At 45.6% G+C, this 127492-nt stretch overlaps 1 protein-coding gene across 2 annotated transcripts; it reads right to left on the reverse strand.

Annotated features, from left to right (window-relative positions):
- Positions 1 to 21989: 21989 nt before the first annotated feature.
- MPC1 (mitochondrial pyruvate carrier 1) lies at positions 21990 to 106518 on the reverse strand. 2 transcript variants are annotated; one of them, XM_044287974.1, is made up of 5 exons: positions 106312 to 106454; positions 91967 to 91970; positions 56021 to 56117; positions 26254 to 26386; positions 21990 to 22393 (listed from the first exon to the last, which is right to left on the reverse strand). In XM_044287974.1, exons 1-5 carry the CDS (start codon positions 106380 to 106382, stop codon positions 22369 to 22371), a joined length of 330 nt encoding a protein of 109 aa, XP_044143909.1. In that variant the 5' UTR covers positions 106383 to 106454; the 3' UTR covers positions 21990 to 22368. The 2 variants fall into 2 exon arrangements, with proteins under 2 accessions (XP_044143909.1, XP_044143908.1); XM_044287973.1 differs by lacking the exon at positions 91967 to 91970 and having other exon boundaries at positions 106312 to 106518.
- Positions 106519 to 127492: the final 20974 nt, after the last annotated feature.

The following is a 127492-nucleotide window of genomic DNA, read 5'->3' on the forward strand; positions in this document are numbered from 1 at the left end:
CCTCAGTAGGAGAATCAAGCAGAAATATCCGTTCTTCTCCAAAAGCAAGTATTGATTCCGGTTCCAGATCACCAACAAAGAAGGGGATTCTAATCTCTAATATTTCTGATCAAGAAACCGGAGGGTTCATTCAGACTCATTATAAATCTATGGAAATTGAACAAATATTTAACTTACAAAAAGTTCAAGATGGAAACAATCAAGTCAACCATAAACCTCCTTCCTCAGCATTGCTATATGGTAACTATGGATTAACAAAATGCCTATTATCATGTGCCAATCCTCAGAAAACATCAGAAATACCCGAGAATTGCTGTTTACATAGGGACCCGCCTTTGTCATTTCCAATTCCAGGCCCTTCCCTTTGAACTATCCTCTGCTCCAAGAATCTTCTCAAAGGTAATATCCGAGGTGACAAGTTACCTCCATTTCTCATAATACCCTATTTAGACGACTTCCTATTAGCAGCCAAAACAGAAGACAAGCTGCTACTTCATCTAGCCCAAGTAAGGCTACTTTCACACTTGCGTTTGGAGCGGATCCGTCTGGTGTCTGCACAGACGGATCCGCTCCTATAATGCAAACGCTTAGATCCGTTCAGAACGGATACGTTTGCATTACCATGAACATTGTTCATGATAGTGCAAACGTATCCGTTTTGACTTTACATTGAAATTCAATGGGGGACGGATCCGTTTGAAAATTGAGCCATACTGTGTCAACTTCAAACGGATCCGTCCCCATTGACTTACATTGTAAGTCTGGACGGATCCGTTTGCCTCCGCACGGCCAGGCGGACACCCGAACGCTGCAAGCAGCGTTCAGATGTCCGCCTGCTGAGCAGAGCAGAGGACAAACGGTGCCAGACTGATGCATTCTGAGCGGATCCGTATCCACTCAGAATGCATTAGGGCTGGACGGATCCGTTCGGGGCCGCTTGTGAGAGCCTTCAAACGGAACTCACAAGCGGAGCCCCGAACGCAAGTGTGAAAGTAGCCTAAAGGAAGTCTTCCTTTCTTTAGGATGGATTATAAATCACAAAAAAAAAATCTGATTTCATCCCAAGTCAGCAAAAAATCTTCTTAGGAGTTCTCCTGGATTCATGCCTTCAGATATCGTTCCTCCCAGAAGAAAAGCTCCAATTTTGAAAGTTAAAAACGTCCACCATCAGAGACATCAGGACGGTTTTAGCTCACCCAACATCCTCTATACCCGCAGTTAGATGGAAGCAGAGCCATACAAGGGTTCTACAATCCTTTCTTCTAGAGTCCTGGGATGGTGCTCAAACCTCCTTATAAAGAAAGGTAGGCCTTCCTGTCAAGGGTATTACAATCCCTAGTTTGGTTGAAAATAAGAAAAATCTTGCAGACAGGAGTCTGCTGGCATCAGAAAAATCTGCTAGTAGTCATTAAAGATGCCAACAACAGAGGCAGGGGTGGTCATGCGGCATCTCATGGCCGGTTTCTTAAGCAGGCGGACAATAAAGGAAGGAGATTTGGCCTTGAGTCCCGACGTATTCAAACTGATCACAGCAAAATGGGGTATTCTAATCCTGGACTTATTTGCAGATTGGGGCAACAGGAAGGTACAGAGATTTTGTTCTCTGTCCCCACAGATTCAGCCAGAGATTCCAGATGCCCTATCTCGCCTATGGCCAAAGGGGCTGCTTTCATATTAATTATGAGAACCCTAATGAAAGTGGCAGAAGAACAGGCACAGGTAATTATGATCACTCCTTATTGGCCAAGAAGAGCATGGTTTTCGCTACTTCTCAATCTGTCAGGAGTGGAATACTGGACTCTCCCACCACTTCCAGATCTTTTATTTCAGGGTCTGATTTACCACTCCAGAGTCTCTGAACTCAAATTGACGGCTTGGAGATTGAACACCTAGCTTTAAAAGGAAAGGGCCTCTCGGATCCAGCAATTTCCACTATACTAAAAGGAAAGCCATGACATCAAAAATGTATCTTAAAACCTGGAAGGCCTTTCTTGCCTTTACGAAGAGCAAAGATCGTCAAAACTCCCTTCCAAATGTTCCCATTATTTTGGATTTCCTACACCTGGGGTTGAACAAGGGTCTCAAACTCTCTACCCTCAAAGATGCAAAATTGGCAGAACAACCTTTAGTCAAGCAATTTTTTAAAGGTGTGGTCAGAATCTCACCAACCGTACGCTCTACCATTCCTACATGGGACTTAAATTTAGTTCTTACAGTCTTAATGGAGTCGCCATTCGAACCCATTGCTAGTATCTCCATAAAGCTTTTATCACATAAAACCACCTTTCATCTAGCTATAACAACTGCTAGAAGGGTGAAGGAGATCCAGGCCTTCTCTTGTCGTGCACCGTATCTAAAAAAAAATGGATAATCGTATAATCCTAAAGCATTGCCCAGCGTTCCTTCCATAAGTAATTTTGAAAATTCTATTGTAATTTGGAAGTTGTTCTGCTGTCCTTCTGTGATTCTCCTACCACAGACCAATAGTGTCACGGATGGTGTTGCAGAAAACTATAAGACACAAATAAAGATCCGACTGACTTGATCCCAAACTAAGGAACATAAGGGTGAGCCCTATAAAAGCCCTAGAGCTCTCCCTGACTGCTCAGCCCATGCAAAGATCTTTATGATAGATAATCGCATGCCCTCGTACCTAGACTGTATGACACCTGAAAACCCTATAATAGTGAGGGGACACGACCACCGGTTCCCTACACTTAATACGGAGGGAGTCAGGGTCACCTAGGATCAAGCCAACAGGAAAACCCAAATAAAGGAACAGACTTATCTGAAGAGCCAGCAGTTGCAGCAAATAGCAGTGAGCACAAACCAGGAAGTTGTATAAACCGCAAAGTGATGCAGTATGGGAGGGGATATAAAGGGATGCAATCAGTGCAACTAGATGACAGCTGAGAGAGGGAAACGAGATGACAAAACAAAACCAAAACAAAAGAACCTCAAGCAAGAGGTACCGAGGAACGTCTGTCAGAGCTTCTCAGATCTCTGGCGGTGACAAATAGAGGAAGTTCCACAATCTGGATGTAGAACGTAGCCTACTATGTTATCTGGAAACAACAAAGGAGATTAGACAATCCAGTTCCAAGGTCTAATAAAGGTCTAGCAGCCAGGAAGTCTACGATGGCTCGGTAGATAAGAGACACTATCTCTCTATGTTATAGCAACAAGAATCTCGTCTCCCCAGCAGGACTCAAGGCCCACTCGACTCGGGCTATGTCAACCTCCTGGGCAGAAAACTCTGCTATATCTATTGAACAGATCTGCAAAGCGGCTGGCTGGGCTAATCCTATGACCTTTTTTTTAGCACTAAAGCTGTATGTGGCCCATATACAGGACTTGTCCTTTGGGCGTAGAATTCTTTCTACCATAGTCCCTCCCTGAAATATGGTTATTCTCTGTTAATCCTGTAATTGGATTTTCTATTAGCCTCCCCAATGGCACTAGGAATTTTTCACACACTTGTTTGTTTGTTTCTGGTAAAGTATAATTACCTTGGTGGATTGTATTATGTTGAATTAATAATAATTTTTCTTGCATCATTTTCCGTGTCCTTGGTTATTAACTGGCTTAGATAAGGAGTGGAGGCCTTTTTAATCTGGAGCTCCAGAGTAGTTTCCTGTCCAGGGGGCAGGGATACCCTCCTGTCAGTGCCGTTGGGGAGGCTAATGGAAAATCCAATTACCAGTAAGACTAATTTACCTTTTTAATCTATCATAAGAGGTATTTTCTTTTAATAGACCCTCAAACTGAACCAGCCATTTTTTCAAAGACCTAGCCACTGAGGCAGATGTAATATTGGGTTTAAACAGAGCAGCCACTGAGTCCGAAGATTTCTTCAAATAAGATTTTTTTTTATCCATTTGGTCTTAAAAGGAAACCTGTGACAATGCAAGTGCAATGTTATCTGTAGGCAGCATGTTATAGAGCAGGAGGAACTGAGCAGATTGATATATAGATTTATGGGGAAAGATGCAGCTTTGAAGGCCAGGAAAAGTCCTATCAGTGACTGACAGCTAGTTCTGTATGCATATTTATAGAGGGGATGCTATCAATCACTGATAGGACTGCCTACTTGACTTTAAAGCGCAGTATGAGCAGGAAGTTTAAATGGATACAAGTTTTACTGAATCTTTTCCCATAACACAATATATCAATCTGTTCAGCTCCTCCCTGCTCTACAATAGGCTCTCTGCAGCTCAGACTCCATGTTCAACGTGGTAAGTTCTCTTTAACCCCTTCAAGACCAAGCCACATTTTGCAAATCTGACATGTTTCACTTTATGTGGTAATAACTCTGGAACGCTTTTATTTATATAAGCAATTCTGAGACTGTTTTCTCGTGACATATTGTACTTCATGTTAGTGGTAAATTTGAGTCAATATGTTTCACCTTTATTTAATTTACAGAAAATATGGAAAAATTCATTATTTTTTTTTAGGATGTTAGAAGGTAACTTTCCAAAACCCACTTTTTAAGGACCAGTTTAGTTATAAAATCACTTTCTGGGGCTTTCATAATAGAAACCACTCATAAATAACCCAATTTTAGAAACTACACCCTTCAAGTTATTCAAAACTGATTTTACTAACTTTGTTAACACTTTAGGTGTTCCACAAGAATGAAAGGAAAATGGAGGTGATTTTCATTTTAAATCTATTTTTCCCTGCAACCCAGCAAGGTTTAACAGCCAAAGAAAACTCAATATTTATTACCCTTATTCTGCAGTTTACAGAAACCCCATAAGTGGTCATAAACTGCTGTATGGGTACACAGCAGGGTGCAGAAGGAAAGGAGCACCATATGGTTTTTGGAGGGCAGATTTCACTGGGATAATTTTTAGTTGCCATGTCACATTTCAAGACCCCCTTAATCACCCCATAGAGTAGAAACTCCCAAAAAGTGACCTCATTTTGTAAACTATGGGATGAGGTGACAGTTTTGTTGGTACAATTTTGGGGTACATATGATTTTTGATTGCTCGATATTATGCTTTTTGTGAGGCAAGGTAACCATATAATGGCTGTTGTGGCAGTTTTTATTTTTGTTTTTTACAGAGTTCGACTGACAGGATAGATTTTATAGAGCAGGTTGATATGGATGCGACAATACCAAAAATATGTGCATTTTTTTGTTTTTAAAACAAAAAATGTTTTTGTCAATTTTCTGAAAGCTACATTTCTTTTATTTTTCTGCCGATCATCTTGTGCAGGGGCTCTATTTTTGCAGGAAGAGCTGACATTTGTATTGGTACCATTTTTGGGTACGTATGATTTTTTGATCATTCAATATGACACTTGTTTGAGACAAGGTGATCAAAAAATGGCTATTTTGGCACATAATTTTTTTTTTTTTAACAGCGTTCAACTTAAGGGTTAGATCATGTGATATTTTTATAGAGCAGGTTTTTATCGATGCAGCGATACCCAATAGGTCAACTTTTTTAAATTTAATTCAGTTTTAAACTATAAAAGCATTTTTTAATAAATAAAAAATCTTGTTTTAATGTCTCTATTTTCTAAAAGCCATATTTGTTTTTATCGTTTGAGCTATTGCCCTATGTAGAGGCTCATTTTTTGCGGGAAGAAATTACGTTTTGATTGGTACTACATTGGGGTATATATGTGTTTTTGATCGCTTGGAATTACACTTTTTGTGATGCATGGTGACAAAAAGGGTCAATTACTCTTACTGGTAATAGCCTCCACAACGGCACTCACAGAAGGGTGTCCCTGCCCCCAGGACAGAGAACAACACAGGAGCACCTGATTTAAAAAGGCCTCCTCCCCTTACCTATTCAGTCAATAAGAGAAGACACGGAAGTGATGCAAGAACAAAAATTTTTATAAAATATCAAATTACATAATTTAATAAAAATGGAAAAGAAAAAAGGGAGGGAAAACCCAGTGACGTTGTAGAGGCTATTAGAAAAAACAATTACCGGTAAGAGTAATTAACCCTTTTCCCCGGCGCCTCCACAACGGCCCTTACAGGAGGATTAGCAGAGTAATCAGCACTAGGGAGGGACAACAGCAGAAATAATTCTCCAACCAAAAGACAAGTCCTGGTTCTTAAAAATATCTAGCTTGTAATGATTGAAAAAAGTCATAGGGCTTGCCCACGTGGCTGCTCTGCAGATTTGGTCTCGAGAAACTGAAGCCGGCTCTGCACAGGAGGATGATACAGCTCTAGTTGAGTGAGCTCTTATTCTGGCAGGGGGATGGAGATCCTTATGGACTTAGGCTAAGGAAATAACATCTCTGATCCAACTTGCTATGGATGATTTGCTGGACACCTTTCCCTTGTTAGGACCATTGTATTGGAGGAAGAGATGATCCGAATGTCTGAAACGATTTGTGGCATCCAGGTAGGATAACACACTTCTAACATCCAGGTAGTGGAATTTTGTATCTCATTCAGTAGTTGGAAATGGACAAAAGGAAGGCAATGATACTTCCTGTTCACAATGAAACCTAGAGACAACCTTGGGAAGGAAGGAAGGACAATGCCTGAGAATTATACGAATCATCCAGGAACGTAAGATATGGAGGCTTGCAAGAAAAAGCCTGGATTTCTCCAATCCTTCTGGTAGTTGTTATTGCTAGAAGAAAAACTGTAGTTGTAGGTGAGTAGTTTTAAAGGGATTGGATCCACTGGTTCAAATGGAGGTTCCATAAAGGCTGAGAGGACCAAGTTTAGGTCCCAGCGCGGAATGACGGGACGGATAGTAGGCAACCTTCTCATAGCCCCCTTTTAAAAAATATTTAATAAGAGGGGAGTCTGCCAGTTTTTTTTTTATCTAGGAAAGCACTTAAAGCTGATATCTGTGCTTTGAGTATAGCGGGCCTGAGACCTTTATCCAATCCGGCCTGCAAGAAACTAAGAGTCTGAGGGATATCTGGATAAAGGCTATTATTTGAGAAAGATAAAAAAAAAAAAGTGTTCCAGGTTCTTAAATAAATTCTGGATGTTATAGGCTTGTGACTAAACATTAATGTGGCAATGACATCATCCGACAACCCTTTCTTCTTGAAGCAAACTGAAGGGATGGAACGCATAAAGTAGAGTCCTCAGCCATGGTTGAGATAGAGCATCAATCCATAAAGGCTGGTCCTGATGGAAGAGGGAACAAAATCTCCTGGTCTGTCTGTTGTGCCTTGTGGCGAATAGATCTAGGTCTGGTATTTGCCATTTTTAGCAGATCAAAAGGAACATCTGAGGATTTAGGGACCATTCTCCTTCCTTCAGAGTTCTGCATCTGAGGAAATCAGCTATTGTATTGTTTTTTCCTTTGACATGGACCGCAGTTAAAGATATAAGATTTTTTTCTGCCCCCAAAAAAATGTTGCAAGACACCGATCCCAGAGAGTGGGTTCTTGTCCCTCCCTGTCTGTTCAGAATAGCAACAGCTGTGGTGTTTTGGAGATGAGTGAGTGTAAAGAGAAGTAATGACCTTGTAGATGGCAGTGAGCTCATTTAGCTTGGAAGAAGCCTGCAACATGTCTGTCACAAAAAGCAGCCAGCACTGTTACACGTGCTGCCCCTGCTATCACACGCCCCCTATCGCCCTGACCGCTCAATGCCTTCCAATACATTTCAGACCGCAGATCGTCTACTGTGGGGATGCGATCGGTGAACTGAAACCTCCGGAATTTGGGCAGCAGACAGGCTAGGAGGGAGCGTGCGAACTGCAGAAAACATACACTACGCAATATGTAGGTAGACTGCCACCATCCCTTGTAACAGGGCAAGGGAAACCCAGGTATGAGGCTGAAGAAAATGACTTTAACGTCATTTATTATGCATACAATACAAATGATTAACATATACAGAAATTATTAAAAATAATTATAGGGAAGGATTGTCCAGTGTAAAATAAAAAGGGAAAACAGATGAAAGGGAATGCTTAGTTTCTGAAGAAGAATGTCCTTTGGGGAAAGTCCAAGAAAGTCAGTTTGTTCCGGAATAAAAAGTCTGGTAAATATGTCTGCCAGCCCACCTTGGTCCTCATTGCTGGCTTCTTCAGATGATATTACACAAGGGAGGACTCCCATTAGATTTCACTCATGGCCTTATGAAGGGTCCAGCTGTTAGGGCGGTATCTCAGGCTCAGCCCCTGGGCTGGGTGCTGTTATTCGGAGGGAAGTTCAAGTCCCAAAAATATGACATTTTCATATCTCAGCACACGTCCGTCGCACACAACTAATAATGACAAATTTGCGACCCTCCGAAAATATCGATCTCATTGACACTATACATGAGAATTATATCATATTCGGTTACTGAGATGTTTAATAACCTGGATGTTGCTTATCCCAGCGGCATATGTTTTAAATCACAATATTCAGCGGATCCTGACCAACAATATGATATAATTTACATATCTATCCTACGTATGATATTCGTACAAAGGGGTAAAAATCATATGACCTATTCATTTTCCATTGGTGCGAGAAAGTCTGACTCAGGCTGGCTTGCAGGCCCTCTATCAGTCACAGACCAAATGTTCTTGTCAGGTGTTGGTTTGCACCTAGCTGTGAGATTTCTACAGCAAGGAAGTTCTTTGTGTAGGGTTAATTAAGGAGACTAGCTGTAATTACGTTAAGAGAACGTTGGCCTCCTAGGACAACAGCTTGTAATTACAGGAATTGAATTTATCTTTATTGCGTTATCTGCTGGGTATCAGGAATTGAATATGTAATTCCTGGATGTGACAATAAAAAAAATCGATTGCGTTTTATTTCTGGATATCTTGCGGTTTCTCGCAGTTCATCCGCGACAATGTCTACTCCCCACCTGCCCTCAACTATCTTACCCTCGGCATGACCCCCCATTTGTTCCATCCCAGGAGGATAAGAAGAAGGCCTGAAGGACTCTTGCATGACTATAAGCCAATCTGACCGATGGGATTGCAGCCGACAGAAGGCTTAAGACAGTCATGATATTCCTGATGGAGGCAGTCCTTTGGTTGCAGTAGCGAGTGACTTTTTGAAGTAGATTGTTTCTCTTCTTCATAGGTAAAAAGGACATTCGTAGATAAGAGTCTAAGAGTACTCCCAGGAAGATTTTTGGGGACAGGTCTGACTTCTTGAAATTTATGATCCACCCCAGGGTAGTAAAGCATTTCTGAACCAGAGAGAGGTGGGATCGCAGAATCTCTTCTGAGGGCGAAGCGATCAGGAAGTCGTCCAGATAAGGTACAATTAGAAACTCTTTCAGGTGTAAGTATTTTGTGATCTCTGACATTATCTTTGAAAATACCCTTGGGGTTGAGGAGAGCCCGAATGGAAGAGCTCTGAACTGAAAATGTCTCAGATGATCTTCTATTAAAACAGCGATCTTTAAATATTTTTGATGACCTGGACATATCGGAACATGATAGTAAGCATCCTGGAAATCCATTGTTACCATGTAGTTGATGGTTGATTTTATAGTCTCCATCTTGAACTTCTGGAAGACGATGAATTTGTTCAGGGATTTTAAATTGATTATTAAATGGAAAGATCAATTTGGCTTTCGCACCAGAAATATCAGAGAATAGAAACCTTTGCCGCATTGATCTTCTGGGACTGGAAGGAGAACTTTTTGTTTTCTATCAGGGAAGAGATTTCTGATTCTAAACATGACTGTCTCTTTTTGAGACAGTTTTTTGTTTATTACAAATCGATCTGAAGGAGGGGGATAAAAACTCCAGTTTTAGACCTTCTTTTAGGGTAGTGAATACACATGGGGAGGCTGCTATTTGTTACCAGGCCAAGGTGAAGTTTATTAACCTGCCTTCTACATGACTTCTGGTGTCATTTAGTGGGACAGGAGATCTCAGGATTAAATAAGAATCCTCTGCCCCTAGAAGGATGCCACTTCCTTGAGCCTTTTTTTTTTACTTTTGATCCAGCCTTGTCAGCAAAAAAAATTTACGCCTTTTTTTTTTTTTTTTTAACATAGGCAAGGAGGCTAAGATTTTTTTCCCTTGGGGTAACCGCAGCTAAGTGATCTTCTAATTGATTAAACCAGACAGATAGTGTTCTTACTGTACAGGTAGCGCAATACTAGGGCGCAGCATGGCCGTATTGGTCTCCCAGTCTTTTTTTTTTATAAACTCTCCTCAAACGGGAGAATTTTTTATTTTTTTTAGAAATGAGGGCAACTGGGGCATCAACTTTTGGCATCTTGTACCACAGATTAGACTCAATCTCTGCAAAAGGCTATTTTTTTTTACAGCCGTTCTCCTTTCAGGATCCCTCCATTCTTTGGATATCAGAGATTTAATGTTATTATGGATGGGGAAGACCCTCCTCCTTCTTTCTCCCAGACCCTGGAACATTTGGTCCTGAATGGAGTGGGCTTCCTTCACGTTTTCAATATCCATGGTGGCTCTAATAGTTTTTAGAAGACCGTATGTTTCTTCCAGGAGAAACAAAGGTCTACCCAAGCCGTTATCTGAGGAAGCAGAGTCCGGGTCAGACACTAGCTCCCCCTCGTCCAGATCAAATGCCACATCAAAAGTATGAGATCTTTGAGATGTGAATAGACATGGGGATTGTGGTGCAATTCTTAAGTCCACTACCACATTAACTTCCTCCTTAATCATAGCTCTCATATGGAATCAAGGAACTAAGGCAACTCCTCTGTAACCACTTTTTCTGTGCAGTTCTGACATAAGGCTTTTTAAGATTTAGAGGAAAAGGACTTCCTGCAGATGGAGCACTTTCTGCGACCTGAATCTTCACTAGCTGGTTTAGGTGCCATGTTCTCAGTGCCCTAAGATTTAAATAAAAAAACTACGATAGGGCCATGAATATTTAAAAAGGCCACCACATTCAACAGGGTGGAATTTCACTGCCACCAATTATACCCCAGGAGCTGTGCAGATTATAAGCACACTATAGGATAAAAGAAATAAGTCCGACACGGGAGGAGGCTTACTGAGCTGAGGGCAGAGGTTGCGGGATTGCCATGCTTTCTTGCGACATCAGTATCTACGGAGGCAAGCATGACTGCAGGCGGTGAGCGCACGCTAGTTTAACAGGCTTCATCGCATTTGAATGTCCCTGCATTCACGCTCTCATCACTCCCGGAAGCCACTGCATTATCACAAAATTCTCTCGCCCAAGGAGAATCTCGCCTAATGACGTCACGGGTCATGATCCCGTGCGATTTCCCCTTACCTGGGAATATCGCAAGCCCAGGGAGGCCTGCACACACAGGTAAGAGGCAGCGTGTCTCCAGGGTACCCGTTCCCTGCACCAGCCCTCTCACTCTTGTGGGGAAGAATTAAGGCTGGGCGAAATAATCGTTAATTTCTAACGATAATTTGTTTTCCCTTAGTCCTAACAGCAGCACAGATGGGGTTAACTGCCCCTGTGGACTGGTAGGACCGGCGGAAATTTTAATGAGCCCTTGAACCAATAAACGATCTTCAGCTCCCAGAAAGGGAGGAGATCACCCCCAGCCCACCGTGTTTTTAACAAGCATAATGTATTTAGGGTGGGATATTTGTGTGCTGCTGTTAGGACTAAGGGAAAACAAATTATCGTTAGAAATTAACGATTCCCTTATGTCCTACCAGCAGCACAGATGGGGAGATAGCAAGAAGAATCCCCTAGGGAGGGTCCTCATGCCTGGCAGAACTAAGAACTGTCTGCCCAAAGGCCGAAAACATCCTAGCATCTATCCCATAATGGGAGATGAAGGTTGACTCAGAACTCCAGGAAGCCGCCTTACAGATCAACTCTAAGGGGAGAAGTCTTCTCTCCGCAACAGAGGTGGAGACAGCCCTAGTAGAATGAGCTCTCACAAACTCCGGAGGATCTAGGGATTGGGAGACGAAGGCCTCCCTGATGGCTTCCTTAATCCAGCGACTAATGGTAGCTTTAGATGCTATATGGCCTTTAGACGGCAAACAGGATAAGGAGATTTTCATCTATCCTGAATTCTCTGGATCTATCCACATAGACCTGGAGGTACCTTGAAATATCCAGCAGGTCTCTTGCTGGAGTATCAGAGGAGGAGGCTGAAAACAAAACTGGTAAGGCGATTACCTGGTTGATATTTTGGAAGGTAGGCACCTTAGGCCTGAAGTAGGGTAAGAACTTCAGGAGTACTCTGTCCTGTAGGAAGATAATATAGGGGTGAATTGCAGAGAAAGCCTGCAATTCAGAAATCCTTTTGGCTGAAGCTACAGCCAGAAGAAAAACCATCTTTAAAGTCAGAAATCTGAATTCCACCTCCTCCAAAGGCTCGAAGGGGGGAGATGCTAGCCCCCTGAGCACTACTGAAAGATCCCAATGAGGAATGGGTTTCAGTATAGTAGGCTTTAGTCTTTCAGCTCCCTTCAGGAAGCGTTTAATGAGTGGGTCCCGACAATGCGGCCTGTTGAGACAGGCCGAGATGGCACAAATCTGTACCTTCAAGGTAGCTGGAGAAAGACCTTTATCTAACCCATCTTGAAGAAATTGTAATATCGCAGGAAGGGGCGGATCTGCAGACGCCACCTGTTTGGAATCACACCATTACATGAAGATTCTCATGATCCTGGAGTAGGCCTTCTTCGTAGACTCTGCCCGGGAATGCGACAAAGTTCTCAGGACCGACTCGGAAAGCCCTTCTATGTTGGGAAGGGACTGATCAACCTCCAGGCTGTCAGGTTGAACCTGTGCAGATCTGAGTGTCCCAAGACACCAGGGTCTGCTCCGGGGGGAGTCTCCAGTATTGTCCCCGACTCATCTGAATGAGCTGGGTAAACCAGGATCTCCTGGGCCAGAACGGTATGATGGCTATTACCGAGGCCTGATCCTGACGGATTTTCATCAATACCCTCAGTATCATGGAAAACGGAGGGAAGATGTAAGCCAGCCTGAACCTCCACGGTATCGACAGAGCATCTATCGCCAGGGGGTTGTGTTCCCTGTACAGGGAAGAGAACCTCAGCACCTTGGCGTTGAACCTGGTTGCCAGGAGATCTACCTCTGGCATACCCCATCTGTGAACTGCCTGCCTGAAGATCTCCGGATGCAGAGACCACTCCATGGTCGGTAATCCTCGACTTAAGCGGTCCGCTATCATATTGAGGGAGCCTCGAATATGAGTGGCAGATAGATGGGAAAGGTTCGTCTCTGCCCACCAAAGAATTACCCCGATCTCTGACAGAAGGGGCAATGATCTTGTGCCTCCCTGCTTGTTTATATAGAAAACCGCAGTCATATTTGTCTGACTGGACTTTTACTGCCTTGCCCCGAATCTGAGGGGCCAAGTGAAGGAGGGCTAGCCGGATAGCTCGCATCTCGCGAAGATTGGAAGAAAGATGCCGCTCCAGAGGAGACCAAGATCCCTGTACTGGGGATCCGTCCAGGTGAGCGCCCCAGCCTACAAGGGACGCGTCTGTAGTCAATATGACCCAAGCTGGTTGGGTCATAGACTTCCCTGCTGGCAGATGGAACCACCATCTGAGGGAATTCCGGGTTTGACCGGACAGGGAGCACAGGGAATCTAGCCCCGCAGGGCTGCCGTTCCATAAGTGTAAGACCTCCGACTGAAGAGGACGGAGGTGCCATAGTGCCCAAGGGACTGCGTCCGCAGCCGCTGGCATGACCCCCAGCATCTTAATGAGAGTCTGGATGGAGACTCGACGAGGGACATAAAGGACCCTTGCCAGGTCCTGAACCCACGCTCTCCTTTCTGGAGTCAACTGGAGGGACATCTCCACAGAATCGACCACGAATCCTAAATAATGGATTGAAGTCGATGGGCTCACATTCGACTTCTGCCAGTTGATAATCCAGCCCAAGTGGAGGAGAAAGCAGATTGCGATCTGAAGATGGTGGGTAAGGATCGGAACTGAAGAGGCTATGAAAAGCCAATCGTCCAGATAGGGAATAATAGTCAGTCCTTGAAGTCTCAAAGCTGCCACCACCGACACCACCACCTTGGTGAAGATAAGGGGGCGGAAGAGATTCCGAAGGGAAGCGCAGCGAACTGAAAGTGCCTGCGAACCTCTAAAATCTGGACCGCGATCCTGAGGAACTTCAGGGAAGTGGAATGGATCGGGATGTGAAGATACGCATCCTTGAGGTCCAGAGTAGCCATGACGTCCCCAGAGTTGAGGATATGGCTGACTGACCTTATGGTTTCCATGCAAAACCTGGTTTTCCTTCTAAATCGATTGAGGAATCTCAAGTCCATGATCATCCGGAGATCTCCCGTCTTCTTGGGAACCAGGAACACTGGAGAATAAATCCCTAGGCCACTCGCCCCTGCCGGCACCTCCTCCAGGGCTCCCTTGGAGATATAGTCCTGAATATAAGATTCTAGGATCCTTTGTTTGGCAGGCCCGAAGTTTCACGCGGTGATGAATCTCTCCGGGGGGAGATGAGATCTACCCGGTAACCGGCAGAAATTATATCCTGAACCCAGGGATCTGCAACTTGCTGGGCCCAAAAGTCTTTGAAGTGGGAGAGACGGCCCCCCACGGGAATTTGGGGGAGGGGTACGGGAAAATCTAGAGGAGATACTGCAGGGGCAGCAGGGCTTATCCAAGAGCCTCGGAGAGGCCCATAGTCAGGAGGGTTCTGCCTCCCTGGTGGGTTTGCGGGAGCGTCTCGAGACGGCCCCCCCAATCTCTGCACCTAGCCTGCTGCCCTGAACGGCCTCCGTCCTTTTTATCCTGCCTGGGGCGACCCCGAAAGGGCTGCTGGGGGAGACTCTTCCCTTTCTTGTCGGAGAGTCCCTCCATGATTCTGTCCAATTCGGACCCGAACAGCCTATCCGGCTCGAAGGGGAGCCCGCAAAGATTGAATTTGGACGCGTTGTCCGGGATCCATGGCTTCAGCCAAAGCGGTCTGCGGGCAGCTGAAACCAGAGCCATAGTCTTGGCGGCCAGCTTCAGCTGCATTTGGGTGGAATCGACCAAGAAATCCATAGCCAGATTGGCTGATTTAAAGGCTGCCAAGATGTCGTCTCTAGAAACGCTCTGGTTCACGTCCGTCTGGATCTGGTCGAGTTTGGAGTGTAAAAAGGAGGCTACTTCAGTGGCCACAATTGATGTTGATGCGGAGGCAGCAACCGCCGTGTAACCCCTTCTAAGGGTGCACTCTGCCCTCCGGTCTAGAGGGTCCTGCAGACTAGACCCATCGTCTGCAGGGACCAGAGTGCGCCTGGACAACTTGGCTATTGCCATGTCCACCTTGGGAACGGAACCCCACGATTCCACCAAGGGTTTAGCCATCGGATACATGAGCTTAAACTTCCTGGTAAGGACTGGGCCTTTCTCAGGCTTTCGCCACTCTGTACGCATCACAGAGAGGAAGAAGACCCCACCGAACAGGGAGTAGGTCTCTCAACCGGTGCAGCCACTTCCATGGGAGTCTGAGGGGATCCTGGTAGCCTCTCATTAAGCAGGCGCACTACTCCTTTAATGGAATCATCCACGTAGGTCTTTGTCCATTGAAACATCTCTTGCATCGTGGGTTCCGTGGATGACTGTGTGCGGCAACTCTCGCACCTTGAGTAAGGGCAGTTGTCATCCAGAGGTGTGTTACACTCGTAACAGGCCAAATGCTTCCTTTTGGCCGCAGACTTCCGCTGATCAGAATTCTTAGGGGAAGCCATAACTGTAAGAAAAAGAACAAACACCTACAAACACAAAGTGGAGGTGAAAACGATACCATATGGGCGCCCACCAGCACTGAAGAACAATAGAGCTGTGAAAAAACCCAAGCCAAGCGATATACTAGAATATATATCAAAGCACAGGGAACTCTGGAGCTAGCTTGTGAAAGCGGTGCAACCAGAGCACTGAATGACAGGCTCTGGGCGCTTAAAAAGAGGAAGCCCGCCCCCTGGGTGGGGCCTCACTCGAAACCAGCCCAGAGAAGTAATAGGGCCTATACCAGGCTCAAATTGACCCTATGTGTCTCCCCAGGCTATCCTGAACCTTCAGGATGTTTATGAGGAGAGCAAAAACGAGCGGTGATATTTATACTAAACCCCACCGCATCGGACGAAAAAAACGGAAGCGACGTAGCGCACCTAGTACGCGTCACTTCCGGAAGATGGTGGCGCCCATGGTGCCGCACGCCTGTCGGCAAGGAGAGGAGAAGACACCGAAAAGACGCCAAATCAAGCGGAAAAAGAGAGGGAGAACACCCCTCCCCCGACGGTAACCTGTATCCGCAATAACACCTAAAATAAAGGCAATAAAGGCAAATAAAAGGGCAATTTCCTAAAGATGGAAAAAAAGAGCCCCTTAAGCACTCTTCAGCTCCCAGAAGGGGAGCGATACGCCAGTCCACCTGTCCAAAGGACAGAAAAAAACACGGTGGGCTGGGGGGTGATCTCCTCCCTTTCTGGGAGCTGAAGATCGTTTATTGGTTCTTGGGCTCATTAAAAATTCCGCCGATCCTACCAGTCCACAGGGGCAGTTAACCCCATCTGTGCTGCTGGTAGGACGTAAGGGAACCATACATTCCTGGTACTACAGGAGAGGCTCCTATGCATCCCGAGGACAGGAAGCAACGACTGAATAGGTAAGGGGAGGAGGCCTTTTTAAATCATGTGCTCCTGAGTTGTTTCCTGTCCTGGGGCGGGGATACCCTCCTGCGAGTGCCGTTGTGGAGGCACCGAGGAAAATTTGCATTTTTGGTAAAGATTTTTTTTTTTTTATGGTGTTTATGGTGCTCAATTTTTTTCTCCATTTTCTGAAAGCCATTTTTTTTTTTTGGATCATTGTCTTAGGTAGGCTCTTATTTTTTGCAGGAAGAGATGACAGTTTGATTGGTACAATTTTAGGGTGTGTATGACTTGTAGATCGCTTGGACTTACACTTTTTGTGATGAAGTTGAGGGGATAGATCATGTTCTAGTTTTATAAAGCAGATGATTATGGATGCGGTGATACCTTATGTATCTTATGTCTTTGTTTCAGTTTTAAATATTAAAAGCATTTTTTGAAGAAAAAGAAACGTTTTAGTGTCTCCATTTTCTAAAAGCCATTAAATAGTATTTTTTGCCTTTTTTTTTTTTAACAGTGTTCCCCTGAGGTGGTAGCTGAGGCGATACCTAATATGTCTGTTTTCTATTTATGTATTTGAAGCACAATTTTATGGTGATGGGGCATTTATTTTTTACGAAAAAATGTTTTATTATAAAAAAAAACCCTTTTTTTTCACTTTTTTATATTGTCCCACTGTAGGACTTCACCTTTTCAGGGTTTGATCCCCATTTCAATTCGGTACAATAAATTATGTATTGTACTGAATTGAACTGTCAGCGTCTTACACAACAAGACGCTGACGCTAGAAGCTGCATTTCCTCGCGTACATGTACGTGAAAATGTGTGAAGGGGTTAAGGAACCCATATCCTCAAATGGTGAGGTATTCAGAGACACTAATGATTTTTTATTAGCCCTCAAGGAACTGCATTGGCAAGAGGGTTACCAATTGGTGTCCCTCGATGTGGAAAGCCTCTACACCCGCATCACACAGGACAGAAACCGTTTATTTCTTTCAGAAGGAGTCATACTGTCAAAGACAGACTTGTTAGGAGTAGGTTTCAGCCTGGCAAGAGTAAGAATTGGCTCAGAAGTAAGCTACCAAAAGGTAATTTTAGGTGTGGTAGTTGTTCACTATGCACCTATAATTCCCAAAAGAAGTGCATTGGATTTGCTGGGATTCAGCACAAAGTTAATACCTTCATCAACTGCCGGAGCACATTTGGTATATTTACTACTGTGCACCTGCGGGCGATTCTACATCAGGAAGACCATTAGGTGTCTCTTTGAACGAGTTAGGGAGCATTTCAACTCCATTAAGACAGGGAAGAGATGTCCAAGATTGATAGATCATGTGAGAGAGGCCCATGATTGTGATATTAATTGCATTTCCTTCTCCGGCCTAGAGATTACAGAGGGGTGGGTACAAGGAGGAGATAGACATCGCCTTCTCCCGCAGAGGGAAGCTAGGTGGGTTTTACGCACACAAGCCCTGGGGGAACTTGGATTAAATGATAGAAATTATCTCAGCCCCTTCCTCTAATAATAAACCTATTACCATGCGTATGTTTTGTGCACATTATAACCTGTTGTTGTTACTTGTATATTGTTTTTATATTCTGAGTCACCCTATATATAAAGACGCAGTCTAGTTTGTCAATTTCCATGACAACGGCCTGCACCAGTATTTAAAAGGAGAGATGCGCAAGCACACATTGACGCACAGCCTGAGGAAGCGCTTGTAGTGCGAAAACGGCCGCCGCTGTTCAATGTGTGCTATAGAATTGTCCGCCCCCCCTGCCTTATTTGAATTTGGAAATAGAGCTGCTGCTATTTTTTCACACGGGTGAGTGCCGCTGTCTATTTTCTCTCCTACACTGGTTCCATGTTTACGCCTTTAGACAACTTGGCTAGGGAAAGATCAGGTTTAGGGCACGACCCTAAAAGTTTCTCATCTTCATTCTCAAAGTGCAGTCTACACCTTATATGGGTATAAATAACATACTTATTAGGCATCTTCGATTCACGCTTAAATCATAGAATGGATGTTTTTATGCACTGGGAATAACATGGCTTTTCTGCACAGAATGACCCCACTTATACTTTCTAACTTTTAGACCTCAGATCAGAAGGCGAACTTCCCCCTTGAATCTGGCACCAAACAGCACATCACTACCTACATCTGCTGGAGACCTGCACTGGAAGTAGGCGCTCTCTCTAGACACCTCACTCAGGCCCCCTTGTGATGTTGCATGCTGGAGCCAAGAATATCTGAACAGCGGCTGCTGCACAGACCAGAGGAACTCCACCGCGTCCGGTCACCATGCAAAAACCCCACGCCACCCCTGATGCAAGAAAGGGTGGGTATAAGATGGAGGTAAGCAGTAAATATTGTGATAACCACCACATAGTAGGCTTTTTCTCCAGTGTTTCAGACAGACCTACTTTGCTCTATACAGGTAGAGATGGCCTTGCGGTTCACCAGGCAGTCGTTTGGCAGAACAGGCGAACATATGTTGATGACTGCCGGCACCATATTCTTTGCATTGTGCAGAACTTTGACCCATGACACATCCATAAGGGGGGACAGGACAGCCAATTGAGACGTTTCAGCACATGGACACAACCCCTACCCTATAAACAAACCTATGACCTGGCCTATTTATTGTATACCAGGTATCATGGATCAGTTTGAATAAATAAAAATACTTGAAGAGGTCATGCTGCCTTATGCTGAAGAGGAAATGCCCTTGAAATGGGTGTTCCAACAAGAAAACGACCCCAAACACACCAGTAAACGTGCAACATCTTGGTTCCAGATCAACAAAATTGACTATATGGAGTGGCCAGCCCAATCCCTGGATCTTAATCCAATAGAAAACTTGTGGGGTGACATCAAAAATGCAGTTTCTGAGGCAAAACCAAGAAATAGAGAAGAACTGTGGAATGTAGTCCAATCATCCTGGGCTGGAATACATGTTCACATGTGCCAGAAGTTGGCTGACTCAATGCAACACAGATGTACAGCTGTTCTTAGAAACAGTGGTTATACAACTAAATATTAGTTAAGTGATTCAAAGGAAAGCAAATTCTTCAAACATTTTTCTGTTAATAAAGTGAATGTTTGAGTTTGTAAAGAAGAATGCAAACACTGCTATTTTTTTTGACAGTCTAATATTCACTTTTCTTCAATTTCTTTTAGAGGAACAACACAAATTTGACATATTTCTTTTCATGTTTTGATTTGGAATAGAATGTGTAGTGTTCCCAATTCATTTGTGTGTATGGCAATAAAAGCTATTAGAAGGATTTTGAGCTGTATTCACTTTAAGCACACGGCTATTATTTTGAACACAATTGTAATTTATGTATAGTGCAGCATTTGTGCGCAGTTCTGCTGAGATACTGCAGCTATACAAAGGGACAAACGACATTGGAACAACTAATTGCAACCGGTGTGATATACCAGTTGCCCCCCCAAAAAAAACTGATTAAGGGGTTCTATATACCTGCTTCCACATATACTGCTCTTGTATAGTGACTTTGTCAGAGGGTCATTTTGAAAAAGACAGGCAGAGGAAGGAGGAGTCTATTCCGAAGGGGTGGTAGGGGTCGGGCAGGTGCACCAGGCCGGAGCCGAAGTGGGAGGTTGGAGAAGATGCATGTGATTACTTCGAAGGATGCACCAGTTAGTTGAGTGACTCACTCAGCATTCCACTTCTGCATCTGCACCCTCCTCACTCTCTGCGGTGTGCACCCCCAAAGACACCACCACAGCCCCTCCACTCAAGTCAGAGAAATTATTTTCCCATCAATTCCCAGACCTTAACGATGCTCAGCCATTCTCGGCATCGGATGAGGAGGTAGCAACGGCCGCCACCCAGCGGTCTGACGACAGTACCCAGATCAGCCCAAGGAGGGTGGTCCTTGCTGTTGCTGCCTACACAGAGATCTTTAATGTCAGTGGTGGTGAAGGTGACGATGATGATGTGTCAATGAACGTCACGTGGGTGCCCACAAGAGAGGAAGAGGAGTTCAGAGGGAGAGACGAAGCAGCAGATAGGGAGGAGAAGCAGGCAGAATTCTCAGTGCACAGGAGGAAAAAAGCAGACTGCATATGTATCTGGAGCGAGCCATCCACCATGTGCAGCAGGGGAGGGATCGTGACCAATAAGCACACTCGCCTAGCTCACAACAGTGTGGACTACCTCACATTTCTAAAAATGAATGAGGCATGGATCTCTGAGGAATTCAACACCTGTGATCGAATTTCAACCATTATCATTTGTTTAGTTTTTTTCAAGAGGGGGGGATTTCATTAGCCATGTTTTTAATCCAATTTTATATTTTTTTTGTTCTTTTAAACATATGTATTTGACATATTTGTACTCGCCTGCAGTAAAATTGATATCTAATAACAGTCCAATATACCTCCAGCCACATAATTAATTTTCTGTCCGGTGAATGCCTAATGTTTGGGGCCTGTACTATACTGGCCTGCAGTAAAATACCTAATACCTACAGCCACATAATCACTTGATCATTTATGTACGGTGGCATGCATAATTTTTGGGGTCTGTAATCTAACTGTCCAACAGTAAAATTGTTATACGGTGACCACCTAATGTACCTCCAGCCACATTATCAATTGTTCTTTTCTGTCCGGTGAATGCCAAATATTTAGGGCCTGTACTCCCGTGGCCTGAAATAAAAAATTTCTAGGCTCCAGCAGGGCACATTTCTGAGAATTTCCCTTTAAGAAGCATAAAAATTGCCACTGATTAAAATGCATATTTTTGTGGGGAATTTTTGCCATTGATCCCTTTCTGGTATGTCACTGTCCATGTTGTGGGATGATTTTTGCACTTCTTTAAGTATTTGGTGGCTGAACATATGACCTGAAGGTTTTTGAGGTTCGCCTGCCATTAAAGTGAATGGGGCCCGCTGTGAACTTGCGGTTCGCAAACTTGATTACATTCGCGAATTGTCCCGGCTGAAGTTCGTCCATCACTATATACAGGCTTAGCACACACAGCAAATGCTGCAGAACTGCTGCAACCTCTCCCTGTCGGGAAGGGACAGGAAGACACTGATGTGAGGATCCTATTTATCTGCTTCCTGTCCCTACCTGGAGGGAGGTGGGTCAATGTCATGTGTCGTCACAGAGGATGAAAGGGAAAATTACTATTTTTGACCTAGGGTGGCATCCTCTGGAGGTCATTCAGACACAAGTAGGTACCCTCCTGTTTTAAGTGCTTCAAAAATATTTTTGCATTCAGATTTAAAAATATATTTTTGCACACAGTGTACAAAAGTACACAGCATCTGTACATGCAGGTTAGCTGTGATTTGCCCGTTTCATCTTTAGTCTTGAAGAAGTTGCGACATCAATATCTATATATATTGTTACATTGTGAAAATGCAGAACAAAATGCCCTAACAGGAGGAGGAAATAGTAGCATAACAAAGTCACATTAAACTCATAGAAATATTTACCTTCATTTATTCATGTTCACTTAAAAATTCATAAGATATGAATACCCTGAATTATTCATAAAGGCTGCAACTTCATTAGTAAGATCATTTTATTTCTGTATATCAGTGAATTAAAACTCTGGCACCGATTTGTTCTCTCCCAACGTTAGCTCACTTGATTTTAGAGTTAACCTGAGAGAGAGCAGTATGTGGGACATGATAAATGACCAAACAGTAGTATAAATAAAACCCTTTATGTTAGAGATGTAGTGGTAGAGAAAGAGTACTGTATTAAGAACTAAATTGCACAGTGCAAATAAACTGTTGACAAGGTCCAAAAGTTGGGTTACAGGCAGGTATTCAAGGATGGTGACACTCTATTCATTTTTGTTTATTCACTTTCTTTCTTTGACATGCTAGAATAAAAGAACATAAAAGTACAAGTCAGTCTTCAAAATAAAAAGATTTTGGTTGCAAAATCATACGCATTTTCCTTACCAACCCGCGGTCACTTACATCTTAACTGTTCCCAGTCCCTTAGGACAAGGTCTACTTCCTGGTCCCTCACCATATAAAATAACTGCTCAGACAGTGACCGTCGGGGAAACGGAAGTGGCAGGGAATCGGTAAGATAAGCATGATTTATTTCTAGGGGTGCACCGAAATGAAAATTCTGGTCCGAAACCGAAACTTCAGGATACCCCTTGACCGAAACCGAAACTGCCTTTTTGCCCAAATACTTTTAAAAGACCCCCCACCCCATAACAGTGCCATCCACAGACCCCCCCACCTCATAATAGTGCCATCCACAGACCCCCCCACCTCATAACAGTGCCATCCACAGACCCCCCCCACCTCATAACAGTGCCATCCACAGACCCCCACCCACCCCATAACAGTGCCATCCACAGACCCCCACCCCATAACAGTGCCATCCACAGCCCCCATTGTACAATTAATAGAAAATAGCGGGGAGGGACTGGGAGGAGGAGCTGGGGGCCGGTGCGTTCACTGTGCTCCGGCCCCCAGCTCCAGTAGTTATAAAATGTTGTACAATTAATAAGCATTCTATTCATGAGGCCCCCTCTGCAGTATTACATTCAATACAGCCACATCATACTCACAGGGCTGTCATCTTAATGCTGGCCGGCCGGGCAGAGGAGCGGCAGCGTCACAACTGACGTCATGTGCCCGGCCTACTTTCTGAATGAAGGAGGCGGCGCAGGCATGTGACGTCAGTCGTGACGCTGCCGCTCGTCTGCCCGGCCGGCCAGCACAGCCCTGTGAGTAGGATGTGGCTGTATTGAATGTAATACTGCAGAGGGGGGCCAAATGAATAGAATGCTTATTAATTGTACAACATTTTATAACTACTGGAGCTGGGGGGCCGGAGCACAGTGAACGCACCGGCCCCCAGCTCCTCCTCCCAGTCCCTCCCCGCTATTTCCGGCCGATATGTAAAAATATCGGCAGAAACAGATTAGGTGCATTCTCGGCCGATATTTTCGGCCGCCGAAATTTCGGTGCACCCCTATTTATTTCATACAATTTTTTTACCTTTTTTTTTTTTTTTTTAAAACCATTTCAAATCAGCCAGACAACCCCTTTAACTTTACTTCATGTCTATTCTTGTCTGGCCTAAGAGCTGTAAATTCTTGTCTGGCCTAAGAGCTGTAAGTTTCAGTGGTTGTCCCCCTGTTCCTGCGCCATTGCCCCATTCCCACCAGACCATTAGTGGTTTGATCCCGTGATCACTACAGCCAATCACTCCAATGCCAGGGACTGTCAGCGGTGGTCATGACATGGGCCACTTCTGACCCGGCTGGGAATGGCGGGACTGTGGACAGGCTAAATTATTGGTACCCTTCCATTACAGATAGAAAAACCCACAATGGTCACTGAAATAACTTGACCCTGACAAAAGTAATAAACAATTTACTGAAAATGCTAATGAAAATAAGGCATTGCTTTTGAACTGTCGTTCAACAGAGTAATTTTAAAAAACTAATGAAATTGGCCTGAACAAAATGATGGTACCCCTAGAAAATAATTTGGCCATTCGGACATGTTAAACTAAGGTGTGTCCTGTAATTAGTCTCACAGGTGTCTTCAAACTTGCCTGCCTATTCAAGCCTCTTTCACACAAATTTTTATTTTTTTTACACATCAGTTCTGCGTGAAAAACGCAGCATGTTCTATATTCAGTGTTTTTCACGCAGCCCTGGCCCCAAGTGAATGGGGCTTCAGTGAAAAATGAATTGTAGTCACAAGCAAATGCAGTGCGTTTTTCACTGATGGCTGCTAAGAGATGTTGTTTGTAAACCTTCAGTTTTTTTTTCACACGCGTGAAAAACTCATCAAAATACATTGCACCCGCGTGGAAAAAACTGAATGCAATCGCAGACAAAACTCACTGAACTTGCTTTCAAAATGGCGCGAGTTTCACTGAACGCATCCGGAGCCAATCCGTCACGCTCGTGTGAAAGAAGCCTAAAGGGTGAAAAGTAGTCACTGTGCTGTTTGCCATTATGGTGGGTACCAAACTAAACATGGACCAAAGAGAGGAGGGAGAGAATTGCCTCAGAAAATTAGAAAGAAAATTATAGACAAACATGGAAAGGTAAAGGCTATAAGACAGTCTCCAAACAGCTTGATGTTCTTCTTACTACAGTAGCACATATTATTCTGAAGTTTAAGGTCTACAGGACTGTAGCCAACCTCGCTGGATGTGGCCGCAAGAGGAAAATTGATAACAAATGGAGGACACTGATGATACAAATGGTAACCAAAGTGCCCAGAACTACTTCCAAAGAGATTAGAGGTAACTCAAAGGTCAAGGTACATCAGTGTCGTCTGTCTTAGGGCTCTTGCACACAAATGTATTTTCTTTCAGTGTCCGTTCCGTTTGCATATGTCCGCATGGCCGTTCTGCAAAAAAGATAGAACATGTCCTATTCTTGTCTGCTTTGCAGACAAGGATATGCATTGTTACAATGTATCCGGAAAAAAAAACATCGGATGCAATACTAATGTCACACGGACGTCTTCTGTATTTTTTGCGGATCAGTGTTTTGCAGACCACAAAATAAATATGATCGTGTGCATGAGCCCTTAGCCAAAGTGGACCTAATGGAAGAGAACCGAGCAGGAATGCACTGTAGCAAATCAGAGAAAAACAACACGGGAATTTGCCAAAAAGCATATTGACAAGCTTCTGAGATAATGTTCTTTGGACAGATGAGACAAAACTTGAGTTCTTTGGCTAGTCACATCAGCTCTATGTTCACAGACTCAAAAATGAAGCAAAAAGAACATTGTACCTAATGTGAAACTTGAAGGAGGCTTGGTTATATTTTGGGGCTGCTTTTACTGCATCTGGCACAGGGTGTCTTGATTCTGTGCAGGGTACAATGAAATCTCAATACTATGAAAGCATTCTGGAGTGAAATGTGCTGCCCATTGTCAGAAAGCTTGTTCTCAGTCGCAGATCATGGATCCTCCAACAGGATAACGACCCAAAATACACAGCTCGAAACATCCAAAAACCTGCTGTTTTTTTCTTATTCCTTTGTCCGACTCACCAAGCCACAAATGCTCAGTTTCATCCTTCAACTGCCTCCTGATCTGTGATAGGGAGAGTGCCGAGGCAGCATGGAAACAACTCCTGACTGGTCAGGTTGATCTAAATCTAGCAGAGCAATGAATGGGAAGATCTCTGGATCCATGCGAGGTACAGGACTGGTTCTAGCTTTGTTAGAGATGTACTATATGATGTCAGATTTTTATTTTTCACATTAGTCATGAGATAACCCCTTTATGTTATAGGGGTTGTCTCATTTCAGCAATAGAAGGCACTTACTAATGTATTGTGATTCTCCATATTGCCTCCTTTTGCTGGCTGGATTTATTTTCCCATCACATTATACACTGCTCGTTTCCATGGTAACGATCACCCGGCAATCAGTTGTTATCTTTTATCACTTTTGTCAGTTTCAAGTTATTTCAGTTTTTCTTTCTTGAGCAGAAGGGTACCAACAATTTTGTCCACTTGTGTAATTTCATATTTTGTTATACTTGCATTATGTCAACCATTTGTTCACCTTTGAACACCGTTTTACAGTTATCTACATAATGTTTGGTCATTCTTGATTTATAACTTGGTTTATAACCTTAGTTGGTGAAATGCACTTAATGTTCTGTTGGTATTAAACACAATTGAAACTAAACAAACTACAGTGCTGTAATGCACAGCAAACAAATAACTTTTCTTACTTACTTGAAGTTGATTAGCCGACCTCCTTGAACAAGTTGTGCACATTCGTTGGTTAAATGACATGCAAACAATAACCAGTTTCTGGGTTGCACTTTGTAAGCAAACCTCATGAACAATAAAGAATAGCAAGTGAGGGCTAAAAAAGAATTAAAATATATAACAATTAGTAAGAATACTGGCACAAAAAAACAACACATTTTCTTACTGGAATATATCACTTAATTTCTGAACACTTAAATCCACAGATATAGACCTTCATGCAGTATGATTAAAGTACACAAATTAGTAGTAGTTGTACTGATTTACACCTACAACTTCTCTAAACTTAAAATATAACATTATAAAATGTATAATACATGTAAATATAAATATATCGCTTTTAGCAATACAATACGAGAGGTAAAACGACTCACTGGTTATCAAGAATAAGGGTTGCTGTCACAAGAGTGTATTAGATTGCCAGATTTTCTGGCAGATGATCACTATCAAGCGTTCCTATGAATACTCATTAGTGATCATCTGGCAGTCTAAGGCCGAGTTCACACGGGCGTAACGTTTCGGCTCAGGATGCGTCCCGGGTGCATTGCGGCAAACCCGCGCGATTAGGTACCTAATTGCAGTCAGTTTTGACTGCGATTGCGTTCCGTTGTTCAGTTTTTATCGCGTTGGTGCAATGCGTTTTGCACGCACGTGAAAAAACTGAATGTGGTACCCAGATCCAAACTTCTTCACTTAAGTTCAGGTTTAGGTTCGGTGTTGTGTAGATGTAATTATTTTCCCTTATAACCAAAATAATAGCATTCTTTAATACAGAATGCTTAGTACAAGGTCAATTGAGGGTTAAAAAAATAAAAAAATTAACTCACCTCCTCCAATTGATCGCGTAGCTGCCGGTCTCCTGTTCTTTCTTCAGGACCCATCAAAGGACCTGTGGTGACGTCAATGAGCTCATCACATGGTCCAATCACATGGTCCATCACCACGGTGATGGACCATGTGATTGGACTATGTGATGTGATGTCACAGGTCCTTTAGCCTGCAGCTCATGATTAAAGAAGTCAGAAGAGGAAACTACGCGATCAAGAGGAGGAGGCGAGTTTATTTATTTTTTATTTTTTAACCCTCAATTGACCTTCTACTAAGCATTCTGTATTAAAGAATGCTATTATTTTCCCTTATAACCATGTTCTAAGGGAAAATAATAAATACAGTGAATAGACTCAACTTAGCAACCATGCAACGCAGGCCCCATAGAAGTGAAAATTGCAAGCAAGTGCGGATTCGGTGTGCGATTTTCACTTCTATGGGGCCTACATCAGTTGTGCATTGCGTGAAAATTACCTCACGCATTGCACCCACGCGGAAATCTCGCCCGTGTGAACCCAGCCTAATACTGCCTCCAAATCAAAATGGTTCCGGTGGCAGATTGCTCTGTGTAATAGCGATCTGCCGCCAACACAGCGCTGCCCCATAGCGATCGCTCCTCCCCATGCCACGGAGGACACTGCTGCATGTAACAGCAGTGGTGTCCTTCACTAGCTATCTGACGATTGCAGACAATCATCTGCAGCATCTGGGTGTCTAATACAGCCTTTACCTTCTCTACATGAAAAATATCAAAGAATGTCACAAAGGTTTTTGTGACAGTAAAGGAGGAGAGCATATTTAAAAGAAGAAAAACTACCACAAGAGGACACAGTTTTAAATTAGAGGGGCAAAGGTTTAAAAGTAATATAAGGAAGTATTACTTTACTGAGAGAGTAGTGGATGCATGGAATAGCCTTCATGCAGAAGTGGTAGCTGCAAATACAGTGAAGGAGTTTAAGCATGCATGGGATAGGCATAAGGCTATCCTTCATATAAGATAGGGCCAGGGACTATTCATAGGATTCAGATATATTGGGCAGACCAGATGGGCCAAATGGTTCTTATCTGCCGACACATTCTATGTTTCTATGTTTTACTGTCCTCAAAGCAAGCAACTCTTAAGAGGTTTTCCGGGATTACCGGATGGATCATGAATATGAGAACGGTGGGGGTCCAACACTCCCACCAATCAGTTATTAGTAGCAGGCACAAACATAAACAGTGTATGGGGTGTTAACACCAAAGCTCTGCAAACAGTGTAGCCATTCCTGGGACTGCAGCTCATCTACCATACTCTCCGTAAAAATAGCTGCAGTACCATAGAACAGCCACTAGACCGTGCAACAGAGCTTTGGTGTTGTGGCTCCGTACAATGTTTACTTCTCGGACCTGAAGCTGCTGCTAACAGCTGGTTGGTGGGAGTGTGAGACCCCACCAATCTGATATTGATGATCTAGCCTATTTATAAGTCAATATGCAAGTTCTATATAACCTTTAAGTGCAACATACATCGTGGATAAAATGGTCCATCTGTAGAGAGCCGATTTTATCATCACCTCCATATTTATTTAGTTAAAGTGAACCTGCACAAAAGTGACAGTGATTATGTCTAGCATTACCTCTGTAGTTTTTCTACCTCCTATTTTAACCCCTTCTACCCCAGGCCAGTCTTCACCTTCTGGCCAAGGCCTATTTTTGCAAATCTGACATGTGTCACTATGTGGTAATAACTTTGGAACGCTTTTACTTATCTAACAGATTCTGAGACTGTTTTCTCGTGACATACTGTGCTTCATGTTAGCTGTAAATTTGGGTCAATATTTATTTCCTTTATTCATTTTAAAAAAAAAATCTACATTTACAGAAAATATGCAATTTTCTGATTTGAATTTCTCTACTTTTAAGACAGATAGTAATACCTCAAAATAGTTATCAATCAACATTCCCCATTGTTGGCATTAAAACAGCTTTGAATTTCAGATGCAATTTTTAGATTTCCCAGAACATTTCCACAACATATTTTTAAAAGGACCAATTCAGTTATAAAGTCACTTTTGGGGGTTTACATAATACAAAGTGCCAATAAATTACCCCATTTTAGAAACTACATCCCTCACGTTTTTCAAAAATGATCTTACAAACTTTGTTAACCCTTAAGGTGCTACACAAGAATTAAAGGAAAATATCAGAGAAATTTTAAATGTTTTAATTTTTTATGCTTTTCCATTTTAATCCTATTTTACCGTAACATAACACAGATTACCAATAGCATTGAGCGAACATGCTAGGCCGAACACCAGTTTGGCTTGAGCATCGCGATGCTCGGCACATTGCAGTGCTCGGCCGAATACCTTGTGTGTTCGAACGTGATGCTCCAGTCAGTGTATTTAAAAGGGAACCTGTCACCTGTACTATGCTACCCTCACTGAGCGTTTCTAAATGTTCATTGTGTTACTCTAAACATATAAATTACACTTTTAATTTCATTTGCAGACGAATTCAATAAGTATTATGCATTTTTGTACTTCCCGCCTTCCCTCATGCAAATTAACATGAGTCATATCTTGTGTGACCAGAGAAAAATCATATTTTCAAGCTCAGACTCATCTCAGGTTAATTTGCATATGTATCAAACACACACACAGAGCTATGGGGACTGGGTAATGCGGATGTGCTAGTGACATCTAGCAACCCATGTCCTCAGCTCTATACACAAAATCCCGGTGACAGGTTCCCTTTAAATCCAATTTAGCCTCTATTTCTGAAAAGTTTCTGCCGGGATTTGAACTGACAACTTTCTACATTAGAGGCCAGGACTTCAACCACTCCGCTATAAAGCTGAATGATAAACTGTCAGAAAAACCTCATAATAGTTTGTCATGTAGTAAGTATGGTTTTAGCCATAATATATTTACATATATTATATATTTAGAACATATAATATAATATATTATAATATATCTAAGGCTACTTTCACACTTGCGTTTTGGTTTTAGTTTGTGAGATCTGTTTCAGGGCTCTCACAAGTGGCCCAAAGTGTCAAATGGCATTGAGGGTGAGCAAATGGCACTGAGGAGGGGGGCTTCAAAATCAAGTGCATTTAAAGAATGTGTTTAATGTTTTTTTTTCTTTATAGCATCTACCAAAGCATAGAATAAATAATCTTTTGAAGATCTTTTGTATTAAAATGTAAGTTTTTAAAATAATTATATATTTCTGATATCTACGTGGACTTTTTAATATAGCGTGTTTATTTGTATTATGTCTCTACAGATGTCTGAAGCATCCGAAAGCACTCACAAAAAAAGCCACCAAGAAGGCGTTGTCGCATTCAGCAAGCGGTAAGTACAAGCGACAATATGATTTTCTAATACAATAAGATTCAGAACATTAATCTGTATGTCTCTTTGTTCTAGTTTTCATCATCCACAAGCTCAGCCCCAGCAGCACCATCCCCTGTTGCGGGGTTTTCACGGACATCCGCATCACCAAGGGGAGGTGGACGTAGCACTGACCAGGACTGGCAGGAAGTATGTATGTTTTAATATAATCTGTGTAAAAAAAATAATATATATTTTTTTAAATGTTTTTAGGAACCTTCAACTAGAGCTGCCAGGCAGGATCCACCAGAGCTTGTGGGAGACGCCATGGCGGTCGGGGATGTGTAAGTATTGAATATGTCGTTTTATTAAATTCCATATTTTTTTAAAAAAAATTTAGATTTAGTCTTCCTTTTTCTTCCAGGGTTTCAGAGTCTCCACCAGTGACGATATGGAGTTTGTTGTCCCTCACATAGACAACAAACTTCTTATTTAGCTTTTAGAGGCTCGTCCTGTGTTATGGTACCACACCGACCGCCTACATGTTGACCATCATTATACCAAGCGGCTCTGGAGGCAGATATGTGATTTTTTATTCACCGGCTGGGAGGATCTCAATGCGGCGGCTCAGAAAGATTGTGGTAAGTACCGCAATATGTATTTACACCTCATGTATAGCCTAACACCTTGATAATATTTTAACTTTTATTTTTTTTCCCAGTCAAAAAGGTTATGACTCTGTGGCGGTCGATCCGGGACCGCTTCAAGAGGGATTATAACAAGGAGGTTCAGGCCCCAAGTGGATCCTGAGCAACCTCAAAGTCACAATATACAGTTGCAAGAAAAAGTATGTGAACCCTTTGAAATGATATGGATTTCTGCACAAATTGGTCATAAAATGTGATCCAATCTTCATCTAAGTCACAACAATAGACAATCACAGTCTGCTTAAACTAATAACACACAAAGAATTAAATGTTACCATGTTTTTATTGAACACATTATGTAAACATTCACAATGCAGGTGGAAAAAGTATGTGAACCCTTGGATTTAATAACTGGTTGAACCTCCTTTGGCAGCAATAACTTCAACAAAACATTTCCTGTAGTTGCAGATCAGACATGGAAAATGGTCAGGGGTAATTATTGACCATTCCTCTTTACAATATTCTTGGGATGTCTGGTGTGAATCGCTTTCTTGAGGTCATGCCATAGCATCTCAATCGGGTTGAGGTCAGGACTCTGACGGGGCCACTCCAGAAGGCGTATTTTCTTTTGTTTAAGCCATTCTGTTGTTGATTTACTTCTATGCTTTGGGTCGTTGTCCTGTTGCGACACCCATCTTCTATTGAGTTTCAGCTGGTGGACAGATGGCCTCAATGATAGCAATCCGTCCAGGCCCTGACGCAGCAAATCAGCTCCAAACCATGATGTCCCCACCACCATACTTCACAGTTGGGGTGAGGTTTTGATGTTGGCGTGCTGTGCCTCTTTTTCTCCACACATAGTGTTGTGTGTTTCTTCCAAACAACTCAACTTTGGTTTCATCTGTCCACAGAATATTTTGCCAGTACTGTTGTGGAACATCCAGGTGCTCTTCTGCAAACTGTAAAGGTGCAGCAATGTTTTTTTTTGGAAAGCAGTGGCTTCCTCTGTGGTATCCTTACATGAAATCCATTATTGTTTAGTGTTTTATGTATCGTAGATTCGCTAACAGGAATGTTAGCATATGCAAGAGACTTTTGTAAGTCTTTAGCTGACACTTTAGGATTCTTCTTCACCTCATTGAGCAATCTGCGCTGTGCTCTTGCAGTCATCTTTACAGGATGGCCACTCCTAGGGAGAGTAGCAGCAGTGCTGAACTTTCTCCATATATAGACAATTTGTCTTACCGTGGACTGATGAACAGCAAGGCTTTTGGACATACTTTTATAATCCTTTCCAGCTTTATGCAAGTCAACAATTCTTAATCGTAGGTCTTCTGAGAGCTCTTTTGTGCGAGGCATGATTCACATTAGGCAATGCTTCTTGTGAAAAGCAAACCCAGAACTGGTGTGTTTTTTTTATAGCGCAGGGCAGTTGTAACCAACACCTCCAATCTCATTGATTGGACTCCAGTTGGCTGACACCTCACTCCAATTAGCTATTAGTGATGTCATTAGTCTAGGGGTTCACATACTTTTTCCACCTGCACTGTGAATGTTTACATGGTGTGTTCAATAAAAACATGGTAACATTTAATTCTTTGTGTGTTATTAGTTTAAGCAGACTGTGATTGTCTATTGTTGTGACTTAGATGAAGATCAGATCACATTTTATGACCAATTTTTGCAGAAATCCATATGATTCCAAAGGGTTCACATACTTTTTCTTGCAACTGTATGCATTCTGCTGCTTTGGGGTTCTTATGCAGGACGCTGGCTCTTAGAAGGTAATTTTTATTATTATTCTTAAACTATATATACACAATTATTTTGCTTTCATCTCCCTATGACAGCAAGGGGCTGCGTGAGACAGAGGAGCATTTTGCCCCTCTGCTTCATGCTGCCCCCTGCAGTAGCAGGGACAATTGTTCTCTATGACAGCAAGGGGCTACGTGAGAGAGAGGAGCGTTTAGCCCCTCTGTTTTGTGCAGCCCCCTACAAGAGGTAGGCATATCATAACCTGGACGCAATAATTCATGGCCTTTTATTTTCTTTTTCTCCACAGTAGTGCCAGCAGCAGTCGGGCGCCTGAACCAGCTCTTGAAGCGGAACCGGCCACCACCCACAACCCTCCTATCTCTCATGCACAGGTTCAGGACAATCCTGGTCCCGCTTTTCAACATACCCTCTCACATTGGAGACAAAATGTGAGGGATATGTTGAATAGCAGGAGATCCGGTCAGAGCCTTCGGGAGGATTATGGTAACCTTCTAGAGCATTGGAAACTATCTTAACATGGTTTTTCAGAAGAGATGAGGCGAGTGTTTGATGACTTGGCACGTCGCCTGGAGGGCCTGGAAAGGGAAATTATGCAGTTATGGAACAGAGCCGATGAAGGACCTGCACACAGCCAAAGAACTCGGAAGTTCAAGCTGCTATACTCTTCCCTGCACTGCGCAGGATCACGCAGAACAAGGGATGACAATAACACACTGCTAAGAGGAGGATTCTGCCAAACAGTGTTTTTGTTTATGGCTAGGTTTGACAAGCTATGGTAGGGCTACAGATGGCCCAATAATGTTGGTGATGCAACAGGACTCACTGATGGACGCACAGAGTCATGTTGCCTGACAATAAAAAAGTAGACAAAAAGGTGTTTAAAAAAAAAAAACTTTTGTAAAAAAAAAAAAAAATCAAATAAAAAATAAAAAACATTATCCAGGAAAATCACTCTGCCCGCTGAGGAACAAATAGGATTCCAAATTACAGTACCTGAGTGGAGGTATACACTTTTCAAAGTGGGTGGACACCTTGAGATATACATTTTCTTTAAAAACAGATCCACTAAACGGAGGCAAACGCAATGTACGGATTTGATTTACAGGCGGATCCGTTTGAACGGATCTGTTTTAAAGGTCCACGTTTGCATCCGTTCTGCAATTTTTGAGACGGATCCGTTTTAAACGGATCTGTGAAACGCGAGTGTGAAGGTAGCCTAAATATATTATGGCTAAAAACATCAGTACTAGTTTCCCACATATTATGCATTTAATATATATCAGAAGTATGATTTTATCAATTTTTTTTTGTAATTACACATTTATTTTGTGACATTTTTTACAATTACAAAAAAAAAATTTTTATATATAAATTTAATTTAGCCTCTATTTCTGAAATGTTTCTGACGGAATATGAACTCACAAGCTTCTTTATTAGAGCCAAGAACTTTAACCACTACACTATACAGCTACATGTTAACCTGCACTGAAATATGAAATGATACTTCTGCTGTATAGGAATACTTACTACATGACAAACTACTGAGATTTTTCTGACAGTTTATCATTCAGCTTTATAGCCGAGTGGTTAAAGTCCTTTCCTCTAACGTAGAAGCTTGTGAGTTCAAATCCTGGCAGAAACTTTTCAGAAATAGAGGCTAAATTAGATTTAAATACACTGGGTGTCCCCAAGCACTGACTCCATATATGGACATAGCTATATATGGAGTCAGAGCAGGGACTTCTAAGCCATGGACTCACACTGGGGGATTCCCTCACTGTACAGCGATCTTCAGCATAGACCTCAGTGGGATCCGGCACCCTTCCCTCTTCAGAGCAGGGGGTGCCTGGTTTAATGCTCAGTTTCCCCCATTGACTTCCATTATGCTCGGGTGCTTCTGTAGAGTACCCGAGCATCGCAAAGTGTTCTACTCGAGCACCAGAGCACTTTGGCTCGTGCTCGATCAACACTAGTTACCAAACAAAATTCAATACTTATTATGCAAATTCTGCAGTTTATATGTGCTTATATGGCTTGCTGTGCCCTATATGGGCGCACAGCAGGGCTCAAAAGGAAAGGAACTTTAGGCATCCGGAGGGCAGATTTTTTTTTGTTAAAAAATAATAAGACATTTTAGTGCCAAATTGTTCAGTTTCAGTAGTAAGGGGTAACTGGAGAAAATGCACCCCATAATTCGTTACCCATTTCCTCCTGATTACAGCAACACCCCATAATAAGCTCTGGCATACAGCAGGGCTCAAGAAGCAAACTGCAAAATATAGATTTTTCAGGCCAGAATTTGCATACATGGAGGTCCCCAGACAGTTGAAACCCCAAGAAGAGCCACCACTTTAGAAACTGCACCCTATACGAAAACAGGTGTCTCACAGAACTTAAAAACCCCTGTCAAAGAACATAGAAGACGACTGTGAAAATGAAAGATTATGCATTTAAAAAGAAAATATTACTTTAGGTGCAATTTTTTATTTTCACAAGAGGTAACAGGAGAAAATGCTCCCCACTATGTGTTACCCATTTTCTCCGGATTGTGGCAACACCACACATATGCTCCGATCCTGCTGTAAGGGCGCACAGCAGGGTTTAGGAGGCAAACTGAAAAATATAGATTTTGCAGACATGGGACCAGATTTATCATTAGCTCAGGTCAGAATAATGGAGGGAAAAAGTCCCCAAAAAATGCGCAAACGCTAAAACTGCACAAATTTGCGACGTTTTTCTGCTCTGCACTATGCTCGCCAGTTTTCTGAAAGTGGGCGTGTTTTCTTATGTAAATGAATCTCTAGACAGAGTTACGATTGGGACTATTTAAAAAGTCGCAAAAAATTTCACTCCAGTGAGGACAATGCTTATCTTATGAGACTTTTTAATAGAACATGCGACTTTTTCATAAAAACTTGCGACTTTCATAAAGATGTGCGACTTTTGTAAAGCTGCTTACTGACTAATAAACTGCTACCGTCAAACCACATTTATTACAGTCTTAAAGGGCCAATCATAAATCTGACTTTGCTAAAACTGACTTTAGCCATATGTGAAAGTGGATTGAGCTGTCAGAGTCATGATAAATCTGGCCCATGGATTTTAGGCGCCAAGTTGCATTTAAAAAAACTAAAAAATAAACTGAGATCCCCAGACAGTCAAGATTCCAAAGAAGTGACCCCATTTTGGAAATTGCACCCCTGTACGGACAAGAAGTGTGATTGACTTGGAGTTACATTGTGTTGTTTAAGTGTTCCCTTTATTGTTTTGAGCAGTGTGTGTAGGAAGGCACAAGGGTTCGTCATTGATAGAAGATACAGTCAGGTGCATAAATATTGGGACATGGACACAATGCAAACATTTTTGGCTCTATACACCAACACAATGGATTTGAAATAAAACAAACAAGATGCGCTTTAACTGCAGACTGTCAGCTTTAATTTGAGGGTATTTACATCCAAATAAGGTGAACGGTGTAGGAATTACAATTTGCATATGTGCCTCCCACTTGTTAAGGGACCAAAAGTAATGGGACAGAATAATCATAAATCAAACTTTCACTTTGTAATACTTGGTTGCAAAACGTTTGCAGTCAATTGCAGCCTGAAGTCTGGAACGTATAGACATCACCAGAGGCTGGGTTTCATCCCTGGTAATGCTCTGCCAGGCCTCTACTGCAACTGTCTTCAGTTCCTGCTTGTTCTTGGGGCATTTTCCCTTCAGTTTTGTCTTCAGCAAGTGAAATGCATGCTCAAATCGGAATCAGGTCGGGTGATAGACTTGGCCATTGCATAACATTCCACTTCTTTCCCTTAAAAAAACTTTTTGGTTGCTGTTGCAGTATGCTTTGGGTCATTGTCCATCTGCACTGTGAAGCGCAGTCCAACGAGTTCTGAAGCATTTGGCTGAATATGAGCAGATAATATTGCCCGAAACACTTCAGAATTCATCCTGCTTCTTTTGTCAGCAGTCACATCATCAATACAAGAGAACCAGTTCCATTGGCAGCCATACCTGCCCACGCCATGATACTACCACCACCATGCTTCACTGATGAGGTGGTATGCTTAGGATCATGAGCCGCTCCTTTCCTTCTCCATACTCTTCTCTTCCCATCACTCTGCTACAAGTTGATCTTGGTCTCATATGTCCATAGGATGTTGTTCCAGAACTGTGAAGGCTTTTTTTTTTTATGTTTGGCAAACTCTAATATGGCCTTCCTGTTTGAGACTCACCAATGGTTTACATCTTGTGGTGAACCCTCTGTATTCACTCTGGTGAATTCTTCTCTTGATTGTTGACTTTGACAGACATACACCTACCTCCTGGAGAGTGCTCTTGATCTGGCCAACTGTTGTGAAGGGTGTTTTCTTCACCAGGGAAAGAATTCTTCGGTCATCCACCGTGGTCTTCTGGGTCTTTTGGTGATGCTGGGCTCACCGATGCTTTCCTGGCCACGCCTAATGTTTTTGCTCTCTCTCTGATGGGTTTGTTTAGTTTTTTTAGCCTAATGATGGCTTGCTTCACTGATAGTGACAGCTCTTTGGATCTCATCTTGAGAGTTGACAGCAACAGATTCTAAATGCAAATGGCACACTTGAAATTAACTCTGGACCTTTTAATTTCAATAGTTTTTATTGAGGAATTTTTCAAGACATATGAGAAAAAAAACAGGATACATTATGGAGTATTACAATTGCGCGATGCAACAGTGCATTACGCCAAAGAATAAAGAAAGTACCATAACAATGATGCATATAAGTGTGCAAGCAACATATTAGCATTACATATACATTCAGCAAGCCTGCGAGATGGTACAGTTAAAGGTGTTAAGGATATCGCCACCTAGTCAGGTCAAGCCCTGAAGCCTATTGAGGCCAATGCATGTAACAAGGAGTGTGTGATTAAGTAATAGTAACTAAGGAGGTGAGCAGAGTGGGGAGTTTGTCCAAGCCCGCCATTGCAACTGGAGTTTGGTGAAACTACAGTTTCCCATTGATATAATTCTTTCATAAGCATACGTCGTGTTTATTGCAGAGATTAATTCACTCAGTCTTGGCACGTCTGGAGATTTCCAGTGCCTCAATTATATTAGTTTAGCTAAAACACAAATTATACAAAAAAAAAAGTGTTTTATATTAAGTCGGGACATTGTTAATGCCTATAAAAAGTAAAACTAGCTGAGGGGACCAGCTGATCTTATTATGAAATATTCGGCTCATCATGGCAGTGCAGGCAGACCAATAAGATCCAAGAGCCGGACATTGCCAAATGATGTGGAAAAGTGTTCCTTTACTACCACAGTCCATCCAGCAAAGATTAGAAACGCCGGGGTAAATAATTGCCAGTCTATCTGGCGTATAATACCAATGTAAAACTGTTTTAAGCGCTGATACAATGTGGGATGTGCATTTGAGATATTTGTGGATCGCCTTAAGGGCCCCAAGCCATTCTGTATCTGTAATGGGTATGTTTAAGGTTCTCTCCCATGTATGCATGGGATGGGAGCGTTTGTATTGGGTCGGGTGTATAGAGTTGTATAGTGGTTTTAGCCCTTTGGCATTGCTCAAAATATAAGGCTTTGCTAGCTTTTTCATTTTTAAACCTGACGGCTGCAAGTTCTGCATGGCGAATCTGGAGGTATTTGTAAAATTCAGTCGCCGGGAGGGCCAAGCGGTCCCTAATTGTTTGAAAATATTGTAACACCCCATCCTCAAATAAGCTTTCCACATTCTGACTCGTGTCTAGAGTCCAGATAGACTAATCCAAGTGTGGGAGTATAGTCTGAAGCATAGATAGGGGTATAGAGGAGAGAAAAGGAGGGCTATCGGAGTCAGCTACAGTGTGATAAAGAGACCAGGCCTTTACAGATGCTAGAATTGTCGGACTCAGGTGTTTGGGAGTGGGGAATTTCCAAAAGGGCAGATGTAACAGATCTGTCAGCAAAAAAGGGGCGGCCTGTGCTAATTCCAAATGAACCCAAGGTATTTTTGTATCAGATCTTGCCCATCCCTTAAGCATTGACACCAATGTTGCTACGTAATATAGTTTATGGTCTGGAACAGCAAGGCCCCCCCAAGCGACGCTCCCTCCTTATAACCTCCCTAGCAACTCTGGGGTGTTTCCCTTTCCAGATGTATTTTGAAAGTAGAGCTTGTGCCCGGATGAAAAAATACACCAACGATTATTATAATGGGAGGCGGGCGGGGGATCGCCTGCCGCACCGCCCGCCTCCCGCAACGCCCCGCTGCACCCTGCCACATAAATGAATTCAGGGGTGCAGGGAGGGTAAAAAAAATTGATTTTGGCAATTTTTAGGTATCGCAGGGATCAGAAACTACATAAAGCGCTGCAAACCGCAGGTCTGAATTGACCTGCAGTTTGCATCGATCGCCGATACGACCCAAGGTGCCTGGCTGTGTGTAACAGCCGGCAATCAGCGCTGTCACCATGTCTGCAGACATGGTGACAGTTGAATGCCATGACGAGTATACTAATCATGGAGCGCTAAGTAGCAGTGCTCCATGACTAGTGTACATGTCATAGGTACAGCAGATTTTCACACTATCTCCTTCTCTGATTGCTTCCCTGACAGGAATTGGAACGATCAGAGAAGGAGAAGCACACAGTCCCTCCCTAACCCCCCCCCCCCCTTACCTGCCCCGATGCGCTGCGATTAATCCCTCTGCAGTATTGGACCAATCACAGCGATCATGGGCGGGTCAGGGCTCCAATACAGTTCCCTCCGGCTTCTCTGGTTGCCTAGCAACCCCAGCACGCCGGCTTCACTGAACCTTCAGCGCTTCGATCCCTGCGCTGACAGTGAAAGCCGATCACGTACATGCACGTGGGGATGCGGTGAGGCACCACATTCCCCCACGTACATGATGTTGCGTGAAGGGGTTAATGACAGCAATGATATGCAGTGGAAAGTTTTTTGGGGATTAAGTTAATTTTCATGGCAAAGAAGGACTATGCAATTCATCTGATCACTCTTCATAACATTCTGGAGTATATGCAAATTGCCATTATAAAAACTTAAGCAGCAACTTTTCCAATATTTATGTAATTCTCAAAACGTTTGGCCACAACTGTACACGTCTTAATCTAAAAGTGTCTTTTTGGAGAAAAATGTGTCTCCTGAGCCCCTAAAATGTCACATTGCAGGGTTTTGGCTTCCCTCCAAAGGCACACTCTTCGTATTGGACTGTTCAGACCATTCGCATTCAGGCTAACAATGAAAATGACCATTATACAGTAGAATAAACATCATTGCAAATTTCACATAATAGAAATTATAAAAGAGATGCAAAGCGCCTCCCAGTCAGGACGCTCGCATCAATCGGACATAGGCAGCGTGAAATGACACAGGCAACATACATGCACGATTTAAACAGAGCTTCCCAAAAGAGAAATGGGAATAAAACATAAAAACTGAAATAAAAATAAAACATAGAAAAAAAATAACCTTGAGGAGCTCAAGGCTCTCTGACAATTGGCGCAATAGTCCCGTCTGTGACCCAGGTCAAAAACAGGTCCAGGGAATATAAAACGGATATCTTTAGTACCGTAATGCGGAAAAACCCTGCACAGTGAACCCATGTTAACGGACTATTTCCCAGTCCTTATGGATCCTTCTTGGAGTAGTTTGTCGGGCTCCTTCTGGTGGAGACTGTGCAATATTCTAGCTATTCAGGATCTTGTGGCTCTAAGCTAGGGACTTGATGATATGTAGCTCCCCCTTATAGGGCACTAGAAGACGAACTGGGAATCCCCAGCGGTACTGAATCTGCTCCCGTTGAAGAGCAGAAGTAATGGGGAGTAAGGCTCTCCGTAGCCTCAGCGTAGTGGCGGATAGATCCATAAAGATAAGAACTTTATGATAAGGAGCAGGAAGTCCTTAATTTTTCCTGGCATGAGCCATTAGTTGCTCTTTGACCTTAAAGAAATTGACTCTGGCGAGAACATCTCTTGGAATAGATGCATCCAGGTGTCGCGGACGTGGTACTCTGTGAGCCCGATCAATCTCCATGTCTTTATTTTGGCAATGTGGCAAAGTCGCTTTGATAAGAGATTGCACATATTCCCGGATATCTTTTGCGGAAACTGATTCAGGGATCCCACGCAATTTAATATTGTTGTGCCAACTCCTTTCTTCTAAGTCGGCCATTTTTATCTTTATAGCTTCCACCTCTGCTTCTAATTCGGTGTGCGCATCAATTAGGGTGCTATGAGACGTTGCAAAGTCCCCAAATTTGTTCTCCGGGTGGTATGTTCTAGTCCCTAGATCAGCTATTTCAGAGCGTAGCGCGGCCACCACCAGTCGCATGTCCTGCAATAAGGAACGCCTCTGGAGTAATAACATGTCCCACATGGTGGTATCAGTCAGGGCGGTGTTGGAGACTGGTATTGCTAGTAGAGCGGCCTCTCCCTCTTCGCAGGATTCCCATCCCCAGCCCTGGGTACCTTTTTGCGACGGTGTCGGAGTGGGTTCCTCAGGCTGACTGGGTTCTAAGTGAACCTGTAGCTTGTTTGGAGAGCTGGCAGGATTCACACTTTGCTCCGGGCCGGTAGCGTTGCTGGGCGTCTCCAGTGGATCTGCTGGTTCTGGACCCAGCACCGGATCAGAAACTCCCGTTGAGAGTGCGGTATGCTCGAACCCACAAGAGGCTGAGGTGGGTGAAGCTGGAGGAGAGCGCTGCAAGTCACACGCTGTTTCATGGGAGGGCTGCAGTTCGCCCTAGTTCTCTGGTTCATGAGGCGGACGTTTCCTCGGCGCCATCTTGGTCGCTGCCTGCGTCTTTAGAGAAGTAGGACTTAGAGAGCTGAGGGTGTATAACCGCTTTTTTTTCCCGCCCAACCATGTCGGTAGCGGTACTGCAGAGGTTCCCCTCCAGCTTGGTATGTCGCTTTAAAGTTGCTTTTAGCAGTGCTGTCTCAGGAGCTCAGACACCAAGCATCCGCGCGTCTCGGCAGCCAGACCACAGCCCCCAAACTCTGGAACTTTTATCTGCTCATTGTAATTGGGATAAGGGAATAATACACACGGGGCCATGGAACAGCTGAGAAGGCAATTGTCCCATTACTTTTGGTCCCTTAACAAGTGGGAGGCACATATGCAAACTGTTGTAATTCCTGCACCGTTCACCTGATTTGGATGTAAATACCCCCAAATTAAAGCTGACAGTCTGCAGATAAAGCACATCTTGTTCATTTCATTTCAAATACATTGTGGTAGGGTATAGAGCCAAAAATGTTAGATTTGTGTGCATGTCCCAATATTTATGGACCTGACTATGTGTCACCCAGGTTCCTGGCCTCGGTGAAGTAAGAGCCGGTATTTTCCGGTGTAAGCGGCAGCTAATGCTGATTAACACTTTGCCATTTTAGTATGGCTGTATAGCTGATCCAGGACGGCTCTTACTGTTAGTCAAAAGTGATGGGTGGGTGACTACTTTCCACGTTCCAGGCTGGGTCTTGACTGGCCTATAAAAAAAAAAAAAGCCAGCAGTGTCAGCTGTGAGTGATTACATCTCTCTGACAGAGGAGCTCTGGCAATCACTGGTGTGGGAACTGAGCCCTGTGCTGGGCTGAAAATCTGAGACCTGTGCTTTGGGACAGCAGGCCACCGCCGCCAAGGTGACTTTTTAGGCTACTTTCACACTAGCGTTCTGCTGTCCGCTCCGTTTGAAGGAGCTCACGAGCGGAGCAGAACGCTTTCGTCCAGCCCTGATGCAGTCTGAATGGATGCGGATCCGCTCAGACTGCATCAGTCTGGCGGAGTTCAGCCTTCGCTCCGCTCGCCTCCGCACAGCCAGGCGGACAGCTGAACGCTGCTTGCAGCGTTCGGGTGTCCGCCTGGCCGTGCGGAGGCGTGCGGATCCGTCCAGACTTACAATGTAAGTCAATGGGAACGGATCCGCTTGAAGATGACACCATATGGCTCAATCTTCAAGCGGATCCGTCCCCCATTGACTTTACATTGAAAGTCTGAACGGATCCGCTCAGGCTACTTTTGCATTAATGCAGACGGATCCGTACTGAACGGAGCCTCCGTCTGCATTAATATGATCGGATCCGTTCAGAACGGATCCGATCAAGCGCAAGTGTGAAAGTAGCCTTAGTTCTACTTAGTGTGAACAACAAATACCAACCTTGCAAAGAGTGTTTTTTGTTTGACCTTATGTGTGAATAAACACGGACACTTGAATTACAAACTTTTACTTTGCCTCTGTACTGCACCCGCTTATCCCAACTACCAGATAGCACAGATGTTTAAAAAAATAAAATGCACTTAAAATTATCCCCAGATGCTGATAGGGAACTGAACAGCACTTGGTGGTAACAGCTCACACGTAGAAAAAGTGGTGCAGAGCTGGAAAAAATAAATAAATAAATATATATATATAAACTTAAAATTTGATTGGGGGGCAGAGAAGGGATTGGAGCTTAGAGGAGTGGGTTAAGCATGTGGAACTGCTTCACAAAGAAAAAAATATATAAAAATCACCAAGTGACCGAACATACCGGAGGGCATAACGGGAGAAAGGAGCGACGCTCAGGGATAATAGTAAGTGCAGTGAGATCCCTGTGCACCGCTATATGTGTCATGATACTTAGTTCACAATGTTTTGCCCGATGAAAAGTCCTCTTTAACCCTTTCATGCCCAAGGGTCATTGATGCCCCAATGTCCAGGTCAAAATTTTCAAATCTGAGATGCTTCACTTTATGTGGTAATAGCTTTGGAACACTTTTACTTATCCATGCCATTCTGAGAATGTTTTCTCGTGACACATTGTACTTTATGACAGTCATATATTTGAGTCAATATATTTCACCTTTATTTATGAAAAAATCCCAAATTTACCAAAAATTTGGAAAAATTCACAATTTTCCAAATTTCAATTTCTCTGCTTCTAAAACAGAAAGTCATACCTAATAAAATATTTATTACTTAACATTCCCCATATGTCTACTTTATGTTGGCATCATTTTGAAAATGTCATTTTATTTTTTTAGGACGTTAGAAGGCTTAGAAGTTTACAATTTTTAAGAAAATTTCCAAAACCCACTTTTTAAGGACCAGTTCAGGTCTGAAGTGACTTTGTGGGGCTTACATAGTGGAAACCCCCATTGTAGAAACTACACCCCTCAAGTTACTCAAAACTGATTTTAAAAACTTTGTTAACCCTTTAGGCGTTCCACAAGATTAAAAGGAAAATGGAGATGAAATTTCAAAATTTCCAATTTTTGGCAGATTTTCCATTTTATAATTTTTTTTTCTTTAACACATTGAGAGTTAACAGCCAAACAAAACTTATAATTTATTAGCCTGATTCCGTGGTTTTCATAAACACCCCACATGTGGTCGTAAACTGCTGTACGGGCACACGGCAGGACGCAGAAGGAAAGGAATGCCATACGGTTTTTGGAAGGTAAATTGTGCTGGATTGGTTTTCTGAACGCCATATGTTTTTTATTTTTGTGCCGATCGTCTTGTGCAGGGGCTCGTTTTTTGCAAAAAAAGTGTTGGTTTTTATTGGTACCATTTTTGGGTACATAGGATTTTTTGATCATTCATTATTACACTTTATGGGGCAAGGTGACCCAAAAATTGGCTGTTTTGGAACAGTTTTCATTTATTTATTTTTACAGCGTTCATCTGAGGAGTTAGGTCATGTGATAGTTTTATAGAGAAGATCGTTACGGATGTGGCAATATGTATACTAATATGTATACTTTTTCTTATTTATTTAAGTTTTACACAATAGCAGCATTTTTGAAACCCAAAAAAATGATGTTTTAGTGTCTCTATAGTCTGAGAGCCATAGCCTTTTTATTTTTTGGGCGATTGTCTTAAATAGGGTATCATTTTTTGCGGGACGAGGTGACTGTTTGATTGGTACTATTTTGGGGGTCATACGCCTTTTTGATCGCTTGCTGTTGCACTTTTTGTGATGTAAGGTGACAAAAATAGCTTTTTTCGCAGTTTCTTTAATTTTATTTTTATGGTGTTTATCGGACGGGGTCTATCATGTGATATATTTATAGAGATGGTCGTTACGGACGCGGCGACACCTAATATGTGTATTTTATTTTTTCATTTTTTTATAGGAAAAGGCAATTTCTTTTTTCTAATTTACATTTTTATTTATTTATTTTTACTTTTATTATTTTCACTTTTTTTTTTATCAGTTCCCTCTTGGATCTTGAAGATCCAATGGGGCTGATAGTTGTACTATACTTTGCAATGCTCTTGCATTCCAAAGTATAGTACTTCCAGATTGCCTGTAGGTGGCAGCACTGGACGCCTTTGCCATGGCAACCGGATGCTTTTGCAAAGCGTCCGGTTGCCATGGCAACCATCGGGTGCTGTAATCACAGCGCTGCAGCCCCGATGGTGGAGAGGGAGCTCCCTCCCTCTGTTAACCCCATGGATGCTGCAACCGTGGCATCTATAGGGGTTACAGGAGAGTGTCAGCATAGAGCCGACACTCTCTGCTGATGGTGGCGGCTCAGTAATTGAGCCGCCGCCATCGCACACGGCAGGGGGATCGGGGGGGGGGGGGGGGCAGCGTTGGAAAGGGGGGGGGGGGGGGGGGTCGGGAGGCTGCCCACAATATCAAGGGAGGCTGGGGCAGGAGGGGCGGCTTGAAAATTAATGCAGGGGGCGGACCGCATCAGTGCAGGAGATGGGCACAGATCAGCGGAGCACAGATCGGCACTAAGGGCTTGGAGGGGCACAGATCGGGGGGCATGAGTTACACCATCTGTTTTCAGGCTCTGATCTGCAGAGCGCAGATCAGAGCCTGAAACCGGCATTTTAACACTGCCGCAATCCGATTGGTTAGTCTGCACAGACTAACCAATCGGATCGATTGCCGGCAAGGGGCCACTCTGATTGGTCCCTTGCCGGCATTACTGCACTGTATGCTGTTCGTGACAGCATACAGGGCAGGGGCAGAAGCTTTAATCCAAGCGCTTTGCAGCGCTTGGATTAAAGAGCTGCCAGAACGTTTATATACGTGGTAGCTGCACGGGGTATGTGCAGCTATCACGTATATATACAGATTGCAGACATGAAGGGCTTAAGTAAAGGCAACTACCTGGAGGACCTTACATCCAGAAGACAATTCAGACCCATTGTAAAAATCTAAATCTATAGTGTTTTATGAATGTATGTACATTGGACCACAGGGGTGTGGAATTCCTATCGCCCGACGCCCGGGACATGCAGTTCCAGGCGCCGGGCAGGTAGTTTGTGCAGGCAGCTTAGCCCTGCGGGCAAGTAGCAGGGCTGACTGATCCGATCCATTTGAAACGGCTCAGCTCAGTCACACAGACAATGCAGAGACGCTCACCTCACGCTGGCAGCAGGGAGCCTGAGGGAGGGACGGGGAGAAGCGTAATATGATCTTAGAGTGGAAGCTGGCAGCCCCACCCCTCCCCGCCCACCAACCAATCAGAGCTGAGGGGGCAAGGCAAGCACACTAGCAGCTCTGTCGGAGTCACACAAGTACAGGGAGTCTAAGAATAGAAATGAATCGAATGAGTCATAAGTTAAAAGAATCTAAAGATCCGACTAAGGCTACTTTCACACTAGCGTTCGTCGGTCCGCTCGTGAGCTCCGTTTGAAGGTGCTCACGAGCGGACACGAACGCCTCCGTCCAGCCCTGATGCAGTCTGAATGGATGCGGATCCGCTCAGACTGCATCAGTCTGGCGGCATTCAGCCTCCGCTCCGCTCGCCTCCGCACGGACAGGCGGACAGCTGAACGCTGCTTGCAGCGTTCGGGTGTCCGCCTGGCCGTGCGGATCCGTCCAGACTTACAATGTAAGTCAATGGGGACGGATCCGTTTGAAGATGCCACAATATGGCTCAATCTTCAAGCGGATCCGTCCGCCATTGACTTTACATTGAAAGTCTGGACAGATCCGTACGAGGCTATTTTCACACTTAGCTTTTATATGCTAATATAATGCAGACGGATCCGTTCTGAACGGAGCCTCCGTCTGCATTATTATGATCGGATCCGTTCAGAACGGATCCGATCGAACGCTAGTGTGAAAGTAGCCTTAGTTTGTGACTCATTCGATTCTTTGAGTTAAAAGAGCCGTGAGTCAGAGTGTAGAGCAGTTTACGCTGAGGCTGCTTTTGTTCCAGCAGTGATAAGCTTAAGGGATAGGAGAAGTGACAGATGACACAAGAGTTTAGATTACAGGTTGAATTAAATTAACCCTTTAGGATCAAATTGGCTTGTCAGGAGATATATATGTTAAAGGCATCTCATTCAGTTAAGTAGCTATATAACTAAGGGTGGGTTCATATCACTTCACTTGGTTCATTGTACTACTGTCAGTGTCAGACTGTTGTCACTGTGGGTAACAATGCACATTGCACACCAGTGACAGCTTCTGACTCCTGTCCTGAGTCCTCCTGTCCGGCGTCAGCCTCAGCTTCCCTTCACTATCCCTATAATAAATCACTCTTCCTGATCCTGACTCACTCATTACTAATTAGAGAGCTGAAGAGCCGACTGCACTGAGTCAGCAGCAGCAAGTGATTGTGAATCGACTGCATAGCATCTGCGCATGCGCACCGGCACCTAGAGTCTTCGGTTCACTTGCGAGTCAGCTCAGCAGTCAGTGACTCAGCAAGTGAACCGAAGATCCGATTCATGAATCGGTTCATTTGAATGAGCTAATTCAAATGAACCGATTCACCTAAAAGATCCGAACTTCCCATCACTAGTTATCAGCGCCACGGGCCGGAAGTCAGCTCCCAGCGGAGGCACACGTTAGTCAGCGGCTGTAGTAGGAGCTCCTGTCATGGTGGCAGCCCGTGCCATGATAGATAGCCCAGCAGGTAGTGTGTGTGGTGACTGCTCTGGGTCAGCTATGCTCTGCTGTCGGGCTGCCGCTCTGCTTCTTCTCCCTGGCATTGAAGTGTCAATAGGAGTGCTGCCAGGTTCCAACTTCCAGCCACTCACCCTCCATGAATAGGGAGGAGAACGGGGACTTCCCCATACTGGCATGTACATTAAAGGGATTCACTGCCCCAGTATGGCATGTACATTAAAGGGATTCACTGCCTCAGTATGGCATGTACATTAAAGGGATTCACTGGCCCAGTATGGCATGTACATTAAAGGGATTCACTGGCCCAGTATGGCATGTACATTAAAGGGATTCACTGGCCCAGTATGGCATGTACATTAAAGGGATTCACTGGCCCAGTATGGCATGTACATTAAAAGGGATTCACTGGCCCAGTATGGCATGTACATTAAAGGGATTCACTGGCCCAGTATGGCATGTACATTAAAGGGATTCACTGGCCCAGTATGGCATGTACATTAAAGGGATTCACTGGCCCAGTATGGCATGTATATTAAAGGGATTCACTGGCCCAGTATGGCATGTACATTAACCACTTCAGCCCCGCTAGGTGAAACCCCCTTCATGACCAGAGCACTTTTTACAATTCTGCACTACACTACTTTCACCGTTTATCGCTCGGTCATGCAACTTACCACCCAAATGAATTTTACCTCCTTTTCTTCTCACTAATGGAGCTTTCATTTGGTGGTATTTCATTGCTGCTGGCATTTTTAACTTTTTTTGTTATTAATCAAAATGTAACGATTTTTTTGCAAAAAATGACATTTTTCACTTTCAGCTGTAAAATTTTGCAAAAAAAAACGACATCCATATATAAATTTTTCGCCAAATTTATTGTTCTACATGTCTTTGATAAAAAAAAAATGTTTGGGCAAAAAAAAAATGGTTTGGGTAAAAGTTATAGCATTTACAAACTATGGTACAAAAATGTGAATTTCCGCTTTTTGAAGCAGCTCTGACTTTCTGAGCACCTGTCATGATTTCCTGAGGTTCTACAATGCCCAACAGTAGAAAACCCCACAAATGACCCCATTTCGGAAAGTAGACACCCTAAGGTATTCGCTGATGGGCATAGTGAGTTCATAGAACTTTTTATTTTTTGTCACAAGTTAGCGGAAAATGATGATGATTTTATTTTTTTTATTTTTTCTTACAAAGTCTCATATTCCACTAACTTGCGACAAAAAATAAAAAATTCTAGGAACTCGCCATGCCCCTCACAGGAATACCTTGGGGTGTCTTCTTTCCAAAATGGGGTCACTTGTGGCGTAGTTATACTGCCCTGGCAATTTAGGGGCCCAAATGTGTGAGAAGAACTTTGCAATCAAAATGTGTAAAAAATGACCGGTGAAATCCAAAAGGTGCACTTTGGAATATGCGCCCCTTTGCCCACCTTGGCAGCAAAAAAGTGTGACACATCTGGTATCGCCGTACTCAGGAGAAGTTGGGCAATGTGTTTTGGGGTGTCATTTTACATATACCCATGCTGGGTGAGAAAAATATCTTGGTCAAATGCCAACTTTGTATAAAAAAAAAAAAATGGGAAAAGTTGTCTTTTGCCAAGATATTTCTCTCATCCAGCATGGGTATATGTAAAATGACACCCCAAAACACATTACCCAACTTCTCCTGAGTACGGCGATACCAGATGTGTGACACTTTTTTGCTGCCAAGGTGGGCAAAGGGGCACATATTCCAAAGTGCACCTTTCGGATTTTGCAGGCCATTTTTTACACATTTTGATTGCAAGGTACTTCTCACACATTTGGGCCCCTAAATTGCCAGGGCAGTATAACTACGCCACAAGTGACCCCATTTTGGAAAGAAGACACCCCAAGGTATTCCGTGAGGGGCATGGCGAGTTCCTAGAATTTTTTATTTTTTGTCGCAAGTTAGTGAAATATGAGACTTTGTAAGGAAAAAAGAAAAAAAAAAAAGAAAAACCATCATTTTCCGCTAAATTGTGACAAAAAATAAAAAATTCTAGGAACTCGCCGTGCCCCCCACGGAATACCTTGGGGTGTCTTCTTTCCAAAATGGGGTCACTTGTGGCGTAGTTATACTGCCCTGGCAATTTAGGGGCCCAAATGTGTGAGAAGTACCTTGCAATCAAAATGTGTAAAAAATGGCCTGCAAAATCCGAAAGGTGCACTTTGGAATATGTGCCCCTTTGCCCACCTTGGCAGCAAAAAAGTGTCACACATCTGGTATCGCCGTACTCAGGAGAAGTTGGGGAATGTGATTTGGGGTGTCATTTTACATATACCCATGCTGGGTGAGAGAAATATCTTGGCAAAAGACAACTTTTCCCATTTTTTTATACAAAGTTGGCATTTGACCAAGATATTTTTCTCACCCAGCATGGGTATATGTAAAATGACACCCCAAAACACATTGCCCAACTTCTCCTGAGTACGGCGATACCAGATGTGTCACACTTTTTTGCTGCCAAGGTGGGCAAAGGGGCACATATTCCAAAGTGCACCTTTCGGATTTTGCAGGGCATTTTTTACACATTTTGATTGCAAAGTTCTTCTCACACATTTGGGCCCCTAAATTGCCAGGGCAGTATAACTATGCCACAAGTGACCCCATTTTGGAAAGAAGACACCCCAAGGTATTCCGTGAGGGGCATGGCGAGTTCCTAGAATTTTTTATTTTTTGTCGCAAGTTAGTGAAATATGAGACTTTGTAAGGAAAAAAGAAAAAAAAAAAAGAAAAACCATCATTTTCCGCTAAATTGTGACAAAAAATAAAAAATTCTAGGAACTCGCCGTGCCCCCCACGGAATACCTTGGGGTGTCTTCTTTCCAAAATGGGGTCACTTGTGGCGTAGTTATACTGCCCTGGCAATTTAGGGGCCCAAATGTGTAAGAAGTACCTTGCAATCAAAATGTGTAAAAAATGGCCTGCGAAATCCGAAAGGTGCCCCTTTGCCCACCTTGGCTGCAAAAAAGTGTCACACATGTGGTATCGCCGTACTCAGGAGAAGTTGGGCAATGTGTTTTGGGGGGTCATTTTACATATACCCATGCTGGGTGAGAGAAATATCTTGGCAAAAGACAACTTTTCCCATTTTTTTATACAAAGTTGGCATTTGACCAAGATATTTATCTGTCACTGATCACCCCCCCTGTAAGGCTCCATTCAGACATCCGCATGATTTTTTACGGATCCATGGATCGGATCCACAGAACGCATGCGGACGTCTGAATGGAGCCTTACAGGGGGGTTATCAATGACAGGGGGTGATCAGGGTAATCACCCCACTGTAAGGCTCCATTCAGACGTCCGCATGATTTTTACGGATCCATGGATACATGGATCGGATCCACAGAACGCATGCGGACGTCTGAATGGAGCCTTACAGGGGGGTTATCAATGACAGGGGGTGATCAGGATAATCACCCCCCTGTCACTGATCACCCCCCCTGTAAGGCTCCATTCAGACGTCCGCATGATTTTTACGGATCCATGGATCGGATCCGTAAAAATCATGCGGACGTCTGAATGGAGCCTTACAGGGGGGTGATCAATGACAAGGGGGTGATCAATGACAGGGGGTGATCAGGGAGTGTATATGGGTGATCACCCGCCTGTCATTGATCACCCCCCTGTAAGGCTCCATTCAGACGTCCGTATGCTTTTTGCGGATCCGATCCATGTATCCGTGGATCCGTAAAAATCATACGGACATCTGAACGGAGCCTGACAGGGGGGTGATCAATGACAGGGGGGTGATCAGGGAGTTTATATGGGGTGATCATGGGTGATCAGGGGTTTATAAGGGGTTAATAAGTGACGGGGGGGGGGGGGGGGGTGTAGTGTAGTGTGGTGTTTGGTGCGACTGTACTGAGCTACCCGAGTCCTCTGGTGGTCGATCCTAACAAAAGGGACCACCAGAGGACCAGGTAGGAGGTATATTAGACGCTGTTATGAAAACAGCGTCTAATATACCTGTTAGGGGTTAAAAAATTCGGATCTCCAGCCTGCCAGCGAGCGATCGCCGCTGGCAGGCTGGAGATCCACTCGCTTACCTTCTGTTCCTGTGAGCGCGCGCGTTCACACGAAATCTCGCGTCTCGCGAGAAGACGCGTATATGCGTCCAGGAGGAGTAAAGCAACCACCTCCCGGACGCATATACGCGTACAGCGGTCGGGAGGTGGTTAAAGGGATTCACTGGCCCAGTATGGCATGTACATTAAAGGGATTCACTGGCCCAGTATGGCATGTACATTAAAGGGATTCACTGGCCCAGTATGGCATGTACATTAAAGGGATTCACTGGCCCAGTATGGCATGTACATTAAAGGGATTCACTGCCCAGTATGGCATGCACATTAAAGCAGTGCTCCAGACTAAAAAAAAAATACCTAGTAGCCATTGGCTCCTGAACTGAAAAATTTAGGAGCCAAATCAAATTTTTAGTCGCCCAATCGAAACCGAATCAAAATTTTGGTATCGTGACAACGCTACGCCGATCAGATCGGCATAGGGTTGTTTTGATACCAAAATTTTGATTCGCTTTCGTCACCATAAAAAAGTATTGCGATACTCAATACCGCGCAAAAAAAACACCAAAAAAGGCAGCGTGCATTTCGCATTTTATGAAACATTCGGCGCATAATAGAACAGTCCTATCCTATTTTTTGGGGTGACAAGGTGACTAAAAAATGGCGAATGCTCACCGCATAGGAGATATTTTTTTATAATTTAATAGTTTGGACAGTGCTATGTAATATGTTTATTTATTTATTGTTTATATATTTTATATGTAAAATTGGGAAAGGGGGGGATTTAAACTTAATATTTTAGGGTACTTTCACACTAGTGTTTTTCTTTTCCGGCATAGAGTTCCGTCACAGGGGCTCTATACTGGAAAAGAACTGATCAGGCATATCCCTATGCATTCTGAATGGAGAGTAATCCGTTCAGGATGCATCAGGATGTCTTCAGTTCAGTCATTTTGACTGATCAGGCAAAAGATAAAACCGCAGCATGCTACGGTTTTATCTCAGACGAAAAAAACTGAAGATTTGCCTGAATGCCGGATCCAGCATTTTTTCCCCATAGGAATGTATTAGTGCCGGATCTGACATTCAAAATACCGGAATGCACCCGCACTAAATCCGGACCCATTCACTTCTATGGGGCTGTGCACATGAGGGGTGATTTTCACACATCACTTGTGCGTTGCGTGAAAATCGCAGCATGCTCTATGTTGTGCGTTTTTCACGCAATGCAGGCCCCATAGAAGTGAATGGGGCTGCGTGAAAATCGCAAGCATCCGCAAGCAAGTACGGATGCGGTGCGATTTTCACTCATGGTTGCTAGGATGAAAGTCTATTCACTGTATTATTTTTCCTTATAACATGGTTATAAGGAAAAATAATAGCATTCTTTAATACAGAATGCATAGTAGAAGGTCAATATAATAAACATTGGTGGCGCAGTGCGCCCCCCAACACCCCAGTATAAGAAACATTGGTGGCACAGTGTGCCCCCCCAACACCCCAGTATAAGAAACATTGGTGGCACAGTGTGCCCCCCCAACACCCCAGTATAAGAAACATTGGTGGCACAGTGTGCCCCCCCCCCCCCCCAACACCCCAGTATAATAAACATTGGTGGCGCAGTGTGCCCCCCCCTCAATATAATGAACATTGGTGGCGCAGTGGGGAGTGCCAATGAGGGTTAAAAAATAAAAATTAACTCACCTCCTCCAATTGATCATCTCCTGTTCTTTCTTCAGGACCTGTCAAAGGACCTGTGGTGACATCACTGTGCTCATCACATGATACATCACATGATCCATCACCATGGTAATGGACCATGTGATGAGCTCAGTGACATCACCACAGGTCCTGAAGACAGAACAGGAGACCGACAGCTACGCGATCAACTGGAGGAGGCGAGTTAATTTTTTTAAGTTATTTTTTTAACCCTCATTGGCACTTCCCACTGTGCCACCAATGTTTCTTATACTGGGGTGTTGGGGGGGGCGCACACTGTGCCACCAATGTTTCTTATACTGGGGTGTTGGGGGGGCACACTGCCACCAATGTTTATTATACTGGGGTGTTGGGGGGGCACACTGTGCCACCAATGTTTCTTATACTGGGGTGTTGGGGGGGCACACTATGCCACCAATGTTTCTTATACTGGGGTGTTGGGGGGGCACACTGTACAGGGAGTCTAAGAAAGAATCCAATGAGTCACAAGTCGAATCTTTAGTTCTTTTCACCTGTGACTCATTCGATTCTTTCTCCCTGTACTTGTCAGTGACTCAGAGCTGCTAGTGCTTGCCTTGCCTCAGCTCTGATTGGTTGGTAGGCGGGGAGGGGAGGGGCTGGCAGAAGCAGCTTCCACTCTAGGATCAGATTACACTCCTCCCGAGCCCCTCCCCTCCCTGCTGCCAGCGTCTGTGTGCTGTGACCGAGCTGACTCAGGCTGAGAAGAACATCAGCGGCAGAGAACTATCAGCTCCTGTGCCCGCCGCTGTTCTACTGCAGAGCTGCCGCGGAGGCTCTAGTCGCAAATGGCGACAAGACTAAAAAGTCTTGTCGCCATTTGTAAATTCTTAGTCGCATTGGCGACCATTTTGGTCGCCATCTGGAGCCCTGTAAAGGGATTCACTGCCCCAGTATGGCATGTACATTAAAGGGATTCACTTAAATATGGTTTTGATTTAAAATTATTTTGTATCAGGACAAGTAGATTGTCATGAGGGACAAGTAGATTGAGACCCCGCTTTAGTCCTTCGACAAGTAGTTTTTTATTTTTTTTATTTCCACACCCCTGGACCAGGTCGCAGCTCTGCAAATCTTGTCCAATGAAGCACCTGCGTTCTTGGCCTGAGAAGAGTACATGGCGCTCGTGCAGTGCGACTTTATATTATTACGACATGAAAGACCTTGAATCTCATAGCAATAAGAAATTGTACTTTTTATCTTATCCATCTAGCAATTGATGATCTGGAAAGCTTATGACCCTTATTCTTTTCTGTAAACTGGATACGAAGATTATATATCTTCCTGAAACATTTAGTGGATTCTAGGTACTGCAGAACTGTACGTCTAACATCTAGAGTGTGAAAACCACGTTCCCTCTTATTCTTAGGATTATTGCAGGAAGAATGATTTCCTGATGCCTGAAAACCCGACACCACTTTAGGGAGTAACCCTGGGTCCAATTTAAGGACTATTCTATCCTTCTATCTATTGTTAGGGAAGGCCAGGGGTGGATTGGCCATAGACCTTACAGGTAAATTTCCCAGTGGTTCGATGCACAGGGGGCCCACCTGAGCCCTCCTCACGGCTAGCCAGTGGACGTTTTTGGGGATGTATTTTGTGCTGCTGGCAGTATTTTGTCATGGACTGTGGTATTTAGCTCTGTTGAGGCGGAATAATATTCCACAATATGGTATTGATGGCCCTGCCTTCCTTTAACTTGGACCAGACTACAAAACAGGGCCACTTTTAGTATTTTTTCCAGGGCTACTTTTCCAGGGATACCCAGACGATACTTTTGTCCCGGTATCGATACGATACCAGGATTTGGCTTTTAATCTATACTAGGCTGTGCTACCCTGAGGAAGAGATAGCGAAACGAGCGTTGGGGCCTGGACTACAGTGGTCTGTATACAATTGGTAGTTGACTCTCCCCTCTATGCACTTGAAATATTTGTCTAGTAAGATTTTTTTTTTTTTGCTGTTAGTTTGGGATTATCTGCAACTATTTATTGACAAAGTATATGTAGTCAGTGTTTTGTCCAGTCCTGTGCCACCTATATATGTATTTTATTATATTTGGTAATTGTACAGTAAACATTTTTAAATCATAAATTGTTGTGTGCAGTAGCGCAGCCTAGTATTTTTAATGGGCAAATTTTGGTATCGAATAGATACCGGTACAAAAGTATTGATTAGGTATTGATAATTCGATACCCGATGCAACCCTACTCTGAACAATTTATAAGACATCTGTAGACAAATAGAGATCAGACAGTAGAGATGCAGCACTCCATAGACCATAGATTTAAAGCCTCACATAACAGCAATGTTTCTGACTGTAGTAGAGCCCTTCCTTAAGCAGCGTGTGTGCAAAGGTAGGTCACCGCTATAACAGGTCAATAAGTGCAGTTTTAGTGCATCACCACAAACAACAAATGCTACTACCAACTGGTATCTACATACCTGTACCTTAGTATTGTTTAATTAAAAAAAAATAAAAAAAGAGAAGAAGAATAAATTAACTTACCAAATGTCATACGCCCACTAATTATATCCGGTGATTTCTTCATATCATTGATAGCAGCAATTGGTAGTCCCCAGTTAGCGACCGGTCCCCAGAAGTGCTACGTGGGTAGAGACCAATAATTTAACATTTTGTATTAATATGAATGATTCAGAGCACACAAGTACGGTACATATGGGATTACATGTACAGCTGGCAGTGCCACAGTTACAAGTATGTTAATAACGGTCCCAATCGTTTTCCCAAGATATTTCTGAATCTCTCTCACAGATGCAACATTTCTTCTTGCAGTATTTCAATAGGGACCTGCACCGGTTACTTCTAGTAGATACAAATCAGCTATTGTGATGGTCACAGTTTCTTGAAGATTTTTTTTTTCCCCTTTGGACATTCCATGCGTGTTACAATAGTACTCAAATATGATTTTCACAAAGTATCCCCCTGCTGGACCTGCAGTGATCAGCATTAATCTGAGGGGAAACCAGGCAGTAGGTGTTCAATTTCACTGCAGCGCTTCCACATGGAAAATCACGCAGCCCTTTCACGTAAGGGTGCTTTCACACTTGCGGCAGAGCATTCCGGCAGGCAGACAGGTCCGTCGCCGGAACCGGCAAACCGTATGCAAATTGATGGCATTTGTCAGACTGATCCGGATGCGGATCCGTCTGACAAATGCATTGAAATGCCTGATCCGTCTCTCATGTGTCATCCCAAAAAATTGATCAGTTTTGCCAGAACACTTAATGCCAATACACTTCAATGTAAATCAGTGCCTGATCTGGCATTCCGGCAAGTGTTTAGTCTTTTTGGACGGAGATAAAACCGCAAAAAGACTGAACTGAAGACATCCTGATGCATCCTGAATGGATTGGTCTCCATTCAGAATGCATTAGGATAAAACTGATCAGTTCTTTTCTGGTATTGAGCCCCTAGGACAGAACTCAATACCGGAAAAGAATAACAATAGTGTGAAAGTACCCAAAACTGATCGTCAAGAGCAAGAGATGCACTTAGTAACTATTCTCCACTTCCCCTAGCAAAATATACAAAACTAGACATTAAGCCCGTTACAATAACAGGCGCTAGAACAGTAGTGCATAAACATTAGTAGGAACAGTCTATATCAAATAGCAAGGGAATTTGACAACATTGTATTTTTTTTGTTTTATTTTTTGTCAAAAATATTGTCAAGAAGGCATAAATTAAAATAAAATGGAAAGTATATATCACAATACAGTAAGTATAATTGTTATTGCGTTACTGTAAAACTTTGTAACAATCTGCAATATACAATATCTGAAGCAGATATTCAGGAAAAATAAGAAAATTTACGTCTTAAAATTTTTCTATAAAATTTCTTCATAGACAACATTTCTTGCAAATATTCTGTCTGAATTTGGCAGCAATTTGCCTTGTTCAGGACCATCTGAAAAAGTTCTAACTCTTGATAATGAAACATATAACTGACCGTGGCTGAATACTGGTTCTGGCAAGTAAATGCCAACTTTTTTTGCCCACGAGCTTTATTAATGGTCATGGCAAATGCTAATGTAACTGGAAATTGTCGCCTTCTTAAGGCAAATGGAAAATTAGTAGAGGATTGAGCCAAATCAATACGGGGAATGAAGACCATGTCCCCTTCAGGTGAACCTGTTATTACTTGAGCAATAATGAGGTTTCTATTCAAGTCTTTGGCCTCATGCACACGACCGTTGTGTGCATCCGTGGCCGTTGTGCCGTTTTCAGTTTTTTTTCACGGACCCATTGACTTTCAATGGGTCCGTGGAAAAATCGGAAAATGCACCGTTTGGCAGCTGCATCCGTGAGCCGTGTTTCCTGGCCGTGAAAAAAATATGACCTGTCCTATTTTTTTCACGGCCAACGGTTCACGGGCCCATTCAAGTCAATGGGTCCGTGAAAGAACACGGATGCACACAAGATTGGCATCCGTGTCCGTGATCCGTGGCCGTAGGTTTTAGTTTCATACAGACGGATCCGAAGATCCGTCTGCATAAAAGCTTTTTCAGAGCTGAGTTTTCACAGATCCGACAGTATATTCTAACACAGAGGCGTTCCCATGGTGATGGGACGCTTCTAGTTAGAATACACTACAAACTGTGTACAAGACTGCCCCCTGCTGCCTGGCAGCACCCGATCTCTTACAGGGGGATATGATAGTACAATTAACCCCATCAGGTGCGGCACCTGAAGGGGTTAACTGTACTATCATATCCCCCTGTAAGAGATCAGGGCTGCCAGGCAGCAGGGGGCAGACCCCCCCCCCCCTCCCCAGTTTGAATATCATTGTGCGGCCCCCCCCTCCCCTGTTGTTAACTCGTTGGTGGCCAGTGTGCGCACCCCCCTCCCTCCCTCTATTGTTTTAATACATTGGGGCCAGTGTGCGCGCCCCCCCCCCCCCCAACCCCCCCTCCCTCCCTCTATTGTTTTAATACATTGGGGCCAGTGTGCGCACCCCCCAACCCCCCCCCCCCTCCCTCCCTCTATTATAATAATAGCATTGGGGCCAGTGTGCGCACCCCCCCCCCCCCCCCTCATCGGTGGCAGCGGAGTAGAAGATTTTCATACTTACCTGGCTGCTGCGATGTCTGCGTCCGGCCGGGAGCTCCTCCTACTGGTAAGTGACAGCAATGCGCCGCACAGACCTGTCACTTACCAGTAGGAGGAGCTCCCGGCCGGACACAGAGATCGCAGCAGCCAGCAGCCAGGTAAGTATGAATCTTCTACTCCGCTGCCACCGATGATCGGGGGGGGGGGGGGGGGGGGGTTGGCGCACACTGGCCCCAATGCTATTATTACAATAGAGGGAGGGAGGGGGGGGTTGGGGGGGCGCGCACACTGGCCCCAATGCTATTATTACAATAGAGGGAGGGAGGGGGGGGGGGTGGGGTTGGGGGGGCGCGCACACTGGCCCCAATGCTATTATTACAATAGAGGGAGGGAGGGAGGGGGGTGCGCACACTGGCCACCAACGAGTTTACAACAGGGGAGGGGGGGCCCACTGGCCACCAATGAGTTAAAAACAGGGGGGGGGGGTCTGCCCCCTGCTGCCTGGCAGCACCTGCCAGGCAGCAGGGGACAGTCATGTACACAGTTTTTTTTGTATATTCTAACCTGAAGCGTCTCCATCACCATGGGAACGCCTCTGTGTTAGAATATACTGTCGGAAATGAGTTTCACGATGTAGCTCATATCCGACAGTATATTCTAACATAGAGGCGTTCCCATGGTGATGGGGACGCTACAAGTTAAAATATACCATCGGATTGGAGAAAACTCCAATCCGATGGTATAACAGAACTCCAGACTTTACATTGAAAGTCAATGGGGACGGATCCGTTTGAAATGGCACCATATTGTGTCAACATCAAATGGATCCGTCCCCATTGACTTGCATTGTAATTCAGGACGGATCCGTTTGGCTCCGCACGGCCAGGCGGACGCCAAAACGACTTTTTTTTTCATGTCCGTGGATCCTCCAAAAATCAAGGAAGACCCACGGACGAAAAAACGGTCACGGATCACGGACCCCGTTTTTTCGGACCGTGAAAAAAAACTGTCGTGTGCATGAGGCCTTTAGCAAAGAGGCAGGTTCCATTGCACAATCCTCTTTTAGTGTTTATATTCCTAAGGAGCATAATTATTACTACCTTTTTAAGGTTCAGCTTATGCCTCAGCATTCCTGTTGGAGTTAGCTCATTAAGAAACTCAATAGGATAGGTCTGCAAATCTTCCTCAGTTGAGTCATCAATTGAGTTTGAGCTGAGGAATGTCACAGTATCTCCTTCCAAAATGTTTAGCACCTCTACATTTATACTATCAACATCAGAATTCTTTGAGCAAAGAATATATATTTTTTGTCATCTTTAAGACTTCAGCAACTGGAATTATTTCTCCAAATAATTCTTCGACAATATTTCCTGTACATAAAATTTTTGAAGGGATTTCAATTATGTCTTTGGGCAAACCGTCAATGTGTGGTGTATCACCATTGCCAACATGGATCCAGTGGCGTCAACAGGGGGGGCCACGGCCCCCCCTACATCACACTGTGCACCCCCATGTGCCCCACCAGCTAAAATGCCCTCCCAAGTGAGCTGCTGCAGTCGGGCACAGGCAGATGAGCGCTTCCATTGCGCTCATCTACATAATCATCTGGCTGTTCTGCGGTGGGGCAGGGGAGGGAGAGGCATGTCCCTCCCCCTTCCTCCGATAGGCTGCAGGCACTAGGCCGGCGCGATGACGTCATCGCAACGCCTGAGCCATACAGCGCAGGACACAGGCCGGAAGAGTCCTGCATCGCATCGCTGACTTGGAGGTAAGTATAAGTGTTTTGTTTTTTACAATAGTTTTACAGGCACGTTGGGGGGGCCTATTACTGGCGCGTGATGGGGGGGCCTATTACTGGCGCGTGATGGGGGGGCCTATTACTGGCGCGTGATGGGGGGGCCCATTACTGGCGCGTGATGGGGGGGCCCATTACTGGCGCGTGATGGGGGGGCCCATTACTGGCGCGTGATGGGGGGGGCCCCATTACTGGCGCGTGATGGGGGGGCCCATTACTGGCGCGTGATGGGGGGGCCCATTACTGGCGCGTGATGGGGGGGCCCATTACTGGCGCGTGATGGGGGGGCCCATTACTGGCGCGTGATGGGGGGGCCCATTACTGGCGCGTGATGGGGGGGGCCCATTACTGGCGCGTGATGGGGGGGGCCCATTACTGGCGCGTGATGGGGGGGCCCATTACTGGCGCGTGATGGGGGGGCCCATTACTGGCGCGTGATGGGGGGGCCCATTACTGGCGCGTGATGGGGGGGCCCATTACTGGCGCGTGATGGGGGGGCCCATTACTGGCGCGTGATGGGGGGGCCCATTACTGGCGCGTGATGGGGGGGCCCATTACTGGCGCGTGATGGGGGGGCCCATTACTGGCGCGTGATGGGGGGGCCCATTACTGGCGCGTGATGGGGGGGCCCATTACTGGCGCGTGATGGGGGGGCCCATTACTGGCGCGTGATGGGGGGGCCCATTACTGGCGCGTGATGGGGGGGCCCATTACTGGCGCGTGATGGGGGGGCCCATTACTGGCGCGTGATGGGGGGGCCCATTACTGGCGCGTGATGGGGGGGCCCATTACTGGCGCGTGATGGGGGGGCCCATTACTGGCGCGTGATGGGGGGCCCATTACTGGCGCGTGATGGGGGGGCCCATTACTGGCGCGTGATGGGGGGGGCCCATTACTGGCGCGTGATGGGGGGGCCCATTACTGGCGCGTGATGGGGGGGCCCATTACTGGCGCGTGATGGGGGGGCCCATTACTGGCGCGTGATGGGGGGGCCCATTACTGGCGCGTGATGGGGGGGCCCATTACTGGCGCGTGATGGGGGGGCCCATTACTGGCGCGTGATGGGGGGGCCCATTACTGGCGCGTGATGGGGGGGCCCATTACTGGCGCGTGATGGGGGGGCCCTATTACTGGCGCGTGATGGGGGGGCCTATTACTGGCGCGTGATGGGGGGGCCTATTACTGGCGCGTGATGGGGGGGCCTATTACTGGCGCGTGATGGGGGGGCCTATTACTGGCGCGTGATGGGGGGGCCTATTACTGGCGCGTGATGGGGGGGCCTATTACTGGCGCGTGATGGGGGGGCCTATTACTGGCGCGTGATGGGGGGGCCTATTACTGGCGCGTGATGGGGGGGCCTATTACTGGCGCGTGATGGGGGGGCCTATTACTGGCGCGTGATGGGGGGGCCTATTACTGGCGCGTGATGGGGGGGCCTATTACTGGCGCGTGATGGGGGGGGCCTATTACTGGCGCGTGATGGGGGGGCCTATTACTGGCGCGTGATGGGGGGGCCTATTACTGGCGCGTGATGGGGGGGCCTATTACTGGCGCGTGATGGGGGGGCCTATTACTGGCGCGTGATGGGGGGGGCCTATTACTGGCACGTGATGGGGGGGCTTATTACTGGCACGTGATGGGGGGGCTTATTACTGGCACACGATGGGGGGGCTTATTACTGGCACACGATGGGGGGGCTTATTACTGGCACACGATGGGGGGGCTTATTACTGGCACACGATGGGGGGGCTTATTACTGGCACACGATGGGGGGGCTTATTACTGGCACACGATGGGGGGGCTTATTACTGGCACATGATGGGGGGCTTATTACTGGCACATGATGGGGGGGCTTATTACTGGCACATGATGGGGGGGCTTATTACTGGCACATGATGGGGGGGCTTATTACTGGCACATGATGGGGGGGCTTATTACTGGCACATGATGGGGGGCTTATTACTGGCACATGATGGGGGGCTTATTACTGGCACATTATAGGGGACTCTTGTTATTGGAACATTTGGGGGGCTCTTGTTACTGGCACGTGATGGGGGGCACTTATTACTGGCACATTATTGGTGGGCACTATAGAGGCATCTATGAGGCCACAAAGAAGGGGTATTTTATATGGGGGGCTCTGTACAGTAGCATTTTATACTGGGACACATTGTGGTGGGTACTATGGGGAAGGGGTGAGGAGTACTATGGAGTCATCTACGGGGGGCACTAAGAAGGGGTATTTTATACTTGCAAATTATGGGGGACACTGAGGGCATCTACTGGGGCATTTTATACTGGTACATTATGGGGGGCACTAGGAGGAAGGGGGGAGAGGAGCACTATGGGGGGCATTTACTGGGGGCACTATATAGGGGTATTTTATACTGGCACATTATGGGGGACATTACAAGGGGGTATTTTTTTGCATTGTCACATTATAAGGAGAATTATTTCTACTGGAGGGGCATTATGGTGGGCTTTATTACTCCCCCATAGTATGACCCCCTAGTAGCAGCACCAGCCTCTCCCTGCTCTGTGACCCCTTAGCCCCGTCTCCAAATTCTTATTACGAAATCTTTCTCATTAGGATAAAACACAACATCAGCTCAGCCGAGCCCCCGGCCAAAGTGTTAAAGTGATGTCCGAGATCCCCAAGGGCCAAGCCAAGTAATTATAAGTTTTCATGTGAAATATGTTTATGTTATACACATATAGCATACACTGCCACACAATATACAGTATACCGCTACACTGTGCCCCACAATGTACAGTATACAGTTACACTGTGCCCCACAATGTACACTAGAACTAACATGATTATAAATGTCAGCCTTATGCACTGCCGCTAGTGGAATTGGAATATGCTATGAGTTAGGCTAGGACTTCACTGTACACTGCCTGGCTCACTCCTTTATATCTGCACAGAATACACCATGCTCTGTTTTGTGCACACTGTTTATATCACAATGCGCTCCCTTCGAATAGTATGAAGCCTACCTATCTCTCACTATTCAATCATGTGGTTGATGTCACGTTTTAGCCAGCAATAGCACTGCGATAGTACAAATCTAGTGAAACTATTAATGAGTGAATAGTGAGCGATAGGTAGGCTTCATACTATTCGAAGGGAGTGCACTGTGATGTAAACAGTGTGCACAAAACAGAGCATGGTGGATTCTGTGCAGATATAAAGGATTGAGCCAGGCAGTGTACAGTGAAGTCCTAGCCTAACTCATAGCATATTCCAATTCCACTAGCGGCAGTACATAAGGCTGACAGTTTTAATCATGTTGGTTCTAGAAAACAATTTTAATTCTAAATAATAAATGTAAATTTTTACAAAAACTAATAACACGTGTCAACCAAAAGACAATTATTGGTCCTAGTGGCCATTTGTAAACAATTGGTCTCATATGTCTCAACACGTGTTAGTGGGTCCAATGCAAATAAAGTGAGCCTCCCAAGACCAGGCTCTGGATCCGCCACTGGTCTGGACCGCTCACAGGAGTGTAATTTTTATTTCTAAGCTGTAATCCGTATCCTCTGACCTGCAGAAATCAGCGCTCGCTCGGTAACAACTAACAGGCCATGTCTGTAGGTTGTAGCCTGGCCCTGTTACCGAAGCTAGCCGAGTGGTGTAAAGTTAAGGGACTAGTAGAGATGAGCGGCCGCTTAATCCTGATTTAAAGTTAAAGTTACTGCAGGATATGGATTACAGTTTAGAAATGTCAAATGTACACTCCTGTGAGCAGTGGGGTGGATCTGTGGATGACACGTCATAGGGGGGTGGATCTGTGGATGACACACATAGCATTATACAGTATGTGTCATCCACAGATTTCCCCCCCCCCATAGCAGTGTCATCCACAGATCCCCCTCCCTGTAAAAGTGTCATCCATAGGCAACTAGGACATGTTGAAATCTGAGTGATTTTATATATTTTTTTAAACCACAGACAGCAGGACTTTTCTTCCCTGTTGCGGTTTTAGGTATTGGGTAAAGTATCACAGCATTTCTAAGCGTACTTGTGTAAATGTATAGTTGTTATAGCTGCCCCCCCCCCCCCTACTTTTGTCCTGGCCCCCAGTGTGCCCCCCCAAAATTTTAAAGCTAGAGACGCTACTGCATGGATCAACCAATTTTCCAAAGTAGATCAGTATTTGGCATTGTGGAAGGCAATCCAAAATCTTCACAGGTTTTGCCATGTAGTACCAGAATGTTGGCTATTTCTTTCTTTAAGTGCGATCTTACGACATTGTGCAATCATCATTGTGTTTATGTACGAAATCTTCAATAACATATTGCTTAGGCCTCTTTCACACTTGCGTTGTCCGGATACGGCGTGTACTCCACTTGCCGGAGGTACACGCCGGATACGGAAAAACTCAAGTGTACTGAAATCATTTGAAGACGGATCAGTCTTCAAAATGCTTTCAGTGTTACTATGGCAGTCAGGACGCTATTAAAGTCCTGGTTGCCATAGTAGGAGCGGGGAGCGGCATACTTACAGTCCGCGCGGCTCCCGGGGCGCTCCAGAATGACGTTAGAGCGCCCCATGCGCATGGATGACGTGCCATGCGATCATGGGGCGCCCTGACGTCACTCTGGAGCGCCCCGGGAGCCGCACGGACGGTAAGTATGCTGCTCCCCCGCTCCCCACTACACTTTACCATGGCTGCCAGGACTTTAGCGTCCCGGCAGCCATGGTAACTATTGAGAAAAAGGCTAAACGTCGTATCCGGCAATGCGCCGAAACGACGTTTAGCTTAAGGCCGGATCCGGATCAATGCCTTTCAATGGGCATTAATTTCGGATACGGCCTTGCGGCAAGTGTTCAGGATTTTTGGGCGGAGCAAAATCGCAGCATGCTGCGGTATTTTCTCCTGCCAAAAAAACGTTCCGTTCCGGAACTAAAGACATCCTGAACGGATTTCACTCCATTCAGAATGCATTAGGATAAAACTGATCAGGATTCTTCCGGCATAGAGCCCAGACGACGGAACTCTATGCCGGAAAACAAGAACGCAAGTGTGAAAGAGCCCTTTTATTTTAGAAAAGGGACATTCATATTTTATAATGATGCAAAAACATAGATATAGTGAGAAACAGAAGAATTTGAACACCCTGCGATTTTCCAAGTTCTCTCACATAGAAATCATGGAGGGGTCTGACATTGTAGGTGCATTCCCACTCTGAGTGACAGAATAAAATAAATAAATCAGGAAATCACATTGTATGATTTTTAAATAATTTATTTGTCTTGCACTGCTGAACAAAAGTATTTCAACACCTGAGAAAGAGCAAGAATTCTGGCTCTTAAAGACCTGTTACTGTGCCTTTAAAAAGTGCACCTTTACTCCACTCATTAATCTAACTTAGTAGCACCTGTCTAAGCTCTTTAAAGACACTTGTCCATCCCACAGTCAGACGCCAACTACTACCATGGGCAAGAACAAAGAGCTGTCAAAAGACACCAGAGACAAAATTGTGGCCCTCCACAAGGCTGGAAAGGGCTATGGGGCAATTGCCAAGCAGCTGGGTGAAAATAGATCAACTGTTGGAGCAATTGTTAGAAAATGGAAGAGGCTAAGGACGACTATCAGTCTCCCTCGGACTGGGGCTCCATGCAAGATCTCACCTCGTGGGGTAACACGGATGATAAGAAAGGTAAGGAATCAGCCCTGAATTACAAGCGAGGAGCTGGTCAATGACATGAAGAGAGCTGGGACCACAGTTTCAAAGGACACTGTCGGTAGAACACTACAGTCATGGTTTCAAATCATGCATTGCACGGAAGGTTCCCCTGCTCAAGTCATCACATGTCCAGGCCCGTCTGAAGTTTGCCAATGACCATCTGGATGATCCAGAGGAGGCATGGGAGAAAGTCATGTGGTCAGATGAGAACCAAGTAGAACTTTTGGGTCTAAACTTCACTCGTCATGTTTGGAGGAAAAAGAAGGATGAGCTGCATCCCAACACCATCATCCCTACTGTGAAGCATGGGGGTGGTAAAAACATGCTTTGGGGGTGCTTTTATGTGAAGGGGACAGGACGACTACACTGTATTAAGGAAAGGATGAATGGGGCCATTTATTGTGAGATTTTGAGAAACAACCTCCTTCCCTCAATCAGAGCATTGAAGATGGGTCGTGGTGGGATCTACTAACATGACAACGACCCAAAGCACACAGCCAGGATAACCAAGGAGTGGCTCCGTAAGAAGCATATCAAGGTTCTGGAGTGGCCTAGCCAGTCTCCAGACCTAAATCCAATAGACCATCTTTGGAGGGAGCTGAAACTCTTTGTTGCTCAGCGACAGCCCTGAATCCTGACAGATCTAGAGGAGATCTGTGTGGAGGAGTGGGCCAAAATCCCTGTTGCAGTGTGTGCAAACCTGGTCAAGAACTACAGGAAACGCTTGACCTCTGTAATTGCAAACAAAGGCTTCTTTACCAAATGTAACACTAATAACACTGATTTTCTCAGGTGTTCAAATACTTATGTTCAGAAGTGCAAGACAAATTCTTTAAAAATCATAGTGATTTACTTTTTTTATTTTTATTTAATTCTGTCTCTCAGAGTGGGAATGCACCTACAATGTGAATTTCAGACCCCTCCATGATTTCTAAGTGGGGGAACTTGCAAAATCGCAGGGTGTTCAAATACTTCTGTTCCTCACTGTATATGAAAAAAATTCAGTTTAGTCATTGTGAAGTGGACAGAAATATATTTTTTTTTACTGATGTCATCAATTAGAGCTTTAAGTTTTAGATGAAATACTCTTGTAACTAAATGTGGTTGTCCAACAGTTTGTCCATGTTGTAGGTTATGTACAATCGCTTTCCATTTGGGATTGCATGTCATTGTAATAAAAAGATCTGGTTTACCATATTTTCTGACAATTGCCATAGCATCTTGATAATTGTGTTGCATATTTCTGGGGCTCACTGCAAATAAAGAAGGCAAAATAATTTTTTGGGGGAGGACTCAGGCCTGCTTCATTGGCTTCATTAAGAAAATGATCCATTGATCCAGAGTATTTTTCAACACGTAATTTAGGCAGATTTTCACGTATATAATGGAATCTGTTGGCTTCTGTTTTTACATAAGCATTAACTATATATTGTTTTGTAAGGCGGCCTGCATTTAAGAAGGTGTTAAAATCCTCTCTAATGGAAAGACGGTAACCGTAGTATTGCATTTGAGTGACCAACTCTAGGATTATGTGACTGGTTTTCTAAAGTTATTAAAGCTTGTGGTCTGTTTTACAATGGTATGTCCATTTCCCAGCTTTGATCCCCATATGGGAATAACAATGGATAAACCATGGGTTCCAAATTAGGATCAAGGACACAATTCTTTTTTTATTTTTGTATCTGTATAATCTTCACTTGCTTTGCAGTATATTAGATCTCTTTCAAGTGGTGGTTCTCCATCATCAATTTGAAAAATAAAAGCAACCTGATATTTTGGTGCGTTAGAGCGCCTTTGGTCAGTTTTGCGATCTTGTACTATTGTTATGGACTCTTCCTTAATAACATTGCTGTTTTTTGCGGCATCCTCTTCATGTTCTTTTTTTTAACTTGGTACAACATTTTGCAGGGCTCGGCAAAAGGATTGAATTGTGCCATAAATGTACTTAATGCTTGCATAAGCTATGAATTTATTCCTGAGTTGGCAGAAATTTGCATTTTTTGCTCTGCAGCTTTAGAGGGATCTAAAATGTATAATTGTGCAAACTGTCTGTTTTTACCCTGTTGAGGATGAAGTGTTCCTACTCTGACAAATCGAACCATGGATTCGAAAACAGTATGGCCCATAGCCAGGAGGTGGAGTAATGTTAGCTTCCATAGATGCAAATGCTAGAGCACTATTTATTGACCTTATATTTTGCATGAAACTTTTGCTGTAATGATGCTGACGCGTCATGAGTAGTATTGATCACGAATGTTCAAATTTTTATCGCGAATATAGGTACTTCAAAAATTTGCTAATATTTCGAATATAGTGATATATATTCTTAATTTCGAATATTCGATTTTTTTTTTTATCAGTACACATGATCCCTCTCTGCTTCTAGCTTGTGGGCCAATGAGAAGGCTGCAGTATATTTGACTTTAGGAGTAGTTTTGTTTGCAAATTTTTGTTGCGAATTTTTCAACTTACAACTATTAGACAAAGATTATAGCACTATATTAGCTAAATTGCTCTATTCGTTTTTTTCGAATATTCGCTATATTGCTAGATATATATATGCAGATGAGAAAAAAATTACAACTATGACAAAGAAGATTATAGCACTATATTAGCTAAATTGCTCTATTAGTTTATTTTTCGAGTATTCGCTATATATTCTTGTTTTAGATTACAAATATTAAAAAAAAACAAAGTTATAGCTATATAGCGAATATTCGAAAAAAAAATACACGAATACAGAGTAATTTAGCTAATATAGTGCTATAATCTTCTTTATCTAATAGTTGAAAAATTCGCATTACGAAAATTCGCATATTACACGATTACCTTGCCGATTTTTCAAGTAAAAATAATAATCGTAGAACGAATATTCGATAAATATTCTACAAAATATTCGCAAATTCAAATATGACCCCTGCCGCTCATCACTAGTCATGAGCTGTTGTATAAAAGGATTTGTTCGAATTGGTTGAAGATTTACTTTTCCTTTTGAGCAACACTGTGTACATTTTTGATCTGATGGACTTTCTCCTTCAAAATGTTTTGCTTGACAAAAATTGCATATCTGATTTAAATCTCCATATGTGTGGGGTATAATGTTACCCTCTTTAACCACTTCAGCCCCGCTAGCTGAAACCCCCTTCATGACCAGAGCACTTTTTACACTTCGGCACTACACTCCTTTCACCGTTTATCGCTCGGTCATGCAACTTACCACCCAAATGAATTTTACCTCCTTTTCTTCTCACTAATGGAGCTTTCATTTGGTGGTATTTTATTGCTGCTGACATTTTTCCTTTTTTTGTTATTAATCAAAATGTAACGATTTTTTTGCAAAAAATGAAATTTTTCACTTTCAGCTGTAAAATTTTGCAAAAAAAACAGACATCCATATATAAATTTTTCGCCAAATTTATTGTTCTACATGTTCTACCCCCCTGTCACTGATCACCCCCCCTGTCAGGCTCCATTCAGACGTCCGTATGATTTTTACGGATCCATGGATCGGATCCGCAAAACACATGCGGACGTCTGAATGGAGCCTTACAGGGGGGTGATCAATGACAGGGGGTGATCAGGGAGTGTATATGGGTGATCACCCCCCTGTAAGGCTCCATTCAGACGTCCGCATGATTTTTACGGATCCATGGATCGGATCCGCAAAACACATGCGGACGTCTGAATGGAGCCTTACAGGGGGGTGATCAATGACAGGGGGTGATCAGGGAGTGTATATGGGATGATCACCCCCCTGTAAGGCTCCATTCAGACGTCCGCATGTGTTTTGCGGATCCGATCCATGTATTCATGGATCCGTAAAAATCATACGGACGTCTGAATGGAGCCTTGCAGGGGGGGGGGGTGATCAATGACAGGGGGTGATCAGAGAATCTATATGGGTGATCACCCGCCTGTCATTGATCACCCCCCTGTAAGGCTCCATTCAGACGTCCGTATGTGTTTTGCGGATCCGATCCATGTATCTGTGGATCCGTAAAAATCATACGGACGTCTGAACGGAGCATGACAGGGGGGGGTGATCAGGGAGTTTATATGGGGTGATCAGGGGTTTATAAGGGGTTAATAAGTGACAGGGGGGGGGGGTGGAGTGTAGTGTTTGGTGCGACTTCACTGACCTACCTGTGTCCTCTGGTGGTCGATCCTAACAAAAGGGACCACCAGAGGACCAGGTAGTAGGTATATTAGACGCTGTTATCAAAACAGCATCTAATATACCTTTAGGGGTTAAAAAAAAAAAATCACATCTCCAGCCTGCCAGCGAGCGATCGCCGCTGGCAGGCTGGAGATCCACTCGCTTACCTTCTGTTCCTGTGAGCGCGCGCGCCTGCGTGCGTTCACAGGAAATCTAGGGTATCGCGAGATGGCGCGCCGATGCGTCCAGGAGGAACAAATCAACCACCTCCCGGACGCATCGGCGCGTTAGGCGGTCGGGAGGTGGTTAATATTAACTATATCATTTATAAGTGCCATTCTTTCTATTGTGGCCCTAGATTCATTTGTTTCTACTTGTTTACTCCAGACCATCTCTGCAATTGTGCATGTTGCAAACATTGCAATTGACGTTCTTCTGGTGTAAATCTTGCTCTCCTAGCCTTTTCTCTTTCAGCATGTCTCTTACATTTTTGTCTCTCTCTTATATCATTTATCCTCTCCTTTGTGGCTGTTGATAGATGTATTGTGTCTGTTTGGAGATCTGTTATCCTGCCTCTCTTTATTTTAGCTTGTTGCTAACGTAGTGTTTTTCGTTTATCTGCAGTAAGACGTGCTCTCCTAAGCTCTGTGTGTTTTGGCAATTTTCTGACGCTCATTTTCCTCTCCTTCAATAGATAGTTTGCTCGTCTTTGTCTTAGACAATTTTTTTAAGTTGATTTTCCAGTTCTTCTATAGATCTATTTGCTCTTCTAAGTCTTTGTCTTTCAGCGTTTTTGTGATACCTATTTTTCTTCAATTGATCCATTTGCTCGTTTATTTCTTTGTTTTTCAGCGTTTTTTTTTTTTTATGTTTACTTGCTGAGCTGACCGTTTCTCCAGGAGAAGTTGCTTAGGTAGGATTTGATTGGTTATCTTTTGTCCTCCCTGACGTGTCCTTATTTTTGGGTGTCATGTTGTTAATAGATGGTCCCAATAATAAATTTCAAATATTTTCTCTTATCGTAATACTGTCTTATATGTAGCTGTAATATGAGTCACTGGCAGGGCTGTGGAGTCCGAGTCAATTTTGGGTACATGGAGTCTGAGTCGGCAAAAAATGAACCGACTCCTACTAAATTTAAATTGGTATTTTCAGTCACTTGGTTATAGAAGAAGGAGACTGCCCTTGTTCTCCTGGGCATCTCCTTCTCCCAGGCTGCAGCGCTGGCCAAACGCAGCGCAGAGCTCACAGCTGGGGAGAAAAAAACCTCCCAGGCTGTGAGCTCTGTGATGCGATTGGCCAGCGCTACAGCCTGGGAGAAGAAGACGCCCAGGAGAACAAGGGCAGTCTCCTCCAACTATAACCAAATCCCGCCTACTATAACCAAGTGACTGAACATACCGGAGGGCATAGCAGAAGAGCTAAGCGGTGCCCAGGGATAATAGTAAGTGCAGTGAGATCCCTGGGTGCCTCTGTAAAGATCATGACTACAGTTGAGCGGACACCTGGATGTTTGGGTTCAGCCGAACTTCGGAAAAAAGTTCAAATTTGGGGAAACCGAACTTGACCCCGAACCCCATTGAAGTCAATGGGGACTTGAACTTTTGAGCACTAAAATGGCTGTAAAAAAATCATGGAAAGGACTAGAGGGCTGCAAATGGCGTCAAAATATGGTTAAGAGCTTGCTCTGCAAACAAATATGGATAGGGAAATGACTAAATAACAAAATATGTAAAAGTAAAAAATAATCTTGATCTAGGAGGACCAGGTCCATATGGAGTAGGAGGTCGAGGAGGCGGTGGATGTGGCGGTGTAGGTGGAAACGGCGGTAGAGGAGGTAGCCTACACTGGTTTTTGCTTTTACATTTTATTTTTAAAATTAGGGTACACCCCAAAACATTGGGAAATATAACCAGTGATAACCCCCTTCAGTCATGCTAAACACACGTTCAGACAATACACTAGCTGCAGGGCAGGCAAGCACCTCCAAGGGGTAAAAGGGCAAGCTCAGGCCATGTGCCCAATTTGGAGACCCAGAAGTTGCAGGAGCTGACCACTGTCAGTCAGTTCGTGTAGGCGTGTGCACACTTACTGCACTGCCCCTTCATGTCACACGTCCCCGTGATGTTCACGATTCAATTTGATATCTGCTCTATCAACTTTCGATGTTCTTTTATGCGCCTACCATGGTGATCACGGGTGGCGAGGAATCAGGGTTCAAGGCCAGAGAGGGAGCGTGAGAAAGAGACCACATCCAAGGGAGGATTCATTTTTTCAAATTTAAAATGAGAGTTGAAATATGGGGGAAATTATTAAAGCATAAAAGTGTGACAACTTTTCAAAGTTTAAGTATTGAATGTAAAGATGTGGTGCGCATTAATTACTGAATAATTTATTAAATTTTATTCCCTGTCACCTATGCATTGCAGGTGTTTATTCACGTCAAAAATTGTATAAATGTCAACCCAAGAATGTAACAGAAAAATTATTGAAATATTTTAAGCTGTCAAAATAGGTATAGGAGTGGTACATCACACCCAAAAATTGGTGAATTTCACCAGAATATATAAAATGAAAATTTTTTTTTTAACCTGTCTACTAGGTATAGCAGTAGTAATAAACACCCCAAAATCAGTTTGTTTCGCCAGAAAATGTAACTGACCATTTACATTTTTTTTACTGTTCCACTAGCTATAACAGTGGTACTATACACACCAAAATTGGTGAATTTCAACCTAAAATGTAAATGACAAATTTATTTTTTGACTGGCCTACTAGGTATAGCAGTGGTACTATACACCAAAAATTGGAGAATGTCACCCGAAAATGAAAAAGACAAAGTAGTGAAATGATATAAAATAAAACACAAAAAAAATAAAAAAAATTGATTTATGAGGTGGAGTTTAATATGGAGTTGGAGTTTGAGGAGGCTGCGATGGAGGAGGACGAGATAGCCAACACAGGTTATTGGTTTTAATTTAATTTTGTAAAATTAAAGGGGTTGTCCAGGTTCAGAGCTGAACCTGGACATCCCTCCATTTTCACCCCGGCAGCCCCCCTGACATGAGCATCGGAGCAGTTCATGCTCCGATGCTCTCCTTTGCCCTGCGCTAAATCGCGCAGGGCAAAGGCATTTTTATGAGTTCCGGTGGCGTACCGGGCTCTCTATGGGGCTGACAGGCAGCCCGGTGACGTCACCGGCACTGATGGGCGGGATTTGGCTCTGCCCTAGCCAGTAAAACGGCTAGGGCAGAGCTAAAGCCTGCCCCTCAGAGCCGGTGACGTCACCGAACACACTGCTGGGCGGAAGTTACCGCCCGGCAGCGTGTTATTGAAAACACAAGAGCCCGTGCCCTGCGCGATCTAGCGCAGGGCACGGGAGCGCATCGGAGCATGAGATGCTCCGATGCCAGGCTCAGGAGGGCTGCCGGGGTGAAAAAAAGGGTATGTCCGGGTTCAGCTCTGAACCCGGACAACCCCTTTAAGGTACACTCCAAAAGAGAGTGAAATATCCAAAATACAAACATGAGCTATTGTGCTGCAGCATAACAATGGCTGTTTAGTGCTGGTATACATGTCTTTTCTGCACAAGGTACGGACAAGTCCTGTGGGATCCATGCCTGGTTCATTTTAATGCAGTGTTTCCCAACCAGTGTGCCTCCAGCTGTTGCAAAACTACAACTCCCAGCATGCCTGGACAGCCTTTGGCTGTGCGGGCATGCTGGGAGTTGTAGTTTTGCAACAGCTGGAGGCACACTGGTTGGGAAACACTGTTTTAATGAACGTGAGCTTGTCCACATTGGCTGTAGACAGGTGGCTGTGCTTGTCTGTGATGACGCCCCTTGCCATGCTAAACACACGTTCAGATAATACACTGGCTGCAGGGCAGGCCAGCACCTCCAAGGCGTAAAGGGCAAGCTCAGGCCATGTAGCCAATTTGGAGACCCAGAAGTTGAAGTGGGCAGACCCGTCATTCAGTACGTGTAGGAGTGTGCACACATACTACTCCACCATGTTGGTGAAATGCTGCCCCACTACTAAGACGTTCCATATCAGCTGGTGGTGCTGGTTGTTGTGGCGTGCTGACAAAGCTTTTCCACATTATGGCCATGCTAACCCTGCCTTCTGATGTGCTGGCGGTGCACCTGCTGAGTTGGCGGCCTCTTCCTCTGTGCCCCCACTGTCAGGTGGGAATGCCACCAGCAGCGCATCTACCAGCGTGTGCTTTTACTTGCGCACCTTACGATCACGCTCCAGTGATGGAATTAAGGTTGGTACGTTGTCCTTGTAACGGGGATCCAGCAGCGTGGCCACCCAGTAATCAGCACAAGTTAGAATGTGGGCAACTCGGCGGTCGTTGCGGAGACACTGCAGCAGGTAATTGCAGCGTTATCAGCACTGGCCATGTTGGTTGAGTACTCGAAACAGCGCAACAAGGAACACAGGTCTCGTATGGAGGCCCAGTCATTGGTGAAGTCGTGCTGTTCCGCCAATCGACTCACCCGTGCGTGCTGCAGCTGAAACTCCACTATCGCCTGCTGCTGCTTGCACAGTCTGGCCAACATGTGCAAGGTGGAGTTCCACCTTGTGGGCACGTCACATATGAGGCGGTGAGTGGGAAGGCCAAAGTTACGCTGCAGCGCTGACAGGCAAGCAGCAGCAGGGTGAGAAGGCTGAAATCGCGCACAGACGGCACGCACTTTATGCAGCAGCTCTGACATGGCGGGGTAATTTTTAAGAAATCTTTGCACCACCAAATTCAGCACATGTGCCAGGCCGGGCTTGAGGCTGACTGGCACAAACCACTCATCGGTGTGTTGTTCAAGGCCCATGCACAGCTCCTGTGCGGTGTGGGGTTTGTCCCCCAAACAGATAAGTTTTAAAACTGCCTGCTGTCGTTTACCCCTGCCTGTGCTGAAGTTGGTAAAGGTGTTACGCTGACTGGGTGAGGAGCTGGTAGAGGATGAGGAAGCAGAGTAGGAGGAGGAAGCAATAGGAGGCAAACTGAAGCACCCTGCAATCCTCGGCGGTGGAAGGACATGCGCCAAACTGCTATCCGCCTCAGGCCCGGGCGCCATTGTATTTACCCAGTGTGCTGTTATGGAGATATAATGGCCCCGATCGTGCTTACCGGTCCACGTATTGGTAGTCAGGTGCACCTTGCCACAGATGGCATTACGCAGTGCACACCTGGATTTTGTCCCCTACTTCAGTGTTTCCCAACCAGTGTGCCTCCAGCTGTTGCAAAACTACAACTCCCAGCATGCCTGGACAGCCTTTGACTGTGCGGGCATGCTGGGAGTTGTAGTTTTGCAACAGCTGGAGGCACACTGGTTGGGAAACACTGCCCTACTTGGTTGTGAAGAGAAGGGATGGCTCGCCTTGAAAAGTAGTGGCGGCTGGGCACAACGTACTGTGGGACAGCCACCGCCATAAGGCCTTTAAAACTATCCATCTCCACCAGACGGAATGACAGCATTTCAAAGGCAAGTAATTTGAAAATGCTGGCATTCAGGGATAGAGATTGTGGGTGGGTAGGGGGGTACTTCCTCTTCCTCTCCAGCGTTTGGGATATGTAGAGCTGAACGCTTCCGTGGGACACTGTGGAGATGCTTGGTGACCCAGGTGTTGGTGTTGCTGGCAGATCCTCTGTTTGTGGGGTGCCAGGTGGCACTGTCACTCCAGAGGTGGATGAAGAGGCCACGACTGCAGCAGAAGAGGAAGCAGGTGGAGCCAAAGACCTTTCTTGGTTTTTGAGGTGTCTACTCCACTGCAGCTCGTGCTTTGCACTTAAATGCCTGGTCATGCAGGTTGTGAACGTTTATGCCTCGCTTCAGGCTCTGATTGCAAAGCGTGCAAACCACTTGTGTCTTGTCGTCAGCACATTGTCTGAAGACCTGCCACGCCAGGGAACTCCTTGGAGCTGGCTTTGGTGTGCTCGGTCACTTGCTGCGGTGGGCAGTAGGAAAGGACTGTCTAGAGGACGGCCGCTCCGCTTTTGCACCCTGCTCCCTCTTCTGCTGTGCTGGTGGCCTAGTGCGACCACAGCCTCTTCCTCCGAACTACATAGGTCACTCGGATTACCTTGATTCCATGTGGGGTCGAGGACCTCATCGTCTTCCACATCTTCCACCCAGTCTTCACCCCTGACTTCCTTGTTGGTCTGCACACTTTTTTAAGCCCCAGCAGTTGGCACCTGTGTTTCGTCATCATCCGAGACGTGCTGCGATGGTCCTGGCATGTACTCATCTTGAAAAATAGGTGGTTGGGCATTGGTGTACTCAATCTCTTCCACTTCTGGGGCAGGGCTAGGTGGATGGCCGTGGGAAACCCTGCTAACAGAGTTATCAAAAAGCAGAAGAGAATGCTGCATGACTTGGGGCTCAGACTGCTTGGCTGATTTGCAAGGGCTTAGGCGAAAGACTGATGGACATCGGCTGCAGGTGCTAACTGTGGTCTTTCAGCAGGAGACTGGGTGGAAGACAATGTGAAGGAACTGGAGGCACTGTCAGCAACCCAATCTACTATTGCCTGTACTTGTTCAGGCCTCACCATTCGTAGAGCCGCATTAGGCCCGACCAAATACCGCTGCAGGTTTTGTCGCCTACTCGCACCTGAGAAAAGGGTTTCACTTGTGCATTTAGCTGGCACAGATCAATCACGTCCTGCAACAGGAGCGCCACGACCTGGGCCACATCCCTTATTTGACGCTCTCCTCATATTTCTTGAATTGCCCTAAATGGGTGTTTAATAGTAGAATAGAATGACAGTATGTAAAGGGTGCATCTCACACGGCCTGAACCACTGTAGGCCTGAATTAAAGATTTCTTTGCCCAAGATGGCTGTATTTAAAATGCCTGAATCAAACCCCTGTAAGTAAATGGGAGTATCTCACAGGGCCTGAACCAATGTAGGCCTGAAGTAAATACAGTGCTCCAGACAAAAAAAAAAAATACCTAGTAGCCATTGGCTCCTGAAATGAAAAATTTAGGAGCCAAATTAAATCAGAATCAAAATATTTGTATCGTGACAACGCTACGCCGATCAGATCGGCGTATGGTTGTTTCGATACTAAAATTTTGATTTGTTTTTGTCACCATAAAAAAGTATTGCGATACTCAATACCGCGCAAAAAAAAAAGCCGCGTGCATTTCGCATTTTAAGAAACTTTCGGCCCATAATGGAACAGTCCTATCCTATTTTGTAGGGTGACAAGGTGACTAAAAAAAATGGCGAATGCTTACCGCATAGGAGGCATTTTTTAATAATTTAATAGTTTGGACTTTTCAGACACAGCGCTATGTAATATGTTTATTTTGTTTATATATTTTATATGTAAAATTGGGAAAGAGGGGATTTAAACTTAATATTTTAGGGTACTTTCACACTTGCGTTTTTCTTTTCCGGCATAGAGTTCCGTCCTAGGGGCTCTATAACAGAAAAGACCGGTAAAAATGTGTAAAAAGATACAAGACGGATCCGTCTGTCCGCATGACAAGCGGAGAGATGGATTCGTTCTTGCAATGCATTTGCGAGACGGATCCGCATCCGGATGAGTCTCACAAATGCTTTTTAGTCGACGGAACTGCTTGCCGGATCACACTGCCGCAAGTGTGAAAGTAGCCTTAGGCCTCTCACACTTGCGTTGTCCGGATCCGGCGTGTACTCCACTTGCCGGAATTACATGCCGGGTCAGGAAAAACGCAAGTGTACTAAAATCATTTGAAGACTGATCCGTCTTCAAAATGCTTTCAGTGTTACTATGGCAGCCAGGACGCTATTAAAGTCCTGGTTGCCATAGTAGGAGCGGGGGAGCAGCATTCTTACCGTCCGTGCGACTCCCGTGGCGCTCCAGAGTGACGTCAGGGCGCCCCAAGCGCATGGATCACGTGATCGCATGGCACGTCATCCATGTACATGGGGCGCTCTGACGTCACTCTGGATCGCCCCGGGGGCCGCGCGGACTGTAAGTATACCTCTCCCCCGCTCCTACTATGGCAACCAGGACTTTAATAGCGTCCTGGCTGCCATAGTAACACTGAAAGCATTTTGAAGACGGATCAGTCTTCAAATGATTTTAGTACACTTGCGTTTTTCCTGACCCGGCAATGCAATATGGCGATATCGCCGTTTTCGTAAATACCATGGTATATTTAGCGGTATAGTCCGCGGCTGCCCTCCCCTATCATTATCTACCAATTTCTTCCAGCAGCGGCTCCTCCTTGCTCCGAATGTGCCGTCTCCGCCCACCGACCGACGTCTCACGTCTGAATCAGGTGGCGCCCCCAGACTGAGTTGAGCAGCGCAGTACAGCAGCGACTGCTGAGTCGGCTCTCAAGTGAACCGAAGGTCAGGAGGGACTCGCTCCTGGCAAACACAGCTCTGCTGCAGTGAGCAGACTGTGATGTAATTACAATGTATAGTTATTGCAGAGACCCAGATAATTGTCTGAGAGTTTATTAGTTAAAAGAATCGTGTCACCGAGTACCTACCAGACTTCCTGCTCTGCTACATGCTACACTGCTGCATGCACCCTGTACACCCACAGCTCCGCTACATGCTATACTAATGCGCCCCCCCTCCAGAAGGACTTATCGGTAGACAGGGAGCTGCAGGAAGCCTGGCAGGGACTCTGTTACACGATTCTTTTAACTCAAAGAATCAAATGAGTCTCTGACTCATTTGATTCTTTTAACTAATAAACTCTCAGACGATTCTCTGAGTCCCTGCACGACTCCCCCTGTGCTGTGAGTCAGTGCTGGTTGCCTCTGATTGGTTGGAGGGTGGGGAGGGGTGGGGCTAGCTTCCACTGTAGGCTCCTATTACACTGCCTGCTGCTGCCTCTATGCTGATCTGACTGAGCTGTTTCACTCGGATCGGCTCAGTCAGAGGAATCGACTCTTCCGGGTCAGTGAACTGAATCGATTCAAAAGAACGATTCGTTCATGATCCGGACATCACTAGCAGCGAGTGGCAGGAAAGTCAGTCAGAGAAGAACTCAGAAGAACCCACTGTCCGATCCCGACCGACCCCCATCCCCTGCGGAGAGAAGAGATCCTATATATCACAGCTGCCGGACATCTATTAAAAGGTGTAATGTCACTCCACTTAGCCTATCTTTATCAGATTATAATTACCACAGTTATATGTCTTGGCCCACTCAGTTCTTCATGCCTGCCACTAGCTGCATGCTGCGCAGTGAGCCATCATGAGTCCCTCCCCTATGACCTGATGAACAAGAAGGAATTATGGTGGTGGCAGCCTTGCAGGCAGGTGACAAGTCACAGCCACACAGGTGTCCATAAGACAAGCCCCATACTGTATGTAATGTCTCCTTGTGGCTGCCGCACCATAGTCCATTATAACGTCTCTTTGTGGCTGCCGCACCATAGTCCATTATAACGTCTCCTTGTGGCTGCCGCACCATAGTCCATTATAACGTCTCCTTGTGGCTGCCGCACCATAGTCCATTATAACGTCTCCTTGTGGCTGCCGCACCATAGTCCATTATAACGTCTCTTTGTGGCTGCCGCACCATAGTCCATTATAACGTCTCCTACAACTACATTTTTTGTGCCCAAACGAGTGTTTAACAACTGAATTTGACAGCAGTATATAAGCCTGTAAATTCACACATGCTGATGCTGCAAGGCCTGAAAATAGTGTTTTTGACCAAAAAGTTTTTTTTTTCAAATCCCAGAAAATGATGATGGGTGTATTTCTAGCTTAAATTGCACACTGACTAACACAGATGTTGTAGTTTACCCCAAAAAATTGCGATTTGCAATGTCCCAAAAGCTCAGATGCAGTGCTGGTGCACCGAGCATGCATAAAATGGCGGCAGACGCAACCCAAATAACAGAATTATAAATAAAAAAAAATGTTTTTTTTGGTCAATGGCCTCAGGGCAGGGTAAAACTATTGTGTCCTGCACCCACACAACTATTTCTAGGTAGATCGCCGAGTTAGACTCTCTCCTATTCTCTCCCTGAAATCACAAGTCCAGCAGCATCCTCTACCTACAGCACAGTGACGTGCAGCACTACGTGACTCAAGCTTATATAGAGCCTGGGTCACATGCTGCTCTGGCCAATCACAGCCATGCCATTAGTAGGCATGGCTGTGATGGCCTCTTGGGGCAAGTAGTATGACGCTTTTTGATTGTGCAGCCTTTCAAAAAGCGCCGAACCTAAAGTTTTACGGAAATGTTCGGGGTACAAAAACCATAAAGTTCAGGTTCGCTCAACCCTAATCATGACACTTAGTTCACAATGTTTTGCCAGATGAAAGGTACTCTTTAAAGGAGCGGCAATACTTAAACTATCCATTATGTTGTGTTCCGCTGTTACAGGGAACGCAATGCCCATGGTTAACCTAGCCTCTCACTGATATCTGATTAAGTAAATATGTTTTTTGCAGGACCAGACACATTTGTATAAGTGAAGGGAATGCATAGTCAATAGTTCAAGACTGAAGCTGTAAACCATTTGAAAAACTGCTGTCATTCAGCTAAGACTATAAAAACTTGTAAACTCTGATTGTTAGCTTAAACTTTACACATGACTATGGGATTCTACTAGGGAAATCATGTTTTAAAATAAATGCCCCTTCCCCTTCCCCTTCCTGGATCCTCCCACTGCCCTATCTTCAGCAGAAGATCAGCACACAAAAGGAGAAGGCAGCAGCTTCCTAGCCAGTAGTTCTGTGGTAATTACATGTATGTTGTCTTTCTTTCCTTCAAGGAATGTATAAAATACATTTGAATATTAGATACAGAGTCGGAGTCCGAGCATTTATCTACCGACTCCACAGCCCTGGTCGCTAGCACCGACTGCTCGCCGTGGCACTGAGTGCTGGCCGTGGCCCAGACTGCTCGCCGTGGCACTGAGTGCTGGCCGTGGCCCAGACTGCTCGCCGTGGCACTGAGTGCTGGCCGTGGCCCAGACTGCTCGCCGTGGCACTGAGTGCTGGCCGTGGCCCAGACTGCTCGCCGTGGCACTGAGTGCTGGCCGTGGCCCAGACTGCTCGCCGTGGCACTGAGTGCTGGCCGTGGCCCAGACTGCTCGCCGTGGCACTGAGTGCTGGCCGTGGCCCAGACTGCTCGCCGTGGCACTGAGTGCTGGCCGTGGCCCAGACTGCTCGCCGTGGCACTGAGTGCTGGCCGTGGCCCAGACTGCTCGCCGTGGCACTGAGTGCTGGCCGTGGCCCAGACTGCTCGCCGTGGCACTGAGTGCTGGCCGTGGCCCAGACTGCTCGCCGTGGCACTGAGTGCTGGCCGTGGCACTGAGTAGTGGCTGAGGCCCAGACTGTTTGCACTGACTGATGGTTGTGACTAACTTGCCAAGACTTGTGGATACGACTGCTGACACTGACTGGTGGGCGAGACTGGTGACTAACACAGCTGGCACTGTAACTGCTGGCTGTGGCTGGACAACTGGCACTCACTGCTGATAGTGACTGGTAGGTAAGACTGCTGACAGGGGCTCCTCTCTAAGCTATAGTGCTGTGACTGATGACTGACTAACAGAAATGGCATTGTGACAGACTAACTAAAATGGCGGCTGTCTGACCTGCTTGCCAGAGTACAGGCGGTGCAGGTGCAGTCTGTGGGCAGTGCCGACAAACTGAATCAAACCCCTGTATGTAGAGAGAGTATCTCACACGGTCTGAACCAGTGTAGGCCTGAAGTAAATATATCTTTGCACAAAATGGCTGCAATTCAAATCCCTGAATCAAACCCCTGTATGTAAAGGGGGTATCTCACATGGTCTGAACCAATGTATGCCTGAGCTCAATATTTCTTTGCCCAAAATAGCTGTATTTTGGCTGTATTTCAAATCACCGAATCAAACCCCTGTATGTGGAGGAAGTATCTCACACGGTCTGAACCAGTGTAGGCCTAATGTAACTATATCTGCACAAAATGGCTGTATTTCTAATGCCCGATTCAGATCCCTTATGTAGAAGGGGTATCTCACACGGTCTGAACCAGTGTAGGCCTAAAGTAAATATATCTGCACAAAATGGCTGTATTTCAAATGCCTGAATCAAACCCCTATATGTAGAGAGTATCTCACAGGGCCTGAACCAGTGTAGGCCTGAAGTAAATATTTTTTTGCCCAAATTGGCTGTATTTCAAATCCCTGAATCAAACCCCTGTATGTAAAGGGGGTATCTCACACGGTCTGAACCAGTGTAGGCCTAAAGTAAATATATCTGCACAAAATGGCTGTATTTCTAAAGCCTGATTCAGATCCCTTATGTAGAGGGGGCATCTCACACGGTCTGAACCAGTGTAGGCCTGAAATAAATATTTCTCTGCCCAAATTGGCTGTATTTCAAATCCCTGAATCAAACCCTTGTATGTAAAGGGGGTATCTTACACGGACTGAAACAGTGTAGGCCTAAAGTAAATATATCTGCACAAAATGGCTGTATTTCTAATGCCTGATTCAGATCCCTTATGTGGAAGGGGGTATCTAACACGGTCTGAACCAATGTATGCCTGAGCTCAATATTTCTGTGCCCAAAATAGCTGCATTTAAAATGGCTGTATTTCAAATCCCTGAATCAAACCCCTGTATGTAGCGGGTGTATCTCACAGGGCCTGAACCAGTGTAGGCCTGAAGTAAATATATCTTTGCACAAAATGGCTGCAATTCAAATCCCTGAATCAAACCCCTGTATGTAAAGGGGGTATCTCACACGGTCTGAACCAGTGTAGGCCTGAAGTAAATATATCTTTGCCCAAAATGGCTGTATTTAAAATGGCTTTATTTTAAATCCCTGAATCAAACCCCTGTATGTAGAGGGAGTATCTCACAGGAACTGAACCACTGTAGGCCTGAATTCAATATTGGTGCACCAAATGGCGGTATTTAAAACCTATGAATGTAACCCAAATGTATTAAGGGTGTATCTCACAATGACATCTGCATCAAAGGCTGCCAACTACATTTTTTGTGCCCAAACGAGTGTTTGTTTAACAACTGAATTTGACAGCAGTATATAAGCCTGTAATTTCACACATGCTGATGCTGCAAGGCCTGGAAATAGTGTTTTTGTCAAAAAAGTGTGTTTTTCAAACCCCAGAAAATGATGGGTGTATTTCTAGCTTAAATTGCACACTGACTAAGGCCGAATGCACACGGCCGTTGTTCTAGGCCGTGAGCGGTGCGAGGAAAAAGCAGCCTGGATTCCTGCTGAGTACAGGAGCGCACAGCGTCATTGGTTGCTATGACGCCGTGCGCTCCCTGCTGCAGCCACAGTACAGTAATACACTGGTATAGATCATACCAGTGTACTACTGTATTGCGGCGGCAGCAGGGAGCGCACGGCGTTATAGCAACCAATGACGCCGTGCGCTCCTGCACTCAGCAGGAATCCAGGCCGCGGTTCCACGGACCGCTCACGGCCACGAACAACGGCCGTGTGCATTCGGCCTAATACAGATGTTGTAGTTAGCCCCCCAAAAATGGTGATTTGCAATGTCCCAAAAGCTCAGATGCAGTGCTGGTGCACCAAGCATGCATAAAATGCCCGCCGCCGTCACCATCCATCTAATAGAATTATAAAATATGTATTTATTTTTTGGTCAATGGCCTCAGGGCAGGGTAAAACGATTGTGTCCTGCACCCACACAACTATTTCTAGGTAGATCGCCGAGTTAGACTCTCTCCTATTCTCTCCCTGAAATCACAAGTCCAGCAGCATCCTCTACCTACAGCACAGTGACGTGCAGCACTACGTGACTCAAGCTTATATAGAGCCTGGGTCACATGCTGCTCTGGCCAATCACAGCCATGCCATTAGTAGGCATGGCTGTGATGGCCTCTTGGGGCAAGTAGTATGACGCTTTTTGATTGTGCAGCCTTTCAAAAAGCGCCGAACCTAAAGTTTTACGGAAATGTTCGGGGTACAAAAACCATAAAGTTCAGGTTCGCTCAACCCTAATCATGACACTTAGTTCACAATGTTTTGCCAGATGAAAGGTACTCTTTAACCCCTTAGTGACCAAGCCTGTTTGGGCCTTTATGACCAAGCGTTTTTCTTCCTTTTTTCATGGTCTCGTTCCAAGAGCTATAACTTTTTTATTTTTTCGTCTATATAGCTTTATGAGGGCTTGTTTTTTACGGGACAAGTTGTAGTTTTTAATGGAACCATTTTGGGGTACACATAACTTTCTGATTAACTTTTATTAACTCTTTCTGGGAGGGAGATGGGGGAAAATAGCAATACTGCCACTGCGTTTTTACATTATAAATTTTACGGCGTTCATTTTTCGGTACAAATAACATAATATCTTTATTCTCTGGGTCAGTACGATTACAGTGATACTAAATACTTATAATTTTTTTTACGTTTTACTACTTTTTTTTCCAATAAAACCCCTTTTATTAACCAAAAAAATGATTTTGCATTGCCACTTCACAAGACCCATAACTTTTTTTCTTTCTTTTTCTATGGAGTTGTGTGAGGGCTTGATTTTTGAGGGACAACTTGTATTTTTCATTGGTATCATTTTGGAGTAAATGGCGCTTTTTGATCGCTTGTTATTACGTTTTTTTCGGTGCAAACTAAGAATAAATTAGAAATTGTCTTTTTTTTATTTTTATTTTTTACGGCGTTCACCATAGGGGATAATTTATATAATATTTATGTAGTCCGGGTCGTTACGGACGCGGCAATACCAAACATATGGGGGATATTTTCTTTTTGCAATTTTTTTCATTGAAAAGCGTATTTTCAATGAAAAAAAAAGCATATTTTTTTATTTTATGGAATTTTTTTATTTAATAAATGTGTATTTATTTATTTATTTATTTACTACTTAAAAGTCCCACAAGGGGACTATAATATACAGTATTTTGATTGCTTTTAAAATGTAATGCATTATCTCTATAAGGCATTACATTTCAATAGCATTTCAATAGCAATGCTATTCAAACCTTTACCAGCAGGTGGCGCCAGAGAGGCACAGCCTGCTGGAAATAACTGAAGACAGGCTCGGGCCCTGATCGGAAGTGAGGTAAGCTTCCGAACACATCAGCACCCCGCGATCTTATTTTCGGGGTGCTGATGGGAGACAGAGGGAGTCCGCTCCCTCTGTCACCACTTTACATGCAGCGGGCGCCATTGCGCCCGGCATGTAAAGGGTTAAACAGCCCGGATCGGCACTCCTGCCGGTCCGGGCTGTTAGAGCAGGGTCCCGGCTCTCATGTGAGAGCCGGGTCCGTGCTCCCCGCTGCACGGGGGAGCCGTGCAGCGCTTAGACCGGGCCACCGTAAAAACGCGGCGGCCCAGCCTAAGGCCCCTTAGTGACCGCCGTAAAAACACGTATGGGTGGTCACTAAGGGGTTAAAGGAGCGGCAATACTTAAACTATCCATTATGTTGTGTTCCGCTGTTACAGGGAACGCAATGCCCATGGTTAACCTAGCCTCTCACTGATATCTGATTAAGTAAATATGTTTTTTGCAGGACCAGACACATTTGTATAAGTGAAGGGAATGCATAGTCAATAGTTCAAGACTGAAGCTGTAAACCATTTGAAAAACTGCTGTCATTCAGCTAAGACTATAAAAACTTGTAAACTCTGATTGTTAGCTTAAACTTTACACATGACTATGGGATTCTACTAGGGAAATCATGTTTTAAAACACGGGTGTCAAACACAAGGCCCGCGTAGTCGCTGCCAGCAGCCAGCCTTCACCTTTTATTATCACTTCCTGCAGGCGGCCCCTGCAGGAAGTGATAATAAATTGCATAATGAGCGGCAGGGCTTTTTTTCTGGCGGAATGCACCGGAACGGCGTTCCGCCACCTTTTGACATCGCAGCCTGCCATGCTCCAGCATCGCAGGCTGCGATGTATCAGCGGGGAGGGACTGGGAGGAGGGATCTGGGGGTCGGTGCGTTCACTGTGCTCCGGCCCCCAGCTCCAGTAGTTATAAAATGTGTACAATTAATAAGCATTCTATTCATGAGGCCCCCTCTGCAGTAGAACATTAATATAGCCACATCCTACTCACAGGGCTGTTATCTTAATGCTGGCCGGCCGGGCAGACGAGCGGCAGCGTCACGATTGACGTCACGATGTGCCCGGCCTACTTTCTGAATGAAGGAGGCGGCGCAGGCATGTGACGTCAGTCGTGACGCTGCCGCTCATCTGCCCGGCCAGGCCAGCATTAAGATAACAGCCCTGTGAGTAGGATGTGGCTATATTGAATGTTCTACTGCAGAGGGGGCCTCATGAATAGAATCCTTATTAATTGTACACATTTTATAACTAGTCTGTACTGCAGCTGCAATGGGGGGGGGGGTCTGTGAATGGCACTGTTATGGGGTGGGGGGGGGTCTGTGGATGGCACTGTTATGGGGTGGGGGGGGGGGTCTGTGGATGGCACTGTTATGGGGTGGGGGGGGGGTCTGTGGATGGCACTGTTATGGGATGGGGGGGGGGTCTGTGGATGGCACTGTTATGGGATGGGGGGGGGTCTGTGGATGGCACTGTTATGGGGTGGGGGGGGTCTGTGGATGGCACTGTTATAGGATGGGGGGGGGGTCTGTGGATGGCACTGTTATAGGATGGGGTGGGGTCTGTGGATGGCACTGTTATAGGGTGGGGGGGGTCTGTGGATGGCACTTGTGATGAATACCACCCCTCGTGTCCGCTGACGTCAACCACGTCGAGCTCACGAGACCTGGTATGATCACGGGGTTTACCAAAAACGTGAAGTTACGCCCTCCAGAGGAGCACGTAAGGTCAGGCTGGTATAGTTTACACACACACCTCCTGTCCACGCGGGCACAGAGAGGCAACAAGCTGGAAGGGCCTTTTCACTGCCGCAGTGAAAACAGCCCACACTCAGCCCGGGTAACTGCCACCAGTTTCTCGTTTGATATAAGCCCGGTCCGCTAACGGGATTATATAGGGTCAGAAACCAACCCACGGTAGCTTATAACTAGGCCAAAACACGGACGTGGGGATTCGTGATCGAGATACAAGATAGCACAAGATTAAATTATAGATTTAATCGCTATAAGAGCACACTAGATATAACACACTATACACAGACAATATATATACAGTGGTCTGAGGTTACAGATTACAGGGTATATGGTTACAATAGGATTAAGCAGGGTGAAAGTAAGTTACCAAGTATGATGAAAGTTCCTTGGCGATGTCCTGAACCGGAGGCCACACAAGGGGCTGTGATCTCCTGCTATTTCCTGGGTCCCTCTAAACACATGTGTAGCATGTGACCCCTCTTCAGAGAAAAGACGCCGCCTACTTGCTGGCACCAGGCTTTTAACCTGTAGCTGGTCCATCCCCTCCCTGCCTCAGGGAGGGGTCAACTCCCCCTCTTCTGGGCTGACTGTGAATGACCCACAAAACCCTTTAGGGGTCATAGCTCCAGACCAGAGGGTCACAGGGAGATGGTTCTGGGACTAATGGACCTGCCTGGGTTCCGGCTACAATTAGAGCCCAAACCTGGTACCGGTAGGTGGCTTCTATGGGGAGATATGGCTATCTCCCTACCCCGACTGGGTACGAGTAAACAAAGACCATGGGACCGTACCTCGTGGCCACCGGGACACAAATATGTATCCGGTTTGCGTCTGTGGTGGCCAGGCGATTCATAATTCCTTATGAGAGGTAGGTGCCAATATGTCTAAGAAATCTCATTGAACCAGGCAAAAGCAGATACCCCCTGCTGGGGGGGGTTTCCTGCAAGATTCAGCTGGCTCCAAACTGGTGCATGGAGGTGTGAACTTTTCCTTGAAGCAGGGCTCTCCTGTGGAGTTCCTTACCTCTGCAATCTGTCAGCAAATGGGGGGTGTGAGGACATGGCTGACAGTAAATATTAATCCATATTCCTCACAGCACTGTTATAGGGTGGGGGGGGTCTGTGGATGGCACTGTTATGGGATGGGGGGGGGGTCTGTGGATGGCACTGTTATGGGATGGGGGGGGGGGGGTCTGTGGATGGCACTGTTATGGGATGGGGGGGGTCTGTGGATGGCACTGTTATGGGATGGGGGGGGGGGGTCTGTGGATGGCACTGTTATGGGATGGGGGTGGGGGGGGGGGTCTGTGGATGGCACTGTTATGGGATGGGGGGGGGGGTCTGTGGATGGCACTGTTATGGGATGGGGGGGGGGGGGTCTGTGGATGGCACTGTTATAGGATGGGGAATCTGTGGATGCCATCCCCAGATCGCCCATTAACAGTGCCATCCCCACCTGGGGAGTTTCTTTGCTGGGCTGGACTTTTATAGCCCCCCCAAATTTTACTTGCATCCCTGTTCTCTAAAGGGGCGGTTTTAGGGGGCGGTCCTAGGGGTGGGCAGATTCCTCCCCCCCCCCCCCCCATAAGTGTCACCCACAGATCCCCCATAAGTCCGATACAACCGGCCCTTTGAGGATGACCAAACTGCTGATGCGGCCCCCCGATGAATTTGAGTTTGACACACCTGTTTTAAAATAAATGCCCCTTCACCTTCCCCTTCCTGGATTCTCCCACTGCCCTATCTTCAGCAGAAGATCAGCACACAAAAGGAGAAGGCAGCAGATTCCTAGCCAGTAGTTCTGTGGTAATGACATGTATGTTGCCTTTCCTTCCTTCAAAGAATGTATAAAATACATTCGCATATTAAATACAGAGGAGTCGGAGTCAGAAGTACCAAAAACTGAGGAGTCGGAGTCCGAGCATTTATCTACCGACTCCACAGCCCTGGTCGCTAGCACCGACTGCTTGCTGTGGCTGAGACTACTGGCACTGAGTGATGGCCGTGGCCCAGACTCCTGTCACCGACTGGAGGCTGTGGCCCTGACTGCTGGCTGTGGCTGAGAGTAGTGGCTGCGGCCGAGACTGTTTGCACTGACTAATGGCTGTGACTCTAACTTGCCAAGACTGGTGGATACAACTGTTGACACTGACTGGTGACTAACACAGCTGGCACTGTAACTGCTTGCTGTGGCTGGACAACTGGCACTAACTGCTGGTAGTGACTGGTAGGTCAGACTGCCGACAGGGGCTCCTCTCTAAGCTATAGTGCTGTGACTGATGACCGACTAACAGGAATGGCACTGTGACTGACTAACTAAAATGGCGGCAGCCTGACCTGCTTGCCAGCGTGCAGGTAAAGTCTGTGGGCAGTGCCGACAAACTGAATGGTGTGTGGGCGATACAGGTGACTTCTTCAGCTCTGTATCCTACTTGTCGGCGCTCTTGTATGGGCAGTGTGTGGAGCGCTGTGTTCGCGCATGCCCAGTGTAAAACTGTGTACGCATGGACGCAGTGAAGCAAATGGCACATAGGCACGCTTTAGTACTACGCATGCGTGCGTCTCCTTCACGGACGCTCTACAGGACTTCAATTCCCAGAGGTCTGTGCGGTGAAGGAGGCGCATGCGCACTGGCTGTTTGTGAACTACACTGCTGGTATGCCGAGAGGGGAGCGGACGGCAGTGGCCTGCCTATAGGGTCTTGGAGGTATCTATGGGCAGTCAGGCTGCTGACACCCTGCAGGGAAACTTGTGTGTAACGCTGTGTCCTGAATGGACGCCTGGCCGCGCATGCCCAGTGCAAAACAGGGTACACACACACTGACACAACACACTCACACAGGGATTTTATTAAGTAGGATGAGTTTTCTAAGCTTGACAGCTGATTTTAGGCTAGTTTCCGACATGATTTTTTTTTTTGGGCATTTTGGAGGGTTTTTGTTGTTTTTAGCGTTTTGTATTTTTGCTGCAATTTGCTGTAAAACAAAAACAAGCAAGTCCCAGATGTTGCATAGAAGTCTATGGGAAATATTAAATGCAGGACAAAAAGGCGAATTTGCAATTTTTTTTTTACCCCAAGGGGAGTTTTTCTTCAAATCGCAGCATGCGCTTGGTGTTTTGGAGTGGGTTGTTGCATACATTATATACATTTTTCAGCGATACAGAAAACTATTTTTCCATTTAATTCACTTTTCATAATTTAAGTCAACGGGGACGGATCAGTTTTCACTGACAATATGGCACAACAGAAAACGGATCCGTCCCCCATTGACTTTCAATGGTTTTCAAGACTGATCCAAATGGATCTGTTCTGAACAGATGTATGCGGTTGTATTATCTGAACAGATGCGTTTGTGCAGATCCATGATGGAGCCACACCAAATACGAGTGTGAAAGTAGCCTTATAGTAAATGTGACGGGCCGTCGGAGATAACGTCCTCACCAAGCCCCATCCATGTTTAAAAAAAAACTGTGAATTTATGACTTTCTACACTACAGTGATGGAAAATGCTTAAAGAGGACCTTTCACTAGAACAGGCATGCTCAACCTGCGGCTCTCCAGCTGTTGCAAAACTACAACTCCCAGCATGCCCAAACAGCCTACAGCTATCAGCCTACAGCAGGGCATTGTGGGAGTTGTAGTTTTACAACAGCTGGAGGGCCGCAGGTTGAGCATCCCTGCACTAGAATAAAAAATGTAAACTAAGCATACAGACATGGAGAGCGGCGCCCAGGGATCTCCCTGCACTTACTATTTTCCCTGGGCTCCGTTCTCCGGATATAGGCTCCGGTATCTTCATATGTTCGACTCAACTGGGTGGAGCCTGCTGGAGTCTCCTTCTCCCAGACTGGAGTGCTGGCTATTCGCAGCGCTCAGCTCATAGCCTGAGAGAGAAAAAAAAACTCAGGCTATGAGCTGAGCGCTGCGATTGGCCAGCGCTACAGCCTGGGAGAAGGAAACGTCTGCAGGCTCCACCCAGTTGAGCCGAACATATGAAGATACCGGAGCCTATATCCGGAGAACGGAGCGGTGCCCAGGGAAAATAGTAAGTGCAGGGAGATCCCTGGGCGCCGCTCTCCATGTCTGTATGCTTAGTTTACATTTTTTATTCTAGTGAAAGGTCCTCTTTAAGTAATGTGCCTCAACATGTAGTTTGTTTTCTTTTTAATTTAATATACATACAATAAAATCTATTTTATACTAGGGGATTGTTCACAACTGCATCGGAGGCAGCACTAGTAGCCTATGTGGCCGATTTGTAAAATGCCTGATGGACTCCCTAGCAGAAACCTGATGGACCCCATAACAAATTATCAAAATCAAAATCAAAAATACAAAGCAGTTAATTTCTGTTATATGCTGGTTCAGGCGCTTCAATATTTTCACTGCTCTGCTTATATAATGGAGCAGAATAACGGAAATAATGATGCATCATTTTTACAGTTGACCGACCAAAGATGCCTCTGACCATGATGATCACCACAGCCGTTAGGAATAGCTTGTTCCCATGCTCAAGGACACCTGATCATGATATTGCAAACTGAGGAAACCCAAAAGACAGTGTTCATTAAGGTTAGGCCCCGTGCCCACGGCCGTGTTTCACAGCCGTGTGCGGGCCGTGGAACCGCGGCCTGGATCCCTCCTGAGAGCAGGAGCGCACGGCGTCACTGGTTGCTATGACGCCATGCGCTCCCTGCTGCCGGCACAGTACAGTAATACACTGGTATAGATCATACCAGTGTATTACTGTATTGCAGCGGCAGCAGGGAGCGCACGGCGTCATAGCAACCAGTGACGCCGTGCGCTCCTGCTCTCAGGAGGGATCCAGGCCGCGGTTCCACGGCCCGCACACGGCTGTGAAACACGGCCGTGTGCATGGGGCCTTAAAATAGCAATTCTGAAGGGCAAAAAAAAAAAAAAAAGCAGTCTGCACAGACTTTCTTACCGTACTGTGGATTTAGTAGCCATTGTTGCAGAAATCCATGAGACAACGCAGGAGAGACAAGGAATATATATATATAAAAAAAAAAAAAAAAAAAAAAAAAAAAAAAGAAGTTAGCACAAATGGACCAGAGAAAGATAAAGCATTGAACTCACCAAGGCCTCATGCACACGGGCGTGCCATTTTTTTGCAGTCCGCAAACAGCTGATCCACATAAAACAGAAGCCGCCCGTGTCGCCTTCCGTTATTTGCGGAATGGAAGCCGGCAATATAAATGCCTATTCTTGTCCGCAAAGAGCGGACAAGAAAAGGACATGTTATATTTTTTTAACGGGGCCGCGGATTGGAGCCACGTATGCGGACAGCACATGGAGTGCTGTCCGCATCTTTTGCGGCCCCATTGAAGTGAATGGGACCGCATCCGAGCCGCCAAAACTGCGGTTTGGATGCGGACCCAAGCAACGGCAGTGTTCATGATGCCTAAGGATGATGGTGATTTATTTGTGCGCCACATAAAAGCCTTTTCTTCAATGATGGAATGACACAGATACACTGCTCATGGAGATTGCCATCTACAGGCCTCAGACTTCTAATTAACACCTAAATAATACTGTAATGAATTTACAATATCTACTTAGCCAAGCCCATGAGCGCCTCAGGAGCCCAGCTGGAAAGCATCATCACTCTCAATCTACAGCAAGACAAGCTTGAAGCCATTCAGTGAAAAAGAAGGATGAATAAAAAGGTCTCTGGCGGGAAGATCCCTCTCCTGACAGGCTTGTGTTAGTAATAGGGATCGACCGATATTCAGGATTTTGAACGCTATTGGTATCGGCATTTATTTTGCCGATATTCCAATAGCGTATGGGGAACACAGATCGCACTGCTGTCAGCGCTATCTGTGTTCCCTCAGCAGCAGCACAGGGGAGAAGGAAGCAGCGTCTCCTCCCCCTGTGCTGCTGCTGCCGCCAATGAAAGGACAGGGGACAGGAGGAGCTATGGCCACTGCGCCACCAATGAAGCTTAATCTCTCATTTATTCATATACAGGAGGCGGGAGCTGCAGTATCACATTGCCGGCTCCCGACCTCTATGAGCTGTAGCTGCGATCTGCGGTAGTTAACCCCTCAGGTGCCGCGGATCGCAGCTACTGCTCATAGAGGTCGGGAGCCGGCTATGTGATCCTGCAGCCAGCTCCCGCCTCCTGTATATGAATAAATGAGAGAGGGGTTGTCCAAGTTATATTTATTGATTACCTATCCCCAGGATAGGTCATCAATATCAGATCGGCGGGGGTCCGACACCCGGCACCCCCTCCGATCAGCTGTTTGAAGAGGAGACTCGCACGGTGTCAGCGCTGCCTCCTCTTTACTGTTTACCTTCTAACCGTTGCATCTGCAGTGGTGAGCAGGTGTAATTACACCCAAGCTGTCCCATTCATTTCAATAGGAAGGCTTGGGTGTAATTATACCTGCTCACCACTGCAGATGCAACGGCTAGAAGGTAAACAGTGAAGAGGAGGCAGCGCTGCGAGTCTCCTCTTCAAACAGCTGATCGGAGGGGGTGTCGGACCCCCGCCGATCTGATATTGATGACCTATCCTGGGGATAGGTCATCAATAAATATAACTTGGACAACCCCTTTAAATCTTCATTGGTGACGCAGTGCGCCCCCCCTCCCCCCCAGTATTAATCATTGGTGGCGCAGTGCGCCCCCCCTTCCCAGTATTAAAAACATTGGTGGCGCAGTGTACCCCTCCACAGGATCCCCTCTCCCCTCCTCCTTCGATCGGAGCCCCAGCAGTGTAATGCTGGGGCTCCGATCGGTTACCATGGCAGCCAGGACGCTACTGAAGCCCTGGCTGCCATGGTAAGCTCCATGCTGCTGTGTGCACAAAGCACAGAGCAGCAGGGACAGTGTGAGCTCCTATTCACCCTGATAGAGATCTATCAGGGTGAATAGGACAAGGGTTCTAGTCCCTAAGGGGGCTAAAAGTTAGTTTAAAAAAAAAAAGTTACAAAAATAAAACATTAAAATATTAAGTATAAATGAAAAAGAAAGATTTACAAAAAAAACTACACATTAACAATAAACATTAATTTTCAGCAGATTTGTGGGAATTTTTTATTTTTTTCCAAAAATAAAAATTCCCAGAATATCGGTATAAATTATCGGCTATCGGCCTGAAAGTTCACAAATTATCGGTATCGGCCCTAAAAAATCAATATCGGTCGATCCCTAGTTAGTAACTACATACTCTACGCTTTCTGCAGCATCTATTCTTATGGCTCTATGTTCTGCCATTACCTTTTATTTCTGCTACAAGGTATGAATGAATTACCAGCGGTCTGCAGTAAGGGTACAGATGGGTGGTAACCAGTTAGGGGAGTGTACAGCACAATCTAATACCATCCAATCAATGCTGCCAGTATCAGAGTGTACAGGACCCCCCCCCCCCCCCCATGTTTACACTATATTTCTGTTGTACACAGACCATATACAGTAGTAAATAATCTATAATAGACTGGGTAGTATGTTGGGATATTTTTTTCTCACTGGATTGAACAGCATAGTTAACTTATCAATAGAAAGTGCAAAACATTTTGTTATATGTGTCATATGCAACTGTACGATATGGCGATGATACATTTGACATATACCGTTAGGTGAATAATTTCCCTGGATACTACAGCAAAAATTAAATAGTGCTGTGGACAGAGCCAAATATGAATCATTTTACAAGACAGTGGGCAAGTTAGCTTTTTGTCAGCTGTTTGTTGTAGCCGACACCTACTGCTGATGGAAGCAGCTCAGCTCCTGAGCTGAAGACATTGCTGTACCGTAAAAGTACGGCATGATGCACTGACGTTCAGCTGGCCATGCCATACATTTATGGCAGGAAGTGGTTAAAGGTGTTTTCCAGCCATCAAGAGATATTGTTTTATATCTATGCAGATGACAGGTGATAACTACTAGATCAGTGGGGCTCCGAGTATGTGCGTTTCCACACCATTCGAGATCTACTGGACTAAAACAGATGGCAGAGAACAACAAATAAGATATATTAATCTCACAGACTGCAACTTCGGAAACTCATATGACCAAAAATTGTCTTGCAGTTATCACCTACCAAGTGGACAGCACCAAAGTGTCTCAGTATTCCCAGATATGAACAAAAAAGGTTATTACAGTATATTCACCTGTGCAACGTCTCAGCTCACTAATTGGAGCTAGTGAATAGGTGAAAAATGCTCCCTTATAACATGAGCACCCCTATAGGGTGACAGCGCACACTGGATTCTGTGCATTTTACACGCAGTGTAAAGCCTCATGCACACAGCCATTGCAGGTTTCACGGTCTGCAAATTTCGAATCTGCCAGCTGTGCGAGTTCCGCATTTTGCAGGATGGAACGTCCGGCACTTTGTTAGAACTGTCTATTCTACAAAGCGAAAATTAATAGGACATGTTGTGTTTTTTTTTGCAAGGCCGCGGAACGGACATACGGCTGCGGACAGCACACTGTGTGCCCATAGCCTTTAACAGAAAATCCACAACAAAAACCACAATAGCAGCATGGATTCCTGTGTGTTTTAATGTAGATATTCTGCATACAAGGGGCGTTAACCACTTCAGCCCCGCTAGGTGAAACCCCCTTCATGACCAGAGCACTTTTTACACTTCGGCACTACACTACTTTCACCGTTTATCGCTCGGTCATGCAACTTACCACCCAAATGAATTTTACCTCCTTTTCTTCTCACTAATAGAGCTTTCATTTGGTGGTATTTCATTGCTGCTGGCATTTTTACTTTTTTTGTTATTAATCAAAATGTAACGATTTTTTTGCAAAAAAATGACATTTTTCACTTTCAGCTGTAAAATTTTGCAAAAAAAACGACATCCATATATAAATTTTTCGCCAAATTTATTGTTCTACGTGTCTTTGATTAAAAAAAAATGTTTGGGCAAAAAAAATAAAAAATGGTTTGGGTAAAAGTTATAGCATTTACAAACTATGGTACAAAAATGTGAATTTCCGCTTTTTGAAACGGCTCTGATTTTCTGAGCACCTGTCATGTTTCCTGAGGTTCTACAATGCCCAAACAGTAGAAAAACCCCACAAATGACCCCATTTCGGAAAGTAGACACCCTAAGGTATTCGCTGATGGGCATAGTGAGTTCATAGAACTTTTTATTTTTTGTCACAAGTTAGCGGAAAATGATGATGATTTTTTTTTCTTACAAAGTCTCATATTCCACTAACTTGCGACAAAAAATAAAAAATTCTAGGAACTCACCATGCCCCTCACAGAATACCTTGGAGTGTCTTCTTTCCAAAATGGGGTCACTTGTGGGGTAGTTATACTGCCCTGGCAATTTAGGGGCCCAAATGTGTGAGAAGAACTTTGCAATCAAAATGTGTAAAAAATGACCGGTGAAATCCAAAAGGTGCACTTTGGAATATGCGCCCCTTTGCCCACCTTGGCAGCAAAAAAGTGTGACACATCTGGTATCGCCGTACTCAGGAGAAGTTGGGGAATGTGTTTTGGGGTGTCCTATTACATATACCCATGCTGGGTGAGAAAAATATCTTGGTCAAATGCCAACTTTGTATAAAGAAATGGGAAAAGTTGTCTTTTGCCAAGATATTTCTCTCACCCAGCATGGGTATATGTAAAATGACCCCCCAAAACACATTCCCCAACTTCTCCTGAGTACGGCGATACCAGATGTGTCACACTTTTTTGCAGCCAAGGTGGGCAAAGGGGCACATATTCCAAAGTGCACCTTTCAGATTTTGCAGGCCATTTTTTTACACATTTTGATTGCAAGGTACTTCTCACACATTTGGGCCCCTAAATTGCCAGGGCAGTATAACTACGCCACAAGTGACCCCATTTTGGAAAGAAGACACCCCAAGGTATTCCGTGAGGGGCATGGCGAGTTCCTAGAATTTTTTATTTTTTGTCACAAGTTAGCGGAAAATGATGATTTTTTTTTTTCTCTTTTTTCCTTACAAAGTCTCATATTCCACTAACTTGCGACAAAAAATAAAAAATTCTAGGAACTCGCCATGCCCCTCACGGAATACCTTGGGGTGTCTTCTTTCCAAAATGGGGTCACTTGTGGCGTAGTTATACTGCCCTGGCAATTTAGGGGCCCATAAGTGTGAGAAGTACTTTGCAATCAAAATCTGTAAAAAATGACCGGTGAAATCCGAAAGGTGCACTTTGGAATATGTGCCCCTTTGCCCACCTTGGCATCAAAAAAGTGTCACACATCTGGTATCGCCGTACTCAGAAGAAGTTGGGGAATGTGTTTTGGGCTGTCATTTTACATATACCCATGCTGGGTGAGAGAAATAGCTTGGCAAAAGACAACTTTTCCCATTTTTTTATACAAAGTTGGCATTTGACCAAGATATTTTTCTCACCCAGCATGGGTATATGTAAAATGACACCCCAAAACACATTGCCCAACTTCTCCTGAGTACGGCGATACCAGATGTGTCACACTTTTTTGCTGCCAAGGTGGGCAAAGGGGCACATATTCCAAAGTGCACCTTTCGGATTTTGCAGGGCATTTTTTACACATTTTGATTGCAAAGTACTTCTCACACATTTGGGCCCCTAAATTGCCAGGGCAGTATAACTACCCCACAAGTGACCCCATTTTGGAAAGAAGACACCCCAAGGTATTCCGTGAGGGGCATGGCGAGTTCCTAGAATTTTTTATTTTTTGTCGCAAGTTAGTGGAATATGAGACTTTGTAAGGAAAAAAGAAAAAAAAAGAAAAATAATCATTTTCCGCTAAATTGTGACAAAAAATAAAAAATTCTAGGAACTCGCCGTGCCCCCCACGGAATACCTTGGGGTGTCTTCTTTCCAAAATGGGGTCACTTGTGGCGTAGTTATACTGCCCTGGCAATTTAGGGGCCCAAATGTGTAAGAAGTACCTTGCAATCAAAATGTGTAAAAAATGGCCTGCGAAATCCGAAAGGTGCCCCTTTGCCCACCTTGGCTGCAAAAAAGTGTCACACATGTGGTATCGCCGTACTCAGGAGAAGTTGGGCAATGTGTTTTGGGGGGTCATTTTACATATACCCATGCTGGGTGAGAGAAATATCTTGGCAAAAGACAACTTTTCCCATTTTTTTTATACAAAGTTGGCATTTGACCAAGATATTTTTCTCACCCAGCATGGGTATATGTAAAATGACACCCCAAAACACATTCCCCAACTTCTCCTGAGTACGGCGATACCACATGTGTGACACTTTTTTGCAGCCTAGATGCGCAAAGGGGCCCAAATTCCTTTTAGGAGGGCATTTTTAGACATTTGGATCCCAGACTTCTTCTCACACTTTCGGGCCCCTAAAAAGCCAGGGCAGTATAAATACCCCACATGTGACCCCACTTTGGAAAGAAGACACCCCAAGGTATTCAATGAGGGGCATGGCGAGTTCATAGAATTTTTATTTTTTTTGCATAAGTTAGCGGATATTGATTTTTTTTTGTTTTTTTTCTCACAAAGTCTCACTTTCCGCTAACTTAGGACAAAAATTTCAATCTTTCATGGACTCAATATGCCCCTCACGGAATACCTTGGGGTGTCTTCTTTCCGAAATGGGGTCACATGTGGGGTATTTATACTGCCCTGGCTTTTTAGGGGCCCTAAAGCGTGAGAAGAAGTCTGGAATATAAATGTCTAAAAATGTTTACGCATTTGGATTCCGTGAGGGGTATGGTGCGTCATGTGAGATTTTATTTTTTGACACAAGTTAGTGGAATATGAGACTTTGTAAGAAAAAACAAAAACAAACAAAAAATTTCCGCTAACTTGTGCCAAAAAAAATGTCTGAATGGAGCCTTACAAGGGGGGGGGGGGGGGGGGGGGGGGGGGGGAGACGATCAATGACAGGGGGGTGATCACCCATATAGACTCCCTGATCACCCCCCTGTCAATGATCACCCCCCCTGTAAGGCTCCATTCAGACATCCGCATGATTTTTTACGGATCCATGGATACATGGATCGGATCCACAAAACGCATGCGGACGTCTGAATGGAGCCTTACAGGGGGGTTATCAATGACAGGGGGTGATCAGGGTAATCAGGGTGATCACCCCCCTGTCACTGATCACCCCCCCCTGTAAGGCTCCATTCAGACATCCGCATGATTTTTTACGGATCCATGGATACATGGATCGGATCCACAAAACGCATGCGGACGTCTGAATGGAGCCTTACAGGGGGGGTTATCAATGACAGGGGGTGATCAGGGTGATCACCCCCCTGTCACTGATCACCCCCCCTGTAAGGCTCCATTCAGACGTCCGCATGATTTTTACGGATCCATGGATACATGGATCGGATCCGTAAAAATCATGCGGACGTCTGAATGGAGCCTTACAGGGGGGTGATCAATGACAGGGGGGTGATCAATGACAGGGGGGTGATCAGGGAGTGTATATGGGTGATCACCCGCCTGTCATTGATCACCCCCCTGTAAGGCTCCATTCAGACGTCCGCATGATTTTTACGGATCCATGGATACATGGATCGGATCCGTAAAAATCATGCGGACGTCTGAATGGAGCCTTACAGGGGGGTGATCAATGACAGGGGGGTGATCAGGGAGTGTATATGGGTGATCACCCGCCTGTCATTGATCACCCCCCTGTAAGGCTCCATTCAGACGTCCGCATGATTTTTACGGATCCATGGATCGGATCCGTAAAAATCATGCGGACGTCTGAATGGAGCCTGACAGGGGGGTGATCAATGACAGGGCGGTGATCAATGACAGGGGGGTGATCAGGGAGTTTATATGGGGTGATCAGGGGTTTATAAGGGGTTAATAAGTGACGGGGGGGTGGTGTAGTGTAGTGTAGTGTGGTGTTTGGTGGGACTGTACTGACCTACCTGAGTCCTCTGGTGGTCGATCCTAACAAAAGGGACCACCAGAGGACCAGGTAGGAGGTATATTAGACGCTGTTATGAAAACAGCGTCTAATATACCTTTTAGGGGTTAAAAAATTCGGATCTCCAGCCTGCCAGTGAGCGATCGCCGCTGGCAGGCTGGAGATCCACTCGCTTACCTTCCGTTCCTGTGAGCGCGCGCGCCTGTGCGCGCGCGTTCACAGGAAATCTCGCGTCTCACGAGAAGACGCGTATATGCGTCCAGGAGGAATAAAGCAACCACCTCCCGGACGCATATACGCGTACAGCGGTCGGGAGGTGGTTAAACTGCAAAGCACTAATACAACAAGGGGTAGTTTATAGAAGGAACAGTGGCTTCTGTACAAGCAGTTCTAGGAATCGTTTTCTGGTTTCATCACAGGTTTGCTGTCATTTTTAACATGTCAGTAGAGATGTGGCTTTGTGGGACTAAGGGCAAGTTTATACATTTTCTGTACCAAAATCCAAATAAAATTAAAATAAAAAACACTTAAAGGGCTTCTGTCACCGCACTAAACAGTTTTTTTTTTTGTGTAGTTATAATCCATATACTGCGATTTATCCATACATAATGTGATTAATCATTTTGGTTCAGTAGATTTTGCTAAAAACGTACTTTTATAATATGTAAATTACCTGTCTACCAGCAAGTAGGGCGGCTACTTGCTGGTAGCAGCCGCATCCTCCTATCATAATGACGTCCCCTCCGCATGTTGATTGACAGGGCCAGCGAATGGGATCGTTCTCTGCTGGCCCTGTTTGCATTCAAAATCTGTCGCCTGCGCCGTACCCGTCTTCAATCGGCGCAGGCGCACTGAGAGGCGGACGCTCGCTCGGCCTCTCCATCCTCAATGCGTCTGCGCCGATGACGTCACATCTACACCCGGCGCAGGCGCATTGAGGATGGAGCGGCTGAGCAAGCGTCCGCCTCTCAGTGCGCCTGCGCCGATTGAAGACGGGTACGGCGCAGGCGACAGATTTTGAATGCAAACAGGGCCAGCAGAGAACGATCCCATTCGCTGGCCCTGTCAATCAACATGCGGAGGGCCGTCATTATGATAGGAGGATGCGGCTGCTACCAGCAAGTAGCCGCCCTACTTGCTGGTAGACAGGTAATTTACATATTATAAAAGTACGTTTTTAGCAAAATCTACTGAACCAAATTCCCCATTAAAAGTGCCCTGTCTGATCCAGGAAGAAGTACAGTGGCGTCATAAAAAGATTAAAATGGACAAATTGCCGGGACCTGGTGGCATAGTCCCCCGTATCCTATGAGAATTAAGTAATGTCACAGCCAGACCCTTATTTTCAATATTTAAGGACTCTATACTGACGGAGTATTCCACAGGATTGGCACACAGCAAATGTGGTGCCAATATTCGTTCTCGATATAGGTGCAGTTTCCAATGATAGGACCCGCACCTATGAGACAACTCCTTAAACACTGACAAATGTAAGATTATGTACATGGGAAGGAATAAAAAAAGTCACCTGTACATACTAAAATGGTAAAACACTGAGTAACACTGACATGGAAAAGGACAGCTGACTTAGGCCCCATGCACACGGCCGTGTTTCACAGCCGTGTGCGGGCCGTGGAACCGCGGCCTGGATCCCTCCTGAGAGCAGGAGCGCACGGCGTCACTGGTTGCTATGACGACGTGCTCTCCCTGCTGCCGGCACAGTACAGTAATACACTGGTATAGATCATACCAGTGTATTACTGTATTGCGGCGGCAGCAGGGAGCGCACGGCGTCATAGCAACCAGTGACGCCGTGCACTCCTGCTCTCAGGAGGGATCCAGGCCGCGGTTCCACGGCCCGCACACGGCTGTGAAACACGGCCGTGTGCATGGGGCCTTAACTGTAGAAATCAGTGTCAGGCAGCTGCTGCCAAGGCCAATAAGATAATGGGTTGCATCAAAAGGGGCGTAGATGCACGTGATGAGAGCACAGTCCTGCCACTTTACATTACCCACACATGGAGTATTGTGTAGAATTCTGGGCTCCTGTGAACAAGACAGACCGGGCTGGAGAGGGTTCAGAGGAGGGCAACTAAAGCCAATGCTCGGCTATTTTTGCCACTTCCATAGAAATGGATGGAGGGCAGCCGTGCACGTGCAGTCTGCTCTCCTTCACTTTGCCAGCTTCATTTTAGAATATGCCACAAAATTTTGGAGCCAACAGTTATGCCAGACACACATGAGCGAGTTATCATCCACACTTTATGCAGGACATTTTCTGGGAAAAGTGAAGAGCTCAAATTTCAGGAGCCCTGACTGAAAGCCATGATTCTGCCGCTGGTACCCTGAAGTTATGGGACCTTTATAAACAGAAAATATGCATGTCAGAACTTATAACTTGACCTGACTATGGATCAGATGGTAACCAGAAGCTGAGTGCAAGAGGACGAGTCTTTCTAGTTCAAAACAATGCAAACTACAACTGGTACAACCAGAAATCATTCTGGACGCACAAGAATGAAGTCCATGTCCTAAGGGGGACAAGAAAGCTGAAATGGACAGCTTTGGAAAAAAGAGTCAAGCAAGTCCTAAGTTTGCTGATTCTTGCTTTTTATATTAGAAATGCGAAGGGAAACTTACACTGCTCAAAGACTTACATATTGAGTAACCTCATTTAACAGTTAAAAAGTTTCCTCTAAGGCCTCATGCACATGACCGTGGTGTATTTTGCCATCCGCAAAACACAGATGGTGTCCGTGCGCGTTCCGCAATGGCACGGACAGCCTTCAATATAAATGCCTATTCTTGTCCGCATCTTTTGTGGCCACATTGAAGTGAATGAGTCCGCACCCGAGCACCAAAATCTGCGGCTCTGATGCGGACCTAAAAAACGGTTGTGTGCATGAGGCCTAAAATTTTGAAAAACGTTAATTTGTCTTCTGACCAAAAAATAGAGCCCAAATGAAGAAAGTAGACGGGTTGTCATGGTAAATGTACATTTAGAGTCATTTATCAAAAGGCAAAGGTTGAAAAGATGCAAAATGAAATTAAAAGACAATACCTAACACAACAGCTATATTAAGGGAAAATGCACACGTTCAGGATTGCGTGCAGATATTTTTCACGCGGATTTGCGTGCGGAAAATCCGCACCTTTGATTATGTATATTGTATTCTATGAGAATTAGAAATTCTCATGCACACGAGGCCAATTTTTTCCATGCGGATTTTAAAATCTGCGAGCAGGGTCCTCATTCCTCTTGTAGTAATTGACTTGTCTGTTACTGTGTTATTTATGACTGTACATGAACCCCTGAACTGTAAAGTGCTGTGGAATATGTTGGCGCTATAGAAATAAAGAATATTATGATTCAATGCCCCGTCCCCAGCACCTGCATCCATGCAGATCACTGCACAACCACCACAGCATCTCCCTGTCGCAAGGCCTGTGTCTTGTCATAAATTAAAGGGGTATTCCAATTATTAGAAGTTACCCCCTATCCACAGGATAGGGAACAACTATCAGATTGCTGGGGGGCTGTTAATTTCAGGGGTAAGGAGCCCCCGTTCCTGTGATCACTGGGGGTCAAAACAGTAGGACCAGGGCCGGATTAAGAGCATCATGGGCCTGGTGCTGAGGATTTTGCCGGGCCTTTTTATGGAAATATATACATAATCATTTAACATGAAGATTACTGTTTTCTAGCTGCTGTGGACTGTGGACAACAGCAGCTAGAAACTAATTTTCATAGAGCTGTGTTATGATTTATGGACACAGCACTCAGCATGCTTAGCCAGTCAGATAGAAGGCTGAGAGCTGTGTCTAAATAACATAACACATTAAAGGGATACCGTCACCAGGTTTCACCCCTGTTAGCTAAAAATATGCTGATGTTCAGGGCGTCTTCACGATTCCTAATGTGGGCTTATAAATGTCATCTGTGGGCTTATTTAGCTAAAAAACAGCTTTTACTAACCTGTCAGTCAAACAAATAAAGTGCCCAAGGGGATGTTAATGGATGCAAGGTGCCGTCTCCACCCGCCGCCGTTCGTGCCCAGCGCCGCCTTTCCAGACTTCTGCGCCGCCTCCCGTCCTCCCCCTCCTGCTGTCAGATCTCGCGCATACAGGGGTTGAGCGAAGTGCCGGCGCATGAGCACTTCGCTGTAAGAAGCCAAATGGAGAAGTCCGCACGGCGCATCAGGCAGAGCCCTGTGCGCAAAATCTTACAGCAGAAGAAGGGGGAGGGAGGGAGGGCGAGAGGCGGCACAGAGGATTAGGAGGCGGCGCAGAAGTCCGGAAAGGCGGCGCTGGGCACGAACGGCGGCGGGTGCAGACGGCACCTTGCATCCATTAACATCCCCTTGGGCACCTTATTTGTTTGACTGACAGGTTAGTAAAAGCAGTTTTTTTTAGCTAAATAAGCCCGCAGATTACATTTATAAGCCCACATTAGGAATCGTGAAGACGCCCTGAACATCAGCATATTTTTAGCTGAGGGGTGAAACCTGGTGACAGAATCCCTTTAAAGAAATTACTGTTTCTAGCTGCTGTGGACTAGCAGCTAGAAACAGTAATTTCTTTAAGTGTTATGTTATTTAGACTGAGCTCAGTCTCAGCATGCTTAGGCTACTTTCACACTAGCGTTCGGCTGTCCGCTTGTGAGCTCCGTTTGAAGGGGCTCACAAGCGGACCCGAACGCTTCCGTCCAGCCCTAATGCATTCTGAGTGGATGCGGATCCGCTCAGACTGCATCAGTCTGGCAGCGTTCAGGCTCCGCTCCGCTCAGCAGGCAGACACCCGAACGCTGCTTGGCCGTGCGGAGGCAAATGGATCCGTCCAGACTTACAATGTAAGTCAATGGGGACGGATCCGTTTGAAGATGACACAATATGGCTCAATCTTCAAACGGATCCGTCCCCCATTGACTTTCAATGTAAAAGTCTGGACGGATCCTTTCAGGCTAATTTCACAGACATTTTTTTTGACAATATAATGCAGACGGATCCGTTCTGAACGGAGCCACCGTCTGCATTATATGAACGGATCTGCTCTGAACGCTAGTGTGAAAGTAGCCTTAGCCAGTCAGTAATTTTCATAGTGCTGTTACGATTTATGGACACAGCTCTCAGCATGCTTAGCCAGCCTTCTATCTGGCTGTGCTTCTTGAGAGTCACAGTCCACAGGCTGTTTCTGAGCCTGCTGAGAGCTGTGTCCATAAATCATAACAGCACTATGACTGCCCTGATATACTCATCTAGTTGACTAGTTGGAAGGGAAGGCATCTCACACCTGCTGCAGCCTGCCTCCAGAAGCTCCTGCTGCTGCCTGCTGTCTCCGACTCTCCGTGTGGTGTGGGCTGCCTGTGGTCGAGCGCTGTGGCTGTGGGCCGTCACCGTCCTGTGCTGGCCTGGTCGAAACTGTGGTGCAGGAGGGATAATCGCGGGCACACTGAGTTCATATCTGGCGGGCCGGCATTATTTACAGGAACCGCACCAGCTGCTCTGACGTCCTGCCTCCGGATATCCGGCTGTGACGTATATCCGGTGGCAGTGGCAGGACGTGAGAGCAGCTGGTGCTGTTCCTGTAATGACGCGGACTGCCGGATATGAACTCAGTGCGCCCGCTGTTATCCCTCCTGCACCATGCGATGCCTGTACAAATCTAAGAGGACTTTTAGCGCCGCTCCCGACGGCCTTTTGCCTGGCACAGATGGGCCTATTTTATGGTAGGGGCCTGGAGCTGCAGCTCCATCAGCCCCTACGTTAATCCGGCCCTGAGTAGGACAGCTACTGATCTGATAGCTGTCCCCTATTCAGTACATAGGGGATTATGTCTAACAACCAGAATAGCCCTTTAAGTGCACCCTCTGTCAGTGAAGGGGACATCCCCAAGGAAAGGTGGGACAAATGGGACAGAAAGGGTGAGGTGGTTCAGGATGGGGAAAGACCACCATTGGACGATACTTCACTTGGTGGGCTAGCAAGAAGCAGGGTAGAAAAGAGAGAGAGTGTATAACTGCAGGAGCCCAACACTCGGAGGATGGCTGTTACCATGGAAACACATAGGTATGTTTAGGAGTTGTACATAAAGTAGAAAAAAAAATAAGATTAAACTGCAAAAGTGGAGGGGCTCTTATACTTCTATAATAGCTGTGGAATGGGTGGGGGCCCCAGAATAATCCCGCACTGGGCACAACTTGTTCTCTGAAGACAGAGAACCCCTCAACATATCCTTTATTCAGACAGTGACCTAAGGGCCTTCTCCAGGACTCCTCTAATCTACCCACAGACCCGTGTGCATTCTAGGCGGGGAAATGTAACCTCCATCAGATATAAGTGGACACGCGTCACCCAACCCGAATGAGAGCTGCTTGTAGGAGACCTCTGCCCGGAGAAACGACCCCTGCTCCTTCCCCTTATTCACCTCGTGAGATATTCGCGGAACTCCTTGCTCCTGACATAGTCCACCGCTTTGCGGGCCAGTACTCCTGCCATGATGTCTGCTCACACTGACCGCTGCGCCACAGTCGCGCGCGCTCCTCACAACAAACCGGCTAACCTCGCGTGAGCGCGCGTCAAACCCACGTGACTTGGCGTCAGCCAGAACCAAGGGCATTTGAAAGTACTCGCTATGCACCCGCTGCGGCCATGTTGGATTCTGGCATTTTTAGTCGGCACATAGACATTCTCAGGGACAGCATGTCGTTATTTTTAGTTGTGTTCTAAAAGTGTTTGTGAACGTGTTGAAACGTAAATATTCGGACCGTTGGTGCGGTAATATTTGAAACTGAGCCCCGAGTCTGAGAACATGGCGGCAAGGTGACAGCACTGGCCTCTACGCGTGCGCGCGCGTTGTCAGTTTGGGGGCTTGTCTTTACTCGTTGTTCTAATTGGTTAGGGGACAGGTTCTGTTTCACCGAGGTCCCGCCCTGTGTGGGGCAGTGTGGGATTGGATGATAACGTGGCGTCATTGGCTGTTGTTCCCAGGGTCACCTTGTATAGGTGTGACTGTTTCCTCGTTCTCCTCAGGGTCTTGTGTAGGTCACGTGACGGCGTACAGTCGGTAGTCACATGCTTTGTCTTGTAGTTTTATAATGAATCCTGAACAGTAATTCTAGTACGAGGTCGATTAACTGCTTGAACTGTATGTGTAGATGGCTGCTCTGAAAGAGCCCTTCAAGCTTTTTGCATTCATCCATAACCAGAGAGCGAGAACTGCTGTAAAACTGCATGTCTTTAGGCTAGGTTCACACCAGTGGCGTCTCTGGCTTTCAAATTTGGGGGGGGGGGGGGCACACTGGGGGCCAGGACAAAAGTAGGGGGGGGGGGGGCAGCTATAACAATGATACATTTACACAAGTACGTTTGCTGCGATACTTTACCCAATACATAAAACCGCAACAGGGAAGAAAAGTCCTGCTGTCCATGGTTTAAAAAAGAAATATCTCAGATTTCAACATGTCCTAGCTGCCTGTGGATGACACTTTTATAGGGAGGGGGATCTGTGGATGACACTGCTATGGGGGGGGGACACTGCCCCCATAATTTGCAAGTATAAAATACCCCTTCTTAGTGCCCCTGTAGATGACTCCATAGTACTCCTCTCCCCCTTCCCCATAGTACCCACCATGTGTCCCAGTATAAAATGCTACTGTACAGAGCCCCCCATATAAAATATCCCTTCTTTGTGGCCTCAGTAGATGCCCCTATAGTGCTCACCAATAATGTGCCAGTAACAAGAGCCCCCATCACGTGCCAGTAATAAGAGCCCCCCCAATGTTCTAGTAACAAGAGCCCCCCATCATGTGCCAGTATTGTAATAAGCCCCACATCATGTGCCAGTAATAAGCCCCCCAATGTGCCAGTAATGAGCCCCCCAATGTTCCAGTAATGAGCCCCCAATGTCCCAGTAATGAGCCCCCCTTATTGTGCCAGTAATGAGCCCCCCAAATTGTGCCAGTAATGAGCCCCCCTTATTGTGCCAGTAATGACCCCCCCTTATTGTGCCTGTAACGAGCCCCCCCTTATTGTGCCTGTAACGAGCCCCCCCTTATTGTGCCTGTAACGATCCCCCCTTATTGTGCCTGTAACTATCCCCCCTTATTGTGCCTGTAACAAGAGCCCCCCTTATTGTGCCTGTAACAATATTGTAAAAAAAAACACTTATACTTACCTCCATGTCAGCGATGCGATGCAGGCCTCTTCCGGCCTGTGTCCCACTCTATATGGCTCAGGCGGCGCGATGACGTCATTGCGCCGCCTGCGCCGGCCTCTGATAGGCTGCCGGCCTAGTGCCTGCAGCCTATCAGAGGAAGGGGAAGGGACACACCTCTCCCTCCCCTGCACCGCCGCTGGCACAGGCAGATTACTATGGAGATGAGCGCAATGGAAGCGCTCATCTCCCTGTGCCCGGCTGCAGCAGTGTGGCGGCTCACTTGGGAGGGGGGCATTTTAGTTGGGGGGGCACAGCGTGATGTAGGGGGGGCCCTGGTCCCCCCCTGGCGATGCCACTGTTTTTTTTTTACATCACGTTTTATGTCTCTGTTTAGGCTACTTTCACACTAGCGTTCGGGCGGATCCGTTCTGAACGGATCCGCTGATAATAATGCAGACGGAGGCTCCGTTCAGAACGGATCCGTCTGCATTAAAATGGCAAAAAAAAAGCTAAGTGTGAAAATAGCCTCGGACGGATCCGTCCAGACTTTCAATGTAAAGTCAATGGGGGACGGATCCGCTTGAAGATTGAGCCACATTGTGGCATCTTCAAACGGATCCGTCCCCATTGACTTACATTGTAAGTCTGGACGGATCCGCACGCCTCCGCACGGCCAGGCGGACACCCGAACGCTGCAAGCAGCGTTCAGCTGTCCGCCTGTCCGTGCGGAGGCGAGCGGAGCGGAGGCTGAACGCTGCCAGACTGATGCAGTCTGAGCGGATCCACTCCATTCAGACTGCATCAGGGCTGGACGGCGGCGTTCGGGTCCGCTCGTGAGCCCCTTCAAACGGAGCTCACGAGCGGACCAGCGAACGCTAGTGTGAAAAGAGCCTTAACATGTACGTTACAAAAAAATATACAAAAACGCAGCACACCACATTCTTGTATCCTGCATAGTCCTAAAAAAAAAAAAAAACATACGTTCATTTTACAATAGTGGCATCAGTGTGAGGCATCCATTTAACGTATACATTTTTTGCATACATTAACTTTTTCAGGACAGGGACATTTTTCACCTTTCTGCACAGGCCATTTTTAGCAAATCTGACATGTGTCACTTTATGTGGTAATAACTTTGAAACGCTTTTACTTATCCAGGCCATTCTAAGATTATTTTTTTTTCGTCACATATTGTACTTCATGACAGTGGTAAAATTGAGTAAAAAATGTTATTTTTATTAAAAAAAAAACAGATTTACCAAAAATGTGGAAACTTTTCCAAATTTCAATTTCTCAACTTTTATAATATATAGTAATACCTCCAAAAATAGTTATCACTTTACATTCCCCATATGTCTACTTCATGTTTAGATCATTTTAAAAATGACATTATTTTTTAGGGGACGTTAGACGTTTAGAAGCAAATTTCTAAGAACATTTCCAAACCCCAGTTTTTTCAGGAACAGTTCAGTTATGAAGTCACTTTCTGGGGTTTGCATATTAGAAGCCACCCATAAATCACTCTATTTTAGAAACACCCCTCAAGATATTTTTTTCTGCAACACATCAAGAGTTAACAGCCAAAGAAAACTCTAAATCTATTAACCTTAATCTGGAGTTTACAGAAACACCCCATGTGGGCTCAAAAACTGATGTATGGGCGTGCAGCAGGGTTCAGAGTGGAAGGAGCACCAAATGGCTTTTGGAGAGCAGATTTTGCTGGAATGGTAATTGGGAACTATGTTGCATATGAAGACACCCTAAGGTGGTCCTACAGTGGACACCCCCAAAAAAGTGACCCCATTCTGGAAACTATACCCCTCAACAAATATTTCAGAGTGTGTAGTGTGCACTTTGACCCATCAGGCGTTTCACAGAATAAGGAAACGATTGGCTGTGAATTTGTTTTAATTTTTTTTCCAGAAAATTGCTTTACACCAACATTTTTTCACTTTCACAAGGGGAAACGGGACAAAATGCACCCAACATTTTGTTCCCCATTTCCCCCCGAATACACCAACCCCCAAATGTGCTAAAAAATATTATGTATGGATGTATGGCAGGGTTCAAAAGGCAAGTAGCGCCAGAGGGCTTTTGGTGGACAGATTTTGCAGGATTGGCTTTTGGGAGCTATGTCGTATATAAAGACACCCTGAGGTACCCCTAGAGTGGAAACCCCCAAAAAGTTACCCCATTCTGGAAACTACACCCCTCAAGAAATATTTCAAGATGTGTAGTGAGAACTTTGTCCTCATTAAAAATACATATGTTTCCAGAAAAATTGACTTTAGGCCCAAATTTTTCACTTTCACAAGGGGGAACTGGAGAAAATGTATCACCTAATTTATTGCCCATTTTCTCCTGATTGCAGAAATACCCCATATATGCTTGTATACTGCTATATGGGCATACCACAGGGGTCAGAAGGAAAGGAGCACCAAATTGCTTCTGGAAGGCAGATTTCATCTGAATAATTGACAGGCGCCATCTTGCAACTGAACACACCCTGAGGTACCCCTAGAGTGGAAACCCCCAAAAAGTGACCCCATTCCGGAAACTACACCCCTCAAGGAATATTTCAAGGTGTACAGTGAGCACTTTGACCCATCGGGCGTTTGACAGAATTAGGAAACGCTTGGATGTGAAAATTAACCCCTTAAGGACTTAGGGCGTACCGTTAAGCCCTGTTACCCCAGTCCTCAAGGACCCAGGGCGTACGTCGTAACTTTAAATCGTCAATTCAGACCTGCGGTTTGCTGCGTTTCCGGTCCATTCGGGTCTCCGGTGACCCTATGAACCGGAAAAAGACTGTGATCGGTGGTGTGATTACACACCACCGATCACAGTCCGAGCATTTGGGAGAGGCGGTGCTGGCCGTGGTGCTGAATGCCGCTGTTCAGGGTGCTGATTGGTGCAGGGAGAGAGGCACGAGATTCAAACTTCCAGCGCTCCTCTCTCCCCTCCTTTTCCTGTTCAGCACCTGCACCGTCCTCACAAGGCTCCTGCGATCCCCCCCATCGGCACCCATCAACCTCCAGGTAGGTTAAGGTCAGTGAGGGAGAGGCACCATTAGGTAGGGATAGAAGGGAAAAGTTAGGAAAAAAAAAAAACTTTTATCTAAATTTACTGTTTTCCAGCTTTGAGACCCTAGACTCACCTGCCACTGAACTTAGCTGGCTTCCCCCAGTGGATTTTGAGCCCGAGATTCTGGATTTTGTTGGCAATCCAGGAATCCAGATTCCCACAGTGGGGTTTACTGAAATTGACTTTTTTAGTTTTTTTTTCAGTGACCCATTTGTGAATCTAATGGTGGAGCAGACGAACCTGTATGCCCAACAGTTCGTTGCTCAGCACCCAGGCTCCTTTTTGGCTAGACCCGGTGTCTGGACGCCGGTCAGTGCAGCCGAGATGAGGACATTTTGGGGCCTCGTGCTGCACATGGGTCTAGTGCAAAAACCCAGTGTCAGGCAATACTGTAGAGTGGGGACGTCCTCTACCAGACCCCACTCTACAGTATGGCCATGACACGTCCCCGGTTTGAGGCCATCCGGAAATGTCTGCATTATTCAGATAATGTAGCATGTCCCCCCCCCCCCCCGAGGTGATCCTGCCCATGACCGTCTGTATAAAATAAGGCTGGTCATCGATCACTTCAGGGCCAAATTTGCGCAGGTCTACGTACCTGGAAGGGTGGTCGCGGTTGATGAGACTCTCATTGCGTTCAAGGGGAGACTCAGTTTCCTCCAATACATTCCCACTAAGCAGGCGAGGTATGGCGTGAAAATGTAAACAATTTGTGAGAGTACCTCAGGGTATACTTACAAATTTTGTGTGTACGAGGGGCAAGATTCCCGTATTGAACCCCCAGAATGTCCTCCCACTCTGGGTGTTAGCGGGAAACTCGTGTAGGACCTTATGTACTCGCTGCTAGATAAGGGTTACCACTTGTATGTGGATAATTTTTATACTAGCATTCCCTTGTTCAGGTCCCTTGCCGCCAGATCCACATTCGCTTGTCGGACCGTGCGAAAAAATCAACGCGGCCTCCCTACCCACCCCCTCCAGGTACCTATCCCCAGGGGTGAGACCCGTGCCCTTACCAGTGGAAACCTGTTGCTGGTCAGGTATAAGGACAAGAGGGATGTCCTTATACTGTCCACAATCCACGGTAACAGCACCACCCCCGTCTCTGTGCGAGGCATCGCGTCAATGGTCCTCAAGCCTGATTGTATCGTCGACTACAATCGGTATATGGGAGGAGTTGATCTCTCTAATCAAGTCCTCAAGCCATATAATGCCATGCGCAAAACACGGGCATAGTACAAAAAAGTTGCAGTCTATTTGGTGCAGGTTGCCATGTACAACGCTTTTGTACTATCCCGAAGCGCTGGCAGCACAGGGACATTCCTCCAATTCTATGAGGCAGTCCTCAAGGACCTGATCTTTTCGGACCGGGAAAGAGCAGGCCGGAGTACCTCGTGAACTGGAGGCGTCCCGGATCGTCCCTGGCCAACATTTTCCAGGTGTGGTCCCCCATACTGAAAAGAAGGGACGAACCTCAAAAAAGTGCAGAATGTGTCGCAGGAGGGGGATACGGAAGGACACCACCACTCAATGTGACACGTGCCCCGATCATCTGGGCCTCTGCGTTATCGATTGCTTCAGGAAGTATCACACTTCCATGGAGTACAAAATTTTTATAATCCCCAACAGTCCCCTAGAGAACATAAAAAACTATGGCTCTCAGACTTTGGAGACAATTTTTTCCCCAGAAATATTCGTTTTAGTGCAGGCATCCTCAAACTGCGGCCCTCCAGATGTTGTAAAAATACAAACCAGATTCCAAAAAAGTTGGGACACTATACAAATCGTGAATAAAAACTAAATGCAATGATGTGGAGGTGCCAACTTCTAATATTTTATTCAGAATAGAACATAAATCACTGAACAAAAGTTTAAACTGACAAAATGTACCATTTTAAGGGAAAAATATGTCGAATTAGAATTTCATGGTGTCAACAAATTCCCCAAAAGTTGGGACAAGGCCATTTTCACCACTGTGTAGCATCTCCCCTTCTTCTTACAACACTCAACAGACGTCTGGGGACCGAGGAGACCAGTTTCTCAAGTTTAGAAATAGGAATGCTCTCCCATTCTTGTCTAATACAGGCCTCTAACTGTTCAATCGTCTTGGGCCTTCTTTGTTGCACCTTCCTCTTTATGATGCGCCAAATGTTCTCTATAGGTGAAAGATCTAGACTGCAGACTGGCCATTTCAGTACCCGGATCCTTCTCCTACGCAGCCATGATGTTGTGATTGATGCAGAATGTGGTCTGGCATTATCTTGTTGAAAAATGCAGGGTCTTCCCTGAAAGAGATGACGTCTGGATGGGAGCATATGTTGTTCTAGAACCTGAATATATTTTTCTGCATTGATGGTGCCTTTCCAGACATGCAAGCTGCCCATGCCACACGCACTCATGCAACCCCATACCATCAGAGATGCAGGTTTCTGAACTGAGCGTTGATAACAACTTGGGTTGTCCTTGTCCTCTTTGGTCCGGATGACATGGCGTCCCAGATTTCCAAAAAGAACTTTGAATCGTAACTCGTCTGACCACAGAACAGTCTTTTATTTTGCCACACTCCATTTTAAATGATCCCTGGCCCAGTGAAAACGCCTGAGCTTGTGGATCTTGCTTAGAAATGGCTTCTTCTTTGCACTGTAGAGTTTCAGCTGGCAAAGGCGGATGGCACGGTGGATTGTTGAAAGAATATTATCCTTCTCTATGCACCGTGATTCCTTTCTTTGTCCCTGAAGACAGGCGCCCAGAGAACGTGTCAATGACAGATGCAGTATGATGTCAATAACAGTTCTATTTATTGTTCGTCGTACAGGGCCTTATATACTTTCAAGCATACATACAAGAATAGCTGCAGCTCTCATTACAATAGTAGCAGTTCCTTATAAAGACAGGAGGTAAATATATACATAGTTACCCTTCAATATGATGTCACTCAACCTCTTGTCCTTCATACAGATTACACAGCTAATTCTGTTTAACCCTTCAATCCCCTCTTAACTCATAAATATGACTTATCTTCCTTCTCTCATACTGAGGTAAGTAGCATATGCTTGTCCAGGATCTGTGAGTTTTGGACACATTTCGCAAAACATCTGTATGAGGGAAGGGATACATTGGATGTAACATCATATAACAATCAAGGAAGCAATAATAATTATAATACTGATCAATAATGTTCTTATCCAACTCAAATCCAGCAGCCAGCTCAATAACCAGTCCCACCAAGATGATGAATCAACATCTTTCCTGATATTATTAGCAATTTCATGTAACGCTTGACTATGGGACTGGATTGATCTGGAATGATCAGATAAATTAAACACATTCCTTTAAAATCCTGACATCCTATATTATGTTTCAGTAACAGATAATCTACAGCAAATCTAGTTTCTAGCACTACTCCTCTTATGCCTTGTATATCTAAAAGCATGTCTGATAAGGCAATAGAATTTATAGTACGAGTATTATATATAGCCAGTCCAGGCACTCCTAATATAGAGGCGCCCAAACTTGTATATTCTGTACGGCTGAGAAGGGGTAAAGTAGAGTCACAGTCTTCTGATAAAGTCTTGGTAACCGATCTTTAAGCTCTCCCGATAGGGGGTTGACTGGAAAGAGCCAAAGTCAGCCTGGATAACGCACAGGAACCTCCAATAACATTAGCAGGAATGTAATTGTAGGTGCTGTTACCACAAGAAAAAAACCATCCTTTAGGGAGCATGATATTATAGATAAAACTAGGAGTCACAATGGTCTTATTACAACTCGTGGAATTATTCAGGGAGCTAGCAAGTCTACTATTCTTTTTACAGGTGTCATCAATATAATCATATATACTATTCCTACGTATTTCACTTTTTATGTCTCTATTATCACAATATAAAGTGATATCCTGGGAAAAGGTAAAACAAGTTTCTGCTGCAGTCATGTTAATAGTAGTTATTCTAATATTATCCCTGCTATTTCTTATTTTCTGACATTCCCCACAGAAGTCATACAAGGGAATAAAAGATAGTGTATTGTTAGCCTTCGCCCAGACTTCAAGGAGGGATTCATCGGGTGTAGGCACAGCAATAACACGTGTTTGTATAAGATCCCGTGGGCTCTGTAAGTCTTTAAGGCACAATGAACTAACATTTATGGCATTTGCCATCCTGACTATACTATTCTGTTCAGAATAAAAGGAGACGGGAGCAAAGGGATCCTGCTCCTGAGCTCTTTTATATACTGGCCAATTATTTGGTGCACCGCAGAAGAAACCCATCTCCTCTGGGTGATAAATACATGTAGTAATAAGCCAGACTAATAATTATCAACAGACAAACAAATCTCCCAGAATATTGTGGGGTCATCATCTTCAGCCTATGGCAAGGCACTTTTCAGGGAAACTTCTTCTGAGCTCCCCTCTTTGTTCAGGGATTTCACACTTGCTTCACCCTCTTTATCTTTGTCCATCACCGGAGAAGAAGCCTCAGGGACCCTTTTCACTCTGCTATTGTGAATCCAGATTGGAGCCTCTTCTGTGAGAATCGCTGTTCTGGTGACTACTACCACTCGGGTGGGTGGTCCAAACGGGAACTCAGTCTGTTTTCGTCCTTTTGCCAGGCTCTGGACTATCACCACATCTCCTGGTTGGAAAGGATGCGTAGGTTCCTGTGGAGAGAAAGGAGAGGCACAAGCAATATCTTGTTCAATTTGATCAAAAGTTTCTATAAGTTTCCTCACATACTCTGCTTGTACCACTTCTAGATCCCCTTTTTCTATCACAGGGGCCTTTGACCCCAAGGGATGGGGAAGGTCTTTCCATTAGGACCTCAAATGGTGAGTACCCAGTATCCTTGTTAGGCTGCATCCTAATTTCTGAGACATATAATACTCCGCTAAACATAAGATTGTACCTTTGATCTAAGACCTGGTATAAAGAATCTCTCTGAATGAGGTCAGTGGTTGCCTGTGCTCCCCTATGGCTAAGACCATGATACTGTTCAATTAAAACCGGGGCGCTTGCAACTGGGATACATGGATTCCCCTCTTTGCAGAGAAGACCCGTATTAGGGTCTTGTACTGCACCTACCGACCGCCATGCCAGTTTGTAGCTACTGATAGCCAAATCTGGGAGGCTGAGCAATAGATCGTCAGTAAGGGCAATGTCCGGAACCAGGGAAGGCATTCGAACTGTCGCTGCCGTCCTAATAGCAGCCTCCTTTGCTGCCTGATCAGCTAGGGCATTCCCTATAGCTATGTGTGTTTGTAGTCCAATATGTGCCTTACAATGGATAATAGCAACTTTGCTTGGTAATTGGATGGCGGCCAGGAGATCATGTACCAGGGTGGAATGTGAGATTTGTCTCCCAGCTGCAGCTATGAAGCCTCTCCTCTGCCAGATTACCCCATGATCATGGACAACCCCAAAGGCATACTTGGAATCAGTGTATACAGCCACATCGTTCCCCTCAACGTAAGGGCGGGAACAGAATCCATCCATAAATATATCAGGTGCTCCTTCAATGGGTGTGGACTGTAAGTCAGGCCTAAGTGAGGTATGTCCATGTATAAGTTCAGTACATGCATGGGGAGGAGGCAAATCATCCTGCTCTCCCTTGTAGCCAAGTAGGGCATTCAGGATAGCCATTGGACCGAACATGGGTGCTGAGTACTGGATATGAAGTTGAGGATTAGATAGCAACAAAACTTCATATCCGCTCAGTCTTTGTGCTGACATATGTTGCGTATGTATGTTCCTCAATAGGGCCTGAACATCGTGTGGCATGCAGAGTGGTGGGATGACCTAGGGTGATAGGCGTGGCCATCTCAGCGACCATAGCACAGGCTGCCAAACTCCTGAGACACGCAGGCATGCCCTGAACCTGTACGGGAACCAGTTTTGAGAAAAAAGCAACAGGGTGGAATTTACCTCCATGATCCTGCACCAGGACTCCTGCCATGTTTTTACAATTGTCCCAGGCAAATAAGTGAAACATCATGCCATAGTCGGGTAGGCCCAAACCAGGACTGGAAACCATTGCACATGTCAAATGACTAAAAGCCTGTAACATGTCATCAGACCATTTAATGAAGTCAGGCATCTCAGTATTAGTGGCTTGTCTCAGAATATTATCATAGTAGGAACATTCAGCAATCCATTGGCGGCAGTAACCAATCATGCCAAGAAAGGTCAACATGTCTTTCTTGGTTTGTGGGCGGGGCAGACCCAGGATGGCGGTAATTCTGGCATGGCCGATTCTCCTCTCACCTTTACTGAGAACAAAGCCCAAATACTCAACTCTTTCCATACACCATTGTAATGTGTCACATAACCACAGTAGTAAACTAACACAGTCTGCCTGGCAGGCCTCCCGAGTAGAACTACATATGAGGAGATCGTCCACATATTGTAGAAGGACAGAACCATGAGGGGCAGTCCAAGGGTGCAGTGTAATTTGGAGGACAATGGAGTAGACTATTGGGGAGCCTACATAACCCTGAGGCATTCTACACCAAGTATACTGGCGAAATTTAAATGTAAAAGCAAAAAGTGGCCGTGTCTCCCTGTCAACTGGAACATAAGAAATTGCATTCATCAAATCAATAACAGAGAAAAACTCTGCATGGCAGGAATAGCTGATAGCAGAGATGGTACGTCAGGAACCTCAGGGGCTATGGGTATAATAAAAACCTTATTAATATCAACTACTTCAATAGGTTCCTTTAACAAGATGACCCCTATAGTCATAAAAGTGAACTGTTCCTCAAGGTCACTGTCCTCATCATGAGGAGGTATATGTTCAGGTTTGGGAAAACATTTACTGCGATCTAAGGCGCATTGGGAGAAATGACATCTCTAGTGTTAGAAATGTGTGAATTGTAGTCTACATGTTCTCGTATCTCCAGGACAACAACTGGTCAATCCCAAACTGTCAGAAACTGCATTTTTAGCTCAGGAGCCCTCCCCCCTCCCTTTACTGCTGTCACCCGAAGCCTTGTGTATGTAATGGACATGAGGAGAAGGGGGGCAGGGAGCTGTGGGCAGCGTCCGAACTATCTCCCAACAGATGCTTAGAAGAAGAAGTGTGTACTGTAAAAGGACTCTAGAGTGTCAGCTCTTCTCCTCCTATCTTCTGTGAACTCCTTGTCAATTCTTTATCTAACTCATGTTTCATTATATATATATATATCCCTCCTGGTTCCCTGCCTTCTGCTTGTGAACCTTTATTTGGTCTATCATACCATTATGGTGCTTAAGTAAAGCAATTTTCCCTACTTGACTGCATACACTGCATGTCCCACTGGAGGTCTGGACCATAATATGGGTAAGCTTCAGTGTCACCCAAACATAATCCTTATCACCATATCCATATGGAAGGTGTCATTAGCCCCTTCCCGAGGGAACTAATTTATACTCTTTATTTACTCTGTCCATACTGCCAGAGTATCAACCCAGGGAGTAACTAAACAATAATCAGTCCCACAGACCCGGGCTACATAAACCTTACACGTTTCACCTACATTCGGAGGGGGTGGAGAGACCTTTCCTTGCTGTGCACCCATGTCATATAACTTAATTGAGATGGAGGCAGAGCAAAATTGACCCCAGGGCTGGCCGTACAGAATCTATGCACAACGTCCTTCGCAATTGTCAGGTAGTATAATCCCTTAAAATAGTTACTTGCGTTCACCAGTTGCTGGGTTAGAAGGTCATCCAGGACACACACAATAAAGTTAGTACATTTGTCACAGTATCAATTGCTGCTTACCTTCAGCATAAAAAAATTACTTAATGCTTTATAACATCAGAACATAACAGAAAGCATAAGAAAGCGACAGAAAAGAAGCAACAGACAGGGGGTGACAAAAGAAATCAAGGTGCAGACACTATATGAAGTCTTCCCAAAAGACTACCTCTGGTATATCCTTCCCTAAAAGATATAGCTATAAAATACTTCCCTAAAGTATCTGTGTGACCTGGCCAGGAGTCTATTTACAGTCTATCTTCCCTAAAGACAGACACTATCTTGCCTAAAGATAGCTTCTAATCATTCTACCTTCCCTAAAGGTAGCTGCCAATATTCTATCTTGACTAAAGATAGCTTCCAATAATCTATCTTTCAGAGTGTCTAAAGTGGATTCAAAATAGAAGTAACAGAAAATTTTACGGAAAGCATCGGAATGTCCCCAGTCTTTAGACAGGAATGTTCCGTTACTTACCGAATTCCTGTATTTCTATTCCACGGACGAGCTCCCAACTGAAAGAATATTATCCTTCTCCATGCACCTTGATTCCTTCCTTTGTCCCCGAAGACAGGCGCCCGGAGAACGTGTCAATGACAGATGCAGTATGATGTCAATAACAGTTCTATTTATTGTTCGTCGTACAGGGCCTTATATACTTTCAAGCATACATACAAGAATAGCTGCAGCTCTCATTACAATAGTAGCAGTTCCTTTAAGACAGGAGGTAAATGTATACATAGTTACCCTTCAATATGATGTCACTCAACCTCTTGTCCTTCATACAGATTACACAGCTAATTCTGTTTAACCCTTCAATCGTGTTCACTGACAATGGTTTCTGGAGGTATTCCTGAGCCCATTCTGTGATTTCCTTTACAGTAGCATTCCTGTTTGTGGTGCAGGGTCGTTTAAGGGCCCGGAGATCATCCAGTATGGTTTTACGGCCTTGACCCTTACGCACAGAGATTGTTCCAGATTCTCTGAATCTTCGGATGATGTTATGCACAGTTGATGATGATAGATGCAAAGTCTTTGCAATTTTTCGCTGGGTAACACCTTTCTGATATTGCTCCACTATCTTTCTGCGCAACATTGTGGGAATTGGTGATCCTCTACCCATCTTGGCTTCTGAGAGACACTGCCACTCTGAGAGGCTCTTTTTATACCCAATCATGTTGCCAATTGACCTAATTAGTGTTAATTGGTCTTCCAGCTCTTCGTTATGCTCAAATTTACTTTTCCCAGCCTCTTATTGCTACTTGTCCCAACTTTTTGGAGATTTGTTGACACCGTGAAAATTTGAATCAACGTATTTTGCCTTTAAAATGATACATTTACTCGGATTAAACATTTGATCTGTCATCTACGCTCTATTACAAATAAAATATTGACATTTGCCATCTCCACATCATTGCATTCCGTTTTTATTCACAATTTGTTTAGTGTCCCAACTTTTTTGGAATCCGGTTTGTATAATATGATAACTTTATTCTGCTGGTTGATTTGATTATGGCAATACCAAATTTATATGGGTGTTTTCTTGTTTTACATTTTACTACTTTTGCATAATAAAATCACTTTTTTATTAATAATTTGTTATACTTGGCATCACTGGTTTTCTAATTACCCACAAGCCACAAAAGATGCTGAAAATGGTCCCCGTTCACACCTTTGGGCACGTTGGATTATGTTGGCTAATACTGCGTGCAGCTCTTCAACAGTGATGCTGCTGATAGTGTTTGTGATGTTTATCCAGGGTATGTGGATTGTTAGCCTACACTTTGTCTTGAATTTCCCCAGAGATAAAAATGCTCTTGTTGTGTACTTATTGAGCCCCTTCACAGTAGTTATGCCCACATAGTTCCCACTTCACAATAGTAATGCACTCTCTGAGACCCTATGACAGTAGTAATGCCCTCTCTATGCCCCTCACAGTAGTTACACCCTTGTTGTGCCCCCCTCACAGTATTTATGCCCTCTCTGTGCCCCTTCACAGTAGTTATGCCTTCATTGGGCCACTCACAGTAGATATGCCCTCATTGTGCCCCTCCCTCACAGTAGATATGTTCTCTCTGTGCCCCATAAAAACTGTTATGCCCCTTCAAAGTAGTAATGCCCTTTGCACCCCTTCACAGTAGTAATGCCCTCTCTGTGCCCCTAAACAGTAGTTATGCCCTAATTCTGCCCCTCCCTCACAGTAGATATGTCCACTCTGTGCCCCATAAAAAATTGTTATGCCCCTTCACAGTAGTAATACTCTGTGCCCCCTTCACAGTACTAATGCACTCTGTGCCCCCTTCACAGTACTAATGCACTCTCTGTGCCCCCTTCACAGTACTAATGTCCTCTCTATGCTCCTTCACAGTACTAATGTCCTCTCTATGCTCCTTCACAGTAGTAATGCCCTCTGTGCCCTTTTCACAGTATGAATGCCCTCTTTATGCCGCTTCACAGTAGTTATGCCCTTGTGCATCCTCACAGTAGTTATGCCTTCTATGTGCCCTTAACAGTAGTTATGGCCTCATTGTGCCCACTTCACAGTAGATGTGCCCTCATAACATTTGGTATGACCCTTTACAGTACTAATGCCCTATCTGTGCCCTGTTCACAGTAGTAATGCCCTCTCTGTGCCCCATTTACAGTAGTATTGCCATCTGTGCCCCCTTCACAGTAGTAATGCTCTCTTTGTGCTCACTTCACATTAGTGAATCCGGAGATGCGGAACGGAAGCACTACGAAGTGCTTCCGTGGAGTTTCGTCCTGTACTTCCGAAACGGCCAGAACGCTGACCCATTCAAGTGAATGGGACTGCGATCCGCTGCGGCTGCCCCACGGACTGTGCTCATGCATTGCGGCCCGCATTTTGCAGGCCGCAGCATGACTACGGGGCACACACGCCCACACGCCCGAAAGAGGCAGCTCCCGGGCATTCTAGCAATGAGAGCTTCTATCTGTATTGATGAAAGCCTTTATTGCATTAGGGATCCCCAGGACAGACCAAACCCAACCCTTCCCCCCACCCCCTTGGCATGCAACTGTAAGTACCCCAAGATGGTGCTATTGAATAATATAATTCTCACTCAAGGCGTTATTTCAATAGATTTGTATTACTATGTACAGAATACATCATTGAGTGTGCAAAACTGTATGCAGACTTCTGCACAAGGTTGTTTGGATTTTAGAAAAAGTAGCTTGATCATCCTGATAAACTTGGACTAAAGCATCTATACTTTTCTAATCTTATGCAACTACCTCTAAAGCTAGTGTAGGAGAGTACCTGGGGTGGTAGTAGACGGGAGGTACGTGCCACCGGGGGTCCTGGCCCCGGTGGAGTAAGAGCCAGAAAAGTGCATTTTGCAGCAGTTATGCTGTTAACAGCGGATCCGGGCCGGCTCTTATTGGGAGCAGGCAGATATGCGGGCGGGTGTCTGTCTCCCTGCGGTCCAGGCCAGGTTTTGCAGGGAAGGGTTAAAACCTGACCAGCAACAAGGGTGTGGTGCAATGTGGCGCTTCTGTGTTCTCTGGCTGTGAGAGTGAGAAGTGGAGGTGAGCTGGGCTGTGTGCTGAGGCCTGTAAAGGACTGTGCAGGATCCTGCAGCTGAAACCAGGAGGGATCCGTGTCCTGTGGCTAGAAGCAAAACCCATGGACTTACTTCACCAAGGAGAAAAAGGTGACATTACTCCTGGCTTTAAATAGACTTTGCTTTATGTGACTGAAACAGGCCTCAAGTAGCCTGCAGCAGGGACTTGCTGTGTTTGAACTATTATTTTGCTGTTGTGGGTGACCACCCTCCCTATGAACTGCACCGTCTTTCACAAATATGCACCGTGTGAATAAACAAAGCATCATGTTTTACACCAAGACCATTCTGTGTTGCCTCTATACTGCACTCGCTACCACTGCCTACCAGAGCGGATCCCCACAATTGGTGGCTTCAGCGGGCAAACGGCAGTGAGGCCGGAAATTGTGTTGTTTGGACTGTATGTCATATATTAATCCGGCAAGTTTTGTGGCTCTAGATAAGATGGAGGAGGTCATTAGACACTTGGTGCAAAGCAATGAGGAGGCTACTCGGAGACATGAGGAAGCCCTGAGAGACCAGCGGCAGTTGAATAGTCTACTGGCCCAGCAACTGGCGACTATGCAGGAGTCCATGCGTGTGTTACAACAACAAGCCATCCCGGGGGGGACTGCAGTCCTTCCTGCTGCCCGGGATAAGGTGCGCTCAGCATTAAGAAAGATGGGCCCTGAAGAGGATATCGAGGCGTTCCTGATGGTCTTCGAACGCACTGCGGAACAGGAAAGGTTACCGGCAGAACAGTGGGCCGAAGTAGTGGCGCCATTTTTAGTGGGAGATGCACAAAAGGCCTACTTCGACCTCAGTCAGGAGGAAGCCAAAAGCTATAAGAGGCTGAAGGGGAAGGTGTTGGCTCATCTTGGGGTTAATACCTATGTGCGTGCACATCGAGTCTACCAGTGGGCCTTCTCCGAGTCCCGACCTGCTCGGTCCCAGGCCTATGACCTGTTACACCTGGTAAAAAAATGGCTGCAGCCTGAGACATTGAGCCCCTCGCAGATGGTGGAACGGGTGGTGGTCGCTCGTTTGGTGCGCACACTGACAAGGGCCATACAGCGCTGGGTTGGTCAGGGAGACCCCGGCAACCTGGATCAGTTAGTAAGCCTTGTCGAGAGGTATGTGGCAACCCAGGACTTGGTGCGGGACTCAACGCAGGCGCGGGAATCCCGTCGGGCTCCCTCTCAGGCTAGGGATCCGGAAAAAGGGACCCAACCACAAAGAGGGGGGAAGGCTAGTCCTACTCCAGGGAAGAGAGACCGGGGAGGGACCACGGGGGTTCAATGTTGGCACTGCCACGGCCTGGGACATAGGGCAGCGAACTGTCCTCAAACACCTGAACCCATGGACAGCGGGTTCGCTCGCCAGTCCTCTTTTTTTGCCTGGCCTGTATGTACCGCGGATGCCAGGCCGGCCACCGATATGCCACCTCTGTGCCAAGTCTTGGTCGATGGGCATCCGATTAATGCTTTGCTGGGCTCTGGGAGCCTGGTGACCCTAGTGCATGAGTCCTTAGTGTCTGAGACACTCCCAGAGAAGCAAACCCTGTCCATTGTCTGTATCCATGGGGACCGCCGGGAGTACCCCACTGCCAGGGTTACCATGTCCATGTTGGGCAAAGAGGTGCAGCATGTCGTCGGAGTGGGACGCCAAATTCCTTATGCCGCCATACTGGGAAGGGATTTTCCTTTGTTCTGGACTCTATGGAAGAGCAATATGCCTTCCCTTAGGGACAGACGACAATCGGGCCCAGTGCCCAAGGATCCCGATGCAGGGATACCAGCTGTAGGGGTCACCACATCACCTGTAGAGTGTCATCCCGATAGGTTTCCCCTAGAGGTGTTGGCAGGCGAATCCGTGGAAACCCGGTCCATCCCCGACCTGGAGGTATCCCGTGACACGTTCGGGACCGCCCAGCTCCAGGATCCGACATTATTGCGGGCGAGGGAAGTTGTGACAGTGGTAAATGGGGTGGCTCAGCACCCAGGGGCCGACTCAGTGTTTCCCCATCTGGCTTTTAACCAGGACCTGCTGTATAGGGTGGACAAAGTGCAGCACGAGGTAGTGGAGCAGCTGGTGGTACCCCAGCCATACCGCCGTGTGGTACTGGACTTGGCCCACTCCCACGTGCGGGGAGGACATTTGGGCGTAAAAAAAAAAACAAGAGCGGATTCTGCAAAGGTTCTATTGGCCCGGGGTTTATGAGGAGGTCAAAAGGTTTTGCCAATCCTGTCCAGTGTGTCAGATGACGAGCCCCCAGCCCCACTATCGCAGTCCACTAGTACCCATGCCCATCATCGAGGTCCCCTTCGAAAGAATAGGGATGGATCTGGTAGGCCCCATAAACAAGTCGGCCAGAGGGCACCAGCATATCTTGGTGGTCTTAGACTATGCCACCAGATATCCTGAAGCGATCCCACTACGTCATACTTCCGCTAAGCTCATAGCTAAAGAACTCATGGGTATGTTCGCGAGGGTGGGGATTCCAAAAGAGATCCTGACCAACCAGGGGACGCCCTTCATGTCTAAGGTGACGAGGGAGCTCTGCAAGCTTTTAGGGGTTAAACGGTTGCACACATCCGTATACCATCCTCAGACCGACGGACTAGTGGAACGCTTTAACAAAACCCTAAAAACTATGCTTAAAAGAACCGTAGCCAAAGACGGAAAGGATTGGGACCTGTTGCTGCCGTACGTATTGTTCGCAGTGCGAGAAGTGCCCCAGGCATCTACGGGATTCTCGCCCTTCAAGCTATTATACGGTCGACGGCCAAGAGGGTTGCTGGACATTGTTAAAGAGGCGTGGGAGCAACAGCCCACCCCCCACAAGAGTATTATAGAGCATATAGAAAAGATGCAGGACCGTATAGAGACAGTTCTACCAATCGTCCGGGAACACATGGAAGCCGCCCCACTGGCACAGAGCCGGGTATACAACCGGAGTGCCCAGGTCCGGACATTTAACCCGGGTGACCGGGTACTGGTGCTAGTCCCCACCATTGACAGTAAGTTTTTGGCACGGTGGCAAGGTCCCTACGAGGTGAAAGAGAAGGTACGGTTAGTGAATTACAAGATATCCCAGCCAGGCCGCCGGAAGCCAGAACAGGAATATCATGTAAATTTATTGAAATCGTGGAGAGATAGGGAGTGTCTCATTGGGGACAGCCCAAGCACTGTCTTGTCTGCAGGGAAGATCCCAGCTCCACCCGAGGTCCCGGAGGGCACCTCCGCGGTAAAGATAGCGGGTGGTCTGTCGACTAAACAAGCTCAGGAAGCCAAAGAGTTGGTGAGTCGAAATAGGGACGTATTCTCTGAGCTTCCTGGTCGAACTTCGGTAGTCCGACATGACATCGTCACCGAGCCCCACGTCAGGGTACAGTTAAAACCGTATCGTGTACCGGAGGCCCGGCGACAGGCCATTTCAGAAGAAGTAAGGTCCATGTTGAGGTTAGGCGTGATTGAGGAGTCAAGGAGCGAGTGGGCCAGCCCCATAGTCCTCATCCCAAAACCTGGCGGTACTCTGCGCTTCTGCAATGACTTTAGAAAGCTCAACGAAGTGTTGAAATTCGATGCCTACCCCATGCCCCGGGTAGACGAGCTCATAGAACGGCTAGGGAAAGCTCGCTATTTCTCGGTCCTCGACCTCACAAAAGGATATTGGCAGGTGCCTCTCACGGAGAAGACTGCCTTTGTCACCCCCGAGGGGTTATTTCAGTACCAAGTTTTGCCCTTTGGCCTACATGGCGCTCCAGCCACCTTCCAGCGATTGATGGACGTCATCCTACGGCCCCATCGTCCATATGCTTCGGCATATCTGGACGACATCATCGTGTTTAGCCAGGACTGGGAGAGTCACCTGCCCAAGGTACAGGCCGTAGTCGATTCACTTAGAAAAGCTGGACTGACGGCCAACCCAAAAAAGTGTTCGCTCGAGTTCGAGGAGGTCCGGTACCTGGGATACGTGATTGGGCGGGAAGTTGTCAAACCCCAGGTAGACAAGGTTGAGGCGATCAAGAGCTGGCCCAGACCTCTTACCACCAAGCAAGTACGTTCGTTCCTAGGGATGATAGGATATTACATGCGCTTTATCCCCAACTTTGCCACAGTAGCGGCCCCGTTGACAAGACTTTTAAAGGGGAGGAAGACAGTGATGGTCCGCTGGGATGAGCAGGCGGAGGAGGCATTCTCCCGTTTGAAGTCGGCTCTGTGTGGGTCCCCGGTTTTGGTGACACCCGACTTCACACGGGAATTTGTCGTTCAGACGGACGCCTCTGGAGTGGGCCTAGGGGCAGTACTCTCTCAGGAAATCAGTGGGGAGGAACACCCTGTTGTCTTCCTGAGTCGCAAACTCACCCCAGCGGAAACCAGGTACAGCGTGGTAGAGAGAGAATGCCTGGCCATTAAGTGGGCCCTCGAGTCCCTTAGGTACTATCTGTTAGGGAGAAGGTTCCGTCTGGTGACCGACCATTCCCCTCTCCAGTGGATGAGCCGGACCAAGGAGGGGAGTGCCCGGGTCACCAGATGGTTCTTGTCCCTCCAGAATTTTAAGTTCAGTGTCGAACACAGGGCAGGCCGCTTACAGGGGAATGACGATGCCCTGTCCCGGGTACACTGTTGTACATGTGTCCAACCCCTCAGGATTGAATAGGGTGTGCAACCCTTCAGGGTTGAACAAAGGGGGGGGGGATATGTAGGAGAGTACCTGGGGTGGTAGTAGACGGGAGGTACGTGCCACCGCGGGTCCTGGCCCCGGTGGAGTAAGAGCCAGAAATGTGCATTTTGCAGCAGTTATGCTGTTAACAGCGGATCCGGGCCGGCTCTTATTGGGAGCAGGCAGATATGCGGGCGGGTGCCTGTCTCCCCACGGTCCAGGCCAGGTTTTGCAGGGAAGGGTTAAAACCTGACCAGCAACAAGGGTGTGGTGCAATGTGGAGCTTCTGTGTTCTCTGGCTGTGAGAGTGAGAAGTGGAGGTGAGCTGGGCTGTGTGCTGAGGCCTGTAAAGGACTGTGCAGGATCCTGCAGCTGAAACCAGGAGGGATCCGTGTCCTGTGGCTAG

Source organism: Bufo gargarizans, chromosome 3 (assembly GCF_014858855.1).
Source record: "Bufo gargarizans isolate SCDJY-AF-19 chromosome 3, ASM1485885v1, whole genome shotgun sequence".
Taxonomy (NCBI): domain Eukaryota; kingdom Metazoa; phylum Chordata; class Amphibia; order Anura; family Bufonidae; genus Bufo; species Bufo gargarizans.

Excerpts from the sequence above, each read along its gene's own strand:
- MPC1 (XM_044287973.1), bottom strand. The coding sequence starts at position 106,503 with ATGCCCTTGGTTCTGGCTGACGCCAAGTCACGTGGGTTTGACGCGCGC. Across the intron at positions 56,118-106,311 it reads TTCCGCGAATATCTCACGAG|CACTTCTGGGGACCGGTCGC; the intron begins GTGAATAAGGGG and ends CTACCCACGTAG. Across the intron at positions 22,394-26,253 it reads GGTCGGCTAATCAACTTCAA|CATGTCAAAGAAAGAAAGTG; the intron begins GTAAGTAAGAAA and ends CTTTTATTCTAG.